This window comes from Bombyx mandarina, chromosome 04, assembly GCF_030267445.1.
Source record: "Bombyx mandarina strain Sakado chromosome 04, ASM3026744v2".
Classification (NCBI taxonomy): Eukaryota; Metazoa; Arthropoda; class Insecta; order Lepidoptera; family Bombycidae; genus Bombyx; species Bombyx mandarina.
The window spans coordinates 8,845,180-8,989,358 of NC_143211.1; the positions used below are offsets into that span (position 1 = coordinate 8,845,180).

General features: G+C 37.3%; 11 protein-coding genes across 14 annotated transcripts; 6 read left to right on the forward strand and 5 right to left on the reverse strand.

Annotated features, from left to right (window-relative positions):
- Positions 1-1,285: 1,285 nt before the first annotated feature.
- na (sodium leak channel non-selective protein na) lies at positions 1,286-28,184 on the reverse strand. Of its 2 annotated transcripts, none has more exons than XM_089740300.1 (35): positions 27,811-28,184; positions 26,550-26,735; positions 26,033-26,256; positions 25,820-25,948; positions 25,163-25,308; positions 24,492-24,600; positions 23,655-23,854; positions 22,594-22,754; positions 22,336-22,503; positions 21,801-21,992; positions 21,575-21,712; positions 20,969-21,175; positions 18,925-19,157; positions 18,600-18,722; positions 18,307-18,522; positions 17,803-17,982; positions 17,310-17,430; positions 16,254-16,385; positions 15,488-15,655; positions 14,215-14,282; positions 13,734-13,874; positions 13,149-13,269; positions 12,604-12,737; positions 11,417-11,582; positions 10,734-10,928; positions 9,680-9,897; positions 7,439-7,662; positions 6,269-6,405; positions 5,757-5,893; positions 4,667-4,826; positions 4,193-4,294; positions 3,488-3,551; positions 3,317-3,413; positions 3,147-3,220; positions 1,286-2,087 (listed from the first exon to the last, which is right to left on the reverse strand). In XM_089740300.1, the coding sequence occupies exons 1-35, from the start codon at positions 27,910-27,912 to the stop codon at positions 1,954-1,956; spliced, it is 5,307 nt and encodes a 1,768-aa protein (XP_089596426.1). In that variant the 5' UTR covers positions 27,913-28,184; the 3' UTR covers positions 1,286-1,953. The 2 variants fall into 2 exon arrangements, with proteins under 2 accessions (XP_089596426.1, XP_089596427.1); XM_089740301.1 differs by having other exon boundaries at positions 18,307-18,495; positions 27,811-28,183.
- A 1,641-nt stretch (positions 28,185-29,825) lies between these two features.
- Positions 29,826-54,470, forward strand: Oseg4 (intraflagellar transport protein Oseg4). Of its 3 annotated transcripts, none has more exons than XM_089740303.1 (22): positions 29,826-30,160; positions 30,244-30,355; positions 31,685-31,824; positions 33,217-33,319; positions 33,415-33,575; positions 34,534-34,681; positions 36,589-36,719; positions 37,173-37,376; positions 37,729-37,843; positions 37,927-38,040; positions 38,745-38,967; positions 39,046-39,271; positions 39,681-39,850; positions 40,475-40,690; positions 41,005-41,148; positions 43,355-43,478; positions 44,344-44,472; positions 44,643-44,736; positions 48,843-48,997; positions 49,661-49,747; positions 50,164-50,273; positions 53,999-54,470. In XM_089740303.1, exons 1-22 carry the CDS (start codon positions 30,137-30,139, stop codon positions 54,168-54,170), a joined length of 3,102 nt encoding a protein of 1,033 aa, XP_089596429.1. In that variant the 5' UTR covers positions 29,826-30,136; the 3' UTR covers positions 54,171-54,470. The 3 variants fall into 3 exon arrangements, with proteins under 3 accessions (XP_089596429.1, XP_089596430.1, XP_089596431.1); XM_089740304.1 differs by having other exon boundaries at positions 30,248-30,355; XM_089740305.1 differs by lacking the exon at positions 41,005-41,148.
- Positions 54,471-56,256: 1,786 nt separating this feature from the next.
- Positions 56,257-58,798, reverse strand: SelT (selenoprotein T). Its single transcript, XM_028187475.2, has 3 exons — positions 58,385-58,798; positions 58,185-58,314; positions 56,257-57,286 (listed from the first exon to the last, which is right to left on the reverse strand). Exons 1-3 carry the CDS (start codon positions 58,528-58,530, stop codon positions 56,963-56,965), a joined length of 600 nt encoding a protein of 199 aa, XP_028043276.1. The 5' UTR covers positions 58,531-58,798; the 3' UTR covers positions 56,257-56,962.
- A 1,012-nt stretch (positions 58,799-59,810) lies between these two features.
- LOC114252818 (PITH domain-containing protein CG6153) lies at positions 59,811-64,194 on the forward strand. Its single transcript, XM_028187473.2, has 4 exons — positions 59,811-60,119; positions 60,191-60,312; positions 60,521-60,625; positions 63,967-64,194. Exons 1-4 carry the CDS (start codon positions 59,943-59,945, stop codon positions 64,175-64,177), a joined length of 615 nt encoding a protein of 204 aa, XP_028043274.1. The 5' UTR covers positions 59,811-59,942; the 3' UTR covers positions 64,178-64,194.
- Positions 64,195-76,416: 12,222 nt separating this feature from the next.
- On the reverse strand, positions 76,417-103,556 carry vkg (Collagen alpha-1(IV) chain viking). Its single transcript, XM_028187601.2, has 15 exons — positions 103,400-103,556; positions 87,004-87,189; positions 86,886-86,930; positions 86,058-86,342; positions 85,725-85,973; positions 84,851-85,634; positions 83,693-83,953; positions 83,149-83,371; positions 82,162-82,277; positions 81,290-81,690; positions 78,453-80,523; positions 77,924-78,101; positions 77,707-77,821; positions 77,334-77,554; positions 76,417-77,071 (listed from the first exon to the last, which is right to left on the reverse strand). Exons 1-15 carry the CDS (start codon positions 103,490-103,492, stop codon positions 76,879-76,881), a joined length of 5,421 nt encoding a protein of 1,806 aa, XP_028043402.2. The 5' UTR covers positions 103,493-103,556; the 3' UTR covers positions 76,417-76,878.
- A 15-nt stretch (positions 103,557-103,571) lies between these two features.
- On the forward strand, positions 103,572-119,210 carry Col4a1 (Collagen type IV alpha 1). The gene is made up of 12 exons (XM_028187600.2): positions 103,572-103,687; positions 103,887-103,929; positions 107,426-107,713; positions 107,805-108,047; positions 108,335-108,556; positions 109,421-109,726; positions 109,861-110,328; positions 111,050-111,433; positions 111,550-112,006; positions 114,188-115,705; positions 116,390-117,621; positions 118,255-119,210. The coding sequence occupies exons 1-12, from the start codon at positions 103,668-103,670 to the stop codon at positions 118,513-118,515; spliced, it is 5,442 nt and encodes a 1,813-aa protein (XP_028043401.2). The 5' UTR covers positions 103,572-103,667; the 3' UTR covers positions 118,516-119,210.
- Positions 119,211-119,719: 509 nt separating this feature from the next.
- Positions 119,720-121,488, reverse strand: LOC149503117 (uncharacterized). The gene has a single exon (XM_089740312.1). It carries the CDS (start codon positions 121,359-121,361, stop codon positions 120,036-120,038), a length of 1,326 nt encoding a protein of 441 aa, XP_089596438.1. The 5' UTR covers positions 121,362-121,488; the 3' UTR covers positions 119,720-120,035.
- Positions 121,489-124,504: 3,016 nt separating this feature from the next.
- Positions 124,505-125,772, reverse strand: LOC149503118 (uncharacterized). The gene has a single exon (XM_089740399.1). The coding sequence runs from the start codon at positions 125,627-125,629 to the stop codon at positions 124,505-124,507; it is 1,125 nt and encodes a 374-aa protein (XP_089596525.1). The 5' UTR covers positions 125,630-125,772.
- A 1,702-nt stretch (positions 125,773-127,474) lies between these two features.
- On the forward strand, positions 127,475-128,754 carry LOC149503119 (uncharacterized). The gene has a single exon (XM_089740400.1). It carries the CDS (start codon positions 127,630-127,632, stop codon positions 128,752-128,754), a length of 1,125 nt encoding a protein of 374 aa, XP_089596526.1. The 5' UTR covers positions 127,475-127,629.
- An 877-nt stretch (positions 128,755-129,631) lies between these two features.
- On the forward strand, positions 129,632-132,888 carry LOC149503120 (uncharacterized). Its single transcript, XM_089740306.1, has one exon. It carries the CDS (start codon positions 129,676-129,678, stop codon positions 132,565-132,567), a length of 2,892 nt encoding a protein of 963 aa, XP_089596432.1. The 5' UTR covers positions 129,632-129,675; the 3' UTR covers positions 132,568-132,888.
- Positions 132,889-133,630: 742 nt separating this feature from the next.
- LOC114252867 (transmembrane protein 164) lies at positions 133,631-136,069 on the forward strand. The gene is made up of 6 exons (XM_028187542.2): positions 133,631-133,942; positions 134,078-134,260; positions 134,343-134,459; positions 134,567-134,645; positions 134,728-134,828; positions 134,908-136,069. Exons 1-6 carry the CDS (start codon positions 133,808-133,810, stop codon positions 135,154-135,156), a joined length of 864 nt encoding a protein of 287 aa, XP_028043343.2. The 5' UTR covers positions 133,631-133,807; the 3' UTR covers positions 135,157-136,069.
- The last annotated feature ends 8,110 nt before the right edge of the window (positions 136,070-144,179 follow it).

The following is a 144,179-nucleotide window of genomic DNA, read 5'->3' on the forward strand; positions in this document are numbered from 1 at the left end:
TTCAATTTTTTGTTTTAAACAATCTTTGTAAACATCCGCAACACTTATTTCATTATACGTAACTAGCTCCACAAACGTGCGGATTAGAATTAGAACATCCATAAAATAGGATCGATTTAGTGGAAATCAAGTGTAAAAAATAATTAATACTCTTTTGCTTTAGGATAAATGACTGTTTTTATAGGTATTTTAATCAATGTAAATAGAGTATGGCCATCGAATCGTGACACAACTACTTACAATGGCGGCAATTCAAAATATCTACAACTGACAACATTAAATATAGCATGAAAAGGTAGTTTTGCATTTTTATATTAATGTGACTATGCCATAGAAAAACACAAATGTATCAAATCGTGTTAAGTTATCTTTAATGTTGCCAACTGAAGATATTTTGGATTTTGCCGTAAAGCAGTAATGCGTTTCAGTTTGAAGGGCGGGGCAGCCGTTGTAACTATACTGAGACCTTAGAACTTATATCTCAAGGTGGGTGGCGCATTTACGTCGTAGATGTCTATGAGCTCCACTAACCACTTAACATCAGGTGGGCTGTGAGCTCGTCGATGGGTATCTAAGCAATAAAAAATAAAAATAAAAAAGGCATGAACTAAAATGAAATGAAATGTGATGAGATAATATGGGAGCACGTAATGATTTATATTTTATATAAAAAAGCTATAATGAAATAATATATGAAATAATATATATGAAAAACTATATTTATATAAATATAGTTTTTTTTTTATTATTTATTTAAAAAAGTTTTCATTAAAATTAAAATAAGACTGACCTAAAGGTCTTAGTTACCAGGTCATAAAATCCCTTAAAAAAATCATTTCGTGCGCAGCGCGTTTCGCATTACGTTGTTTTTAATTTTTGGCTTTCGTTCGTTTTCGTAAACAACCTAACGTGCGATTTCTCGTAACAGGTTCCATTTTTATTTTAAAGCAACCTGTTGCTGCAACAGGTTTCGTAAAAAATTACTCATCTTTAGTAGGAAATAGCCTCAAAAATATCGTTTTTATTAAAATATCTCGAACAATAAACATAACCTAAAATGTAAACATTGTCTGATTTTACCAATTTGGCCATTGCTGGGAGACCTGAAAATTGGGCTCATGAAACCTTCTTAGGTATTGTAACTTATGCCCAAATTCTAGCACTGTAACGCCAGGCCCAAGTTTGTATGGATTTCGGGTTTGTCCTTTATAAAAAGGCGCTAAAAGTTATTAGAATAAGATAGAGAAATAAAAAAGGACGGAAGAACTATAAGCACTACCAAATCACAAAAAGTATTTTATTTAAAGCTAATAAGAAAATGCAATCGATGTCTGCACGTTTTACCTCAGCAACAATTTTAGGTTATATTGACGAAATTAGTTTGGACTACGTAAACATGTGAGGTCTTGTATATTATACTGTCACTAACTACTCTAATTAAATATGTATATTAAATTTTCTAATTCAGCATACTTCAATCATTTACCAACTGCTCAATTAATATCATACCCTGTGCCTATGCTAGCGCCATTCTAGAGGATTTTTGAACTGTTATTCAGTGCTGAATTTTTCAAACTTCTCCTATATAAATAATAAATAAATATTTACTAACAATCACGCCACGTTAACTAGACCCGTTATAAGTTCGTAAAGAACTTGTGTTACAGGTACCGGATAACGGATATAAATGTAAGATTTTTATTATACACATACATATATTTAATATACATCCATAACCCTGGAAAAGACATTTATATTTATCATACAAATATCTTCCCTTGGCGGGATTCGAACCCGCGACCCCCTTATGTAGTGACCATGTCACTTACCACTACACCAGACAGCCGTTCAAATGAGACGGTTCTCCTTACATCTACCCTCCATATGAGGAATAAACATATTTTTCATCTCTATTTTGGCACAAAACTTAATTGCGTAAGTGTGAGTAAGTATTCATTCGGTGTCGACGAGCGGATGTCTGCCGAGCTGCGCCGTCCACCATGAGCGCACGTCGTGGAGCGCGGGCTGCTCGCGGGCGGCGCTGGCGTGCGTGTTGTGCGTCGTGCGACTGTTGCTTTTCATAACCGCTGTCGAAAACATTCAATACATAACAACCTTATATCGAGGGATGAATGGCTTTTTTTTATTGCTTAGATGGGTGGACGAGCTCACAGCCGACCTGGTGTTAAGTGGTTACTGGAGCCCATAGACATCTAGAACGTAAATGCGTCACCCACCTTGAGTTATAAGTTCTAAGGTCTCAGTATAGTTACAACGGCTGCTCCGCCCTTCAAACCGATACGGATTACTGCTTCACGGCAGAAATAGGCAGGGCGGTGGTACCTACTCGCGCGGACTCAAAAGACGTCCTGCCACCAGTAAAGCTATTTAAAGTAAGGCTATTTGGTTTAAGCGACATTTCGCTTAATATGCGACATTTAGTCTTTGTAATTAAAGGTGCGTTCTATTTGGTATTAGCATCAACAGTTCGATGTTTTTAATTGAACTTTAATTAAGTTTACTCTGTTCAAATAGCTGAAGAAGGTTTTTTGTTATGATAATTTTTTTTCAAATTTTAAGCTTTAAAGGCTCTTCTGTGAAGTTGCAAAAATGTCGCTTAGATCAAACAGCCTTTCACCCTCGATATGTATTAGAACTAACTAACGAAACACACGGGTAGGTAGCATTTCTACCGTGAAGCAGTAGTGCGTTTCGGTTTGAAGGGGCAGTCGTACTGTACTGAGACCTTAGAACTAATATCTGTGGTAAGGTAAGGTAAGGTGGGTGGCGGCATTTACCTTGTAGTTGTCTATGGGCTACGGTAATCATTTAAGACCAGAAGCGTCGTTAGCTCCACGCATCTAAGCAATAAATAAATAAAAATTACTAAAAAATAAAACGTTAAGATTAAACACACACAACAAACGGAAAATAACATTCAGTTGTTAAGCTTAATATTATGTATACGTTATAATGAAAATTATTTTGCCATTGAATTTAAATTTAAATTTTTCTTACTTTGGAAAGCGAGGGCAGCTTGCTATAACATGTAACAGCTATTTATAACGAATTCTATTAATAAGTCTATGACGACGGCCGAAATTCATATTTGAAAAAATAATTCTGAATCACTCTTTTAAACTCACGTGGAGATTTCTTAAGTGCAGGATGCGGGTCGCTGAGGGTTGGTTGAAGATATTTTTTAATGGGACTTTCTGGTCTGTAACATGTATACACCAGGTCAAAAAACTTATCAATTTTACAATATTATTATTATGTTATAAATTTAACACTTTGTCTAAGATGTATTTCGTACCTTGGCACCGTGACGGATGGTAAGCACGGTCGTTTAAATTGAGCTTTTGCGGAAGATCGCTTCGATGGTTGTGAGTCAAACGACGAAGATGTAATATCTAAAATGTATAAATTATAAATAAATACCTCATTGTTCTAGAATGATCAGTTTTTTTAAATATAATTTTCTTACTTGACATAGCAGGCTGAGAAGCTGATTCGGTCATTTCAACGCGGCCGGTTGCGGTGACAGTTTGCTAAAATAACGATACATTGAAATATTCAGATCAGAGAATACAATAAAATATAAACAAATGATGTTTGGGAGTCGCTACTAAAGTAAAAAAGGTAAGATTCTAATTAATTACAGCATGAAACAGTTTTATATATAAAAACATAGTAAGATATACTAATATAAATTACACCTGTGCTAGAAGAAACTAGGTTAACCATATATATACACATATCTATACTGCAAATGGCATAATTTTCCTATAGAGTATACAAAAATGATTAATAACACTACTGTTTTTGTGTTGGAAACATAGTAGGTATCGTTTTAGTGGTACGATATTTCGTGATGGTGTTTAAAGAACGTCAGCATTATAAATGTTAATGTCAACAGAAGCAAACTTATTTTCCATATTATATATTGTTTTGGTGTTTTTCAAATGTGTACATGTAAATGAAGAACACTTTATAAGTGCGTTTTTTGTTTTTTTGGACCTTTTCAGCGTTTTGGACTCAAGAAATATCACATACTAGCATATTAGTTTCACTTTTGGTTAACATATTGAGGTAACATAACTTTTCTGCTTTAAAAGGGGTTCCTTTGTACGGTTTTGTTATTTATTAATAAACGAAATTTTCTACAGCAATAAATGAAATGTAAAGTTACTTGAGCTTCAGTATCCGATTTCTCTTTGTCTTTTTCGCCGCTCATATCGACCGCTTGTTCGTTTGTCTTACGCAGTCCAGCAATAAGACTGGTTTGTTGTTTCTGAAACCAAAATAATAATTAACATTACAAAAGCATATTTCTTTAAATATATTACCACTATGAAACCAACAAAGTGTTTGTATGTTGTAAAACGAAATAAACTAGTAGAAATGTCCGACTTCAAATTACTGTTTCATCATAAATTTGTTCAATTAATATGCAAAACTGACTGACTGATTAGAGAGTTCACGATACTTTTTGTATTTGAAATATTCGAATTATCTCGCTCTGAGATATTTAATATTGAAACTACTTTTTCTACAATATCTTCAATAATAAGTATCCTATAAACATCTAAAACTAAAATTGAATACTGACGATACCCGAGCACATGTATGTAGAATGGCATTAGATATATAGGACAGGACTTACGCTGCTGTTTGCTCTTATTTTCTTAAGGCAGCCTTCCAACCAAGTCCGGATAGTCTGCTTCGCTACTTCCTCTTCAATGAGAAATTCAAACTCTTCCCTCGCTAACAACTCCTCCATTTGTAATGACTTTCGAATGTCCACAGTTCGGTAAGACAGCATACTGAAAGCAAAAATAGTCATATTATAATCTATTTAACATTTTTTTTTTTTTTTTTTAAATGTATACCGTGAAATCACAAACGTCTCGCTGTTGCTATTATGTGCTTAAAAATTTTATATACGTATTTTATTAGTTGACTTAACATATAAACTGTGTGAGCGATTTTCAAACATATGCCAATGATAAATAAACTGGGTTAACAATAATTCAGAAGTTAAAAGACGCGAGAACGCAATGAATAGTGGAGGCACATTGTAAAAAAGCACTGGTGCCGTCGTTATGCAATAGACTGAGAGAGACTTGAGACTGAATGAGACTTCGACCTCATGTCTCAAGGCGGGTGGCGGCACTGTGGGCTCCGATAGACATAGGTGTGTCGTGCGCCCGCTCAGCCGCCCACCCTCGCTCGTTTAGTTATTCTTTAGGGATCCGTGCGCTGTTGCCGTATAATATAATACTGTTACGCCGGTAAGAGTAACGCCATCTATCGTCGAATGGTCGAACGAATATCGAAGCACCTAGTAGAACCTAGAACGCTCGAGAAGTACAACGCCATCTATTGTCGGATAGCGGAAACTACTACTAGAGATGTGTGGAATATTCTCGATAATTCTAGGGATGAGGTATCGGCTATAAAGCGTTATAAGAGATGGCACGCAGTCAGTCAGTAACCGGAACTACTCGAAGCGAAACAGCGAACGGATCAACTGAAGCGAAGCGGAAGAAGCGAATTGAGAATTTTAAAGTGTTTGTGAAGTGTTCTAAGTGTTGAATACAGTTTCTAGTTGTACTTTGGTGAAATTTTATTTATCGCGAACCCCAGCGTGTAACAATACGAAGCTCTATTGATGACGTTGCCTCGCAGTAAAATTATCACTGCGGCTCTACTTCCGTTTCATTCTAATGTTTCTGATATGTGGTTACACTTACTTGATGACGTCATGGAATGTAACGTCCTCGCCGTTGTGGAGCCGCTCCAGCTCGTAGCACATGTATTTGAACAGGAGACGCTCTTTGTGAGTGTCGCATTCCAAGCGACCTTTTAATAAACGTAATATGAACTTCACCTGCATAACGAGTAATATTAATTAATTAAACTTTACGGCGTGTAGTGGTTCGTAAACGTAAACAGTCTGGCAGACAGAAGAAGACCGTTAAAAATGGATTTTGATATCAGAACGCTTACAGAAAAGGTGTCGAACACATGAAATAATTTGTTTTATACAAGGCACCATGGCATCAGGAAATTCATTGTTGTCGAAAAATATTGAATGATTGAATCTTGATACTGACTTTTATCGGTCTTAACGCAAAATCATCTTTTTTTTTCTAAATTAAGTATTTTTAATTTTAAGCCCTTCAGGAATTTCAGGCTTAGTCGATTTGGTTTTAAGGTAAAAAAAACAATGTGAATTTGCAGATTAAATTTTTTTTTTCCTTACCTTCCTAACCGGTATAACACCTTTTTGGTGTACATCCACAATGTTCCAAGTGTTCTGAAAATTTCTTATATCGGCGTACGATAGTAGGGCATCTTCTTCGTTAGAATAAAATAATGAAAAGTTCTCCATTATGATGGCTATAACAAAACATCACCGTATAAATGATACGAACAAGCAATTATATGAAAAAAAAAAAAAAATACTAATTTTAAAATCATGCGTTTTTTTATTGTAGCTATTTAAAGCGACTGGTTTTATAGTGACACCACACGTGGTGAACCCTTCTCACCTCCTACGACATAAGTCTGTTACGCCGGTAAGAGTAACGCCATCTATCGTCGAATAGCAGAAACGAAAGAACCAATAAAATCGAGAACGCTCGAGAAGTACAACGCTATCTATTATCAAATAGCGGAAACACACATCGAAACTATTTGACCTGTCAAGAATGTTCAAGATAATTCTAGGGATGTCGCATCGACTATAAAAGCATTGCAGAGATGACACGAAGGTAGTGAATAATCGGATCTACTCGAAGCGAAACAGCGAACGGATCATCTGAAGTGAAGCAGAAGTGGAATTTTAAAGTCTTCCTTAAGTGTTTTAAGTTAAATGGAGTTGTATCCTGGTAGAGTATCCTGTAGTGGTAGAATTTTTACATTCCCGATCCTGCGGACAGAATGGAAAGCAGTCGACGTCGCCCAAAACACGTCATCTCGGATCCCCCCGATCCACTAACGGTGCTTTTAGGTACCTCAAGCACCGGTCACCGTTCTCGTCGAACCCGTCGCTTGCGACGAAGGGCTCGACGGGTAAATTAACCCATAGATACAGCCCGCTGAGTTTCTCGCCGGATCTTCTCAGTGGGTCGCGTTTCCGGCGGTCAATTCTGCGAAGCACGGCTCTTGCTAGGGTTCGTGTTAGCAACATCGTCAGGTTTGAGCTCCGTGAGCTCACCTACTAAAGTTAGGGTTACGCTGACATAGCCTCTCTAGGCTATCAGCTTAGGTAGGAAAAAAAAAAAAAAAAAAAAAAAGAATTTTGATTTATCCCGAACCCCAGCGCGTAACATGTCACTTGCAAATGAAGTTCAAGTTCGTAGTTATAATGCATCGGAAAATTACTAAATGTCGCGTATGTGTTTGTGTGGTCGTGAATGGGCGCACTCACCCACAAGCAAGTTGAGCACGATGTACGTGATGATGACGTAGAAAGTGCAGAAGTAAGCGAGCGACGCGGTGAAGTTCCCGCAGTCCGTCTCCCAGTAGTTGTCGGCGGGGGTGCAGTAGGGCGGCGCCACCATGCAGTCGTGCATTATCTTGTTCCAGTCCTCGCCGGTCACGATGCGGAACAGCATCGCCACGCTGTGGATCGGCGAGTTGAAGTTCGCGCGTCTGTATCGATACAAAACATTTCGGATTACATTCACAGTTTTATAGCGTGTTTCTATACTAGGTGTAACGGTATCGATAACTGAACAGAAAAATATCGATAAGTCTAAGCCGCGTTAACGATAATCTCCAGAAATGATACGTAATTAAACTGTTTCTATCAATAGCCCTCGGTCAGTGGAAAGTTTTCCCTTTTTGTGTTATCAACCACGTTTCGTACAATAAACATAAAATAATTGACGTTTTTTTGAAGTTAAATTCGCGAACATGGTCATACAACATGCGTCGCATCATCACTTCGTGAACTTATCTACGGCTCACGAAAACCTAATTATTATAGTACAAGGCAAAAAGAAATTGGTGCAATATAACTTATCTCTATCAAGGTGAACGGCGGTATTCATGTTGTGATGTCTATGAACCACGTTATCCACTTAGAACAGTTGCGCCATGAGTACATTCGACCATTTATGCAATAAAAACATAATTATCACTGATGGTTCTATAATCCTTTTCATTATTATTTTTTCGAATTTTTGTTGATTTAAATTAACTTTCATTAAACACTTTGTACTTAAAAACTTTGCCCACTCAGTTTCTCGCCGGATCTTCTCAGTGGGTCGCGTTTCCGATCCGGTGGTAGATTCTACGAAGCACTGCTCTTGCTAGGGTCAGTGTTAGCAACAATCCCGGTTAGAGCCCCGTGAGCTCACCTACACGTCAAGGAGAAGCTGAAATAGGCTCTGAAGGCTATCAAGATACGAGGGCTGCACTAAAAGTATCGGGAATGGAATATTTCCACTGTTCCTGTCATATTAAAATCTTTTTAATTGAAAACTCTTTGGTTTTAAAAATCGGATACCATTTATTTATTTAAAAAAAGATTCTCGGTCTTGTCACGAGGTTTTGTCAAACTTGTTTAGTCGTTGAGAAAATGGAATTGACTCGAGAAAATTCAAGAGCGATGATTTATTAAGACTTTCGAAGTGGTTTAACACAAAAACAGTGTGTTGACCGGATGATTTCTGCATTTGGTGATGAAGCCCCATCCAAAACCACAATTTATCGCTGGTTTGCTGAGTTTCAACGTGGACGTGTCAAGCTCAGTGATGATCCCCGTCAAGGTCGTCCAAAAACTGCAGTCACCCAAGAAAACGTTGATGCTGTGTGTAAGCTGATTGAGGAAGATCGACATGTGACATACCGCGAAATTCAGGCAACTTTAGACATTGGCATGAGTCAAATACAAATAATCTTGCATGAACAATTAGGTGTAAAAAAGTTGTTTTCCCGATGGATACCGCATTCGCTCTGTGAAGAGCAAGAAGCGGCTTCGTTACTTGGTGCGTCAGAACTCTCGAAAGATTCCACGCAGGATCCTCAAATGCTGTATACAACATTGTATCAGGTGACGAATCCTGGATATACGCGTACGAACCCGAAACAAAAAAACCAGTCACGAGTTTGGGTGTTCGAAAATGAGTTAAAGCCAACAAAAATTGTTGGTTCACGGAGTGTTGCAAAAAAAATGGTGGCCACCTTTGTCTCCAAAACCGGCCATGTTACGACTATTCCTCTTGAGGGACAAAGAACGGTTATGATTTCTATACTTTCCCTAAAATAAATAATAAATTGGTTGGACAGAGATTTTTATCACCTGAAGAAGCTACAAACGCCTACAAAACGGCCATTTTGGAGACCCCAACTTCCGAATGGAATGGTTGCTTCAATGATTGGTTCCATCGTATGGAAAAATGTGTCAAATTTCGCGGAGAATACTTCGAAAAGCAATAAATACATTTTTAAATAGTAATGTTGTGTCACTTCGTTAATTCCCGAAATTTTCAGTGCCGCCTATGTAGGTAGAAAAAACTGCTGTATTATTTTAACTTATTTGAATCTAAGCAGTCTACCTAATTTAGTTGTACACAGCTGCGATGTACATACAAACAGTCTTTCCTTCTTCTTTCAAACACTTCGAATATTTTAATAGCGTTTCAATTGTTCGAACGATATTTACCTTCCAATTCCTTCACCGTATTTGACATTTCCGAACACGATAGTGCCGGCTAATGCATAGAAGAACACCAACAAGAACATGCCGAATATGATGAAGAAGCTCTTGCAGACGCTGACGCCGACGGTCAGCATCAACATCTTGAGTGTGGTGTGTTTGCCCGTTATCGTAAAGAACCGGAGTATCACTACCATGAACCCGACGAAATATGATAGATCGTTCTGAAAACGATCATAACATTATAGACTAGATATTACATATGGACCAGAATTACACTTATTGTTTAATTAAAAATCATTTATTTAAACTACTAACATAATATATGTATACTAATAATTAAGTGCATTATCTATGACTAATACAGTATTTTTTATACCTACCCACATTATTACCTACTATACGAATGTATAACACGATGAAGGTAATAAAAATCATATTATTATATCGGGTAATAAAAAAGATCCTAAAAATATATTCAAGAGTCAAGGCGATAAAATAAAAAAAGTGGGTGGCGGTTTGTTTGGTAAGAAAAAAAAAAGAGTGCGTGTACTTATGTACGCGCGTAAGAAGTTATACTTTATTTTTATTAAATTTCTTTCTTTTTTTATAATATTAAATAATTAATAATAAATATTTAACGTTAATAATTTAATAATAGTTAGTATGAATTATATTAAATAATAATTTTGTCATTTATATTACTAAAAAATGAATGCTAATAACACTTTTTTTTACGAGTGTACATGCGCGAAAGTTCACTTGCGGCTATATTCAGACTCGCCAAGTTACGTCGGTCGTATTGTAATGAGCGATTTAGTGGGCAACTTCATTCTGTTAATTTTGTGTCACGGTGCGCGTGCATCGTAAAATTTCACTCTCATAAATTTTTTAAAACCCGCCTAAAGAAGTATAGCTTCAAAAATAATGTTTAAAGGAGTATGTATTCGTGAATATGCTGCCTGTTTGGTTCGAATGATAAATACAGGGAATGATTTTATTAATATATCTATACAACCGTATAGTTCATATCACTTGATCATGTGTTTTCACGACTCACCTTTAATGTAAAATGCATAAATATCCATATACATCCAGCGACGGTTACAAGTAGATCGTATCTGTTGCGCCGACTCTGCCAGTACCCGCGGGGCGTGAACGCTATGGTCTTCAGCAGAACTTCGACCACGAACACCAATGTTAGAAGAGCCGAAGTTAGGGCCAAGTGCTCCGTGTATCGGGAATATTTTGACCACTACAAAATATATACTGACGTTATTGGACATTTCAGTGATTTCAATATTGACTCTAAATATATGACTATTTATGAATAAATTCGAATTTATTTATGTTATTTCGTAAAATATTTTATTTTATATCAAGAATAAGAGAATTCGCGAAAACAAAGAGGTGACATTTAAAAAAAAACGGACTAGTACATTATAAAACATGTTATTAAAGGGCATTTATCGAGCACACGCAATGAACTCGTTGAGAGACGCGCGGAGCACGTCACACGCAGCGCCGGAAATAACGCTTTACAATGCGGGTCCACGGAATAGTATATACATACGTGATGACATAAACTACTTTTACGTACCATTTAAACATAACATTTTTTTCTCCATTTTTAAGTAAAATAAAAATTTACAACTTAAAATGAAGAATATTCAAGTAATAAAATATGATGAATATAATATTTTAATTTAACTTAGGTGAAATTAAGTATTAAGATGTACACACCGTGACTGCAAGTAGTGCACTGTTTATAAGAACAACGAAGGCGATGACTCTCTTGAAAGCCAGATTTTGAGTGACGTCATAGGCAAAAGCTCTTATTTTCCTTTTATTTGGTCGCGGAGGGAGATGTAGTGGTTGTGCGATTTTCAATCTCTTCTTCAAATCACACCTGCAATTGTTTTGAAAGAATAAAATAAATAGACTTATACAGTACTAGCCGTACTCGGCCGCTTCGCTGGGCATTTAAAATTAACATTATTATTTATTGTCATTATTATTAGGGAGTCCAACTCTCATATAAATATTAGCCTATTCATTTAATACTCATGTATTTTCTACCATTCTTCTGGATACCAAGTTTCAATTCAATCGGATGCATGGTTCAATAGTTATAACGGAACATCCATAAAAACCACTGTAGATTTATAAATTAGTATAGATGAGTCGTCTATTATCAAAGGTGGCAATCTGTGCATTTGGACAAAAAAAAATTATTGATATGTCAATACAGATTGATTTTAATATAATCGTCTCCTTCAAAGAATACGGTTCAAAACCTGCATTAAATAAAGGTTAATAGTTAACCTGTTATTTATCTAAGATGTCGTTCCGAAGAGTTTTGTGACTGCCAATGGAATACAAAGTCAATAATTCGTTTTTCTGATTTACCAATCATTGTCCAAAAGTCAGATTGCCGGCTTTGATAATAGTCGACTCAGATATAGATTATAATTATTTATTGACTTAGTAAGCTGCTTAATAAGTAAGCAGCTCATGGACGTCAGTCAGCAATGCCAGAGCATAGCCAAGTTGCTGCCTAAATTATATTATTAATTGTGCCGCTCGACGCTTCTTATTGTGACTATTAAATGCAAACAAAAACCTTCCTCCAATGTATCAATGTGCAACTGAACCAAAATATACGTTATTATTTACGATTCGTAAAACTAACGCGCATAAATGGTTGCAAGAGTTGGTAAATACAAACGTAATTTTAATTCGAAATGGTGGTAGATGATGCTATAGTATAAATACATTAAAAAAAGGTCACGCTGTTTAGTATCACACGATTTTACTGCCCGTATATTTTTGTGGGCTTTACATGAATTTGATTCGTATGGAGTAAGCTCAAATTAATTAACTAAACAAACACTTAAATTTCGGAAAAAAACGAAGCGAAAAATAATTACCATCTCCTTTGATCGACAGTGAGCAGCGCCGTGCCCTTGTTCTCGGAGTAATTCGCGATGACAACACCGACAAACAACGTCAAACCAATCATGCATCCCAGAAATATGTACACATGTATGTAAATTGCGTGAACCTAGAAATTAAAACTATACAGTTTTATTACGTTCTTGGGCGGAAGTTAGGGAATAGTTATTTGTGCAACAAGAGACCAAAGTTGTTTTTTGTTTCGAGTGCTGATTTTGAGTCCCGAGCAAGCTAAGGATTCAAAGTTAGAATCTTGAGCGTAATGAGGGAGGGACTCAACAGCACGAGATGCAAGAAACTTTACAAAGAACACATATTACTTAGGAGACATAGAAATAAACAGGAATACATTGAAATAACTAAATTTTTTTTATTGCTTAGATGGGTGGACGAGCCCACAGCCCACCTGGTGTTAAGTGGTTACTGGAGGTTACTGGGTCTACAACGTAAATGCCGCCACCCACCTTGAGATATGAGTTCTAAGGTCTCAGTATAGTTAATAAATATGATGATTACATACAGGACCCAAAGCCTTTATCAGTACATCTCGAACATCCAGCCATCCCTTGAACGAGAGCACTTCGAACAGTGTCAGGAGAGCATCGCCGATGTTATCGAAGCTAAAACGTTTGGGGTTTGCCCTGAAACAGTGCGATAATATTTAATCGCATTTTTGTAACGACTCGATGTAAATGTGATACTTAAGCAAATGAGAAAAATAAGAAGTCGTCATATTAGTTTCCTTTTAAGCAACCGAATTTGGATGAAACGCTGTTTGGAATTCATTGAATGCTAGAATCAAATATTCAAAGACATATTTTATAAAGATTTCATAGGAAAAACAGTATTTATTGTCAACAAGAAAATATATCGTTTATGTGGATATCATTTGTTTCTTCGGCTAATACATTTTATTTTTGATCTTGGCGTAGTACAATACGACATTTTTAAGTTGCGTTAGGAATTGTAACATTTGATTACATTGGTACAGAGATTCTATTTCACAATGAAGATTTGGATTTGGTTGTAGTAGTGATAATTACTAAGAAACAGTTTTTAAGTATGCTGAAATGTAAGCCTTATCATAAACATACTGCGAACTCACCACACTCTGGGCACGAGCATCGAAGGGAACGTTTGATTTTGTCCGGGTTTCAGTTTCATCTTGGTGACAAACACGCGTCTCATGAAAACTCCAACGCAGTCTTCGCGACGGAGTATAGTCGGATCATTGCATCGAGCCAATCTGAAACGTTCCATAAATTTCTTTTTGTTGCTTAGATGGGTGGACGATCTCACAGCCAAACCTGGTGTTAAGTGGTTACTGGAGCCCATAGACATCTACAACGTAAATGCGCCACCCACCTTGAAATATAAAGTTCTAAGGTCTCAGTATAGTTACGACGGCTGCCCTACCCTTCAAACCGAAACGCATTACTGCTTCACGGCAGAAATAGGTAGAGTGGTGGTACCTACCGGTGCGGACTCACAAGAGGTCCTACCACCAGTAGTAGCATAATTATTAAGATTTTTGTACTGAAAAGTATTGATTAATTTTAAATTACTCTAAGGCGCTAATTACTCACCTGCCGCCGTAGATTTGAACTCCGTACAGTGCAAAAACAAACATCAACAAAATCAATAACGTCGATACCTAGAACCAAAGAAATAAGATAAACATTAATCATACATAAGTCAGAACCAATGTCTCCATCCTCGAAGAGCTGAAGGTCTCCAAGCGCCTGCTGACTACGTGCCGGGAAAGGATCCGGAGTTTCTTTGGGCACATAATGCGATCCCCATTGCACAACCTGGAGAAACTCATCATTCTCGGACAAATGGAGGAGAGGCGCGCTAGAGGAAGAGCGCCAGCTACATAGGTGGATCAACTCAAGGAGGTGACTGGAGGCCAGATACTGGGAACGGTACATATGGCCCAGAACTGGACCGAGTGGAGAAGATTGACATACAGTCACGATCCTCAGCATTGAGGGAACGACCAAAAAGAAAGCCAGTTAACGACACTTTTATCATATATAAGTCAGACAAAGACACGTCTATTATACAGCCTGTTAAAATAATTTTATCGAGGGGTGACAGGCTATTTGGTTTAAGCGACATTTTTGCAACTTTATATGAGAGCCATTTAAAGTTTAAATTTTGGAAAAAAAAAACATTACAGAAAAAGTTCTTCAGCTATTTAAATGAAGTAAACTCAATTCAATTGAAAATATTGAACTGTTGATGCGTATTAAACAAAATGTCGCCTTTCACTCATCGTTATGATTATCCAAATAAATGTTAATTTAATTTTTTAGGAATTGTTCTAAAAATTACGCATAATGTTGGAGTTCACAGCTCACAAGGGTTATTGGAACCCATAAATAAGTTTTGTTTTGGTCACGTGCGTTGTGACTGAAGCTAATTTTATAAAATATAGATTTATTGGAATTTCTCACGCGCCACCTAACGTGTGTAAACAGTACTATTTAATGACAAAAACCTTCTCCGGATGGCCAACAACAAGCGTACTTAGTTCCGTTACAATGGGATCTATAGTTAGGAACGCACAGAGGACAAACATAGATATCTATTTGACATTGACTGTTAATAATAAAGATATCTACATAGACAAAAAAATTAATTAAATAATCGGTCCTTAGTATTATTATTTTTAAATAATTGATTAAATAAGTTTTAATATGTTGTATAATTATCTAATCTATAAGTGTAATGATCGACGTAATTATATGGATTTAGTGTAGTAAATTCAACTGTCGCTTATAGGCATTTTCGTTTATTATAACCTGGCTTGGCGGCTTCGTCTGCTCTCCATAGTAGAAGAACGCGTTAATTTACCAGTAGAATTTCCATGAAGCCTCTACACAGCTCGTAGACGACTTTACGCATGTGCGGCACGAGGGTGAAGATCCGGAGCGGGCGCACGCAGCGGAGGATCATCAGCATCTGCGCCGGCGAGCCGGGCGGCACGCGCCGCGGCATCCAGCACAGGAACGTCAGCGACACCTGCGACACGCGCCACACGACTGGCTCTTCAGGGGGCATATAATCCGGGGCGTATCAGTGCCGTCACGACTGACACCGTATTACGAAGCGTGGAATATACTGAGATCTTAGAACTTATATCTCAAGGTGGGTGGCGCATTTACGTTGTAGATGTCTATTGGCTCCAGTAGCCACTTAACATCAGGTAGGCCACGGTGAGCTCGTCCACCCAACTAAACAATAAAAAAAGATAGTCGGTTTTTTAATTATTATTATATATTAAACGCATTACTGCTTCACAACAGAAACAGGCAGTCCTACTACCAGTAATTACGCAAATTATAATTTTGCGGGGTTTGATTTTTATTAACTGATGTTATTCCTTTACCAGGGAAGTCAATTGTGAACATTTGTTAGGTACGTATTTCATTAGAAAAATTGGTACCCGCCTGCGGGATTCGAACACAGCGCATGCAGCGTTTGAAACGAATGCACCGGACCTCTTTCTTATCCTTTAGGCCACGACGACTTACAAACGACGACTTTCGTAGCGGTATGCTGTGCCATTTTATATAAACGAATAAAATATACGCAGAAGACTTATCGAATTGTTTCTTACAATGTATATAAAGACATCTAACACGGCAGCGGCATCTTTGAGGTAAGCCTTGGGTGTGAAAAACAATCCATCGGCCAAAATCTTCAAAGCCAATTCGAGGCTCATGAAAATCACGAATCCGTATTCTGCAATCTGCAAAGATTTAATGTTCAATAAATTAATTATTATTAGTCGAATTATTTACCTAACGAATGAAAGTATTTTATTTTTATGAGATTATTTTCTCGGGACTATAGTAGTACATTGTGCACCAAGGGAGAAAAGTTCGACAGTTCCTCCCGCGTTTAAAATTGCCAAACACGCGAGATGAGATGTCCTACTTTATTCCCGCGGTGCATATACTATTTTTTCTCCTAAAGTTGGACATTGTAAAAAACGTAGCACCCGTGGAGTACCCAGCCGGGGTCAAGGGCCGAAGCCCTGGTGGTGTCCTGGGGCGTAGGCCTGGCGGGTTGTTGGGGGGGGGGGGATTGCGGAGCCCCCCATACTCATAAAAAAAACAATTTAACTGTTTTTAAATAAACTAGTACTAATTGAATAAGAACTGTAAGAACTCATCTTTGTTTAATACAATACTTCACTATTAAATTTTACTGCCTTTTGTTTATTTCACTTTTACACTAAACACAATATTGCAAATTACCCGAGCACAACAATGGCGGAGAATTTACGCGCATGCGCACTTCTCAGTACCCAGGGAGTAAAAGTTAGACTTTCTTCAGTTTCTTCCCTGTACAGCGGGACGAAAACCGAACTTTCGGCGTCGGTAGGAGAACAAACTTATTGTTTATTCGTGTTTCTTTCTAGATAATTGTTACAGCAAATTTACCAGAACAGTAATAGCACTATATCGAGGGATGAAAAGCTAATTTGTTTAAGCGACAGTTTTGCAATTTTACAGGAAAGCCTTAAAGCATAACAAAAAACTTCAGTTATTTGTAAACTCTCAATCGAAGTTTAATTAAAAACAAATTGCTGATGCTAATACCAAATTATTCAATCGATGGCTAAGAAAGTTCACTTAAATAATCGTACCAGTTACACAATGATACTCACTTGTAAAACGAAGTTTTCCATGACTCTGTACGTGGGTGTTTCGAACATCATAGATAAACACGACAACGTCGTCACCATGATCATTACCCAATCCATATAAGTTACTAAGCCGAGGAAGTTGCTGAAATTATAACAAGTTATTATAGATAGGAAATGTTTGTATTGCCTTTTTTCACACGTCAGCGGAGTTAAAATCGACATGGTCTTATTCGATACGACACGGTCGTATTTAGTTATTATTTTTTGACAATTTGATTACTTCATTCATTTCATACTCTAGTTTTGCCTGAAATCAATTATTTATATTTCACTAATTTAAATTCAGAAAATATAATACAGAAATTAAATTTAAATCTTGAGATCTCAATGATTAGGGTCGAATTTCGACAACTATGTCTACTCTAGTTATTATGACAAACAGACTTTCTACTGTGGAAATATTTTTTATAATATCGTCTCTCAAATTAATTGACCAGTCATTATCGACACTTACTGAAAACTTTTGTAGTGCACTTTCCTTTCATTGCCAGTAATTGGATCTCGAAGTCTCGCATCATACCGCGCGTCGACAATGGCTCGACAAATCTTTCGAAATCGTGACTCTCTAGGCACTATTAGCAGCGGCGTATCAAACAATGGGTGATTTTCGCGGAGGTCTTCTTCACGTTGATTTCTGGAATATATTGTTTAATTTAAAAAATGAAGATACTTGTCTGTTTCCTGAGCAGTCATAGATAATTTGACTGGTGGTAGGACCTCTTCCGAGTTCGCATGGGTAGCTACCACCACCCCGCCTATTTCTGCCGTGAAGCAGTAATGCGTTTCGGTTTGAAGGGTGGGGCAGCCGTTGTAACTATACTGAGACCTTAGAACTTATATCTCAAGGTGGGTGGCGCATTTACGTTGTAGATGTCTATGGGCTCCAGTAACCACTTAACACCAGGTGGGCTGTGAGCTCGTCTATCCAACTAAGCAATAAATAAAAAAGAGCAGGTACCGTCGCATTTCGGCCTGTTGTCTCTTGGCTTGCAGCAAGCGGATGTCGAGGTATGGCGGGCGCGCTCGCGACGAGGGCACGACGCGCGACGCGGCGCCGATGTCGCCGTTCTCTAACAAATGCTCATAGGTCTGCTTCAACTTGATGGATCCGCTTCGGACCGACCGTCTTATCGAACGCGAGCCGAACCTACGCAGTAAGTTTTCCAATTTTACTCTACAAATACACAATAAAACAAATTTGTAAAATCATAAAACGCAAACATATTTATTAATGTGACCTTCGAGGCTTACTTTTTTTGATCGACGCGAAGTTGTTTCGCACTGGATATAGTGCCTTGAGGTTTCAGACCTGACTTCCCTCCGGTCGCTAACATTGCAGAGTCTCCTAGTAGCGGTCGGTGATTATTGGAGTCCCTAAAATTAAAGTCGGATTTGGAGCATTGTTTTCAAATAAATATACAGCAAAAATTAAAAAACAAAAAAGCTAAAAACCTCTTTTAAAATAATACTCGGAACGAAAACCAAATCTGCAAAAAAAAAAGAAAATCAAAATATAATAAACCGATGACGACGACTAAAAATCGAAAATAAGTTAACATCAAAGAAATCGACGAACTCTATAATGGAGGTGACGACGTGTCTCCGCAGCGCCGAGCTGGGTCGCTGCGAGGGCGGCGCCACCACCAGCGTCTTGACGAGGCAGCGCTTGCGGTACGGGAAGGCGATCTTGGCGACGCTGATGTACTCGAAGGTGCGGCGGGACAGGTCCGCGCCCCCCGGCCCCGCGCCCCCCGCCTCCTCCTCGCCCTCCACCTCGCACACGAACTGCCGCATGAACGACTCGCGCACCTGGAAACGACGCGACGACTCTGCTCTTTATATTTCTGTATCAAAGAACAAACCACGATTCACTTGGTATTGAGTAGTACATAAAGCCCACATACTATTGATACAACAATTAATACGAATACCTGATTCAATATATTACAGGATGCTATTTTCTTGGCAATCGTTTGTGAACACGTACTAGTTACTATTACACCGGGCGTTTTACTGATTAAGTGACGGACTCGTCTACTGAACTATTACTACCAATCTGATTTAGCGCCCATTAGAGTTGTACGCTCCCCTTAATTACCTTCGTGGCTGTCCACATAATTCCTTTTCAATAACCATACTAAAAATTGTTGAAAACATTTCGACTTCCCCTAATACCTATTATATATTTACATTTTGAAGGGCTATCAGGGTTAACAGTAGACAGCTGGTCAAAAACAAACCCAAAACAAATATGCCGTGGGAATAGGGTGAGAAAATTTTATAATGTCCGATAATACCTAGTCAGGTCATAAGTATTGTCACACAGTAAAAACTTTTCTTTTAGAATGCTGGCCACAAAAAAGTTTATTGAATTCGAATTTCGAATTGTTCATGAAAATAAAAATGTATACTTTTAGAATTTTACTCATTTCCTAAATATGGAGTGGACGCTTAAAGAAGACCGTGTTGCAGTTATTGCGTTGCATCGTTGCGGTAACGCGCCAATTCAAATTTTTAACATACTGAAAATTTTGAATGTAACCAAAAGATTCGTTTATCGTACCATCAAACGATACAATGAAGACTCTAGTGTAGATGACAGGTCAAGAAGTGGTCGCCCTCGGTCTGTTAGGACTCCAGCAGTGATAAAAGCTGTGAAGGCGCGAATTCAAAGAAATCCCAAACGTAAGCAGAAGCTGTTGGCCCTTCAGATGGGGTTAAGCAGAACCACGGTGAAAAGGGTGTTAAATGAAGACTTAGGGCTTCGGGCATATCGAAGAAAAACAGGACATCGTTTGAATGCTCGTCTAATGGACCTGAGACTGAAGAGATGCCGCGCTTTGTTGAAGCGGTACGCGGGAAAAAAATATCGGGAAATTCTTTTTTCGGATGAAAAATTTTTTACCGTAGAAGAGAGCTACAACAAACAAAATGATAAGGTGTACGCACACAGTAGTGAAGAAGCGAGCAACCGTATTCCGCCTGTCCAACGAGGTTATTTTCCATCCTCGCTCATGGTATGGTTGGGAGTTTCTTATTGGGGCTTAACAGAGGTACATTTTTGTGAGAAAAGTGTAAAAACGAATGCAGTTGTGTATCAAAATACAGTCCTGACGAACCTTGTGGAACCTGTTTCTCATACCATGTTCAATAACAGGCACTGGGTATTCCAACAAGATTCGGCGCCAGCTCATAGAGCGAAGAGCACACAAGACTGGCTGGCGGCGCGTGAAATCGACTTCATCCGGCACGAAGACTGGCCCTCCTCCAGTCCAGATTTGAATCCGTTAGATTACAAAATATGGCAACACTTGGAGGAAAAGGCGTGCTCAAAGCCTCATGCCAATTTGGAGTCACTCAAGACATCCTTGATTAAGGCAGCCGCCGATATTGACATGGACCTCGTTCGTGCTGCGATAGACGACTGGCCGCGCAGATTGAAGGCCTGTATTCAAAATCACGGAGGTCATTTTGAATAAACTTTAGTGTCATAAGAATCTATGTTTTGTTAAGTTCATTTTGGTATATGAATGGTTACATAATGAATAAACTTGTTTCAATTATTTTACATTAAACATGTGACAGAATTTATGACCTGACTAGGTATATAAACTGTTTACCTTTGGTAAATTAAAATCCCCAGGGACTTTATGTAGCTTCGTCATCTGCGGACTGTCGGGAAACTTTTCGAATATTCTCAATCTAAACGGCAGGCTCTCTTTGATTTCGGCGCTCTGCTGTCGGTACTTTAATTGTTTTAACTTCTTTATGTCCTCGTCCAGCTCGAGATTGTCTAAAATGACGGCAACGAAGAGCGAAAGTACGATCTGCAATTTAATCACGATTTTTTGGAAACGCGTTTTATTAAAATACCTTTTATTTTGTAGGACATATTGTGAGGTTGGAGGTGCCGCCGCTCTATTTTTGTCTTTAAGCACTAATGTTTTCCAGTTTGAAGACTTTAAGCAATATATTTAATAAGTCAATCTCATATCTCAAACTGAGTGGCAGTAATCATCTTGCAATGTTAATGCGCTCCGGCAGCTACTAACAGCGGGTCTGGCGTGAGTTCGGTGAGCAACATATGCAATATTATAGAAACGAATCCTACCCTTAAATATATATTTCGACTTAAGAACGACTATCCGTCTTGATCCAAATCGACAAAGATAATGTGCCCAACTAGCACGGGTATAAAGGTACATATAAAATACATAATAACTCACCAGAGTGACGAATAGATGATATAATATGAAGTAAATGGCCACTAATGGGGTAAGAGTTTGACTGGTTCGAACCATGGTCTCGTCCATTACTTCAACCCAAGCTTCTTGTGTGAGTATTTGAAACATGGACATAAATGCCTGGAATAGTTTTTTTTTTTAATAATAATTATTGCCTAAATGTCATGTATTAGAAGATTTTATTTGGCGTTCAACTTAAATAACTTACCTCATCAAATGTTTCAAATTTCGTAAATTCACACAGAAAGCAAAATAGCTGCATCGAAATCGATGAGCTTATGATGAGCAAGCACATGGTGAATATAATGAGGCTTCCTAATTTTTTCCCGGGTCCAAAGATCTTGTACACAAATCCTTCCAATATTGGCGATGCTTTTATTAGTCGTACCACTCGAAGAACCTAAAACGAATTTGATATCTTAAAAAACATGTTGTGTTTAGATTTTGAAACTAGCTGACCCGGCTGACTTCGTAGTGCTCAATCGATAAATAAAAGACACAAACAAAAGGAATCCCTCCGACGGGGGGACATCAAAGGAAAAACAAAATTGTTATTCTTATTTAAATCCGAGCATTTTCATCTTTTAAACCTTCTCTGGACTTCCACAAATAATTCAAGACCAAAATTAGCCAAATCGGTTCAGCCGTTCTCGAGTTTTAGCGAGACTAACGAACAGCAATTCATTTTTATATATAGAGATAATAAGTCAATGTAATTAAATCTGTTATACATTTTACTTTACCTGAAAATAAGTGAAGGCCGACATGTACAGCTGAGGTATAATGTGCAACGTGGTCCCAATAGCCAAGAGCAATTCAAACTTGTGGACAGAATGCTTGAAATATCCTTTCAAACCCAAACACCAGATCTTGAGTAAAGCTTCCAAATCCAAGAAAATCGTAAATGCAATCTGGCGAATCATCAGACGAACGTTAACACACGAAGAAATAATATTTAAAATAATAAAAATGCATATCACAAATTCATTGCCGTTACTCACTTCTATATAGTAATACTTCTGGTAGAAATATTCTCTGGGGTTTCCGTCGTGATGAAACTGCATAGAGGCTGTTATAATTCCATTTGCTAACACCGCGCTCATCACCAAAAGCCGAAAGTAAGCGGATCGCAACAATCGATGAAATATATCTGGTGCAGTACCTGTTGACCAAAAACATCATATCATTAATATGTCATTTATGTGATTCGTGTCGCATTTATATCACCACTAGCGACCCGCCCTCGCTTCGCTTCGGAAACATTAAAACACAAATGAAACCAAAAAAATAAAATATTTTTTTTTTTTTAAAAAGTAGCCTATGTTCATCAGGGACAATGTTGGCTTCTAATGGAAAAATAATTTTTCAAATCGGTCCAGTAGTTTCGGAGCCTATTCGAAACAAACAAACAAACAAATCTTTCCTCTTTATAATATTAGTATAGATCAGCATAACCTTATACACGCACGTTTCTTTGTTCGTAATCTGCGCACGCGAGCCTTTAATCCGATTAATTTAAAGCTTTGTATAGGTATTCGGTAGCTTTTCATTAAAGTACCATCTATGTACGACAGGTGGCGCGCGAGTGGGTTCATGAAATCTGTTTTTCTCATAATTAGTGACAGACGTAACGGAGCTTGATCGAGATCACTATAATGTTCCCGGAAGCGCTAGTCACCGCCTGAGGTATGTGGCGGGGTAAGACGGAGGAGGACGTGATTGACAAGACGCACACGACATTATATCCAAGTGCAGATAAATCTCAGAATAATATGTTAGAATTAATGTAATGGGTACCTAATTGTAATATTGTATTTCTCTAGGTAACTAGCGCTTCCGCGCGCTCTGTAGTATCGAATAAGTTGGTACTCATTTGAATAATGTAATTTGAAAAAAACATTAACATAATTTGTTTCATAATCTGATCCCATGTTTAAAATGACTGAAAAACATGGGCTCACGGCCAGTAATGCACGACTAGATGTATGACTTCAGTATTCATGCAGTTCAGTACTCCTTCAGACCTACTCATATTTTAAAAAACTATAATAATGTACAATACCTGAATGTTTATTTTCATCAATAGTGACCAGTTTCCAGCCGTTGTCGTCGCCAGTAAAGAACTGTGTCGTGCTACCTTTAGTTATTGGATTCCGAACGCCCCACATTTGCTGGAACTGAACTCTAATTTCATTGAAGGTCTCCGTGATGACAGCTATGAACACGTTTTTTACCAGCCAGGCCAAGAAAAATATCATCGTGCTGAAATTAGAATTCAGTTGTAAAAATTTAATGTTTAATTTAATTTTATTTTTTACCTAAGCATTTTACCTACTAGCGTAACCGAGCGAGTAGGTAACCTCATGGAGCTCAAACCTGACGATGTTGCTAACACTAACCCTAGCAAGAGCCGTGCTTCACAGAATTGACCGCCGGAAACGCGACCCACTGAGAAGATCCGGCGAGAAACTCAGCGGACTGTATCTATGGGTTAATTTACCCGTCGAGCCCTTCGTCGCAAGCGACGGGTTCGACGAGAACGATAACCGGTGCTTGAAGTACCTAAAAGCACCGTTAGTGGATCGGGAGGATCCGATATGACGTGTTTTGGGCGACGTCGACTGTTTACCATTCGGTCCGTAGGAACGGGAACGGTTAATTTGTGTACACAGTAATAATGATTGTGTTTATTAAAGATTAAAATTATTACGGTAATATTAATTACTATTCACCAAATTAGTTATCGCTGCCCACCAATCGCTGTCAATTATTATATTTTCATAAATATTTATAGCTTACCTTACTATGATTACGATAGAGTACTTCGGCCTTGAAGCCTTCATTTCATAAAAATATATTTAATTAATATGAAAATCAACTACTTAATAACAAATATTACCTAAAGTATAAGGCAGATCTCCAAGTTGGCAACGAATCTATAGCTCGATACATTATAAACACCCATCCTTCTTGTGAAGACGCCTGGTATACGGTAAACAAACTTGTTGCTGGAAAAAATGGTCGTTAATTTCAAACTGTGCAAGATATCGTAATTGACGTAGGCAGCACGTACAATTAGCGAATAAAGTATGCATTCACTTTTATAGATATATATCTGTCGCTAATTGTATGACAGATGTTGATTTATGGAAACTACTCATACGCCACCTAGCATACCTGCACGGTACTATAATAGAAGCCTTCAGTGCCAAGAAAAACTGTACAAGTTTTATAAAAAATGGGGGAATAGTTTAGGAACGCATATAGAACAAACAAACATAAATAAATAAACATGAATATTACAGATAATACTTTTTCAGGCTTCTATAAACAGGCATATTAAATTTAGACAACTCGTTATGAATGAGAACGTTAGCAGACGCGCATAATATGATCCACTTGGTGTTAGATGGTCAACATCCCTCATGGACATCGACAACGGACACAGTTAAGCCGATGCTCACTGCTGAGGTCTAATTGTGGCACTGCACGTATTATTTATATGATATCAACAAGCATGTTACTCCTCTAATGAAAACCTGTAGAAATTACAATTCGTAAAAAACTTACTAAATTCTTCGAACCCATTGAAGCCCATAATATACTTCGATAAATTTAGTTTCATACATTTCATACCAGAAGGGCACTGATATCCAGAGTCAGGGTCAGGAGAGCAAAACGTGTCTGGGATTGCTAATGAGTTTATCGTTATGTCACTGAAAAATACATAAAGGTTTAGTTTATTTTTTACTTATTGTAATATCAATACTTCAGTGATATAAAAAGAGTCAATAATTTTAATAAAAAAGGCAAACTAATACATTGACTTTGTCAGCTCTGCTTATAATTGAGACTGTATGGAACTAGTTTATTTTGATGTTTGTTTTTAAACTTACGTGCAAAATAAAATAAACAATTATAAAATTGCAATGCAAGATTCTTGAGCCACTACTACCTAGCTTACCTAAGATTTTTGAATAGACTTATGTTCAAATGGCTGCAACTAATATGTATATTAAATTTTTTTAATCTTCAATAAAACAGCTATTCCAAACCTGTCCCATACTGAACTTTTGCTAACCAGTAGGTGTATCACAACAGTACTCTACTATACCCTATTATATAGAAGTAAGCTGGCTTAGTGACTATGTCAACCACATAGTCACTAAGCCACCTTACCCATTTGACATTTTATAATCATGGTAAATATAGAAAATCAAACTTTACCTTGGGTGGGTGTTGTTCCTAACACAGTGATGTGTAAGCTCTCCAAAAAATTGAACACCAAGTAAACTATACAGTGACATAAAAAACAAGAAGAATAGTGTAACATTGTAGATTTGTTGACTTGATCTCCTGTAATTTATAAACGTAATACACTCAGCATGATTTAATATCAACAAAAAAAACAATATTTAGTGGTAGGAGCAACAAACTTACTTGAATATCTGGTTTATTCTAGATTTTGGCATTGAAAACTTCAAAAATACTCTTAAAAACCGTATCATAATTAATGGCCTAGGTGCTCTTAGTATGCTTAAATAGCTGTATCTAGGTACAATTCCTGTTAACTCAAACATTTGTAGCAATACGGATACCCAAAGAAAAAATACCATAGAAGCATCAAATTGGCACCAATGATCTTTTAGATATGCGACATCCCCCTGAAAAAAAAAATGCTTTTTTATTTGAACTTTCGAACAATTATCTATGAACATAGCAGCAAATGTAAAATAAACTAAATTTTTTTTAATAGCAGAATCAAATAAATTATGATTAGAAATGCAGTAAAATGTAAACATGCATTGGTAGTTATCAGTGTTATAACTATCCTATTTAAGCTATAATAATGTGATTTATATGGGATCCAATTACAAATTTTACCAAAGGTGGTATAAGTCAATTGAAGTGTATTAAATAAGCTAAAATTGTGAAAATATTGACTGTAAGTCCTTACCTTAAGAATTCCTCTTATGTGCATTTTAGCAATCATTTCAGCAGTAAAAAGTAGAGTTACGCAGCAATCAACTACAAAAGTTATAGTTTGAAGATAAGGATACTTCTCAAATGATTTCGGTGTGTTTAAAGATACAGACATCAAACTCAAAAGGGCACATAGTCTCAAAATTCTTCTAACCCATAGCTGTAAAATAATGTTTGTTGCTGTTAAATTTTAATTTAAAATGGCAAACAAAATTCATGAGAGTAGTAAAATTGTAAAAAATAATTAGACAATTTGATTAAAATAGTCAAAGAAAATTTGAAATCAGTTAAAGTACATTTTATATCATAAAGTTGTTTTCTTCTTCTCTTCAAAACTTTTTTTTAAAATGAAGTGAAATCTATGTAACCTAGTTATGACAACTCTTAAGAATTATATCGAGAGATTGCTATTTGGTTTAAGTGACATTTTGCTTAATGCACTACATTTATCTTGATAATTAAAGGTCCATTTTATTTGGTATTAGCATTAACTGTTCAATGTTTTTAATTGAACTTCAATAAAGTTTACTCCATTCAATTAGCTGAAAAAAAAATTGTTATGATATTTTGTCAAAATTTTTAACTTTAGCTTTAGCTCTAATATGATGTTGCAAAAATGTCACTTACACCAAATACCTTTCACTCCTTTATATGAAAAAGAATGATTTCTTAATATTAATTCAACGTAACCTGTAGTATTTGTAGTAACATGTTTAAAGTACTATAAAAAAAGCTTGATTAATGGAAAATGTACCAACTTTCATCACAATCAGATAAATCTTTTATAAATATAAATATAAGACAAGCATTCATCTAAACATAATTTTTTTATATAGATGATAGATCAAGAATTTTATGATGCTCAAAATGCCATGAACCTATTAATAGCCTGAAAGTTTATTTTTTGTTTGGAATTTAATTGATATAACTATAAAGGGGTCCTGGTCTAGAGAGCAATATTAAACAAAAGGCCAAAATGTGATTTGTAGTGAATGAGTCTACAAATGAGGACATAGGTAATGAAATACTGCTCCACTGTGTAGACCTGAACACCCAACAAGTGCCAACAATATATAATGAAATTTGCCTTGAACTTTCATTTATGATTTAGTGAGTAGATTGGCTGTGTCCTTGGAATTGCCTTGGCAAATTTACGTCGATGATCGCTTAGTATGTCATGAGCGCAGACTAGTGACATACTAGCATTTTAAAGCAAACAAGCAACAAAAAACTACCTTATTAACCCATTCGATATCAGCACTTTCATTTAGCGATTCCTCTGGTCCGTAATCAGCCAGCACAGGCTCTCCTTTCAAGCTCTGCTTCCTTCCCAACATTTTTATGCGTTTGAAGAGAATTTTTGAAAATTATTCTTAAGCGGTGCGGATGGAATTTGTAATTTCTGTATTTATTTGGAACCATTTCCACTTTGAATATTTCATTTTCATAAAATAAAAGCAGCTTGAAAAATCTGTTTTAAACACAAAAAACTATTATGAATAATATTTAACACTATTAACGTCTAGGGACAATACAGTATTTAACATGAAATTCAACAATTATTAAAACTTCATTGATTTTCGTTCAAAACACTGTTCAAAATGATTTGAATCTTATGAAGTTTTACATTGCTGGTCAATAATTAATGTTCTTTCAATTTTAACTAGCAAAGGGAACATAGCTCATACGTTTGTTTTAATATTAAATTTATCGAAAACGAAATGAAATAAAAAAGAATATCCCGTTAATCGTAAATAGTTCACTGAGAATTTAGTTTTTCTTTGCAAAGAAAAACCGCAAAGTCATGTTTTGCGATTTTTATCTTTTCTTCTACGCTTGTGAATTTAGGCAATTCCTAAACTATTCCCTGTTGCTTGTTGAATGGCGAACTTGAATGTTGTTAAATTAATTAATTTATTTTGTAAGCTTGGTTTTTTTTATTGTCCTAGCAAGCAAATGACATTACGATCCACCTGACGATGAGTGGTTACCGTCGCTCATAGACCTGAGCAAAACCAGAGGCAGAGCCAAGCCGCTGCCTATCGTATTTCTTTAGACTTAAACAACCTTGCTCTTAATAAAGCACAACGACTGCGAATGGGGACTTATTGATTCTTGGCGATGTTGATTTTTTTTATTGCCTAAATGGGTGGACGAGTTCATAGCCCGTCTGGTGTTAGGTGGCTACCGGAGCCTATCGACATCTACAATCTAGATGTTGCCACCCACCTTGAGATATGAGTTCTAAGGTCTGAGTATAGATACAAAGTCCCACCCTTCAAACCGAAAGGCACTGCTGTTTTAGGATTAAAATAGGCAGGGTGATGGTACCTACCCGCGTGGACTCACAAGCCTACCAACAGTAATTATTACCCAAATTATAATTTTGCAGGTTTGATTTTTATTACGCGATGCTATTCCTTCACCGCGAAAGTCAATCGTGAATATTTGTCAAGTACGTATTTCATTAGAAAAATTGGTATTCGCTTGCGGGATTGGAACATCGTTACATCGCTAGATAAGAATGCACCGGATGTCTTATCCTTTAGACCACGACGACTTTGGAATTAATTCTTTTCATTGATTCATTTCAATATTTAGATGAATCACATGGCTTCGGCCCCTATAAAAATAATATATAATATGAAAGATTTTATTGTCCGTTTAAAGTTATATCTGATTATGCGAACAAGTTAAATAAATAAATCATTTGACTGGGACTTTAATATTTTACCTTTTAAGATTATTGTCCAACTGGTGGTTGTTTTAAAGGCATTTCTTTCAATGACAAAACTACCTTATTCTGTTGAATGATCTAAATTTGTTTTTTGGGAGTTACATAATATTCACACTTTAATATTTTTTTGTGGGAACGCGAGACATAAAGTTTTGTTTAATTTTAACTATACTTCACAGTTATTATCTATTTTTACCTATTTTACATATTTTTACCTTTCACAGCATAATAGTGCAGAATAATAATCGCTTAGTATGCAAAAGTGCACAAATGTGAGGAATTCGAAAAAATCACTAGGTACTGATTCTTGGGTTCATATATAAAAAAGCCATTCATACCACTCTCTTGCTGTGTTATTATGAGAATATTTATTAAATTGTTTAATCAAGTTATTCATACACACACATGCCTTCAGATCTTTATTATAAAGTTTAGTTGTATGAGCTAAGTTTCCTTTGCTGAACGTAACGAAGAAATAACAAAGAATGTCTATGATAAATTTTATTTTCTTATTCCAAAATAAGACTTCAAATTTAAAAACCGGTAAACAGCTGTAAAGTTAATACACTTATTAAGTGCTGGAGTAACTTTTAATTGCTTCTAATTAGAGCTACTTCCAGGGTTCAAAATATAAAATAAAAGCAAAACAAATAACATAGATGTCTTAATACATACCTGCTACGTTTACCGAGGATTTAGAAGTTCCAGGATGCATATAATCGGAAGCTCAATACAGCATAAATCCTACACTAAAAGTTAATTGTATTCGTTTAAATTTATTGCATTGTAATGTTATATTGTCTAATAATTAGGAAAAGTACATAATGTTTATTTACATGAGTAAAAAGGTGATTTTAATTTATTGTTTTGATTCTTGTTTCCATGGCAACGTGTAAATGTTTCGTGTAATCTTCCTAATACCTAATTTTAGATAGCCATCCCAAAGCAGTCAAAAGTTTCTTGCATATCATGGAATCATTCATCGGGATATATTGCAGTTGGTGGAGAAGAAGGGATGTTAAAAGTTTTAAAATTGGAATCGGGTAAATATGACTTAAAATGTTTCCAATGCTCGTAATTCATTCATATACACAAAGCTAACAAAAACCGAATTTGAGATTTTATCTTATATCCTGACACTTAGGTTGCATTAAATAGCATCCTGAAGAATGTTATTAAACTGAGGTAGGAAAAATAAACTATCTACTAATAAACTAATTCTAAAGGTAAATAAATAATTGCAAAGGGACCATTTCTCTTTTCTCCATTGCACTATTTGAGACTATTGATCCTATTTTAGCAGTTTTTACGACTGCAATAGTAACTGAACATTAGAAAGATGTAATTCATAAAACATAAGCAATAAAAAATATATAAAAAAAACATTATTTTAAAATTGTTTTCATGTCTGTACTACTTACCATCTTTCTTCAATTAAGGATGTCTTCAACATAAAGATAATTAGTAAAAAACTTGATTACTCTCAACTCTAATCTATCTTTCTATTAGCCCTTATATCTTATTATTTTGTGTAAAAATTTGCAAAAATAAAAGTTAGTTACCGGTAACTTTTTTATTTTTTTTATTGCCCATGTAGTCTAACTAGCATACGGCCCACCTGATGGTGGGCGGTTACCGTCACACATGGACTTCAGCAATGCCAGGAGTAGAGCCAAGCTGCTGCCTATAGCTGGTAACTGGTAAAGTCAAACTTGGGTTGTCTTATTCTTCTTCTTTCCTCTGCTGCGGCTTAGGACTCGAAACGAATTCTTTCATTTGCATCAGTCTGAGGCAGTCTGTTCTACTTCCTTCCACATAATGCCCAAGATGCCCCATTCATTTTTACTGGTGGTAGGACCTCTTGTGAGTCCGCACGGGTAGGTACCACCGCCCCGCCTATTTCTGCCGTGAAGCAGTAATGCGTTTCAGTTTGAAGGGCGGTGCAGCCGTTGTAACTATACTGAGACCTTAGAACTTATATCTCAAGGTGTGTGGCGCATTTACATTGTAGATGTCTATGGGTTCCAGTAACCACTTAACACCAGGTGGGCTGTGAGCTCGTCCACACACCTAGGCAATAAAAAAAAAAAAAAAAACCTGCTCTACTGAGCAATGCCAAGTTGTTCTCTTCCTTTTGCCAAACACTTTCCAGGTCAGGGCTCTTGGATAGGTGGGTATTGGGCTTTCTTAATGTGTGACCAATCCAATGCCACTTCTACTTAATCTAAACCTCTCTCCCTAGAGTTGTGGTGTAATGCTATTAAATTATAATGTGTGGTAAACACTAAATAAATATCTTATAGCTGAAATTGTTCAAATTGTATCAAACAAAAGTTATATAGAACAATTTTGCCTTTCCAACATTTTTCCAGGTGGTGGAGGAAATTTGTCAATGAATTTGAGTCTCGAGGGTCACACTGGCCAAATATGTGTGGCAATATGGAATGAAGTTTTCCAGAAACTAACAACTAGTGATGAACATGGTGTCATTATTGTATGGATGCTATACAAGGTACAAGACTATATACCAGAAAATAGCATCACAAAATTTTACATTATTCTTCAATGTCTTTAAAATGCTTAATATTCATAACGACGCTTGAAAGGCAAACGTGACTAAGCGACAATGCGTGAACTTTACAGTAGACTAATTTAAAGTTGAAATACCTGAAAACAAAATTTATTTTAATGAATCCAGCTGTAATAGAATCTAGCTAGTAGCTGTAGGATTGAAATGATTTTAATAGACCTAGAAATATATATTTTTTTTGCGCATCGAATAAGGTTATTGCCTATCATTTATGTACAAATCAGTTATTGTCGCTTAGTCACTTTTGCCTTTCAAGCGTCGATAAAATATGTAGCAGAACTGATTGTCTAAAGTGAAAATTATGACAATATTTTCTGCACAACCTCAATAGAAACAGAAAACCATATTCATTTGCATAATTAGCTTTTGATATTCATGGCTTGATAGGTATGCCATTAATTGATGTAATTATTATGAATAATGTACTGTATCATACTTTGAATTCTCAAACATGTATCTTGAATCTTAAGTATGAGCCTGGTTCTGTAAATATACAGTCTACAAATTTTGGAAAATTTCGCATTCTGCACCATCCAACCGCCTCTAGGATGTCAATCAGCCTCTTGATGTTGCTGACAACCTCATAAAGTTATTAAGAACTCTATAAGAAGTGAGCATATGTCTCATCTGTCACTATGTAAGATTGCATAGAGATCTGTCTGCAACTCCAAAAATATACAGATATTTTTATTTATTTTTATTGCTTAGATGGGTGGACGAACTCATAGCCCACCTGGTGTTAAGTGGTTACTGGAGCCCATAGACATCTAGAACGTAAATGCGCCACCCACCTTGAGATATAAGTTCTAAGGTCTCAGTATAGTTACAACGGCTGCCCCACCCTTCTAATCGAAACGCATTACTGCTTCACGGCAGAAATAGGCAGGCTGGTGGTACCTACCCGCGCGGACTCACAAGAGGTCCTACCACCAGTAATTACGCAAATTATAAGTTTGCGGGTTTGATTTTTATTACACGATGTTATTCCTTCACCGTGGAAGTCAATCGTGAACGTTTGTTGAGTACGTATTTCATTAGTAAAATTGGTACCCGCCTGCGGGATTTGTTAAAGGACTGTGATTGGTTAGGACACATTCCCTCATGCATAGCTGGACCATTATTTAATGCTATCCATGGTTGGGAGTATCTGGTTAGCCCATGATTGGTGATTGGTAAAATTCTTGAATATACATTAGCTTACTAATGTGTTACTTTTTGGTATTCAATTCGATGTCGTTATTTTCCGAAGCCTTTTCCTTACTCCCAGTGTATCATTCTTATCATTCTAATTATTTTTATGTTAACAACTTTCAGGGATCTTGGTATGAAGAAATGATAAATAATAGAAATAAATCAACTGTTTCCAGTATGTGTTGGGGTTCAGATGGACAAAAAATTTGCATTGCCTATGAAGATGGTTTGTTACAAAATTTAAATGAATATAAAAAAAAAACTTAAACTACTAAAAAATATCACACAATAATGCTTGAGTCCCATTTGTTTAAATTTTAGGAGCTGTAATCGTTGGTTCTGTAGATGGATCTCGAGTGTGGGGTAAAGATATAAAAGGACCAGGCTTGGCTGCTGTTCAATGGTCTCCGGATAATTCAAGTCTACTTTTTGCATTAAGTAATGGGGAACTGCATTTATATGACGACCAAGGAAACTTTATGGTAATGTTCGAATTGTTTTCTTCATAATACATAAAATTCACAAATAAATTAATTATTCGAACTAACTAAAAATATAATAATGTAATGATATGGATCATAAGATGTCCAAAAATTTGCTTGGAATGCATTAGACATTTTTTATCTTATATGCCAGCCTTTCCGAAAGTGGACGATAACGCCTCTTGTGGGCACTGAAAGCCTAAAGGGAGTGTTTTTTTTCCCTACGTATGCTGATAGCCTTAAGAGGCTATTTCAGCTTCATCCTAACGTTTGTAGGTGAGCTCACGGGGCTCAAACCGGAGAATTGCTAACACTGGCCCTAGCAAGAGCAGTGCTTCGCAGAATCTAACACCAGATCGGAAACGCGACACACTGAGAAGATCCGGCGAGAAACTCAGTGGGCTATGGGAGTGGTAAGAGACCCAGAAAAAAAATGGGGGCGTTGTGTCGAGGCTTGGGAGGCGATTTGTAATTTCATCTAGGAGGACTTAGACGCCGACTGAGCTCTCGCTATAGTGGTTTTTAAGTAGGTGAAAAAACGGGAGCGCTAAAAAATAATTTATTCTCGAAGTGGGCAGTAGACAAAAGTTTGGGAACCCCTGTTATAAACGAACAGGCCGCTAGGCCATAGTTCTACATAATATAATATAATATTTACTGGTGGTAGGACCTGTTGTGAGTCCGCGCGGGTAGGTACCACCGCCCTGCCTATTTCTGCCGTGAAGCAGTAATGCGTTTCGGTTTGAAGGGTGGGGCAGCCGTTGTAACTATACTGAGACCTTACAACTTATATCTCAAGGTGGGTGGCGCATTTACGTTGTAGATGTCTATGGGCTCCAGTAACCACTTAACATCAGGTGGGCTGTGAGCTCGTCCACCCATCTAAGCAATAAAAAAAAAAAATTGAAAATTTTCGTTAAAGTATTTATATTATTATATTGTATACCTGTTAAAAAAGATGCCAGTAGCTGTGAATGGCATTACTGGACCTATGGAAGTAACTACAATGGATTGGTTTCCTGGCACGGCTCCACGCAATAGACCTGTTTTAGCAGTTTGTTACCGTGGAGGTATGCTGTTACTCATGAAGAATTGCATTGAAGAAGGTTGGTATATGAATCTGGTCTTGTACTTTTCCAATTAGCTATAACGCCCGCAACTGTTCACTATCCACTCGATGTTAGGCGGATAATATAGTCAGCACATCTTAAAGCCGCTACTCACATTAAGATACATAATCTATACTATTCTGTAATTAATATTATAAAGCTAAAGAGATTGTTTGTTTGGTTGAACGCGCTAATCTCAGGAACCACTGGTCCAATTTGAAAAATTATTTCAGTGTTAGATAGTCTATTTTTGGAGATAGGCTATAGGCTATATAGCATCACGCTAAAAACAATAAGAGCGGAGCATTAATAAAGAATGCTTCAAAATCGGGTTTTTTTCTTCTTTCGAGAGCTTCCGCTGCGTGCGCTATGAAAACGATTAAAGGTACGCCAAAATAATGTATGACAGAACTGATTCTCTTTAAAAATTTAAAAAAAAGTCCGCGAAAGCATATATCTATTATATTTTAAGGTTGGCTCACTATAACCTTTTTTATGCTAACCAAATTTGTTTTAAAATAAAGCGTTATTTGTGAAGGTGTGTTTCTAAAGACGATATTAACTCTTATCCAAATAAATACGTTATTCATTCAAGTATTAAATTTAAGAGAAATTTGCCCTTTACGTCATTTCATTTTAATGAGTATCTTAGAAAAGATATCGCAGTTTTAAAATAATAATCGCAGCAAAATAATGATTAAGCGCGTAATAGCGATGTACAAGGCTCCGGATGGCCGCGCCGGTACGCGGCGGCACAGAATAAACACAAAAAACACCCATATCACTTCAAGATAGGCTTTGAAATGATGGACGATTACAGGATCATTCTGGAAGTCTACCCTTTCGAACAAAAAAAAAAAGAAAAAAGAATTATCAGAATCGGTTCAAGTATTCTCAAGAAGTCGGTGAACATACCTACATAGATAAAAAAATTGTGTACTAATTGATAACCTCCTCTTTTCAAGTCGGTTAAAAGCGTGATTTTGGAACATTAAATAGCTCCTTAATATTCTATTATTCAAAATATTTTCACCTTCTACATAAATGAAGTCGCGTATAAAATTTTGCCTTATCCCAAAGTAACTATTCCACGCGGACGAAGTCGCGGTGAAAAACTAGTTGAAGATATAATTGAATTCAATAACATAATGGTATAGCAATCGTGGCCTAACCTTTAAAATAGAACAACTGTTTGACGGCAGATATAGGTAGGAGGACATCGGTACACAGCCGCGTTGCTTTGTAACTATTGTTAGAACAGCGCCAAACGTAGGCAAATGTTCCAACTCCATAGAAATTTGAGTTAAACTTTACTTATTGAGAACGTTACAAAACTAAGCACACAGAGCGTTTTTCCCCTACTTATTCGCTGGTAGCCTAAGAGGCTATCCCAGCTACGCCCGTACGGGTGAATTTGTTAACGCTAGCCCTAGTAAGACCAGTGATTCGCAGAACCTACCACCGAATTGGAATCGCGACCCTCTGAGAAGATCCGGCGAGAAACTCAGTGGGCGCCCGAGTGCCTATAAAAAGGTCTAGAAACATTAGTTTACGGCTAGTCTGATACGTAAACATAAATAATGGTACTTCTCACCAAGACTTAAGCCCCATCGTAGTTACTTGATACGTGTAGGCTTAATGTATCAGTGTGCTTAGAGCGAGTTTCTTAACGTTCTCGATAGCGTAGAAGTTAAGCCAATTTTGTATGCAGTTGGAACAGCGCCCCTAGCGGCAAACGTATGCAAACGATCCCATTCCATACAAATATGTGCTAACTTTTACGCTATCGGGAACGTTAAAAAACTCGCACTAAGCACACTAACCACAAACGTCACTGAACTTTGTACCTATTAAACTGAAGTGACATTTAATAAAATTTTGATTAAAATTAATAAATTTTACAGATAGTATTCTAATAGATACGAATATGACGACAATTGATTGTCATTGGAACCACATTGGTACAGTACTAGCTGTAGCAGGTCACACTAGCGATAATACAAATGTAGTGCAATTTTTTACTGCGTATGGGGAGGTGAGTTTTCCAAATTTTAAAGAACTTTTTCGTAAATAATATTGTAAGTAGATTATCTAGTAGCTTCATATAATACTTAGTATAATATGTAAGTATGTATGTAATATAGTATGTAGTATAGTATTATTTACGATTGCGCCTTTTCTTATGTGTTGCGTAATTTTTATATTATTTTTAACATTTATATATTATGTATAAATGAAACGAAATTATTCTTATTAATCTTTTAGAAATATTGAACTGAACTAATACTGAACTGAAGGCCATCGACTTTTCATGTCCATTAAGTTATGAATTACAGTTTCATTTTTCGAAAGGAAACCAGTGATTGGCCAATTTAATACAGGAAACACTATGATAATTACTTAAAATAATTTCTTAATATCAGCAGCTTAAGTATTGCGTTGTCCAAAAAGGACTTAAAAAAAGTGGTAATTTTATTTGATTTTTCAGCATATAAGAACTTTAAGGGTACCAGGTGGTACAATGAGAGCACTGTCGTGGGAGAAGCGCTCGCTGCGACTCGCTATAGCGGTAGATTCGTTCATATATTTTGCAAATGTGAGACCGGATCACAAATACGCCTTCTACAGAAATACGTTAGCTTTCATATCTGGCGCTGAAACTGTTACTTTTTGGGACACTGCAACTAACCAGGTATTAGTTAACTTTTCTTTTATACCATCAGCATATTATCATTATTATTTTTGTACACCACATCACCATTAATTTTGTCCATCATCATCATCAGCCCACAGTCGTCCACTGCTGGATATAGGCCTCTCCCAATCCACACCAGTGAGCCCGGTCTTTGGCTCTCCTCATCCACGTCTTGTCAGCCTTGTCACTTTGCCACGTGTTCATTAATACAAACTTACACTAATATAATTATAACAATTTAATAAACCAATATGGATAATCGACTAAGCGCTCTAAAATATAAGTGAGTTTTTTACTAAAAATACACTAAACCTGTGCTCCGCTTATTATCACTATTATTTTATTTCAGTCTTGGGTGAATCATATACCTGACGTTATCGATATGTATGGAGCAGAAGAGTATTGTATAATTGCAACAGTAAATACGCTTTTAATATCGAATCAACAGGGAATCCAGTGTGACGGTCAGCGTTCAAAGTTAATGAAACTTAAACGGAAACGTTAATCTAAAGTTCTTAATATGAAATAACTCTTTTAAAATTTTCAGCTAAAACAGTAAACGTATCCATGGCTTATGTTACAATCAATAGCAAAGCTATTGCAGTAGCTGCATCGAAAGAGTCCTTCATGGTATGGAAATTTTCAACTCCGTCACGATCATGTGCGTATACCTATGCGGATTTTGCGAATTTTATTATTTAAACGTAATATGTACTTGTAGATATATGTATCAGCTTTTTCTTATATACATTTTTTACTTTAAGTCTAATAATCGCTTTTGGTTATAAGATTACACACATTTTTTTTTTATTTGAAATCGTCTTTGTCTAAAGCATAAGACGGCCAGTGCCGTGTCGAGCGATGCGACCGTGCCGGTGTTTGAAACCCGCAGGCTGGTACTCATTTTATAAACCAAATGTGTTCAGGAATTGAACTAAATGATAAAATTATATTTTTATCCTTTTATTACTGCTGTTTATAATTTTATTTTATTCGATTATGTTGGTGTTGCGCACGCGTCTGTCATCACGTTTTGTTCCCCCCCCCCCTCCCGTACTCCGCTTCCACGCGACCTCCTCGTCTGGGTACCGTCGCCGATAAAATGCACACTTTACTTATGTTTACGGCTGTTTTTCCTTGCAAAAGCAACATTTCTTCGCGATTGAAGTAGACAAATTGATGTTTCGCACCCATGCAGGCATATTGGTATATCTTACCACCATGATACCTTACGATACAATTATGATATAATCGTAAGGTTAACAACAGTCAAAACAATAATCATTATTAGTACGCCTATAAGAAATGTAACGTTATGTTTAAAAAATAGATAATTGTACTTCAACGCTGTTAAATATTTTTCAGTGACTTCAGAACAGCTGTTCCATCCCGACGGTACTTTATTAACAGCTAACGGTACCGCGTTTCAAGACGACACGATATGTTGTCTCGCGTGCTCCGACAGTCATCTACTGATCGGTCGAGATTCCGGTACGATACTGCTGTTCTCTTTACTAAGCTTCAAAAGAATCACGTCGATCAACATTAATTCAAGACCGTATAAAATGAGCTTGAATTCTAATTCAAGGTAAAGTCACACGTACCGCGATTCTTGAAATTTTGCGAATAAAAAAAAAGACGTTAGTAATACACAGGTTTGTTTTAGTAAGTTTCTAGTTATCGATCAGCCGGGATGTCTACATATTTTGGACACCGATATGTCAAATAATATAAGTGTCGGTCAAGCGTTGCGCAAGGACGTGTGGAGCGCGATGTGGGCCACGGACAACCCTCACATGCTGGCTGCGGCTGAGAAGGCGCGACTCTACGTCATGCGGGATAACGAGCCCGAGGAGCCGCTCGTCATGCAGGGTTATCTATGTAAATTTAAGGTAAACATTATCGTGGCTCTTAACACGTTGACTGCCGTGTAGGTCACCGGTGCCCTACGCGGCGTACTGAAGTAATTATGTCGGTTTCTGTTATGAAGCGGCTGGATTGCCTAAATCTATCTTCTTTTGTTTTTTTTTTATTGCTTATATCGTTGGACGAGCCTAACCTGGTGTTAAGTGGTTACTGGAGCCCATAGACATCTACGACGTAAATGCGCTACCCACCTTGAGATATCAGTTCTAAGGTCCCAGTATAGTTAAAACGGCTGCCCCGCCCTTCAAACCGAAACGCATTACTGCTTCACGGGGGTGGTGGTACCTACCCGTGCGGACTCACAAGAGGTCCTGCCACCACTAAAAAGTAAACTAAACTAAGTAAGTAAACTCTCAACAATGTTCTGATTTTAAGGAACTGGAAATAACTACAGCATTATTGGATAACTTGTCTGACAAATGCTCATCGCAACACATAGTACGTGTCGAAGTGAAATCGCTCAGAGACACGAGGCAGCTCATTGAAAAAGTCGGATTGAAAGAAGCGGAAAACTTTATAAAAGATAATCCCCATCCGCAATTATGGTCAGTAGTAACTTTAACGTTTTTAGTTACATTCCCAACTAGAACTCGACTCATCAATTTGCAAATGATTTATATGTAGTTCAACACTTGTTCGGTGAATCTAGTATGAACCCTCGAGGTCCCTAGAATAGGTAGAAAAAAAAGTTCAACGTTGTGAGCGCTGTTATTCATTCGGATTTTGTTTGTGTTTGAATTTTGATGATGCAGCTTATAAATGAGGCCGTCAGTGCAAAAGTGGTCTAACCCATTTTTCTCCTACCTACGCCGAAAGTTTGGTTTTCCTCCCGCTGTACAGGGAAGAAAGTCTAACTTTTCCTCCCGCTGTACAGAGAAGAAAGTGTATTTTTTCCTCCCTGGGTACTGACAAGTGCGCATGCGCGTTAGTGTCTACGTCTGCTCTCACGCACCTAAAATGCGGGAATTTTACACGCGGGAAGAAATGTCCTACTTTTCTCCCTTGGTGCACAATGTACTATTGTCCGTATTGCTTTTGCCTACGAAACAGTGTAAAAGAAAATTCGAACCTCATTATCTCCATACTATGATAAGATTAGGGCACTTTTGCGCTGACAGCCTCAAATGTGAATGAGCTGTACATCTGTACTGTGTCTTTCTATGGCACAGGTTACTGCTCGCTGAAGCGGCCTTGAGGAAATTTGAATCTGAGAACGCAGTCGAAACGGTCGAAGCTGCGTTTGTTAGGCGAAATGATTACGCAGGAATTAAATTTGTATCGCGACTGAATGCACTACATTCCAGTGCCCTTAAGAAAGCCGAAATAATGGCATATTTCAAAGACTTCGATGCCGCTGAAAAGATTTATTTAAATGAAGACAGACGGTGAGTGTACGGGTAAAAATCACTGTGAAAATAATAGTGATATGTAATTTTTAAAGAGTAAATGTTCCAAATCTTATTCTCAGATTTATTAATCTTGGATTTTGTTTAATTACCATACTATTAACAACCTTTATCAAGTGTCAATCCAATTTCTGAAATGTTAATTATATGCTATATACCTACATGTTATATTATTTTCAATTTACTTTATCCAGTGTCCAAAAAAATTTAAACTACACATTGTTCGTAACATTTGTATTTGTAATACAAGGTGTTGAAATAATAAAATAAAAACATATCGCTCTCTGTTTCAGAGATTTAGCTATAGCTTTACGTAAGCGTTTAGGACATTGGTTTCGTGTGGTTGAACTTTTGAAAATGTCGGCGAACACCACCGATGCACACATTAAACAAGCCTACGTCAATATTGGGGACTTCTACATTGATAGACAAAATTGGTGAATAGTAACTTTGTTTCGTCTCACTACCTACTAACCAAACTACAGCACTCGCAGGCGATCTTGGCTGGCGATCGAAATGCATTTGCATTATGTTTATGATCCAAATTTAACATAGAATAATTTATATCTATCTATATATATATAAATGAATTGCTGTTCGTTAGTCTCGCTAAAACTCGAGAACGACCGGACCGATTTGGCTAATTTTGGTCTTGAATGATTTGTGGAAGTCCAGAGAAGGTTTAAAATGTGGATAAATATGAAAATGTTCGGAATTAATTAAAAATAACAATTTTGTTTTCCCTTTGATGTGTCCCCCGTCGGACGGATTTCTTTTGTTTGTTTCAAGTTTATTTCATACAAATGCTTAGATCTTTTATTTATCGATTGAGGCATCACGAAGTCTGCCGGGTCAACTAGTATAGAATAATTTATAAACTAATGGTGGGAACGTAATGATACTTTATATAAAATATTGTGGAGGTGAAGTGGAGGTGATAAGATATAAGTTTTTGAGTCGTTTTTGAAATCATGTATTTGTGTAAAACGAAATCTCCTTAATAATCCTTTAACGTTCTGCTTTTAGTAGAGACAGTGCGGCAAATTTACTTGAACGTATTAGAAATTAGTTTGAAATAATGAAAAGTACCCGACGTTAAAAGCGTGAAGAAGTAACAAATTTTTGACAAAACTGTTATGCGCTAGGAATAAATAAAAACTCTCAAACTACTAATTAAAACTCAGTTTAATTATTAAGACACTTAAGGTCGACTTCGATATCAAAATTCACCTTTCGCTTCGCTTCGCTTCAGGTGAAGGTGACCTGTTCGTTGTGTCGCTTCGTGTAGAACAGATTACTAACTTCCTACATGTTGTTTAAGCAACCCTATTATAGTCGACACGACGTATATACAATTTTCAAAAATATTTACGACAGTACTAGTCTTTCTGATATCCGGTTTTACTATTTGACAACAGATAGCGTTACTAGTACCGACATAACCCTACTTTATGCGTTCGCGGAAAGAAGTACGCAGTCACTCAATTAGACTTCGCGTCCTATTTGCATGTGCTTTAAATACTTGTATGTTTTTAAAAATATTTTTTTACTGCCTTGTATGGGTTGACGCACTCACGGCCGACCTGGTGTTGTGATTTTTTTTATTGCCTTTTTAGGCAGACGAGCATACGGCCCACCTGATGGTAAGTGGTCACCGTCGCTCATGGACGTCAGCAATACCAGGGGCAGAGCCAAGCCGCTGCCTACTGTATTACTGCCATTAAGTACTCTCCGCAAGCCTCGTTTGAAGAAGGACATGTCATAGCGCTCGGAAAACACCGTGGAGGGGAGTTCATTCCAAAGCCGGATTGTAGGTGGCAAAAAAGATCTCTGGAAACGCACTGTCGATGAACGCAGCGGTTCCAGATAATATGGATGAACTCTGCTCCAATGGCGGGAGGTGCGATGATAAAAATAAAATAAAAACAAATAAAAATTGCGTGAACACTACCATACATAGTCGTCGTGGCCTAAAGGATAAGACGTCCGGTGCATTCGTATCGAGCGATGCACCGGTGTTCGAATCTCGCTGGCGGGTACCAATTTTTCTAATGAAATACGTACTCAACAAATGTTCACGATTGACTTCCACGGTGAAGGAATAACATCGTGCAGTAAAAATCAAACCCGCAAAATTATAATTTGCGTAATTACTGGTGGTAGGACCTCTTGTGAGTCCGCACGGGTAGGTACCACCGCCCCGCCTATTTCTGCCGTGAAGCAGTAATGCGTTTCGGTTTGAAGGGTGGGGCAGCCGTTGTGACTATACTGAGACCTTAGAACTATATCTCAAGGTGTGTGGCGCTTTTACGTTGTAGATGTCTATGGGCTCCAGTAACCACTTAACACCAGGTGGGCTGTGAGCTCGTCCACACATCTAAGCAATAAAAAATAAAAAAAATACACCTTGTGAGATATGGTCAAAGTCTAAATTTTTCTCACCCTACAAGCCGGAAAGCGTTGCTACTTCGCACCATGGACAAACAGTATGTCCTAATCTGATACAACGAAAGATAAAAAAAAGTGTTTGAAAAATCTTTTTCTGTAACTATGGCCGGTAGGTACTGTCTTCACAGCAATTCCGTTTCAACCTTCCACCTTTTTTGTGCTCATTTTACGTGTTGGACGCGCAAACTTTTACAGGAGCGCTGCTTTGGAATACTATAAAATGTCCAATAACACAGAAGGATTGAAGAAATGTTACATGGCATTAGAGGATAACGAATCACTTTCCAAATTATTCATAAGTTCTCCGAGAACCACAAAGGTACGTTCTAAAATACTCAGAGAACCACACAAGCCTACAGCGAAGCTGAGACTGCGTGCCGGATAGGTGTAGTGATCGGACACACACGATGTTGGCAACACAAGTTGTGTCCTACGATTAGGAACCAATAGATACCTAGGTAGTAACCTAACTAGCTAGTAACAGTATTAAAGGTTTGATTAGCCAATCGTGCAGCACAGAATTAGCAAAAATGCGACGATCACGTTATTTAAATTGACATGTGTAGTCACAGCGCGTTATAATTGATTATCACGTGGCATTACTGCTAAGATTGTGGAAATATACTGCATAAAATATAAGAAACGGAAAAACTAGAAAGACAACTATCCAAAAAAATATACGGAATAAATTAATGGGTCTGCTTGTTGTTGAATTCGTTGTTTTGTGTTCAGTGTTGCTTGCCAATTAATGATATGATATTTTAATCTCATTGTAGATTTTATATAATTGTATCGTGTAGTAATTCTTGAATATCATCAGAAAATCTTTGGTTTCTTTGGTTACACACAATAAATAGTAGGTATGCAGCGGTGATCACTACGATAAAATTAAGTCTGGTAATAATTTTTTGCCTTTCGAAGTAGGTACATTCTGGTTCTTAATAGGAGTTTATTGTCAAGTTCTCTTGATTTTTTATTCCGACAGCGTCATAATACCTCGGGAGGAAAGCAATTTTCCCCTTGTCTAAATCATACTTATTTTCAGTTCTATAAACTTAAATATTGTCAAGTTCTCTTGATTTTTTATTCCGACAGCGTCATAATACCTCGGGAGGAAAGCAATTTTCCCCTTGTCTAAATCATACTTATTTTCAGTTCTATAAACTTAAAATAAATATTTTCAGGATACAAAATTAAAACAAAATGACGCTGAACTCTTGGACAGTAAAATAAATGAGCAGCCATCCATACAGTATATAATACAACTTAAAGAGAGTGGTCGAACTATTCAGGCTGCTAATATGGCGTTTCAGGTAAGTTTAAATAATTCCAAAGATTTGACACAATCAGATTACACAAGATGTCGTTTTAAACACATAGAAACCACCAAAATCCCTATTTCCATTCATAGATTAATATTTTTGCGAATTTCTTTAATTATATTTATCAGTGCCAAGTTCTCTATTCCCGGCTTATGTTTCAGTTGGCTAATGTCGAAGCTTCAAAAAATGCATCACCTCTGCGAATAAAGAAGCTATACATACTGGCGGGTCACTTGTACAATCAAAACCCAGGAGGTAAGAGTTATGTGTAATAAAATGTAATAATGGTAATTGCAGCTCACTGAGTTTCTCGCCGGATCTTCTCAGTAGGTCGCGTGTCCGATCCGGTAGTAGACTCTGCGAAGCGCTGCTCTTGCTAGGGCTAGTGTTAGCAACGTCCTCAGGTTAGAGCCCCGTGAGCTCACCTACTTGCCCGGAGATTCTATTATAACACCTCGAGGTTACTACAAGGGCGGGATGATAAGTAACTAGCCTAATAATAAAACACTTAACTTTCCGTGATAAAATTAATTTTATTTTTCGACATAGTCTCTGTGAACCTCTACGCACTTATTCCATCTTCGTTCTAAAGCAGTAATGCCTTCCATAAAATGATATCTTTCGAGGTTGGCAAAATACTCCTCTACAGCGGCTATGACTTCATCATTTGTGGCAAATTTCCGTCCGCCTAAAAAAGTTTTGAGCTTAGGGAATAAGTGAAAGTCTGATGGTGCTAGATCAGGCGAATAAGGTGGGTGGGGCAGCAAATCATACTTCAATTCGTTGATTTTTGCTATAGCTTTAACATATGTGTGAACCCTAGCGGTATCTTGGCGGAAGATGATTTTTTTTTCGCCAAACCTGGTCGTTTTTGCTGAATACACTGATGAAAATTATCTAAAAGCTTAGCATAGTATTCTCCATTTGACCTTTTGGAAGGTAATCTATCATCAAGATCCCATCTGCATCCCAAAAGACGGAAGCCATCACTTTTCCAGCCGACTTTACAGCCATGGCTTTTTTTGAAGCCGGGCATCCCGATTGCGTCCACTGTTTTCACTGAATTTTTGATTCTGGCGTGTAATAATGAACCCATGTTACATCTGTTGTTACAAATCGACGTAAAAAATTGGCCTTATTACTCTGAAACGGTCCAGACATTCTTTTGAGTTTTGTACCCGAATCCTTTTGTGATCCTGCGTAAGCAATCGCGGCACCCAACGGGCCGATGACTTTTTCATATTTAATTCCTCACTTAGGATATGATGTATCCGTTCTTTTGAGACCTTCCAAGAGTATTGGGATACTTGGGGTCGACATTTCGAGCGATGTCCAGTTTCGGAGTCATTTGGAAGGCAAAGCCAAGTTGGCGTCCAAAATGCTGGGAGTCCTCAACAGAGCGAAGCGGTACTTCACGCCTGGACAAAGGCTTTTGCTTTATAAAGCACAAGTTCGGCCTCGCGTGGAGTTCTGCTCCCATCTCTGGGCCGGGGCTTCCAAATACCAGCTTCTTCCATTTGACTCCATAGAGAGAAGGGCCGTTCGGATTGTCGATAATCCCATTCTCACGGATCGTTCGGAACCTCTGGGTCTGCGGAGGGACTTCGGTTCCCTCTGTATTCTGTACCGTATGTTCCATGGCGAGTGCTCTGAGGAATTGTTCGAGATGATACCGACATCTCGTTTTTACCATCGCACCGCCGGCCACCGGAGTAGAGTTCATCCATACTACCTGGAGCCACTGCGGTCATCCACAGTGCGTTTCCAGAGATATTTTTTGCCACGTACCACCCGGCTATGGAATGAGCTCCCCTCCACGGTGTTTCCCGAGCGCTATGACATGTCCTTCTTCAAACGAGGCTTGTGGAGAGTATTAAGCGGTAGGCAGCGGCTTGGCTCTGCCCCTGGCATTGCTGAAGTCCATGGGCAACGGTAACCACTCACCATCAGGTGGGCCGTATGCTCGTCTGCCAACAAGGGCAATAAAAAAATAATAATTTAAAAGTTAAAATTAAAAATATATAATAATGTCATTTTTAAATTCGAATCTCTGGCCACCTGTGTTCTAAATTTGAATTTCGTGGCGTGAAAATTTTATTATTTTTTTGTCATTTGTAATATATTTCGTCTGAACTTGGTTCAATTCACCCCATTTGGAGACTCGCCCCAGAGAGTTCTCCACTTCAGATACAAGTTTTGATCGTCTCTCTTGCACCACGCTCCGAGAGAGACTTTGATGGCCGATATATCGCGCATCCTCCGTGCTGTCATCCGCATAGCAATGCATGCCATCAATAGACAGCATGTTATTGATATACAGGATGAAAAGCGTGGGGGATAGCACCGAACCTTGTGGAACGCCAGCGTTAATGGTCATGGTATCAGAACAGTCACCGTCTACAACAACCGTGATGCTCCGCCCATCCAAAGAGCTAGCGATCCACTTGCAGAGACCCTCGGGGATTCCGTAAGATGGTAGCTTCGACAGAAGTGCCCTATGCCAGACCCTGTCGAAGGCCTGCTGAGCGACCGTGACGGAAACCGTACTGTCGGTCACTGATCAGCTGGCGATCTTCAAGATACTTCAGGAGTTGTATATTTATAATTCGCTCCATCACCTTGGAAAGCAAGGAAGTTATCGCGATAGGCCTATAGCTCGATGGGTCCGACCGGTCACCCTTCTTGGGGATAGGGTGGACGTGGGCGTTCTTCCATGAAGACGGAACCCTGTTAGTGCAATAAGAGAGGCGATACAAACGCGTTAGCGCAGGCGTCAGCTCAGGGGCGCACCTTTTCAGAACCACAGCAGGGATGCCGTCCGGCCCACTCGACTTATGACGTTCAGGAGTCGGAGTTCCCGCCTGACTGCACACTGTGTAAAGCAGATCTCCGGCAGGGAACTATCACACCGGGGGATGTTCGGTGGTGTGGCACCCCCGTCGTCCACAGTCGAGTTCGAGGCGAAGAGTTTGACCAGAAGGTCAGCCTTCTCTTTCGCACTATGGGCCAGACTGTCATCGGACTTGCGTAATGGTGGGAGACTAGACCTGCAGAAGTTACCTTCTGCAGCCTTAGGGAGCGACCAGAAAGCACGGTTCGGGAGCCGATAGCTCTTCGGTCGCTCGCCAATTCTGGCAACGTGCTCCGACTTCGCCCTGGCAATAGCCCTCTTATAGGACCTAGAAGCGGCGTTAAATTTCCGCCTTAGCAGAGGCTAGTTACTTATCATCCCGCCCTCGTAGAATAGGTAGGATAAAAAAGTAATTGAGTATGTGTTGGCAGCGTTTAATCTTAAACAAATACTTTTTGAAATGTTAATATTATAATATTTATTAAAGAGTTTTTGTGTTGATTTCTTTTTTAATAATAAATTAGTTTAATTATATGATAGCTGTAGATTAGCGAATGAGCTCATGCATGGCCTACCTACTGTTTTGTATTATTGGAGCTCATGGACGTAGGAGTGTCCTCCCCGACCTTGTATCATGAATGAGAACGAAATCACAGTCAATAATAATAACAAAAGTTTAACTATGCTACTACGAGTATTAGCTTGTAACGTAGTTTGACGTAGACTGCGACTATAGACACTTTTGATTGCCCATTTATAACTAAAACGACTTGTATATTTTATTCTTAGAATATTAAATACATATTTCGACGTGAGATGATAATATCTTGAAGCTAGTATCAATAATTTTCACTGGTGGTAGGACCTCTTGGGAGTCCGCACGGGTAGGTACCACCACCCCGCCTATTTCCGCCGTGAAGCAGTAATGCGTTTCGGTTCGATGGGTGGGGTAGCCGTTGTAACTATACTGAGACCTTAGAAATTATATCTCAAGGTGGGTGGCACATTTACGTTGTAGATGTCTATGGGCTCCAGTAACCACTTAACATCAGGTGGGCTGTGAGTTCGTCCTTCCATCTAAGTAATAAAAAAAAAAGATCACATAGATCTGAAAATACTTTATTTTGCTTTGTATGATTTCACATGGTACTGCGTCCACTATCCGCGCCGCCCGCACCGAACGCACCGGCATTTATGAGCAAAAAATATATCTGTAGGCAGCGGCTTGGCTCTGCCCCTGGCATTGCTGAAGTCCATGGGCGACGGTAACTACTCACCATCAGGTGGGCCGTATGCTCGTCTGCCTAAAAGGGCAATAAAAAATAAATAAATAAATCCGTGAATAATGCCCTTTTAAATCGTGATAAAAGTTTCCCTGCTTTTGTCAGTGGCATATGCGCAAACCGCGCGATGCCAAAAAAAAAGTAAAAAAATTTTTTTTTGCGTCCGGCGCGGGCCTTTGGACGCGTACCTTAACTGTTATCTAATGAGCGGCTACCGGCGTGTGCAGCGGCAGGGTGCACGGGAGCGGAGTGGTGGCGGCGTGGGGCGGCGCAGCACTGGCTGGCGACAGCCGCCTCCCCGATGCGCCCCGACGCCGCCCTGCGCGCCGCCGCCCGCCTGCACGCGCTACTACCGGCGCTGCACCCCGCACAACATCGCGCTGTAAGAACGACTCGTCACGACCCACCCACCACCACACACAAACTATTTTTATTTGTTACTAGCCGACCCGGCAGACTTCGTAGTGCCTCAGTCGATAAATAAAATAAACTTTTGTATAAAATAAACTTGAAACAAACAAAAGAAATCCGCCCGACGGGGGACACATCAAAGGGAAAACAAAATTGTTATTTTTATTTAATTCCGAACATTTTCATATTTATCCACCGTTTAAACCTTCTCTGGACTTCCACAAATAATTCAAGACCAAAATTAACCAAATCGGTCTAGTCCCAATCGTTCTCGAGTTTTAGCGAGACTAACGAACATTTCAACACGATTCTGATTCTACGAGACTGATTCTAACGAACAGCAATTCATTTATATATATATAGAAGATAGATATATATATAAGATAGGCAAACTAGTTCACAGCCAAAGTGGTGACCGGATCCCTTAAACGACACAAAGTAAATACCGCTGCTAATATTGAGACATGAGGTGAAAGCCTTATTCTTACTGTAATACGGCTATTTTAATCTTCAAATCAGAACTCACAGTTGTGGCTGATACTCCCGCGTAACTACGCGGAACAGCCAGATTGGTAGTAGGTACCTATTCGAATGGCTTATGTTACGCGTTACTTAATTCTATTTATTTTTGTAGGCCTGGTGCACAATAGCCTCAATAGCTATTCAAAATCGAGCATTCGACCTGGCTTCTAAGGCGTTCATTAAACTCGAAGCGATGGACGTGAGTATATTTTTGTTTTTTTTTATCTATGATTTATATAGTTGAACGAACTCACGGCCTGCCTGCTAGTATCTTGTTACTGAAGCAAAAGACTAGCGTGAATGACGTTGTCATCGCCTTAAGTTTGAAGTCTCAAATTAATTGTTAAAGCGCCATTGTTAGATATCGCATTAGAACGTATTATTGTTTGCGGCAGAAATAAGTAAGATGATGCTACCCACCAGTGCGGGCTCAAAACATGTCCCAACACCGGTATCTAATTGATAGATGAATAGACTTTATAATAAGTCAACTAATAGGTAAACCTTGCACAGAAAATTATATGTTTTTCATTTTGTATTTATATACGTTTTCATGAGTTGTAGACATGACAGATAGTTTTAATAAAACTAGCTTTTCTGCTCTAAACGTTACAGCCTGCTGTGTTCGAGAATCTGGCAGTGGAAATATTTACGAGGTGCAGACCTAAAGATGCAAAAGGAAACAGAATCGAGTGTCCGAATTGTGAAGGTTCAATGCCAGAGTGGTAAATAAGTTTTTTTTTTCTTTATGCGAGAGGGCTCACGAGCTAACGGCCAGCTGGAAAGTGTTCAGCGGAGCTAATACATTTCACGATCTAAATGCCGTCACTTACCTTTTTTTTTGGTGGTGGTGGCTGTGGTACCTATCCGTGCGGACTCGCAAGAGGTCCTACCACCAGTAATTACGAAAATTATAGTTTTGCGGGTTTGATTTTTATTACACGATGTTCTTCCTTCCCGTGGAAGTCCATCGTGAACATTTATTAGGTACTTATTTCATTAGAAAAATTAGTACCCGCCTGCGGGATTCGAACACCGGTGCATCGCTAGATACGAATGCACCGGACGTCTTATCCTTCGGGCCACGACGACTTCAGCTTACCTTCAGTAGTGCGGTTGAAATCCTGATTGTATCCCGGGCGTCCCACCCTTCAAACGTAACGTGTAATTGCGGTTTCAGAAGTATTGTTACAACAATAATTAACTTATACCAGAATAGTTCACGTTTCATGAACCAGCGGTCCATATATTATCATAAAACAGTCACTGTTTTTTTTTTAAAAAGTCACGTTTTCACAGTTCCTCTATCAAACATATAAATTGACAGGACGATGATTGTCTGTCTGTCAACTAGTTGTGTGTTCGCCCAATGATTGAAATTCATTTCCTTTTTAATCATTATGTTCATTTTATATGAATGCGTATTCCTTTGTCATATATTTTGTTGCTACTGAGATTTTGAAAAAAACCTACATATTTTCTACCTAACCTAGAAATTTCTAATGGTAACATATAACTCGTCAACTACTGAATAAAACAAAAAGGAATCTATACTAATATATAAATCTACAGTGGTTTTTACGGATCTTCCGTTATAACAACAGAACCATGGATCCGATTGACTTGAAACTTGGTATCCATGTAGAAAATACATGTACTTAATAGATAGGCTAATATTTCTATGAGTGTTGGACTCCCTACACCAGTTGCGGGGGCGTTAATGATGAGAATCTTTGTGGGGGTGAGAAATAATAATGTTAATTTGAAATGCCGAGCGAAGCGGACGGGTCGGACAGCTAGTCGCTTAATAAACTGATAGAGAAGAGAAAGAAGAAAATGGTAAATGCTAAAATAGATTATTAGCGAAGAATTGATATTTGTCTTTTTAAACTATTTTCCAATTTTTTTTATTGAAAACACTAAAACTTGCCTGAAACTACTAAAGATAAAAGAAATCTATTTAAAAACAGTGAAGTAAAATGGTAGGTACTTAACTGAATAACATTAGCAGTGTTTTTTTCTATGTACCTACGTAGATTACAACTGTGTTTGATTAGTTTTACGAGCTACCTACCTTCTACAATTTGAATATAACCAAAAGATTCGTTTATCGTACCATCAAACGGTACAATGAAGACTCTAGTGTAGATGACAGGTCAAGAAGTGGTCGCCCTCGGTCTGTTAGGACTCCAGCAGTGATAAAAGCTGTGAAGGCGCGAATTCAAAGAAATCCCAAACGTAAGCAGAAACTGTTGGCCCTTCAGATGGGGTTAAGCAGAACCACGGTGAAAAGGGTGTTAAATGAAGACTTAGAGCTTCGGGCATATCGAAGAAAAACAGGACATCGTTTGAATGCTCGTCTAATGGACCTGAGATTGAAGAGTTGCCGCGCTTTGTTAAAGCGGTACGCGAGAAAAAAATATCGGGAAATTCTTTTTTCGGATGAAAAAATGTTTACCGTAGAAGAGAGCTACAACAAACAAAATGATAAGGTGTACGCACACAATAGTGAAGAAGCGAGCAACCGTATTCCGCCTGTCCAACGAGGTCATTTTCCATCCTCGCTCATGGTATGGTTGGGAGTTTCTTATTGGGGCTTAACAGAGGTACTTTTTTGTGAGAAAGGTGTAAAAACGAATGCAGTTGTGTATCAAAATACAGTTCTGACGAACCTTGTGGAACCTGTTTCTCATACCATGTTCAATAACAGGCACTGGGTATTCCAACAAGATTCGGCGCCAGCTCATAGAGCGAAGAGCACACAAGACTGGCTGGCGGCGCGTGAAATCGACTTCATCCGGCGCGAAGACTGGCCCTCCTCCAGTCCACATTTGAATCCGTTAGATTACAAGATATGGCAACACTTGGAGGAAAAGGAGTGCTCAAAGCCTCATCCCAATTAGGAGTCACTCAAGACATCCTTGAGTAAGGCAGCCGCCGATATTTACATGGACCTCGTTCGTGCTGCGATAAACGACTGGCCGCGCAGATTGAAGGCCTGTATTCAAAATCACGGAGGTCAATTTGAATAAACTTTAGTGTCATAAGAATCTATGTTTTGTTAAGTTCATTTTGGTGTATGAATGGTTACATAATGAATAAACTTGTTTCAATTATTTTACATTAAACATGTGACAGAATTTATGACCTGACTAGGTACTACCTATTACTTTCTTAAGCGAGAAATGGAGAAATTGTTGTAGCGGTTGCGTGTCTACTAATTCACAAATCGAATAAACTAATTAATATGTATTTTAAGATTATTTGATCTGTTTAGATGTATTACTGCAAAGGATTACGTAATTTACCTAGTATGTATCGACGCTTGAAAGGCAAACGTGACTAAGCGACAATGCGTGAACTTTACACCGGTCACTCACATGCGCACGAATACGCAAACCCGCAAGTGTAGGACATTTTCGCTTCATTCGTGGTTTTCCAAGCTGTGTCGGTTTTTTAATAGACATCAAAGCGCGCGAACCACGAACCTTCGCGTAGTCTCCCACGCATTCGTTTGCCCAGTTGCGCCGACGATTGCGAAGGTAACGGACGTATCGCCATTTTCATAGTTCGTGACGTCTACTGTGTAGCGTATCTTCATCAAAAGAAATCCCATAAAAACAGCATGGCTGTTAATGATGTCTGGGAAAGAATTCAAAACTCTTTTTCTCTTCAATGTTCTATTGACGAATTAAAAAGGAGGAGAAATTCGTGAGACATTCGTAAACAAGTGTAGGAGGAAGCGCAAACGGGTTCGCAAATTGAGTATGCGAACCCATTTGCACAGCCGCTAGGTTTGCGAATGAATGTTTGACGGCCCTTCACATGCGCGCAAACATTCGTACAATGTACGAATATTTGCACGCATGTCAGTGACCGGCATAATAAACGATAAATCGTTGAACATATTGTTGTCCTATTTATTGTTTAATTTCAAAATAAAAACGAATACGGTGAAGTGTCTTACATAATGTCAAAGATCGTTGGTAGTGTTTTACCACTGTATGTAAGTATGTTTATCGGTGTCTGTTACCCATAACACAGGGGATCCTAAATTGGGGCCAGATGACCGTGCACAATTTGTTACCAGTTATTATTTTTATATTATTTAACACATAATTAAGCATGTAACATAAATTAACTAGTAACTTTATTAACACGTTAACAGTCCCTATACAAGCGTTCCGAAATAATGTACGAATATTTGCCCGCATGTAATGGCCGGCATTACGGTAGACTAATTTAAAGTTGAAATACCTGAAAAAAAATCTATTTTAACGAATCTAGCTGTAGGATTGAAATGATTTTAATAGACCTAGAAATTTATTTTTTTGCGCATCGAATATGGTTATTGCCTATCATTTATGTACAAAGCAGTAATTGTCGCTTAGTCACGTTTGCCTTTCAAGCGTCGGTATGATATTTGTTGTAACATAATGTTTTGTACTAGGGTATCGTCGTGTCCGCGGTGTTCGTGGCAGCTGGAGACGTGCGCAGTGTCAGGTCGGAGTCTGCACAGCTCGCACACGCTGTGGTGTTGCCGCGTGTGTGACGCGCGCGCTCCCAGACACGAGCTCGTCTTGAGGCACTCTTGTCCCTTGTGTCACGCAGAGCTCGTCTGAACAGAACACAGGCTTGCAACAGTACTCAACGGTAGGCAGCGACCAGACAGTGGCAGCGGCGGCCATTTTAAAAAAAAATAACAATCTGATATCTATGCGACTCCCGAAATGAGTATTTTTCTAATCTCGGTTATGTAAAGACCAGTAATGGTCTATTTAAAAATATTTTATGATTTCTTCTTATTGATAAGTTATATAAGTAATTTGTTAATGTTAAAACACATCTGAATGGTCTCTCAACTACATTTCTCTATGTCCTCTCGAATAAGATTAGTAACATGTGTGTGTGTGAACTTTGAATCAGTTCTTTTATTTTTCTTCCTTTCTCTCCCTTATGATATTCTTATTTGTGAGTATATTTAGAGCTTGACTAAATATATAAAAAAAATACAAATTTGTTTCTAATTTTAATTGCAAAACGTGACCTCAGAAACTTGACTTTATTTGGAATTGAAGTAGGTAATGAGTTTTTCAGTCTGTATCTTTAATTTAAATTCATATCAAAGTAAAATCTAATTAATCAAGAAAGAAATTTAGTATCTATCTATACTGATATATAAATCTACAGTGGTTTTTACGTTTTTTTTTCTTACCTATGCTGATAGCCTTGAGAGGCTATTTCAGCTTCGCCCTAACGTTTGTAGGTGAGCTCACGGGGCTCAAACTGGAGTGTTGCTAACACTGACCCTAGCAAGAGCAGTACTTCGCAGAATCTACCACCGGATCGGAAACGCGACCCACTGAGAAGATCCGGCGAGAAACTCAGTGGGCTAAGGTTTTTACGGATGTTCCGTTATAACTACTGAACCATGCATCCGATTGACTTGAAACTTGGTATCCATGTAGAAAATGTACTTAATGGATACGCTAATATTTATATGGGTGTTGGACTCCCTACGCCAGTTGCGGGGGCGTTAATGATGAGAATCTTTGTGGGGGTAAGAAATAATAATGTTAATTTTTAATGCCCAGCGAAGCGGACGGGTACAGCTAGTAGTAGTCTAAAGTAGCGTCAGAACGCTATTAGACAATAGATAAAGCGGCGAATCATGATAATCGAAGCCGTCGCTAATTACATATCTGACCCAGGCGACAGGGTAACTCAAACTCGCCGTCGGCCGAAACATGTCAAGCCCCGGATCTAATCTCGGTGCTTTTAGGATCTTCAAGCACCGATCACCTTCCATATTGAATTACGTGATTAATGATGATGAATTACGATGAAAAGTTCGACGAGCGAAGTAACCCGTATACATACTTACCTACTGAGTTTCTCGCCGGATCTTCTCAGTGGGTTTCCGTGATTCCGATCGGGTGGTAGATTCAGCGAAGCACTATTCTTACTAGGGCTTGTGTTTAGCAATTCTCTCAGAAGCTCACCTACCCGAGTACCTATAGCAGCAATAGTCTCTTAAGCTATTAGGCTATCAGGGAAAAATATCGAAATTTATGAGTTAATTCCATAATCAATTTTGTCAAGGTTTCTCAAAGGCCTTTAAAATACTTCAAATTACTATAATCACGATTCCTCTCATGAATGGTAACTATTTTCATAGCCTTAATTGTTGGTCAATTCAAGTAAACATTTTACTGAGTTTCCCGTAGATTTATAAGATTTATAATATTATAAATATTTAGATACGTTGTATATGAAAATTAACGTTATTGTCGGTTATGAATATACATATTATTATGCCAAATATTTTTAGTACAAAATGATTTCGGGCAGTAAATCGAACCCGGACTTCGAGTAAAATAGTCAGGGCGATTTAACAATAGATCACGATAACACGGTAATGATTTAATCTTCAAGTGGATGTAGGACAGCATGTCTTCAACGTCGCCGTGTCGAGTGAAAAAGATAAGATTATGATTGTCGTGCGTAGTTGTGTAGCCGTTTGGTGTGAGAAAATATAGACAGTACTTATTTTAATTTTCTTATTTAGATTTCTGTGGTATCAGGTTCATGGAATAATTTCGTAGATATTGAAGGCCAAAGATTGAAACTGGGCATATAATAAAACTTGTAAAAGACAAAGACTCCAGGGAATAAATACATCCGTGTTTTGTCAATAATACAAAATACTTCAGTTAGGTTTACTTCTATATTGAATATGTATACATGACTAATATAACTGAACCGTTGACTAGATGTGTCGTAGAACAAATAAATATACCTACCATGAATTCATTTTATAAATACTGCTTTAAATAAATCTTGAAATTACAACTAGTAAAGGTTTGCTTCCTTTAAAATGTATATATTTATTAAATATAGCGAAAATTAAAGTGAGAAAACATTTTAAAATCTGGTTGTGGGTGTAAGAAAAAAGGATGTAAAAGTGGTTCATGGCATTACAAAGTTAATGTAGCTGGGAGAAATCAAAATGCCCCCACCAAGCACTATTGCTACGACATTTTTCAACTCATTGTGGTTCTGTTTTTATACTAGATTTGTTTTTAATAGCAATTGTTGTTGCATATACAAAATACAATCTCAATTACTCAATATAGTTAGATTTTAGAGTACAGAGCAGACAAATTATAACATCAACAGTCATATGTAGTAAACAATATGTAGGCTCAGATTTTAATCCCTAAACTTTCTATTAGATACAGCTGTAAATATATATTTAATTTACTTCTTCTAGAAATTTTTCTAAATCTAACCATGCACCCCAATTTCAAAATTATAGGAAATTTTTACAAACAATAATAATTCCATGTGTACATTATATTTATAATTATATTAAAACTTAATCATCTTAAATACATATCCTGTAATTATATTTTTAGGATTGTACAAAAAGGTTTTTTGGGAGGTCCATTTTAGAAAATTGCAGGGTATTATCTATTATTTGAAACAATTCAGATGGTTGCGGGATTCTTCCAGTCTCTATTTTGGACCAAAGCGGAATGTTGTTAAGAGATATCTCAAAAGCTCCAGAGGATATTAGCTGTCCTTCAATCATGTTTGCTAAAAAGAACATCATCATGCATGCATACAGCTTGTTTTCAAGGCACCAACTCCACCAAGCAGGTTGTGGTTTGTTCAACCAAGCAAAAATATTCACACCGCTGAGTATACACATGATGACCAACATTTTGCCAAAACCCTGAAAAATAATTATTTATAGCTGTCAACATTTAATCTTGTTTCATGAAATCTGAAATACAGCTTATAATATTTTTGTAATCAGTTTTCTTGCCTAAACAACCAAATTACAAATTTAAGGCTAAATTTTATAGTGGGCAGTAGTGGCCTATAATACCATCTAGCTTTTTGGGCCAAGAAGCAGTCATGTCAGCATGGTTTCAGATTTGAGGGGTGAGACACCCAATACAATACAATAGAGTCTTTGACCGCATGTATGAAGGTGGGTTGTAGCTTACATATTGTGATTTAGACATTACAGCTACTTATCCGACTGCGACAGGGCAACATAAAGCCACCGTTGCCCAAGACATGTCTTGTTAGATCCCTCGGATTCACTCTCGGTGCTTTTAGGCCTCTCGAACACCAGAGAACTAACCCATAGACACAGCTCATTGAGTTTCTTGCCGGATCTTCACAGTGGGTCACAATTCCAGTCCAGTGGTAGATTTTGTGAACCATTACTCTTGCTAGGGCTAGTGTTAGCAAATTCTATTGAGCCCGTGAGCTCACCTAACCAGGTGTAGCTGTAATAGTCTCTTAGGCTACCAACAAATAGGTAGGGGAAAAAAAAACCCATCACAGTTTAGTAGACTTAACACAGTTGGGTGGAGTTCACTCACTAATATAATAATATACAATAATAAAATTAAAATAGATGGGTTTTGAGATTGTTTTTCAGAAATAAGTTATTTGATAAAAAAATCGAAATAACTCTAAGAGTAGATGAGCTGAAGGAGCAAGCTGTATAATTGACAATCGCTGATGGACAGATCAAGATGCCAGTCGCAATGACTGCAGTGTTCACAGTGTAGTGAAAAAAAAGTAGAAAATAAGGTAAAAAATCCATTAATACTTACAATAATTCGTGAAAGATACATGTTAAAACCAGGTGGGTCATAGTTAGCTCCAATGACAGAAATCTCTGGGTATTTTTGTTGTATAATTCCTGCATAGTCTTCAAATACCTTTTTGTAGCCACAAGAATAACTGAAAATTTTAGTAATTATTTGGTATGCCTTCCTATCTTGAATGGTATGTTAACATACCGTTAACTTACCAGTAATAGATATTCATTGTATGCCCGACACTTGAACCAATTTTACTAATGCTGCCTTCATCACTATCAGCATTGATATGAGTTAGTGTAAATAATAAAGTACAAACGAGTAACATCGCGTTTAGGTAAAACATATTGTTTGACATACTGATATCTTTTCTAACCGAATTTAGTAGATAAATGGGTGAAGATCGTGCTTTCGCAATGGTTATTCCTCTTTACTACGGAATATTTATTTTTAGGCGACCGAATGTTTTCAATTTCGTAATGAACAGAAACAAAATGTAATACAAATCTATACTTAATGGCTTATGAACTTTTAGAAACCACTGTTTGAGTGCCTCTTTAATTTTATTTTTTAAATGACATTTTTTGATTATCAAAGAGAATGTAATCAGCAGCATAGATTATACACTTAATATATATCAGCAGTGTCACCCCATTTGGCGTTTTGTAACTTGTTTTGTGATACTGTCATTTACGGTTCTTTTTTAACTTTTTTGTTTAATACAACATAAAAATACTCTAATCTGAAACCCATGCAATTGGTAGAGCGAGTAGACCACTTGAAAATATTATTATGGACAACAATGAAAATATATGTCCTTTTAATGGACGACCGGTTGTCTGGACGACCGGTTAGTCTGGAATTTTCTAAATGAGAAGTTCTGAATTACATACACCTGCTCTTATTTCAAAATAAACGAATCGGTAATTTCATAAATTTTATCCTAATATCTTTAGAGTAAAATGTAAATAAATATTGAAAATTTACATGAGAAGTTTGTCACATTTCAAAGAAGGCTCATAAAAATTCAATAGGAAAACCTTCTTAAAAACTATGTAAGCAATATATATTTTTTATAAATAAAAAAATTAACCATATTATTACACACATATCAAGTAAGTACTGGTTACTAGACAGTAGACGTAATATTAAATATCTTTGTATTTCGAAAGAATTTAATAAGACTTTTTGGCGGGAACGCGAGGAGTGAAGTTGTGTGATTTGTTTTATTTTGTCTATTTAGTGTTTCTTCAGGTTTAAATGTGTAATAACGGTGGTTTGTTAAATGTTTAATATCTGTGAAAGTGCACAAATGTGAGAAAATGAAACAAAGCCGCTGGACGTAACTTCTCAGGATCTTCCAAAAAGTCCACTGAAAAAATCTCAGTAAATGAACACCATTTTCCTGAGTTTATATTTCACCCCATCTAATCTTATTTCATTTCATTTAATTTCATCGCAGTTGATTAGCGTCTCAAATTAATCATCTTCATTTCATATCACTCCATATTATATTTTTTTATAAAAATAAGCATATAAATTAAAATAACACTTCACCTAAAAGTCTTAATTACCGGGTCATAAAATCCCTTAAAAAAAGAATTTAATAAATATGTGTACGATAGTACCTACCTATTGTTTCAAAAAAAAAAAATCGCCAAATTGTGGTGTAATTTAAATAAGGCCAAAACAAGTAAAACATAAAACACACAGCTGTCATAAATCATAAAATTTAACATCCTAAAGTTTATTTAGGAAATTCTTACTAAAATGTCTCATCATCATTGTAACCATGACCACGATCATGGTAGTGTTGAAGATATTGGTATACAATACAATCTTCATGAAAAGATTGATTTGGACCACTTGGAATGTTTGAACGAATCCCTTGAGGGTTCGGGTAAAAGTGTTTTTAAACCTTGGGACAAAAGATTGGATAGAAGCAAAGCAAGTAAAAATGCTCATATTGTTTTTTTTTTAATAACATGACTTTATTGATTGATAGTGATATTTTCCAGTTTGTTGAAAGTGATGCTGATGAAGAACTGTTGTTTAATATACCATTCACTGGAAATATAAAACTTAAAGGAATAAAGGTTGCATCAGAGGATACAGATTCACATCCATCAAAATTAAGATTGTAAGTGCAAAGAAATATAATTAAATCAGGAGTTTTTTTTATTACCCTTGTAGGCAGAACGAGCATATGTTATGTCTCTCAAAATATTAAATCTAAAGGAATATACAATAGCATTATTATTAATTACCATTGATGCCAAAATTAATTTGTATGTATTTAAAAATACATAAGTTGATATTTCTAATATATTGCATAATTGGATTTTTAGGTTTAAAAACAGGCCAAATATGACTTTTGATGATGTTATGATTGAACCTGATCAAGTATTTGAGCTACAAAAGGATACAGATGGAATACTTGAATACTGTCCAAAGTAAGTGTGAAACATAAAACTTAAAACAATTAGGACCTAGCCAATAGTTTGTTGTAAAAATATTATCTGTTTATGAAGTGATGTGGATATAGTTTCGCATTATTTACTCAAGCATTATTCTTGATGTTATTTATAATTAAGTACATAAATACAGAATACATAATTTGAAGTTGTCGTGGCCTAACGGATAAGACGTCCGGTGCATTCGTGTTGAGCGATGCACCAGTGTTCGAATCTCAGGCGGATACCAATTTTTCTAATGAAATACGTACTCAAGAAATGTTCACAATTGGCTTCCACGGTGAAGGAATAACATCGTGTAATAAAAATGAAACCCGCAAAATTATAATTTGCTTAATTACTGGTGGTAGGACCTCTTGTGAGTCCGCGCGGGTAGGTAGCACCACCCTGTCTATTTCTGCCGTGAAGCAGTAATGCGTTTCGGTTTGAAGGATGGGGCAGCCGTTGTAACTATACTTGAGACCTTAGAACTTATATCTCAAGGTGGGTGGCGCATTTACGTTGTGGACGTCTATGGGCTCCAGTAACCACTTAACACCAGGTGGGCTGTGAGCTCGTCGACCCATTTAAGCAATAAAAATAATAATATATATATATATATACATACATATATATATATATGTAAAATTTCAGAAAAATAAAATATGTATAAGGCCAAAACTTAGTTAGCTTTCTATTTCCTTCAAGAAGTCTATCAACCCTCTGTTGTTGATGGTAATAAGGGCATAAAATATACAAAATGGAATATCATGCTTGAAAAAATCTATTAGGGGCATTAAAGGAGAAACCCGAAATCCATACAAACTTGGGCCTGGCGTTACAGTGCTAGAATTTGCGCATAAACTACAATACCTAAGAAGGTTTCATGAGCCCAATTTTCAGCTCTCCCAGCAATGGCCAAATTGATAAAATCAGACAATGTTTACATTTTAGGTTATGTTTATTGTTCGAGATATTTGAATAAAAAACGATATTTTTGAGGCTGTCTCCTACTAAAGATGAGTATTTTTTTATGAAACCTGTTGCAGCAACAGGTTGCTTTGAAAATAAAAATGGAACCTGTTACCAGAAATCGCGCATTAGGTTGTTTCCGAAAACGAACGAAAGCCAAAAATTAAAAACAACTTGATGCGAAACGCGCTGCGCACGAAATGATTTTTCTAAGGGATTTTATGACCTGGTAACTAAGACCTTTAGGTCAGTGTTATTTTAATTTTAACGAAAAAAATTTTATATGAAAAACGATACTTATATGATAACTTTTTTATATAAAATATAAATCATTACGTGCTCCCATATTATCTCAACTCATTTCATTTCATTTTATTTCACGACTTTTTTTAATTTTATTGCTTAGATGGGTGGACGAGCTCACAGCCCACCTGGTGCTAAGTGGTTACTGGAGCCCATCTAGACATCTACGACGTAAATGCGCCACCCACCTTGAGATGTAAGTTCTAAGGTCTCAGTATAGTTACAACGGCTGCCCCGCCCTTCAAACCGAAACGCATTACTGCTTCACGGCAGAAATAGGCGGGCGGGCGGTGCGGACTCACAAGAGGTCTTACCACCAGTAAAACTATTAATGTAACTACACCATAGAAAAACTCAAAAGTACCAAATCGGGCTTTTCATGTTATATTTAAGATTGCCAGTTGAAAATATTTTGAATTGCCGCAGTTGCCGACATGATTTCATGTCATAACTAAATGGCACAGTTATTTATTTCTTTTAATGATTTTTGTTAGTATATTTTGGTGCTTTACGTTACGTTATTAAATGAGATTAAGTTAATATATTGGCCAGCGAATCATGGCACAACTAAATAGCGGCAATCCAAAATATCTTCAGTTGGCAACATTAAAGATAACTTAACATGATTTGATACATTTGTGTTTTTCTATGGCATAGTCACATTAATATAAAAATGCAAAACTACCCTTTCATGCCATATTTAATGTTGTCAGTTGTAGATATTTTGAATTGCCGCCATTGTAAGTAGTTGTGTCACTATTCGATGGCCATACTCTATTTACATTGATTAAAATACCTATAAAAACAGTCATTTATTCTAAAACAAAGAAGTATTAATTATTTTTAACACTCGATTTCCACTAAACTGATCCTATTTTAGGGATGCTCTAATTCTAATTCGCACGTTTGTGGAGCTAGTTACGTATATTGAAATAAGTGTTGCAGATGTTTACAAAGATTGTTTAAAACAAAAAATAGATTTCAACTTATTTTCTACACTTGGCCATTGTCAATGAAGCTAAGATTTCAATAGGTTAATCAAGCAAAATAGACGATTTTTTGGTACATATCCCATTCGTGTAACGCTTAGGCCCAGAATGGGGTTTCTCCTTTGTTTTGTATTATAGTTATAATACACATCAATGCTATCCAAGGATATTTTGTATATTCTTGTTCTTAGTTTGAAAAGATTCTGCACTAAAAATTTAGTTGCTGAGCTGAGCTGAATTGGATGATTAGAAAAATAAATTAAAAACAAATGATTCGTGCTACGTACCTTAGTTTTTGAAATTTTGTAGCATCAATTTAAAGTTTTAAAACAAGAGCAGTTAATTAATACATCTGTATATATCATACAGTGAAGTAATTTAATGAGAGAATAAATTTTAACCCTATCGCTGCAGCACTGCACTCCATTAGAGTGACATCGCTGAATGGTGCTGAATGGACCACCATACCATTGGAGCTAGTGAGCTACAACCTCAGGAAGTTCATTCATACGACAGCGGGTTAATTAATTAATTTTGATCAACACTATGACAGTTTGAAAGTACTGTAACCATCTGGTTATGTTACTATTGACACTAGCACCTAGTACTAGTAATTTACCACTATCGACTAAAAATGGACCAATAATTCACGCTCATGCACTCTGAACTAAATCTTATAGACATGCTCCAAAGAAGTCCTTTGAAGATTTTTTCTGCAATCATTGTCACTGAACAGCAATTTTTGGGCTTCATAGCAGGACATACGACATTAACCTGTGGTAATCAAAGCATGAAAAACCGTGGCAGTGCTACGTAAACGTTGTAGCCATTTCTGAATAAATATTTTTTATTTTTATTGCAAAATTTACATCATCATCACCTTTAACGTTGCAGCCTATGGTATATCTCCAGACTCCTCTATTCATGACTTTCTCCTTCCAGTTCTTAACAATTTAATTAATTCTTAATTTCTTGCACTACATCATCTAACCATCTATGTTTCGGACCATCACAACTTCTGCGGTCATCCAGTTTGCCATATAGTTTATTTAGTCTGCTATTTCAATTTGATTTCAGGATTGTTACATTTTCTTCAGTATCACATCTAACAATGCACTTTCCAAAGAACTTTGGGGCAGAAACAACAAAAATTTATTACATTGGATTAAAAGGAGAATGGACACCTAGTCATAGGCATGGTGTTACCTTATGCTCATATGAGGTTATGCCCAATCTAGATGATCATAAGTTGAAGCACTTAGATTCTGTAGCCAGGACAATAGAATAAATAACTTTTAATTTAAATATTGAGCATTTCTTATTAATTTCCTTAACCTTTAGTTTTATTATCTGATCTAAAAAGAAAACGGGAATGTTAGTCGATCAAGGCATCTGGGTGAACATTCATTCCACAACTGAACGTGAACAACTTAATTTTTCAACTTTGAAGTGTTGTTTGTGGCCAAGAGTGTAAGATTGATTATTATATCACTATAAAAAATCATTCTTAGAGAACTCGATATTCTTTTTAAAATCACTTAACACGTTAACAGTCCGGTGTTACGTTATGTGGTACACGGTGAGCGGTTCCGCCGAGTTCTTGTACCCTATGAGGTACACGAGCCGATGTGTTTCTCTACGGGGCCTAGAACCACGGACTTGTCAAATTAGTTAGTGTTTTCTTTATGGACTTGTGGCCAAGGATCTAATAAATGGAAAAAGTCGAAAACATGTCATATTTTTTTTAAATTCTTGGTATAGAAACACGTCATAAAAAACTTAGAAAAAAAGATACAAATTTTTATTGGTGAACTAAAAGCTTAGAAAAACAAACAACACAAGATGCTTTTTTGCAAATTTTACATTGCGTTGATACCCTTTTGGCTTTGGCCTCTGCATATGGATCAAGTCGATTTTCATCAAGGAGGTTTTGGCAGCATCCCACGCATCGTCTTCGGATGAATCGAGATTCTTTCTTCCCCAAAACTCTAAAAAATTTGTGTTTCTCAGCGGCGTACTTGAACTAGAAGAAAGCGGTCTTCCTGATGGTCCTGATAATTATAATAGTCTTGATGACCTTGCATGTGATTGCGGTGTTCTTCCCGTGCTGAAAAAGCGTATTTCACTGGGTTGGTGTGCAAGTTCGTGCTGTAAGAGTTTTTTACAATGGTTTCATGTGCTGCTAGAATGCTCAGCTTTTCTCTCCTTCTCTCTTTCGGTAAACCTCTTCTCTTTTTATTGACTGTGCCACAGAGGTCTGTATTGCGAGAAAACATAAATTCTGTGAAAGGGTCGCTCGTGTAGTAGTTGTCAGTTATCATGCAGCGACCTTCATCAAGTAAACCTTCTGCCAATGTTACTACTATACTTCCGGTATCCAAACCAAATACTTGCACACTTTGACCATTGTAAATTTGGTATCGCCAAGTGTAACCTTCGGCAGACCATAGCTTATAGATCTTCATGCTATATTTATCTGTTCGAGGGTATGTATTGGCGGAAAAGTAGTCTGCCGCGGAAGTGAACCATCGATATGGTAATAAACTAACCGTACATACGTCTACTGGAACACTCATGAGTCTGTGTACCCGTTAAGGGTACACGGTAATTTATTTCATAAGTCCGTGTACCGCCCGCCGTACATGGGTATATCCGGGTCAACGACCATATTTTTTTACTTTTAATGCATCAGTCGATAAGTGTACATCGAGTAATGGCCAAAAAATATATAATCACACTTGGACATATGGCGTATTTCGGAACGCTTGTATAGGGACTGTTAACGTGTTAATAAAGTTACTAGTTAATTTATGTTACATGCTTAATTATGTGTTAAATAATATAAAAATAATAACTGGTAACAAATTGTGCACGGTCATCTGGCCCCAATTTAGGATCCCCTGTGTTATGGGTAACAGACACCGATAAACATACTTACATACAGTGGTAAAACACTACCAACGATCTTTGACATTATGTAAGACACTTCACCGTATTCGTTTTTATTTTGAAATTAAACAATAAATAGGACAACAATATGTTCAACGATTTATCGTTTATTATGCCGGTCACTGACATGCGTGCAAATATTCGTACATTGTACGAATGTTTGCGCGCATGTGAAGGGCCGTCAAACATTCATTCGCAAACCTAGCGGCTGTGCAAATGGGTTCGCATACTCAATTTGCGAACCCGTTTGCGCTTCCTCCTACACTTGTTTACGAATGTCTCACGAATTTCTCCTCCTTTTTAATTCATCAATAGAACATTGAAGAGAAAGAGTTTTTAATTCTTTCCCAGACATCATTAACAGCCATGCTGTTTTTATGGGATTTCTTTTGATGAAGATACGCTACACAGTAGACGTCACGAACTATGAAAATGGCGTATAGTATACGTCCGTTACCTTCGCAATCACAGAACACTATTACTTCTAGCGAAGTTCGCAATCGTCGGCGCAACTGGGCAAGCGAATGTGTGGGAGACTACGCGAAGGTTCGAGGTTCGCGCGCTTTGATGTTTGTTAAAAAACCGACACAGCTTGGAAAACCACGAATGCAGCGAAAACTTTGCATAATCATTCGCAAATGTCGTCCTACACTTGTGGGTTTGCGTATTCGTGCGCATGTGAGTGACCGGTGTTAGAAAAACAATATAAATCCCACTACACAAGTGCAGTTTCAATATTTCATTACCGACAAACATTTAAATGAGTTTTAAGGTATGAACAATAATGGTCAACCAACAAATTTTTTTTTTTTTTTTATTGCCCTTGTAGGCAGACGAGCATACGGCCCACCTGATGGTTACCGTCGCCCATGGACTTCAGCAATGCCAGGGGCAGAGCCAAGCCGCTGCCTACCGCAAACAACAACATAAAAGTAGATCTACATCTAATTGATAGTATTTGTTTATATATGTATATATTTATGATATGTATATGTATATATTTATGTATATGTATATATTTAAGTACAAGTATTTGTATCTATAAATATTATGTAGGTATGTTATATATACACATATGTTTAGGTAATATCACCTTCACACTACACCTACCAAGGTTCATCTCTGCACTCCCCTAAGGTAGACTGTTAGAGAATGCCTATGGCATTAAGTCCGCCTTTATACTTTCTAGTATAAGAAGCTATAAATAAATAAATAAATCAATCAATAAATAAAAGTATAAAAAACAATATTTTGTTAAGGATTAGTAATTAGTATTGTTATTTACGAAATTGGTTCTATCCACAGTCTACCAATAGTTATAATTATTATTTAGTGGCGTATTCCTTATTTTCAACTAGCGACCCGCCCGCGCGCCCTCGCTTCGCTTCGGAAACATTAAATTTTATTATTGATAGGCGAAGCCCGCCATGTTGCGCGTGGTACGACAATAACTGGGGGTAACGCCGCGGGGCGAAGATATTCAAAAAAAAAGTAGCCTAAGTTACTCCTTATATCATCATCATCAGCCTGTATCTCTCCACTGCTGGATGTAGGCCTCTCCCATAGTCCGCCACAATGAACGATCCTCCGCCTTCCGCATCCAATCTCTCCCAGCATATCGCCGCAAGTCATCGGTCCAACGGGCAGGGGGACGCCCAACGCTGCGTTTACCGGTACGCGGTCTCCAGTCCAGAACACGTCTGCTCCATCGGCCATCGGTTCTGCGACACGTATGTCCGGCCCATTGCCACTTCAGCTTGCTAACTTTTAGGACTATGTCAGTTACTTTAGTTCTTTGACGAATTTCATCATTTCTGACTCGATCCATCAAAGAAACTCCGAGCATACATCTTTCCATAGCACGCTGAGCGACTTTGAGCTTATGGACCAAACCTACGGTTAATGTCCACGTTTCAGCGCCATATGTCATGACCGGCAGCACACAAGCGTTAAAAACTTTTGTCTTTAAGCATTGCGGGATTGCTGAGTTCAAGATGTGACGGAGTTTTCCATACGCAGCCCAGCCCAACTGTATGCGCCTATCAGCTTCCTTCTCAAAGTTGGCCCTGCCCAGCTGAATAATTTGGCCTAGATAGGTGTATTCAGACACAACTTCGAGTACCGCAGATTCGACTATTACCGGTCCAGGAATGATATGGTCGTTGAACATGACCTTAGTTTTGTCCAGATTCATTCCCAGGCCAACACGTCGTGACGCGGCATTGAGCTCACCTAGCATACAGCTGAGATCCTCCAGCGACTCTGCCATTATAACGATATCGTCCGCAAATCGGAGGTGTGAAAGATACTCGCCATTGACATTGATGCCCAGCTTACTCCAGTCCAGAGTCTTGAAGACATCCTCGAGAGCAGCAGTGAACAGCTTCGGCGATATAACGTCACCCTGTCGCACTCCTCTGTGAAGCTCAATCGGGTTTGTCTGCTGGTTTTGGATCTGGACTGTCATTTTGGCGGCTTTATATAAACTCTTCAACACCTCAACGTACCGATAATCGACTAGGCATCGCTGTAAGGATTCCAGAACAGCCCAAGTTTCGACGGATATCATCCTTATATCATCCTTATATCCTCCTTATATTCCTTATATCATCAGCTATCTATTAGTGAAAGTATCATCAAAATCGGTCCAACCGTTCTAGAGATTAGCCTGAACAAACAGACAGACAGACAAAAATTGTAAAAAAAATATTTTGGTATATGTGCCGTATATATATTATTATTCATATTATGCATGTAGTAAAAAGCGGTTATTTCAATACTACAAACAGATACTCTAATTTTATTTATATGTATAGATAACAGCACTGCAACGACGTGGCATTGATCCAATCAATTTCATACATTTTTCTAGGGGAATTGAATTACATGCTTCAACAAATCCTTCATAAATGCACTTATTAGTCTGTTTTGACTGGTGTTACGTAAGCTTGACGCACTGGAAATGTGGTGTTTGAAACGTCTCCTTAGAATTCCGACCACTTCGAGCATCCCACTTTCGAATAGGCGTGCAAACACCTCCGCTATTCGCCCATTATCATGTACGACTAACCCATACCGTGGGCCCCGAAGGTCAAATACTTAGGCGTCACCTTCGACAAAGGGAGGCCATTCCGCCCCCACATAAAGACTGTACGCGACCGAGCCGCGTTCATACTAGGACGCCTCTATCCAATGATTTGCAAGCGAAGTAAATTGTCCCTTAGAAATAAGGGTAGTTTTCCAATTACAGCACAAGAGCGCATTATGCGGCATAATGCTCAACGTTGAATGTTCCAACTACAGCAACGCTTCGCACAATCGACCACTTTCAAAAGTACTGCTCTCGCGTGGTACTCGCAATCGATACCGACTCAGTGACACAAAATTGACAAGTGTTTTTTCTTTAAGTTGGCATTGATCGAAATTTTGTTTATATTATCGTTAGTAATATTATTTAATGTTGAAAAAAATTGTAAGGCTTTCGTTTAGTCGTAGTTTCTTAGAAATAATCAATGTTAATTAAAACTGTGCTGACTTAGCGCACTCTGCTGATGAATTTGAAAACTAATTCACGTTCCAATTAAGCTTCAGTATAATTCGGCATTGTGCGTCACTGAGTCGCATTATGCTCTGTAATTGGAAAATTACCTATGTGACGAAGGGCTCGGCGAGTAAATTAACCCACAGACACAGCCCACTGAGTTTCTCGCCGGATCTTCTCAGTGGGTTGCGTTTCCGAACCGGTGGTAGATTCTGCGAAGCACGGCTCTTATTGTGTTCACGGGTTTGTGTTAACAACATCGTCAGGTTTGAGCCCCATGAGTTCTCCTACTAGCCCGGTGAATCTGACATGGTGTCTCTAGACTCTAGACCAGTGATTATCAAACTTATTTCTTTTACCGCCCCCTTTGAAAATCAATTATTTTTCAGCGCCCCCCATTTTTTATAAACCCCTAAAACTTTAAAACCACAATTATTTAATTTAATTAATAAATGTTCTATTAATTTTAGTAAATGTAGTAACCACGTAGTACATAATTATGTATTTGTAGATGCTATTATTGTTTCTTCATATTATTATATGTCCATACATCGCTACAGAGCGTGTATTTATAAATTTTCAAAGTAAAAATGAATTCTTCTCATCAATATGTTTGTTTAAATTCAGAATTACCAAAATAAATTGCTAGTTCACTGTACTATTACTATGCTAATTTATTAGAACGAAACTATTTTTGTTGAATATCTTTCTCATTAATATAAGATTCTCATCATAAGATAATTAAAAATTTATTAGCTAGAAATGGATCCTCCGAAAAGGACCTCAGAAGGCGAATCAGTATGGCTAAGAGAGCTATGTCCCAAATGGACCGTGTTTGGGCGGACTGAAACATCTCGAGGAATACCAAAAAGCAGCTCGTCACCTCCCTCGTCTTTTCCATTTTTCGCATCGACGCGTTTGAGATGTGGTGCTGGAGGAAAATGCTCGGGATTCGTTGGACAGAACACAGAACCAACGAATCCATTCTTACCGAGCTCAAGATTTCAATGCGCCTCAGCACTACATGCGCGCGGAGAAGTTTCGAGATCTTTGGAGATATTGCCAGAAAGAGAGGTGACAATCTGGAAAAGCTGCTGGTAACAGGTAAGGTATGCGGGAGAGGGCACAGAGGTAGAAATCCAATGCGCTGGTCGGACCAAATACGCTCCACTCTCAATATCTCAGTATCTCAGTCCACGTTGCTGAGTTTGGCCTCGACGTGACACTCACTAAATCCGAGGCCATGTGATTCCACAGGCCCCGGAGAGTGCCACCTGTCGATGCCCATATCGTGCTTGGAGACGTCCGTATCGGGTCGGGGTGCAGTTGAAGTACCTCGGCCTCATTCTGGACAGTCGTTGGGCCTTTCGTGTTCACTTTCAGAACCTGGTCCCTCGTTTGTTGGGGGTGGCCGGCGCGTTAAGCCGGCTTCTTCCCAACATCGGGTGGCCTGACCAGGTGACGCGCCGTCTCTATACGGGAGTGGTGCGGTCAATGGCCTTATACGAGGCGCCCGCGTGGGGCCAGTCACTGGCCGTGGGGGTAGCAAAGTTGCTGCAACGGCCGCAACGCACCATCGCGGTCAGGATCATCCGTGTTTATCGCACCATCTCTTTCGAGGCGGCGTGTGTACTGGCTGGGACGCCGCCTTGGGTCCTGGAGGCGGAGGCGCTCGCCGCTGATTATCAGTAGCGGGCTAACCTTCGTGCCCGGAACGTGGCACGTCCCAGCCCCAGTGTGGTCAAAGCGCGGAGGGCCCAATCTCGGCGGTCCGTGCTGGAGTCATGGTCCAGGCAGCTGGCCGATCCTTCGGCTGGTCGTAGGACCGTCGAGGTGATTCGCCCGGTTCTTGTGAATTGGGTGAATCGCGACAGAGGACGCCTCACTTTCCGGCTCACGCAGGTACTCACTGGGCATGGTTGCTTCGGTGAGTTCCTACACCGGATCGGAGCCGAGCCGACGGCAGAGTGCCACCATTGTGGTTGCGACTTGGACACGGCAGAGCATACGCTCGTCGCCTGCCCCGCATGGGAGGGGTGGCGGCGTGTCCTCGTCGCAAAAATAGGAAACGACTTGTCGTTGCCGAGTGTTCTGGTATCGATGCTCGGTGACGACGAATCGTGGAAGGCGATGCTCGACTTCTGCGAGTGCACCATCTCGCAAAAGGAGGCGGCGGGGCGCGTGAGAGATGCACAGGCCCGCCCCCGTCCAGGGAGGCGGATCTCGCCCAAGCCCTGGCCCTCTAAGTGTTTCGGGTCTCCCTCACATGTCGGCCTGGGGACCGGCGAAGGGGGCCTAAGAAGACGACGTGTAAGCTGCTCTGCATGCGTTTTACGTATGAGCATCCGGGTGATGGAAGGCCGGCTATCCCCAAGCCACCCTGGTTCTGACCCAGCGGGGTATTCCGTAGGATAGACCATTCTAACCGGCGCCATCTAGGCGGGCTTCGGACAGCCTGCCGACCGAGAGGGCTGGTGGTCGTGACGCCGACGACCGGCAGTCCGGCATCCCGAGGGGGAGGGTGATGGGAGAGATGTGCTCCGCGCTAAACACTTCACTTTCCCCCCTTTGCCTTTTCATGAGCTCTGTCTCATGCGAGGTTTGGATGCTGGTTGTTGAGCGACAGTAGATTTTAGTCGGTACGATTCCGACATGCCCCGCCCTCCATCCCCAGTGAAGGGCGGAAGCCCGGCGATTTCCGGCGAAAAAAAACGTGTGGCTCTCGGGAACTGCGGCGGTAAAGCTATTGCATAGCATTTTTTATGAACTTATGACATTATAATTAGACAATGATAATTTAATATTAAAACAATAATAAAACAAGACCACGCTATATTCAACCTTAATAAAGGCAAAACCTTAACTGTCCCCTTCACACTCATAAGTTAACCGCGCGAGAGAGAGATGGGCAGACTTTTCATGATTCGCATGCAGTGTGACATCACGCCACGCGCTTATTCACAAACACTACACAAGCGCAACGTGTGAATGTGTTGAACGCGAGCTACATGGTAGGCGGGGTGAGGGGTATTAGGTTTTTTTCGTTATGGAATTTCATGATTCGGGCGCCGCGCTCAAGGCCCGCGATAAAAGCTATGCAATAGCTTAAAAATATATGAACTTATGTTTATGGACCTAGTGCTGTGTCTGTGAGAGTAGTTCAAATTTGGTTTAAACGTTTTCAATCCGGAAATTTTGATGTCAAAAATGCACGTCGCTCTGGTCGCCTTATTACGGATAAAATCGATGCCATTTTTGAAAAAGTGGGGCAAGATCGGCATATCAGTAGTTACAACGTAACTGAAGAACTGGGAATTGACCACAAAATAGTTATGGCGCATTTGAAAAAAACTGGGTACACAAAAAAGGTCACTGAAAGAAACCTAATGAACCGTGTACTCATTTGTGATTCTTTATTACGACGTAATGAAACCGAACCATTTTTGAAGAAGCTGATAACTAGTGATGAAAAGTGGATCACGTACGACAAGAACGTACGAGAAAGGTTGTGGTCAAAGGCCGGTCAGGCTTCACAGACTCTGGCGAAACCCGGGTTAACTCGCAACAAGGTGATGCGTGTGTGTGTGGTGGGATTGGAAGGGCATTATACATTATGAGCTATTACCACCAGGCAGAACCATCGACTCTGAACTCTACTGCGAACAACTGATGAGATTAAAGCAAGAAGTTGAGAGAAAGCGGCCGGAATTAATCAACAGAAGGGGTGTGGTTTTTCATCACGATAACGCTAGACCTCACACATCTTTAGCCACTCAGCAAAAATTAAGAGAGCTTGGCTGGGAGGTGTTAATGCATCCGCCGTATAGTTCTGACCTTGCACCTTCAGATTTCTACCTGTTTCGGTCTCTTCAGAATTATTTAGGCAGTGTCAGGTTAACATCACGAGAGGACTGCCAAAACCAATTGTCGCGGTATTTTGATCAGAAGCCCCAAAATTTCTATAGCAATGGGATAATGTCCCTACCTAAAAGATGGCAAAAAGCTATCGAACAAAATGATACCGACATACTTTAGTTAAATGTGAATAAACTATATTAAAAAATGTGAATTTTCTTAAAAAATGCGAAGAAACTTTTTCCCCAACCTATTATTATATAGAAATAAAATAGTACAATGTTTACAATAAGTGAGCTGCTTAGGCTTACTATACTATACTATTTGACATTGGACGGTAATGGGTAAATTGTAAAAAATAATAATCTAAGACAAGTTTTTGAACCATAATTATATACGTATTTCCATTTTATATAAAAATTATGATTCTCACATCAGTAATTTCTTATAAAATGCTAGGAAAATGCTGTAAAATGCCCTTATGTTAGAAACAAGAAAGAAAGTAAAGAAAACCTCAATTTGTGTTAGTTTACGTATGTGTAATATTTTAAAACTCTGCATGGTAGTTTTTTTCTAATCTTTAAAATAATTTCTGGTGCAACGTAATTAAGGTAAAATTGCTCTTAATTTTTTTACTATCATCGATCATGTTCCGCAGAAACTTGTTACAACTTGATTGCGTACGGTGTGTGGGCTATCCTACGAAATCTATGTTAATTATTTTAAGTTTTTATAACATCATACAGGGTAGAAATATAAACTAATTATTCGTTATTGTGTAGTAGGTGAGTTTTAATTTTAGTAAAATTTAAAATACTATAAAGTAAATGAAATTACAAATTTTACAGCGCCCCCCTAACCCACATCAACGCCCCCCATTTTTTCGTGGGCCCCTTAACGCCCCCCTCTAGCAGGGGGCGTTATCGCCCACTTTGAGAAAGACTGCTCTAGACCATCAGCTAAGGTAGGAAAAAAAAGTCAGAATTCCGTGGACCGCGTACCGTACCAAAGATTCGATCCTGAAAGACCTCAACATCAAGGAGAGACTATCGTCAGCAATCCAAATACGTATTCTCAAGTTCTTCGGGCACATCACTCGTAATGAGGATTCCATTGAGCGGTTGGTGGTACAAGGGAAAGTCGAGGGCAAAATATTTCCGGACGATCTCCAACACGATGGACAAACCTCATAAATTCTGTGGCTAGTCTAAAATGGATATACGCTGTTCGCTAAGGAAACATTTTACTGGCCGTGTGTTTAGGGTCGTTGTTATGTTAAATTATTAGCCTAGTTAACGCGTCACAACTTTTATTGTTGTCCATATTTGAACAAAATAAAATTCAGATTAAATTTTGAATGGCCGCCAAAATAATAGATAAAGTCAAGAAAGAAAAAAAGCCAATCCACTTTCAAAAAAAGAACGAGCTAGGGATGCTTCTTTAAAACGTTTCTAATTAGGTGTCCGAGCGGCCAGTAACAGAAAATAAACTTCTATCACAGAAATATTATCAAGATTGATTTATTTCTGTGACTCTTACATACTTGTGGAAGACTCATTTTGTAATTAAAAGTAAGATATGTTTTATATTTTATACATTTAATAAGTTTTTTATTTGAGTGGCTATATTGAATGTGTATATTTTTACGAACGTTACGTTACGTTGAAGCTGTACTTTCTTTAATCATAGGAAGTGTTTTTAATTAAATTACCACCACTGTATGTTGAAAAATATACATATATAGATAATAAACACCCAGACAAAGAACATACAAACGTGTTCATCACTCGAATGTTTGCCCACTGTGGGAATCGGATCCACGACCTTCGGCGCAACAGTCCTGCAGACCCTCGGTGCAACTATACGACCGAGTCAGTCAAATAATCCCATAGACACAACCCACTGAGTTTCTCGCCGGATCTTCTCAGCGCTGCTCTTGTTAGGGGTAGTGTTAGCATTTTTCTCAGGTGAGCCCGTGAGCTCACCTACCAGTCCGTGCGTAGTTCGAATAACCGCTTAGGCTACCAACAATTAGGCAGGAGAAACAAAAATTATATAATTCAAATGATTTCGCCTTCTTTTTTTATACGTGTGTAAGAATTCGGCAGAACTAAGCGATAAAATACACTTTTTGTTGGCTCTGTTACAGTTTCACTGATTTTTTTAACGGAATAGTTGAGATATTGATTAAATATTTTACCTTTACCTTTAGGTATATTATTATCATTATGAATCATTTAGGTAACATAATTTGGTGAAATAATATAAAATGTGATTATTATTACTAAATCGACTGGTTTGATGTGTGACCAGCGATATTCATAAAAATATGTATCAATAACGCAGTTTTACTTTTATTAACATTAATCCCGGACTTCGTGCCGCTTATAGTACTAAGCATCTTGGGTAGAGATTTCTACGGCGACCTCTAACTGAAATTCTAACCCATAAATACAGACAACAGATGTAAAGTAATAACCATTAGTTAATAGAAATAGCAGTTTATTAAAATTTGCTATCCGGTCTGGTCTGGTAACGGTACTGTATGTGTCGCACCATGGGCGGTCGCCCAACCGCGCCCTACTCTAAGGCCAGTACTGCTCGGACTTTGCATTTTTTGCAAATTTTTGGAGTTTCGAATTTATTTCATGGTTAACCATATCATATAGATACTTAAAAGTGGATGTAGTTGTATGGACTTGAAGACCGTTTGCTCCCTGGAGTTAGTACGTCGTACATTTGTCATCAGTGCTTGAGGTAATTTTCATTATAACATCAACGTAAGCAGCGAGCCGTTTATAGGAAAGAGGTATTTCAAACATTTAGCGATGGCGAAGCGAAACGTGACAGGGATTGACCAATTTTATAAAAATATGAATTACTAGTGACCCGCCCTCGCTTCGCTTCGGAAACATTAAAACGCACATGAAACGAAAAAAAAAAAATAAAAAAAAATAAAAAAAAGTAGCCTATGTTCATCAGGGACAATGTCGGCTTCTAATGGAAAAAGAATTTTTCAAATCGGTCCAGTAGTTTCGGAGCCTATTCGAAACAAACAAACAAACAAATCTTTCCTCTTTATAATATTAGTATAGACAAATAAGTGTAGATAAAAATTAGGCATGTGTTAAAATAAAACTACTAATGGTGCAATAGTTCTTTTTAGGAAAAGAAAGTAAACATTCTGTATAACTCGATTTATTGAAGTTCATACAAGTAGCTAAATACTATTATTTACAATAATGTGTCCTTAAAAGAATAATAGCTAGTAGCCTTGCATTGGCTATTTATTCCATACGGCAGCTCATAATTAAACTACATTTATTGGCTATTTCGTTCTTTGTAATTTTAAACAAACACCGTTTCAAAATATTTTCTAACAGTATTATATTCGAATAACTATAATTAGTTATTTAGTAAAAGTACATAATTAAATTATAATTAATGGGGTGCAGATACTTATTAGGTCAAAACAACGAGTACTTAGTAAAAAATAACATTATAAAATTTTACATGTTCAACTTAAAAGGCAGTGATTTCAATCGGTATCATTAACACACTTGTATTGTGTCATAGATAAATTAGAACATTGTTTTACATGAAATATGAAAAAAATAATTAAATTTACTCTATCTCAAAGATAGTTAATGTTTGTTAAACGAAGGTACTTTCCGCGAGGCGACACGATAACCTCTGCGGTGCCACCGTGGTACTCTGCCTGTAGGGCTTGGCCCACGGAAAGGTCGTCGTTGGGCGTTGGGTACAAAGCTAACATCACCGGTTCTCGTTGCGGTGCTATACGTCTGAGATGCCCATTGTCTCATGCACACCGTACATCTGCAAACAAATTGTAAAAAATTAAACGTCAAGCCCAGTAAGTAGTGTTTCTTGAATAAATGTATATTGCCAATGTATACACCTGATAGTGAATGGTCACTGTCGCTGATAGACATTAGTTAGTAGCTCTAAGTCACTGCTTACCGCGCGTATACCAATACCAAAGCAGTGATGCCACTATTACGAATGAATGAGCGTTATATTTCAAGGTCGTTTTAAAATTCCTTATGCTTTATATTTCTATATATTATAAATACTGTACCTGCTGACTCTTGAGTCTTTATCAGTTTTTAATGTTTCCTGTATGGGTTTTTGGAACATCCAGTTGTCGTTTATTGTAGACAGCCAGTATGAGACAGCAGTAGCGAAATAGTTACAACGTCCGAGACCATTACATTCAATGAACGGTCGTGTCCTGAACTCTCGTAAGCATGAACCAGGTGAGATGAGGCTCTGTCCTGATGCGTCTGCGCCCGCGGTATGCTAAACACAAAAAAAACATGTACAAAAAGGTTTTAATACATGTTTATTAAATATGTACCTCATTACCTATCGTAATATGTACGTACAGTACGATTTAATAGGAAAATGTGTAAGTACATTGCTGTTGCTACGAGAAAAGCATCTTAACTTACCATTAAAAAGCTGTAGCCCACCCACAACTCCTTCCATTTATCTGGACATGTCGGCACCTCACTGCTCTGACTGTGTATAGCGATTGTCCTAGTTGGAGCTTCGCATACTTGACATCTGAGTTAAAAATATATGTACATAATATTATATTTCAATAGCCGTTATATTCGTAGCTAAAAGTCTATAGAATCGCTAAAAAGCGTAAAATTTTATATTTACCGAGAAATATATGTGCCGACGTCTCTGGCTTGAATGGGCGTCATTGCCATGGGCATTGGTTCTGGAGTAGATAGCCAAAAGCTGTAGTCTTCTCGTTGGGCAAAGTCGCAAACATTATTTAGATTGCAAAACAAATACGGCATTGTGGAGAATTTACGGAGACAACTACCTGGAGCGCCTGTATTAAAAACACAACACCATATGGTAAGTTCCTTTTTTGAACGCCCTTGGGAAATTTTGTTTTTTAACAAAATTAGTTAGATGGTGAAGAGTTTTGCTGGTGATTATCACTATAACAACAAATTTAAAATGTATGTGCAGTATGGAGGATAACATATACATGATGACTTAACGAATGGGTCTGACTTCGGTTTGATACTTCACTGAAATATATTAAGTGTATAATCTATGGGTCTGACTAAATAAGTATGACTTAAACTATGACATAAAATTGATGTTTTTTTTATATAAAAAAAAAAGTTTAAAATAAATTTCAGCTTTAGTGAAATAAAAGGCATCAATTACTTACCGAGATCTTGACCGTGAGCTTTTCCATTAGCGATTATATGAATTAACGAAAAGCCTTCCCAAAGCGGTGATGTTCCAGATGGACATTTCGGTATCAATCTTGTTTGTGAATGAACCGTGAAATAAAATCCTCTAGATTTGGGTATTGGAGGTGGAGGTGCTGGTGGACCGGGACGACCGACGCTGCCATGCAATCCAACGAAACCTTTAAGCCCTCGTTTACCTTTGATACCTTGTAGCCCTTGAGGGCCTGGTTCTCCAGGAGGACCTTGTAATCCTATTTCTCCCCTTTGCCCTTTGACACCCAGGTAACCATTTCGACCAAAAGACCCTGGGATTCCTGCTACACCATCCCGTCCATCAAATCCTGGCAATCCAACATCACCAGGTTGTCCAGGTAAAATATCTGATGGAAGCAGAGTATCTCCTTTGTCTCCTTCTATTCCTTGTAGACCGGGGGGTCCGATGAATCCAGCTTCACCTTCGTCGCCTGTCTCTCCTTTGACCCCGACTAAGCCTTGTTCTCCGTAAATTCCAATTCTTCCAGTTTCTCCGATTGTACCTTTTTCACCTTTTAATCCATTGTAACCAGCCAAACCCGGATATCCAGGTTGGCCCTTGGGACTAATGGCAAAACCTATTTCACCTGCATTTCCTTTTTCACCTTTTAATCCAGGATGTCCCTCCATCCCCCGCGGTCCTGGTATCCCTAGGTATCCTCGGCGTCCCGTAAAACCAGGCATACCACGATCACCTTTCGCTCCTTCATATGTTAATCCCGGTTGACCTGGTGTGCCTTCAGGACCATCTACTCCATATTCTCCTGGAGCTCCTTTTTGACCCATGGGACCAGGCCATCCTGGTAATCCGTCAATTCCTGCTTTACCTTGTTCGCCTCTTTCAGGAAATTCACCGTTTCGACCAGGTAAACCACGAGGTCCTTGGTCACCTCTTTCTCCAATGAAACCTGGAAGACCCTCGTTGCCGACCATTCCTTTGATTCCAACATCACCCTGCTCTCCTTTTCTACCAATATGTCCAGTATATCCAGGGTCTCCATATTCTCCTGGATTACCAGGAAGGCCGGGGAACCCAATATCACCAATGTCTCCTTTAGTAGCTGGTAGATAAATGGTTCTACCAATATCACCGCGATCACCCTTGATTCCTGTGGGGCCTATACGTCCTTGTGGTCCTTGAAAACCTTTATTACCAGGTAATCCCGGAATGCCGATTCGTCCAGGCTCACCATCCATTCCTCTGTCGCCACGGTCACCCTTTCTACCTGATGCTCCATATAGACCCTGCTGTCCTTTCGTACCAATTAATCCATTTTTACCTGCGAATCCATCAGTACCCGGCAAACCTTTTTCACCTGGTTCTCCTGTTTGCCCAGGGAAACCTTTGTCACCTATAGCACCTCTTGGTCCTTGGAAACCAGGTGTCCCTGAGAAACCTGTATCTCCTTTATCACCTTTAGTACCAGGCGGACCTCGTATGCTTAAACCAGGCATTCCTTGAGGACCCTTAACTCCTTTTTGTCCGGGTATTCCATCTCTCCCTGTATAACCATTTATGCCATGTTCACCGGGTTCTCCTTTTGATCCAGAAACCGCGTTATCTCCTCGGTCTCCTTTTGGTCCTTGATAACCATAAATTCCACGTTCTCCCTTTCCTCCTGGTAAGCCTGGAATACCTGGTTTTCCTGTTAAGCCTGGGTTACCTATATAGCCTTTAGGTCCTAGAGGCCCTACTAAACCATCTTGACCAGGCTCTCCATTAAAACCAGGAGCACCTTTATCACCTCGCTCTCCTGGCTTTCCACTGGCTCCAGGTAATCCCATTAATCCAGAAAATCCAGTGAACCCTATCGACCCTGGTACACCAGGCTCACCGCGACGCCCATATCTTCCTGAGTTTCCTTTCATTCCTTTAGGTCCTGTAAAACCTTGTAGGCCGTTACTTCCTTGTAAGCCTTGTGCACCAATAGGTCCCATCGGACCAGGTGATCCTGGACGTCCAGGTAGTCCAGGTGCACCTTGTATTATTATCCCGGGGAAACCTTTTCGTCCCTGTTAATGATATATTTTTTTAGTTTCAATATATAATAAGATTACAGAGTTTTCTTAATAATAAAATAACATTAGTTAGGTCGCCAAATTCATTAATTACCTAGTCACGTTGTAGGACAAGGATTTCCGTCCACCTAAGATGAAGGTTACTTATACCTACATGACAGGGTTTGGCGCTTCATTGTGTAGTATCACTAGTCACTAGTCTGATAATGTGCAGGTTTAATTTAACGGGTTTGTCGTTCACCTTGAGATATGTGCTTGAAAACGATGAAGAGATTTTCGTTTACACTATTACTTTATACCGTATTCGATGAGGAGTTCTCTGGAGAATTTTTCGAGATAAAGTCATTATTTCCTTTATACCAAAGTACCACCGGCCACCGGAGTTGAATCTTTCTACTTGAAACTTCTATTGGAGTCACTACTGGATCATCCACAGTGCGTTTAAAGAATCATATAAATTTTGTAACTATCCTGCTATTGAAGCATCCTCCACGATGTTTCTGTACGTTGACATAACCCTATTGAAATGGAGCGGTGACTATCCACCACTATGAGATGCAACATATGCTCGACTTTATATAAGACATGAAACCTGCTCCGTTGTCGGATGGCGAGGTAGTAAAAAAGAGTGACGCTATCATCTCAAACAATGATGACAAATCATGATAATTGGGGCTTGTATATTTAGGTCAAACTACTTAGTAATAAATTGATTCACTTAAGATAACGCCTCAAAACAGTTATTTAAAAATTAACTAACCCGAGGTCCAGGTGGTCCATCAGGTCCTATATCTCCAGGCGCTCCAGTTACGCCTTTCTGACCTATAACTCCAGATCTTCCGGGAGTCCCAGGATAACCAGGCTCTCCATTATCGCCTCGTTCTCCGTTTATTCCGTTTGATCCTCTTTCTCCTGGCAAAGTTGCGTAGCCACCGTCACCACGCATACCTTTTTGTCCTTTTTGACCATCGCTGCCAAAGGGTCCCCGGTAACCAGGACTACCTGGATCACCGTATGGCCCAATGCTACCTTTTTCTCCACTAAATCCTTTGAAGCCCTTTGGTCCTTGTTGTGATGTACCCTGTATTCCAATATCACCTCCCATACCTGGGTACCCATCTGAACCCTGATCCCCTCGAATACCTTTTCTCCCGGGTACACCTTAAAGAATAAATATTTTTGTGATTTTTTTATAAATCCAATACAAATTATTCCTTTATTTAATGTGTAGCTACCCGGGCTTATAATGGTCTACCCAGTGTACACTCCTTTTTGAAGTGAAACTTCTTTAGGCGCATGAGGGTAAAATTTTTACAGATGTAACGTCACGCAGGTATGCAACGGAAGTGTCGAAAATTTTTAATACAGCCCCATCTATGAGATTTTTTAATACTAACGTGCGTATGAAACCTCTTGTAGTGAATTTCAATTTAGGATTATATGTGACGTTAAAATATCGATTCACAGAGGGCACTACCACATACTATAAAAGATGATTTACAATTATTTACTAATGACAAAATTTTACATATACTTAGACATTTAGGATAATTGTATTTTAATTTTTGAAGGTTTCACTTCTAACACATGTTTCTTTTTTTATAATTAACATTCTGTCCTATTTAATATTACCATTGAAGCCAGGGTATCCTGGATATCCTTTTTCTCCTTTAGCATAAATGCCATCAATCAGTGATTCTCCAGTTTCTCCAGGTGGGCCAATTTCTCCCTTATCTCCTTCTTCGCCACTGAAAATACATTACGTTAAGTTTAATATTTATGTATATCCAAAGAGTGTATTTGGATTCGTGTATAACATTCGGATTGGCTTTACATGCTTAACAGTATATTGAAAATTTTAATAAAATATAATACAGTATATCAAATATCTGTCAAAATAAATTAATGAGCTAGAAAGCCAACAATTTCTTTTTTATTTGTTAATGTTTGAAGTTCAAACCTACAAGGTTTTCCGATGAGAAAAAAAAAAGGTATTTACATTTCAATTGGTTTCAAATTTTATGATACACTCCCACATACCCCACCCGCGCGGCAGTGGGGTATGTGGGAGTTGAACCTCATTAAAAACTCCTGCCGCTCACAACTGGCGCCCTACCCCGGACCGGGCCGGAGCCCAGTCGGGGCTATTGAGACGGCGGGACAGGGTTGACGCAGAGCACATTACATCCATCCTGCCGTCCCACAGACGCCGGAACGGCGGCCGCCAGCGTCACGACTACCGATTCCCTCGGTCAGCGAGCCGAATAATAGATATCTTGAATATTATTAGTACCCGGCAGAACACCTACAGGGTTAAAATATACTATTTTTCAGAACTTTCTTGTTTGAAAACGGTAGTCTGGTTGTCAAGTACCTAACTTTTGATGCTACGGTATTTTCAAAGTTTTCTGTGTTTTTCCTTTTACATTGTAATAATTTCAGTTATAATATAAGTGAAGTACTTATTATCATTGTTACAATTTATTATTTATTTTCTCTATGGCTCCGATCTGATTATTCAAGGTGACCGACGGTACTCACTTTATATGTATGAAGCGGTGGAAAAGTGCAAAAAAAACAGTAACGATTTCAGGTAAATTTGTCGATAAGGAAACCTACGTTAAACCCATATCTCCTTTTTCACCGAAAAGAAAAGCCATCGGAATATCCGGAGTAGCTCCGGGCCATCCAGGTACTCCATCCCTTCCACGGGATCCGTTTCTTCCAGGAGTTCCGGGTTGGCCGAAGTCACCGCGCACACCTTTGAATCCAGTGATTCCTGAATCTCCGTGAGGTCCTTGTCGACCAGTGTCCCCACGAAAACCCGGTGGTCCGATAAAACCTAAGTTTTTATAATAATAAATAATTTGTTAAAATTTTAATTATCAATCTCTTTAATATATTCAATAATAAATTATCTTCTTGTTTACATAATATCGTGATCGGTAAAATGGATAATAAATAATAAGAAAAGTTTTAGTTTGAAAAAAGTTCGTGTTCTACAATTTGTTGCAAATTGTTAGAATTTTTGGAATAACGTCACTATTAATGAACACTTTTCCCCAATACGAGTAAAATTTTCTACTGAATAATTTTGAATAATTTTAGCCACATTGTTTTTGATAACATTGAAATTATAATAATATAATAAGTCAACACCAACCTGGTTCACCGCGAGGACCGCGGTCTGCTACGGTCATGGAAAGTGCAGGTGTTTTCAAACGTCCTTCAGGTCCTTTTGGTCCTTGAGGTCCTGCCATACCAGCAAGCCCTTTATTACCCTTTGGCCCCTTTGGACCATTTATTCCAGGTATCCCTGGAGCTCCACGTTGACCACGAGGTCCTGGTAGGCCAACCAGACCTGGGAATCCTTGACGACCAGTAAAACCATCGTCTCCTTTCTGCCCTTTACTGCCAGGCAGACCTGTAAAGGAACCGAGGTACTATCATCATCAAAACACGCGTAAACTACTTTTTTACTACTAAAATGACGAAGAAAAATTAACAAAAGTTTGTTGCTAACGCAGTTTGTTTTTCTGGTAGTTTTTTGCAAAGTGCTAACTATGATGTCCCGCCTCCACTCTTTTTGACAGACATAGAGCACACTTCCAACTCTAGATACTCTGGCAGGTTGTCAGGACTATTAACGCTGGCTCTTTAAGGATCTATACTTTTGATCGTGCATGCCAATATCATATTGCCAATTCATCCGCATAATAATATAGATACATGCCAGAGTGCATGCATAATTTACCAACCAATTTATGCATGATTTAGGAAGGGCAACCAAAATTTGTTTCTGAAGTAGATCTGGGGCGGGTTATGAATCAGTATTGAAAACAAAAGCGTGCGCGTTCATTGCGCAGAAAGATTCTTTATTATAGCGTCATAATTTCAAGAATTATGCCTGTAACCTTCTAAAGTTAATTGGGTTTTCGGGATTGAGATTTCGTGGGATATTTATTTACGTAGTCACCTAAAAGGCATTTGATGTTGGATTCTAAAACTATCATAGCATTAAAAAAAGCGAGAAAATGTTTTTTACTACCGCAACATCGGCTACCGAAGGACAGTTCATCTTTACAGTTAGTAAAGAGTATAGTAACAACTACAACATGCTCGTTTTCAGAGATATTTTTGCCACGTATCACCATGTTATTCTTCAATCGTGGTTTGAGAGATGAGGCTAATAATTATAATTTTAGTGTCTTTAACCAAAATGAGTTGATGGTTATGAATTCTTAAAATTGTATAATAATATAATCTACCGATATAATTGGAAAATATAATTTCATATTATTTTCACAAAATATATATTTACCCGAAGGACAAAATGGACAGTCATCTCCATGTTCTCCTTTTAGACCAGACAATCCAGGACGACCCGGATTACCAGGGCTTCCAGCTATTCCAGGTCTTCCGGGTGGGCCTCGATCACCCGGCGGTCCAGCACCGTAAACGCCCCTGCCAGGATATCCTGCTGGTCCGATTGCACCTGGTTCACCCCTGTCACCCCTTAAACCTGGAATGCCATCTATGCCTGGGGTGCCCTCTTCACCAGGTTCCCCAATTACTGTGTTTCCTTTAAAACCTTTAGGACCAACAGGTCCTTGTATTCCTGGATATCCGTTAGGGCCACGTGGGCCAGGCAGACCTTTAAAACCATCATCTCCGGGTTCTCCCTTGGGCGATACACCTGGAGCACCTTGTGGACCAGGTAGGCCTTTAGCTCCTGGTAGCCCTGGTGGTCCCATTAAGCCATGCTGGCCAACTGCACCGTCTAATCCAGGTGCTCCCATAGGCCCGACAAAGCCAACTGGACCTTGTGGACCCATCGAACCTGGTAGTAAAGGTTCGTTTAGTGTCTCATCGAATATTCCAGGTTCTCCGGAAAAGCCTTGCGGGCCAGGATTTCCCGGTCTTGCATCTTCTCCACTGGGTCCTGTTAAACCATCCGCACCATCCGGTCCCGCATATCCAGGAGCACCTTTAATGCCTTTTTGTCCAGGCGGCCCTTGTGGTCCTCGGTGTCCAGGCTTGCCCCGAGGTCCGTCGTCACCCTGATCTCCTTTGTAGCCTTGTAGTCCATTAGGTCCATAAGTTCCCTATTAAAGAATTGCTTTTGTTGTACTAAATCAAAACAATTTTTTAAATAAGATCTCAAAATTATGAATGTGGAACACTTCAATGCTTACCCTTAGACCCACAGAACCTGTTTCTCCTTTAATTCCTTTTACACCTTGCTGTCCACGTAATCCTTTTTCACCTTTTGACCCCCTTGTTATTGAAATGTTGTACTCTCGTACTTCATCGACAATTACTAGAGAGGCAGGTCTTCCTCTATCACCAACATTGCCTTGATCTCCCTTTTCTCCAGCTGGTCCTATGACATCTTCACCCAAGTCGCCACTATATCCAGGTTCTCCTTTTAAGCCCATTGGGCCCTTGAATGCAAAATTTCATTGTGATATAAAACAAGGCATTAATATAGAGCTTAAGAAATTAAATAATTAAAATCACTAACTTACTTGATCACCCTCGTCTCCGGGTAGACCACTGTCTCCTCTCCAACCTTGGGGTCCAGGAAGTCCATAACTACCTGGTCTACCACCATCTCCTTGATCTCCTTTTGCACCTCTTGAGTTAACTCCACCTTCTCCTGCCAAGCCTTGAAGACCTTTTTCTCCGTAAGGTCCTGGAATACCTCTATCACCAGGTGGACCTTGTATACCGGGAACCCCTTGAACTCCATCAATACCACTACAGCCGTCCAAGCCTGGGAATCCAAATACTCCTTCTAACCCAGGCAGACCCTTTAAAATTAAATAAATTTAGATAATATCGTATTCAAACTCATTTCCAATTTAACAAGGCATTTGAACATGCAAATGACTCAGAAGAAATTGTAATATTCATTGAATCAAGTTAGGGTAGTTCTCTGTATCCAAGAATATTGCATGTCAAGACGATTTTTTCCATGGGTTATATATTATTTTCATAATCAATAAAAAAAGCTCAGCTTCTCACTTGATAACGAGCAGTTTTTTTTTAATATTCATGATATGATAATTATGATGAAAGCACATTTGTTTAATATCACCGACTTTTAAATTGTTGTCAAGAAAACGTGTTTTAAAAAAAAGCTTCAAAAGCTTTCTCCGTATTTTAGGCGTACCTACTCCCGTTAAATGGAGAATGCTGACTACCTCTAAAAAGTAATCTACTGAATAAATGTGTCTTGTTTTCAAATCAGATTACAAAAAAAATAGTTTTAAATAAAAAAACACCAACTGAATTAAACTGTCTCCTTCTTTTTAATAAGAAGTTATTACTTCGTACAAAGTGTGAATATATACCTGTGGTCCTTCGTCTCCTCGTCGGCCATAAGATCCTTCGGTTCCCTAAAAGTAAAGCTTATTGTTAGTTTATGTCAGAGTTTTGTAACAGAAGTTTTAAGGAAGTGAGAAATCTTACTCGTTCTCCTTTGTCCCCGAAATCGCCGCGTTCTCCCCAGTCTCCCGGCACACCGGGTAAACCAATTCTTCCTTCAAGTCCATCTGCTCCGTAGTCCCCTTGAAGCCCTGGGATGCCCGGAGGGCCTATGCTTCCTTGATCTCCTTTTATTCCACGACAATCACACAGAGTCTGATTACAGACCACCTATTAAAATATACAAATTAGTGCATGGTTTTAAATAGTATTATGAGAAGCAATAATTAATAATGAAACATCTACATAGCATCGTCCTTCAGCTACAGGACACGTGTTTGTTTCGCAGCTGACACGGGTACGACGGTGGTGCCACCTTTTTCGGGTTTATAAAATCTCGTCGGAAATTACAATATAGGTATGTATAAATACAAAGATTTAGTCGTAAGTGTTTTTCTGTAAAAAAACACTTGTACATAATAGTATCGATAATTTCCAACATTCGGATTCGGAAGCAATCAATAGAACAACAACAGTACTTTAAAAATACATATTAACATTAATTTTTTTCAACTACAGTCAAACCTGGATAAGCGAGAACTGGATAAGTGAGAAAACTCTATAAGTGAGAGTAATAGCCAGGACCCGTCATTTTAAGCTCCCAAAACCTCTATTAGCGAGAAACAGAAACCTGTGTAAGAGAGAGTCGTTTTTCCCTCATGGACCTCCGTAAGTGAGAGTGCTACTTATCTATACCTCTATAAGCGACAGTCGAGCTTTATTTATTTATATTATTTAGGAGGAACAAATGACAAAACAAATTACAAATTTAACATCTGCTATTTTATGACTCATTCTTAACTTTCGTGGAACTTCCTACCATTGTTTTAGTATTTTTTTCTCGTCAATATTGAACCTATTCGATTTCGTGGAACTAAATAAAATTGTTATTTTATCGCATTCTTTTCGACTGGACACGTGTGCCTGTGTACCGTCCTGTTTGTCGGCCTTACTCAGTTTATCGTTAATAAATTGCGAAGGAAAGTTCTGTTCTGCATCATGTCAAAATGGAAAATTAAAGTACTGTCATTAAGTGATAAACTTAAAATAGTGAATGCGTTTGAATCCGGAAAGTCGCGAAATGAAATTCAGAGGGAGCATTAGCGAGAAACTCGGGTTAGTGAGAAACCTCTATAAGCGAGAATGAGATTGTGCTCCCTTGAACTCTCGCTTATCCAGGTTTGACTGTAGTTCATTCTGATATTATTTTTATCACCGGAATAGTTTGGAGAATATATATGTACATAACAGCTCTAAACATGATGTCAGCAAAATATTGCATCATCGTTTCATATGTTCCAATTTATTACAATTCAGAAACACTCTTAAGTTTGTTAGATGGGATATTGTGTCAATATGATGAACTAATACGGTTTAATGTATTATTTTAAAATTAATAATAATTGATTGCACCCCTCCTATTTCTGCCGTGAAGCAGTAATGCGTTTCGGTTTGAAGGGTGGGGCAGCCGTTGTAACTTGAGACCTTAGAACTTATATCTCAAGGTGGGTGGCGCATTTACGTTGTAGATGTCTGTGGACTCCAGTAACCACTTAACACCAGGTAGGCTGTGAGCTCGTCCATCCATCTAAGCAATAAAAAAAAATCGCCTAATTAAACCGACTAAAGAATTTATCCCGAACAATTAAAATCTTTTAAAGCAACTATTTAAATTTCAGAGTTATAAAAATTATGCGACAGCACCATCTTCGAGCTACTTTAACAATCTTCCTTTCAAAATACCAGCATTGTCACCTCATTTTATCTGAACATTTAGACGTGTCAAGGGAGTTTTTTTTTAATTTTTTTTTATTTCTTAGATGTGTGGACGAGCTCTCAGTCCACCTGATGTTAAGTGGTTACTGGAGCCCATAGACATCTACAACGTAAAATGCGCGACACACCTTGAGATATAGTTCTAAGGTCTCAGTATAGTCACAACGGCTGCCCCACCCTTCAAACCGAAACGCATTACTGCTTCACGGCAGAAATAGGCAGGGCGGTGGTACCTACCCGTGCGGACTCACAAGAGGTCCTACCACCAGATTAACGTAAGGTATACAAAAATGGGATTAAAATAGTAAAATTTTAAGTCAACAATTACAAAATGCTCTGGCTTAGGGTCAGGCATAAAACAATCGCGATAAAATTGATGAAAATAATACACGACGGTGTGTACCATTTGAAATGCATTAAACCGCATAACTTTACAAATGTGGATGCTCGTTCTCAGAAATAAGAAATAGGACTCCATCACCATTTATTAAAGCGCCAGTAACTAGTAACATATCAATTTTCCGTTGACAACATCGCTAAATTTGCTCGACGACGCAATGTAATAATATCACTTGTCGCACACGTCACCGATGACTATTGAAAAAATTGAAGATTTATTATTCTGAGATTGAAGTATTAATAATATGTAGCTAGCGCATTTTTTAATCAATGTTTTATAACTTCATGCTTAATTACATTAACACAGACCTAAATTAAAGCATTTTAGAATGTATTTTGCAATTTTTGAGCGTGTTCGCAGATGAGACGAGTGGGTGGCGCGTCGTCTACTTCTTCCTACTGAGCACTATGCCATTGTACGGCCTGTTGATTCATTTAGTTTTTTGTAAAGTATTTGAACAAACATACTAATTTTGTTGTAATGATTAATGTTGACAAAAAAAGACAAAAACTTGTTAGACAACGCTGAATTCTCAGATATTTTTAAAAAGTTCCCCTCTTGAATGTTCTAGATATTTACAATAACTGTCTCATAATAAAAATATTGGGTTTGATTTTAAATATTGATCGAGGTACCTTCCTATTTAAATTTAGTAAATACGAAGGAGCAGTTTCGTTAGATGCATGACTATTTTTAAAGCTGATTAACTTTTATTCGAAACAAATTTGAAAAGCATATTTGGTCATTACACCTATTAAATAACATTAAGTTTTTAGTTTTCAGGCCAATATTCAATGCCATGAAACCACATAATACATTCATTATCAGGCCACACACATTTTAAGCAATGAGCTGTCGGATATAATACATGATGACATTATATGGGAACATGCGATTATAGAACAGTTGAGTCATTAATTGCAATTCAAGGAACATATTGGATAAACAATCAGTAGTGTCCAGAGCGATAATGGCCATTCGCACATCCCGCGCCTCCCCTCGTACCTTACATACGCTGCCGCAGGGTATACATTTATACATATCGACGCTTGAAAGGCAAACGTGACTAAGCGACAATAACTGCTTTGTACATAACTGATAGGCAATAACCATATTCGATGCGCAAAAAAAATATATTTCTAAGTCTATTAAAATCATTTCAATCCTACAGCTACTAGCTAGATTCTGCTACAGCTAGATTCGTTAAAATAAATTTTGTTTTCAGGTATTTCAACTTTAAATTAGTCTACTGTAAAGTTCACGCATTGTCGTTTAGTCACGTTTGCCTTTCAAGCGTCGATATGTGCATTAATGATACTTACAACATTGTATTATGTGCAATCAACACACTACTGATTATTACGCAGTTGCATAAAAAATTTTTTGAAGCGAAATTTTTCATTTGTTACTTAATTGTACTTATGAGATACAGATATATTATAAATAGTTTGTCATACAAATATAACTTCGAAAACAGTAATCCGGCCTTTTCTTTTGTTCTTATGCCTCGAGCCATTGAAAACCTATCGTCATGAGATAGTAGTATCTTTTTTTAATTTTTTATTGCGGGTGAATGAGCTCACAGCCTATTAAATACTGCTTCGCGGCAGAACCAGTCACGGTGGTGGTACTTACTCTTTCGGGTTTATAATACACCGTACCACCAGTAATTTCGTTAATTACAATTTTCTAAAATCTGTTTATTAGTGGGAGTTAGCTCAAATACTTGTAATTCCATTTTTATACGTAGTTGATAGCAGTGTAGCGTACGTTCCGCATGTTGGTGTGTAGTCATCATGTACAACAGCAATAATATCAGGGGCATTGCAAAATATAGCGCCGAGGATTCTTTTCAAACCTTGGTTGAAGAAGAATATCATAGCCTGGAGGCACACCGTGGACAGAAGTTCATTCAGAGCCAGACGGTGCGTGGCAAATATGACCTTTTGGATTACACTATAGACTAACGTTGTGATTCCAGTTAATATTAATGATCTATGCCCCGGTGGAGGGTGGCGAAATGGTAATAGAAAGTAGACGCGGAGACCATCCTGTGAATATGATATATCTATAGCTCTCCATAAATACAACGTGAATGTTTCCTAAAAATATTTAAATACTTTGTAATTACTATTTAATATTATTTGATACGCAGCATCGAAAAATTGTATCGTATTAACGGTAAATCTTTTCGTACACCTTTTATTCAGATTCAGACAGTCTTGGTAGTTAGATATAATACTACTAGGATTTTACGTAGGTAATATTAACAAAACGCTGTTTTCAATTAGTATTCATTCTTATTGAAATTCTATGAAAAGCTGTTATCGTTGTAAGTAAATGTGTCAAAAGAAAAAAAATAGAGCGGACCGCCGAAATTTACGAGCATTCGCCGGGATCTGGTGTCCTCTCTTCGTTTGGTAGCTTTTAAAATTAGTTTTGCTTATGAAATGCAATTTCGTTTTTACATTACTGCGTTTTGTCGACAGCATGATAATTTAAGACGAATAATATTCACAATAACATAATAATCTAAGGACATTAAAATAAATTACAGAATTTTTTTTTAAAAACCATTGTGTCATGTGCGCTGGATTTTTATACTTCCATTCATGCTTTTCAGTTCAGTTCTTTACAACTGCATGTATTTATTCCCGCATATATACTATTTATCCAACGGTATACGGTTTATCCAATATATTTGATGCAACTTTAAAACCGATTGCATTGTAGGCTGTCTTCCCGCTATAATTTGTGGAATTGGGTCTTTTCTTGGTTGTCGAAAGTCAGCCATATCACAAGACCTCCGACAGCCAGACCTCAATATTGATATGACGCTTTAACTGTTTAATGCATCGACGAAACTCAATAACAAAATACCTAAATACTATAATATGTACTATTAGTTTTATTTGACTGAATTTCGTACTCAAATATTTAGAAAGTTAAAGACAATTGCGAAACTAGCATTTTTGGATTTCAATGGATGTATGTAATAGCCAAACTTTAGCCACAAATCGATTCAACTTTACCACAGTATTTAGAATACAATCTAGCACGCTCACCGTCTCTGTGAACTGCAAGCAACTGCATTTAAATTTAGAGCAAGGGATATGGCCGTCCGTTTAACTAGCTTTTGTTACCGTACTGAAACTATTGACCTATTTCTCATTGCTGGAAGTAAGTAATAACTTTCAGTATTGGGCTCGCGGCTATTAAATAACTCGCGAGTTACTGACCGCGCATTGCAACGCGGCGTGCGTGGTTCGAATAATTTCATTAAACCTATATTATTTCAAGGAAAAAATAATAGAAAGACACAATTTTGTATATGTTAGTGATTTATACGAATTTGAAAAGCATTGGTAGATTGGCTATACGCGTCTTCAGACCAGAACACATTTAATTCGTGGCATAAATACATCGGACGATAGTTAACCTACGCGTGAACTTGTAATAAAATCTACCAGAACTGAAGTTAGGAACCCAAAATTAGAGTTGGAAAGTATGAGAAGGAAAATATGTGAATACTGATATGGAATAATAATAAAAATTATGCTCAATTGTTAGTTCTTTAAAGATTTTGATACGATAACCGTATTGAGTTATTTTTTCTTTAATAACTTCTATAAATTGATTTTCAGAAATCACGTTTACTTATGAAAAAGAATCGGAATATAGTGTACATTATTATGTGACCACTAAAACCAGGGGGCCCTAAGTTCGATTACTCTTCTATGCAATAATAAAAAAATAATACGTAAATCAAACATCGCAATCATTCTTAATGCAGCACAATTCTAAAATACGTGTAGTTAATGGTACGGTGCGCTTAAACACCGATAAGCACCACAAGAGCAAATATAGACCATAACATATTGAGGAACATGAAGCCTACTAAATATGAGATTTAGGTAAGAAAACTGTACGGAAGAGAAAGGAAGTATTCTTTTAAAATTTAAGGATTTTGTTTGGGACAAATTATGCATTAGACAGCTCTGTATAGCTCTACATAGCGATGTTTTAAGTCGTTTAAACGGTTCATCTAGTCTTAACTGGTTACCGAATCTTATAAATATCGATATTAATCATACAATATTTTTATTAATCAAACAATAACACACAATACATCAATGAGGTCGAAATCTCTTTTGTGGTTCCTGGAGCCCATAGAAATCTACAACGTAAATGCGCCACCCACCTTGAGATATAAGTTCTAAGTTTGAGAAAAAACAAAAAAAAAAACCCGCTGAGTTTGTTTCGCCGGTTCTTCTCAGGACTGTGGCTTTTTTTGGAACCGGTGGTAGAGTTAACATTTTCATTTATATTTCGACATTCAACAAGTGTGTTATGCTGACATCCAAATTGAAATAAATTATCAGTATAGTTACAACGGCTGCCCCACCCTTCAAACCGAAACGCATTACTGCTTCACGGCAGAAAATAGGCAGGGTGGTGGTGCCCGCGCGGACTCACAAGATGTTCTACCACCAGTAGTTACGTAAATTATAATTTTGTGGGTTTGATTTTTTTGTCCTACCTACGCCGAAAGTTCGGTTTTCCTCCCGCTGTACAGGGAAGAAAGTGTAACTTTTCCTCCCTGGGTACTGACAAGTGCGAATGTGCGTTAGTGTCTACGTCTGCTCTCACGCACCTAAAATTCTCCGTCATGGTTGTGCTCGGGTAATTTGCAATATTGTGTTTAGTGTAAAAGTGAAATAAACAAAATGCAATAAAATTTAATAGTGAAGTATTAAACAAAGATGAGTTCATCAGACAGTTCTTATTCAATTAGTAGTAGTTTATTTAAAAATTAAAAAACAGTTCAATTGTTTTTTTATGAGTACCCCCGGCCAGGGCTTCGCCCCTGGACCCCACCGAGGCTTCGCCCCTGGACCCCGGCTCGGCACTCCACGAACTTTCGGCCTGGTAGGAGAAAAAATAGTACGTGCACCGCGGGAAAAAAGCAGGAGATCTCATCCCTCGTGTTTGACACCCTCGCCTTCGCCTCGGGTGGCAATTTTACACGCGGGAGGAAATGTCCTACTTTTCTCCCTTAGTGCACAATGTACTATTATTACACGATGTTATTCCTTCACCGTGGAAGTCGATCGTGAACATTTACCAAGTAAGTATTTTATTAGCAAAATTGGTACCGCCCGCCTGGGATTCGAACTCCAGTGCATCGCTCAACACGAATGCACCGAACGTTTTATCCTTTAGGCAATGACGACTTACTATATATACCCATATATACTTAGTATACTCTATGCTGTTTGCCAAAGGATCTGGCACCCGCTGTAACTGTATCAGTCGATATGAGTACATCGGGCACCTTACCGTATTAAGTCAGACACGGTATTAGAAAAAATAAATGGACAATAATATTAAACTATAGGTAAGTTGGTAATAAAATCCTTAGGCATTTTTTGGTATATCGCATTTCATGGAAGATATCATAAATATTCTGAATGTAATTAAATCAATTGGTTAGACATCGACGTATAACTGCATAAACAACTTCAGATAAACTGGTGATAGAATTTACTATGAACGTCCGAATAAACGAGTAGCTCCATTCTGTCTATTTATGCCACGATGCTAACAGTTCGGGCTTAAAGAGTATATGTATTCGTTGTTTTTCAAAATACTCAGAACATGTCCCAAGATCAGCTTCTAGTAATTACATTGTGGTTCTATTCACCAGTGAACAGGCTCCTGTGATTGTTTAATGCCAGATGGGCCAGTATAAAAACGCAAATGATTCAGAATGTACCGTATCTGGAACAGTCTGTAATGCGATATCAACAAACAGTATAAAATTGAGGAACACAAACATACTTCCTTTAGGGTTCAACGTTCCGTGCTGCTGTACGTCACGATGATAAAGAGCTAGTATGAATGAGACCGTGCATTGACAGGGCGACTCACCCCGGAATAAAGTAACCAAACATTGACCGACGATCTCTACTCTGCTTCACAACAAAATGTTTATTTATAATTTATTATTATAGTCGTAGTGACTCGGGCTACGCATCGTTCGTAATAATTAAAGTTCGGTAAACACGCGAGACATTAAACCTAGACGAAAATGACGCAACTTTTTCTAAAATAGCAAAAACAATGATGACCAGTAGTTCATATATTATGCCAAGCAAGACTTCGAAATAATTTCGTTTTCAATTTTTAATAATATTGTGATTACATTCTAAATCATTTTAACTTTGTAAATATTTTTCTAAAGAGTTCTTTAATAAATAAATTGCAGCAGAATTAAAATTTTGATTTATTGCCATGACATGCCATGCGAACGAATAATAAAAGGTAATATACATCAAAGGTACAATTAAATTGATCTGTAAATGTTTTACAGTACATACCTACCTAAAATTTGCGCGTGATTTAATTCTCTCGCCCACATCGAAACAAATATTACAATGACATCATCATCTACTTTTATGAATTGATTGGCAGTTTTAATAATTTATATCTTATTTATTATTTCGATGAAGTTGTTAACAATGAATACCAAGATAAACTAGTTATCTCAGTAACAATTAAAAAATAAAATAAACATTATCATTATATTTACGCAGTGATACGAAATCGTGGGAGTTATAATTATTTCGGCAATGATTGCAAAAATTGTGTTATATACCTAACGACAAACGATAGCAGTTTCCTGTCGTGATGATAAGAGATGATGTTGTTTGTGTCACGACCTCTTTTCGTAGAGCTTTGTCAATGGAAGCTGATTTTGACCTAATTCATATTATATATACTACTAAATGCCTCTTTGAATAATGTTAACACACACGCGATGATGATTAATTTTTCTCGATTCGCAGAACTGTTAGCTGCGAACAGGATACGGAAATATGTAGGTACTGTATGTACTGATACTGACTTCGTTATCATTACTAATTTTACAATAAAGATGTGCTTTATATCTGTATTCATTTATAACCTCAAAACATTGTACCTATATTCACGGTATATTATTGCCTTTGAAAGCGAGCTTACTTGATCTACATAGTTGTTAGTTGACATATTAAAATAGGGTTATTTTAGACAAGTTTGTTGAAAAACGTTGGCAGCTTCGAATTTCAGGGTTTTCATTCAATTTAATTAAATTTTAATTGTATTAAAACAGAATGAAAAAAATTGATTGCTAAATGAAGAGCATCGTTAAGATTGTACTTATTTTAATAAAAAATAAAATCTTAACGTCCATTACAAAGTATAAGCTTGAAAGTTTTAGAAGAGTAAACTTTTTTACGGTAGATCATTTGAGATTTTGATTTGAGAAATGAAAAGTGAAATGCCATAACAGCTTGAAATATGTACAATTAGCAGAGTTTATTTGGTTTAGTGTTTTATGGCCAAAATGAAATTTGAAAGAGTTTAGAAACATTCCCCAAGGATTTGATTCAATTTCAGCTATGGCTCATGTAGCCGCGGAAGCTAAAACCAATTTGAAGCGGTTTTCTTTAATATTCGGGATAATTAAAAATGATGTACAGAAACACTTACTAAATTACAGTTAGAATTTTTATAAGTACCTACCTATCGGTAACTAAACTATGTAGGTCAGATGTTTTCAAAAGTGTATATTATAATAATATCTTATAATAAGTCGTCATTCACCCGGTTTATCGAAAGGTTAAAACATAAAAAAAATATAATTAGTTTAGTTATTTTAGCGATAAGAAGTAGCCTAAAAGTTTTTTTATAAGATAGTGATAAATCATAACCCACATTAATGAAAACCGTTAAATTAAAATTGTATTAAATAGGAATGCACTAATCTGTCTGTTGAAATTGGGATTAATAGGTTTCTGAACCGTCTGTATCTCTTAATTAACAGGAAAATCTATTATTAGGTCATTAGACTATAAAATGATAACTTATGGCGGGTGTTGATTTTATGTACCAAATAAAACTTAAGATAAAAGTGTAAAGGTTAGCGTAACATGAGATGATTAAAGAAACAAGAATCGTTTGGTAAATTTTTATTTATTTTATAGACTTCTTTTTTATTTAAGCAATTCACGATTGTTATTATTAGTGTAACTTTTTTAAATCATTGTCTCAGCTAAAGCTTTCATGTTATGAAAAAAAAAGTTAGAAACGACTGTTACAGGATTTTTCTCTCAATTCGTACTGAGCCAAGATAAATTAGCAAGTAATGGTTAGATTCGTATATCTGCCGTAATACTATGATTTAAAAGAGTTAGAGATGTAGAACGTTTGGAACCTCTAGGTTTGCGGAGGGACTTCGGTTCGCTCTGTATTTTGTACCGTATGTTCCACGGGGAGTGCTTTGAGGAATTGTTTGAGACGATACCATCATCTCATTCTTATCGTCGCACTGCCCGCTACCGGAATAGAGTTCATCCATACTACCTGGAGCCACTGCGCTCATTTACAGTGTGTTTCCAGAGATTTTTTTTGCCACGTACCCTCCGGATTTGGACTGAGCTCCCCTCCACGGTGTTTCCCAAGCACTTTGACATATCCTTCTTCAAACGAGGCATGCGGAGAGTACTTAACGGTAGGTAGCGGCTTGGCTCAGTCCCTGGCATTGCTGAAGTCCATGGGCGACGGTAACAACTCACCATCAAATGGGCCATATGCTCGTCTACCTACAAGGGCAATAAAAAAAAAAAAGAACCCACGGAGATATTTATCATAGGCATGATTAAATTTTGGTTAGATAATCTTGGTGGTCCTTCGCTACAATATTACTTTACTTTTCTGGGACAGCATTTTTTTTCCAACATTGTGGAAATGGTCGTTTGTGTATGATATTGTAGGAACTACATGTAAGTAGGTATAAAGTTTATTTACATCTTACAGGCAGGAATCGTGTCATCATTTTGAAATACTAACATAAATAGTTTCGGAATACGCGCTCCTTCTTTTGCCCCGAGTGTTCTGAGGCATTCCGTTGTAAGTGTCATCATCTTTCTCCTGCCTTTCTCCCAGTTACCTGAGGTCGGCGCAACATGTTTTCCGTATTTTAAGTAGTCGTCAGCGAATGCCTGGTTACAAATGTTTACCTTACTAAATTTTAATCACAGAATAAAATATGGTTCCGTCAAAGAACTTTGGTAAATAGATTTGTCCTGACGTTTTTCATATCTATTACGCACAATTGCAAAAAGCTGGGCCTAGAAGTTGGTTAGTAAAAATTTTGGACGACCTTTAATCATACTTGACAACTTCGAATTTAACCTTTTTTCGTCCTATTCATAAGTATGACTATATTATTCTCAAAATAATTATCATGGCTCATGATTTAGATTGATAGTTAACGTATTGTTCTGTTTTAATTTCTAATCTATATATATATATAAATGAATTGCTGTTCGTTAGTCTCGCTAAAACTCGAGAACGGCTGGACCGATTTGGCTAATTTTGGTCTTGAATAATTTGTGGAAGTCTAGAGAAGGTTTAAAAGGTAAATAAATATGAAAACGCTCGGAATTAAATAAAAATGTCAATTTTATTTTTCCTTTGATGAGTCCCCCGTCGGACGAATCCCTTTTGTTTGTTTTAAGTTTAATTTATACAAAAGTTCAGGTCTTTTATTTGTCGATCGAGGCACTACGAAGTCTGACGGGTCAGCTAGTATGTAATAAAATAAAATAAATAAATCAATAACCACTTCATTGCCAATAATAAGCCATAGTTGGCAAATAATCAATATCAAAATACAAAGATATTGTAAATATTTCCTCAGGCCATATTAAAAGTTTAAAATAGTTTATCATAAGAAATACTCGCCACGTTTAATACTGTTGATAGCCTTAATATCCAAATGTTTATCTTAAAAACAGAAAGACAAGTAACCGCTATATTAAAAAAAGAAGCTAATCAGGCAACGATGTCAAAAGGTTATTTTGTACTTGTTTCAAATACGTATCATTATAATAATTGGTATCCGCGATTTTTTATAAGAGTTGTAGAGCAAAGTGTGTTTTATAACGTGCCTTTACTGGGTCGACTTGTATCTATGCAATGGAAACTGACGAACTGGAATTTACCCATTTTACGTGTCGATAACGATTGTCAGAAACAATTTTAACTCTAATTTTAATTAAAACTCTGTAGATTTGTGTAAAATATGAATTTACAAAAAACATTTTCGGTACTCGAACATACATACATAATACCTACTTATGTTTTTTCTCTGTAGATTGGTATACGATCTCACAGCTAATCTGGTGTTTGGAAGCATTAATAATTATACATAATTAATAAAGGAGAATGATGAATAGGTTATTAATGTAATCCACATTATCCAAATAATCCAGACTGATGTTGATCTCAATTTTTTTTTAGCGGTAGGCAGCGGCTTGGCTCTGTCCCTGGCATTGCTGAAGTCCATGGGCAACGGTAACCACTCACCATCAGGTGGGCCGTATGCTCGTCTGCCTACAAGGGCAATAAAAAAAAAGTCTCGAAGACATTATTTATCCGTCTACGTACGCTCAAACATAAATTACTTTACTGTATAGCAGTGGTACTCAACCTTTTTTTCAAGGAGGCCACAAACAAATCGCAGTTTAGTTTAGTTTGAAGTGGTTTAACAAATTTTTTTAAGAAAATGAGCTTTATGCTTTGGTCAACATATGACCTAAGAACCTTAATTACTCGTAAAATCGGAAAACAAAAAAATTAGGATTTCGTTCGATTCGATTATATTTTTAGCGTTTAAGTACCAACAAATAATAATTTAGGGTTAAACCACTTCAATTCTAAACGTGCGAAATTTTCGTGATCGTGTCGCGGGCCGAAAAAAATAATATAATTAAGAGTATACTGGGAGGATACTAGGAACATAGTATATGTTTCACTGGTGGTAGGACCTCTTGTGAGTCCGCACGGGTAGGTACCACCACCCTGCCTATTTCTGCCGTGAAGCAGTAATGCGTTTCGGTTTGAAGGATGGGACAGCCGTTGTAGCTATACTGAGACCTTAGAACTGATATCTCAAGGCGGGTGGCGGCATTTACGTTGTAGATGTCTATGGGCCCCGGTAACCGTTTAACACCAGGGGGGCCGTGAGCTCGTCCACCCATCCAAGCAAAAAATAAATTAAAAAAACCAGCAACAGGTACACCATGTTTAGCTTTACATATTTTTCCATATTCTGTCGAAAGCAGATATACTTACGGACCAACTGAGGGTAAGTAAGTGCTTATTGACCCTTATGGACATCAGCAATGCCAGGAAGATAACACGGCAGTTTTCTGTAGCTAAGGGCACTTCGAAGGTCTTCAAGATCAATTAAAAAAATCTATAAATTTAATTTTTTTTTGTCTAATTTTATTATTGTTAAGCATATACTTAGTCTTAATGTTTTACTTTTTGCTATTATATTGTACACTTTCCCAATTACCATAAGCTCTGTCTCTGATTTAACTATAGATAGCAGCTGGCAGAAAACTTACGTCTAAGCTTTTACCTCATACAATATAAAGTGTGCTTTCTGTTTAAGGTAAGGTTTCTGTGTAAGGTTTTTGTGCTCATCAAAGAATAATTCAAAACATACGATTTGTTTTTTTTTATTGTTGTTTTTACTAACATAAATCTTGGTTTTACAGGTTTTAATGAGTGTTCGCCTTATTGGCTAGTTGTCTTTAAAGCTAGTACTACCCAGTGAGAGAGTCTTGGTTTAGAAACAATAACTCTAGCTTAATAAATTCTAGCTTAGGACCTGTTTCTAATGATAGACAACTAAAGAACGTTCATATATTTATTATGTACTATACTATAGTGACTGTACTGTTATCTATATATATGAAAATGAATTGCTGTTCGTTAGTCTCGCCAAAACTCGAGAACGGCTGGACCGATTTGGCTAATTTTGGTCTTGAATTATTCGAGGAAGTCCAGAGAAGGCTTAAAAGGTGAATAAATATGAAAATGCTCGTAATCATATAAAAACAAACAATTTTGTTTTTCCTTTGATGTGTCTCCTGTCGGACGGATTCCTTTGGTTTTTTTTTAAGTTTGTTTTATACAAAAGCTTAGGTCTTTTATTTATCGATTGAGGCAGTACGAAGGCTGCCAGGTCAGCTAGTATTCTATAGTTTATTGATGAAAAAATAAATTTTCAATGGAATAATTTAAAACAACAACTCTCGTACTTTTTATTGCATTTGTGTATTTTTTATTGTATTTACTGCCCCATAAAGCAAAAGAAGTATACAGCCCACGTTATAATTAGTGGTTACTAATACTTATGGACATCAACATTGCATACATAATTAACGACAGGCAGCGGCTTGGCTCTGCCCCTAGAATTGCTGAAGTCCATGGATGACGGTAACCACTCACCATCAGGTGGGCCGTATACTCGTCTGCTTACAAGGGCAATAAAAAAAAAGCATAACAATGACTATTTTAACTTGAGGAAGTTTAATGTGAAACGGTAATTTATTTTATAATTTTACTAACTTTGCGCCCACAGCTTAGACTGTGTAGTGTAAGCTTGACATCTCGTGGTCGGAGACCCGTATTCAATAGTCAGGTGAAAGACAGACCTACATTATTTTTCTATTTCCATATCAATTTTTGCCAAATCGATTCGCTGTTTTCTGCATAAAAACGTAACATACAAAGAGTACCTTCAGTAATAATAATTTTTGCTATGTATACCTTCTTACAGCTAACAATATAAAAGTAAATTAATTTTTTTTTATTTTTTATTGACGGTATAGGTTTTATGTGCCTTCAGATTTTAATTGTACAAGCCCTTGTAACTATACTTGAGATCTAAGAACTTATATCTCAAGGCGGGTGGCGCATTTACGTCGTAGATGTCTATGGGATCCAATAACCACTTAACACCAGGTGGGCTGTGAGCTCGTCCACCCATCTAAAAAAAAACATAATCTGCTCCAAATTCTGTATATCTCTGAAAGCAATATGAAAATCTGTTTTCAGCAGTTGCAGAGCTGTGCACGACAAACAACCGGACTGAGAGAAAATAATTTAAAAAACCCCATTTCTATTTTTATTATTTTAATCAATGTACAGATAAACCGGATTCTACTCTTTTATTATATCTTACTATTTTGTATTACTATGCTTTACTATTCTAATTTGTAGTGTTTCAATAAATTTTTTTTTGTTAACTCTATTGCTTTCTGGTTTAACTAAAAAAATATTGAGTTAGTTCAAGCTTTAATGCACAGAATTTGTTGTTTTCTTAAACACACGGTTATAATTTAATGTAAGGTTGTAAATATCATTCAGAATTTTCCGTCAAATAGTAAAAGGTAAAGGCAGGACTTGATTAATACATTACTTATGTTAAAAAAATTTTATGTCATAAAATGCTAATCGTCACCAGATGAGCTCAATGTTCGTCTAGATACTAAAGGTCGAGCTAAAAAAGGGCTTAGGGTTCCGTAATCGATTGCGTCCACCCATCTGAAAATTAGTCGTCTGCCCGTAGTTCAATCTTAATATTAATAGGCTATTAACTTTTTCGTCACTACATTCTTGGCAGAGCGGTCGTAACCGCCATGTATTCTTTACTATTAACACTAAATAGTAAATATTTGCAAGTCTGTATATGGCATTGCCGATGTTCATCAATGACGGTAGCCCCTTACGATTCAACGTATTACAGGTTCATATGCCTTTGAAGGAACTAAAAAATACACTAAATTTACGAGAAACCATAATCTATAAGTGCATTTTACATAGTCTTAAATGTTAAGAAAACATTCTGTAGTCGAGGATTATTAGAAAATTTAATAAATATGTAGATAACAGAAACAGTGTATAAAACAAAACTAGCTTTATCTTTAAAGCTGTATTCTGTTATTTCTACCTTATAATAAAACAAGCAACTAGATTTATATAGGAATATCGTAAGCCAATAATCCAAAGAACCAAGCCAAAGATTTATAACAAAGAAAGTCTTTTAAGTTTTAATAATTTTCAAGTTCAAATCTTCAAAAGAACCCTGAACAACAAATATTACATTATTAGTACACTTTCCAAAAAATTTCTGAGCAAAATATGAGTATAACTTAACCACACATTACGGTTTCAATATAACAGACTTCCAATTACAGAGCTTTCAGGAAAGCATTGTGTCTTACGCGTTGATGTCTTACCCATGCAGGAAATTAATACTCTATCTTATTTTTTAAATATAAGTTTAAATATTTTTTTACTTACTGTAGAAACAGGAGTTGGACTCCAGAAGAATATCAGAAGAGCAGCGGGCACAAGATGTAGCGCGTGAAGGCGCGCACGCGCCGGGCCCGACATGGCTGCGCCACACTACTGGATGCCCGCCCTCTCGGTAGCTCGGGGACGAAGGCGATACGGCCACTTTTTGCGGGGCGGGGGTGACCAGACTACTGCCCGAGCTCTCCTCTTTCTTTTAGTATCCCGGCACAAACGGCGCGCGCGCACGGGACTCAGGCGCAGCGCGCTTAGTGCCATGGTGGTCTACGTACTGTGGTAAGACATTTTACGACTTTGTGCTAAATTACTTAACTCTATTATTAGTTTAAAATAAACAACTACTCATTTAAATGTATTTAGTTAAAATTAAATATAGTGCAATACCGTATTTGAAGCTTATAATAAACAACTAATATTTAAGGTTTTTATTTTATTTAAATCATAAGTTTAATTTTTATTTATTTTTGTTTTGAAGGTTAGTAGCTGCTCTGGCACCTAAAATAATCGGAGTAAGCTCGGTGAGTTAATTTAAATATTTTTTTATAATTTCACCTTCACTTAAAGATTATAAAATGTCTAAAACTTAGGTTTTGGAATGTTAAGGTTACGGAGGGGTGAGGCAACGGGCGCGGTTCTCTCTGCTCGTCCGTTCGCTTACAATCCTTTTTTTTGCATTTATATACCTAAAGCTTAGGTTGGTGAATTCTGACGAGCGAAATTTCCTTGTATGAAAATTTCACAAATTTAAAAGTTTTAGTCTATTTTATGTAAAAAGTTACTAGTTTAGTTTAATAAAATTATTAGGACTGTTTTATGATCCATTTACAATCAAGCTCATTGTTAATATAGAAACATTTTATGCTGCGATGACCGACAAAATTTATCACGGCTCGGATGTGTGTGTCGGTATTGCGCAAACTGTTTTCTATAGATTTGAAAATCGATATATTAGATTTATTTGCATATACATTATCTGTAATTTTAAAGACTAAAGGAAAAAAGTTGGTTTAAATAGGTTCGGTATTTCAATTTTTCTGTCTAATTTTATACTTTTTCAATTTTCAACCTACTCTTCTACTACTATTGTATTGAAATAAAATATTAGCTTAGTAAGTGAAATAGTAAATGTATTTATGTAAAAAGTAAGTACATAAATAAATGAAACTAGCAGTCGATAATCACATAAAAGGCACATGATAAATTTTTAATATCGAAAGATGTGGATGGCTTGTTTTATGCAGGATTTATTAAAGATTTGAAGTTAAAAAATGTTTATTTGTGAAATTTAAATACATCGAAAATACTTAAATCTTAAATATAATTGGATAAAATATAGCGGATAAGTAAAAAAATTCCACTTATTGCGTAAATAAAACTATATGGTTACATAAGAGGTCACACGATAACTTTTAAATATCGGCAGATTTAAGTAATTCCTTTAGAGTTTTGTTTTGTGCAACATTTATTGAAAATTTAAAAAGTTTAATTATGTTTTTGGTGTAATGACATTTTAATATTTTTAATACATTTAGAAATACTTAAAACTTAATTGCAATCGTAAAAAGTGTACCAGAAAAATTATGTAATTCCATTTACATCTACAAAGTCTACTACGTCTACAACACTGCCTGTTTGAGCATCTGTCTCATCATCTCTATTACCTTAGACTAATATTTATCCTATATCCTCAATAGCGGAGTACACCATTAAATTAATATGGAAGTGTAATTATAACCATAATGTTTTCTATTGAGTCGTTTACTGTAGGATATCCTGGGTGAAGCAAGGAATTGCTCCAATGACCATGTTGGTTATGATCCAATGACCGGATCATTCCGTGAGCGAATCTATTTACATAAATATCGGATGCCTATTAAGTCTGGTGACACAGGAGGCTCTGGGCTAAAGTTTAGGCGCAGTCGAATTGAAAATTGAGATGAAAAAAGGGTATAGTAGGGGTTCGATTACTTACCGCATTTAGGGTTATGATCTGCTGATTATCTCGCAACTTATGAAGAGGCATATTTTGTGATCATATAAGAGCCTGTTTACGTTTCAGTCAGTGGCCAAATAAGATAGCCGCATTTGGTTTGACTTGATTCATTTATCGTACATTATTGTTCTAATAGGTCCGTCGATCATAAACCGTCAAGATATTGACTTAAAATTCATACGATCACGGACAGTTCTGTTCTACGAAAATAGGTGAAAAGCAAAAAGTCATCTACTCCTACTTAATGCACTTAAAAATTTAAATTATAATGGGTTTGATTGATAATGGATAAAAAGAAAAACTTTATTATTATTTTTAATTTTGTTGCTGAAAAATTTTTTTTAGGCTTTATTATGTTTGAACCGTAACCGCAACGACGGAACCCTTCATCATTCATAGACGACACACACATGACCTTTTTAATCTTAACTTTAATTTTAAAAATACTTAGTTTTAAAAAAAACTTTAGTTAGTACAAATATTATGGTGTAGATAGAATTAAATCGTTTTAATTTTTATAGAATTAATTTTTATTTATGATGATAAATAATTTATATTTTCTTGGAATACAACGTACAATGTAACATTAGAACCAATCTTTTGCGTCATTTTTTTACTGCTTAAACATTTGGCACCTTCTAGAATTTTATTCCAAGGAAAAGTGCAATGCTTTTGGTATTACTGTCGATTTTTAGGTAACTATTTTCCATGATGTTGGTTGCTTGTACGTATAACACGGATCAAAGATAAATTCTTGATCAATTTCCAATTAAAATTTAATGGAAATTTATTTATTTAATCACAAAATATTTTTCGGTTCTGAGGTTACAGAACTCATAAATGCCACATGACACGAGTATGAAGTTAAACAATTAAAAGTGTTTTTTTATAACATGGCCACGACTCGTGATAACCTAAAAAAATAATCTACTATACATTTTATGATGTCTTATTTCATTTAGTTCGATTTAAAGATAGGATGTTCGACACATGTATTTGCTCCGCATGATTGACATAAATGATTGCTTTCTGGTATGAAATACAAGATATTGTTGTTTATCGGACTTCTGACGTTTCGGTATAAAACAAGCGACTAATAAAACCTTAATGCTTTTGTTCATAACCCAATTTATAAGACAAGTAAATAAACTCTAGAATAGAAAGTACATAAAATTCTGAAGTTTGAGGCGTTTTAAGTATCGTATCAACTATATAATAGCTTAACCATCTAACCGGGCTTCGGACAGCCTGCCGACCGAAAGGGCTGGTGGTCGTGGCGCCGACGACCGCCGGCCCGGCGTCCCGAGCGGGAGGGTGATGGGAAGATGTGCTCCGCACTAAGCGCTTCACTCTCCCCGCTTTGCCTTTTCATGAGTTCTGTCTCATGCGAGGCTCGGACGTGGATTTTAGTTTAGGTTTTAGTCGGTTCGACTCCGACATACCCCGCCCGCCATCCCCAGTGGAGGGTGGGAGTTCGGCGATTTCCTCCTGACCAAAAAAAATAAAAACCATGTTCATCGTTGTTCAATTATGAATATAATAATACAATATATTGAACAAAATATGTTTTTGTTATGAAACGTGCAGGTTATTTCGTATGTTGCGCCTTAATTGAATATTTCTACGATTAACAAGTTTCATTTTACATTAGCCTTTAAATGGAATGCAGTTCAGCAAAACGAATGGTCTCAAGTTTATGTTGTTCTAATGCGAGCTTAGAATTCCTATGTGTTGCATATTATGGCATTCTTTTTTTTTTCTAAGAAATTTAATTTTATATTTTGCAAAATAACGAATCTGATATCGATCAAATATTTTTTTTAGGATACCGGTTTCAATTTACCGTTTTATTTTAAAAAACATAAATATTTAGCACTGTCCTATTTTGCAAGAATATTAATTGTGTTAAGTATCTATTCAGGACATCTGTTTCTCTATTTTGAAACAAGTATTTTTTGTCTAAGTAATAAGTAGTGCTTTTGGTTGGTTTACCTCCAAATTTTTTATGTCTTTTATTACAGCAAGATGATAGATATGCGGATTGGAATAACATATATTCCAGGGATTTGCCGCCGACTAACTGGCCTCGTGAAGTGGCGCCAGATACGGAGCGACCATACGCTGTAAATCAATATGGGTTGTATAATAGAAACGATATACCACCCCAATCAAGACCGGAACCAGAATTAGGGCAAAACTTCGCTGTGTATGATCCGGACACACGTCAAAGGACATCCACAGCTATTAATCGTAATTGTACAGCTCCAGGATGCTGTGTTCCTAAATGTTTCGCTGAGAAGGGTAACAGAGTAAGTTTTATGAAATTATTTTAATATTAATTAACGAGAGATATTGCAAAATGTGTGACTAAACTTGAAATATATAACCTTCTGTTCCTAGGGATTTCCCGGCTCACCTGGACCACAAGGCCCACGTGGTCTTCCTGGCCATGAAGGTGCTGAAGGTGCGCAAGGACCTAAGGGGCAAAAAGGTCAAATAGGTCCACAGGGTCCACGTGGTCCTAAAGGTGACAAAGGCAAAACTGGAGCAAAAGGATTTGCTGGTAGAATGGGTATTCAAGGATCCCCTGGTGACCAAGGTAGACCGGGTATACCAGGAAGAGATGGTTGTAATGGAACTGATGTAAGTACTCATTATAGGCTCTAAAAAGCCATATTTAGCACTATATACAAGCAACAATAGCGTTTTCCCATTTCGAAGGGTGGATAGTATATTTACAAATATATTTAATTGATAGCAGCGTTCACGTTGTGATCCCTACGGACATCAGTAACCATTTGACACCAGCTGGACTGTGAACTTATTCTTCCATCTACACAAAAAAGAAATATATGTTTAGCTAGGCTTTAATGGTCTAATTAATATGTAATAATTTAGATTAACATTAAAAGGAAAAAATATCTATGCAGGGTGAACCTGGAATAGCTGGACCAAAAGGTTCTCAAGGACCGCGTGGTTACGCTGGATCCAAAGGAGATAAGGGAGATAAAGGTGAACCAGCTCACATTGGACGATATCCGAAAGGACAAAAAGGAGAACCTGGTGCAGATGGCATGCAAGGACAACCAGGTCTGGTTGGACCTCAAGGACCAGTTGGTTTGAAAGGACCAAAAGGCAGAGTTGGTCCTGCTGTGAGTTTATCATATTTTATTTTAATTATTTTCACACGCACATACATCATATGAAAGAAATAGAAATTGTCAAAAACTTTAAGTTCCACAGAAACTAAATGTCAATAACAAAACAAAAGAGAAAATGTGATACCTAACATGAATATAAATCTACTCTACTTATTTAAATGATTTATTCAAACCCACAAACAGAAATTTCTTGATATGCATTTAAAACATCAAGCTATGTAACATAAAAGCGAATATAGTTTTTACAAATCAACTTTGTGTTAGCGCTGTGATACGGTTATGATTAATACTTTCATTAAGAAATTAGTAGAATTTTAAACAGAAAATTTATAATTTTATTGAATTTCCATATCCAACCCGGCGATGGGGCAACGCAAAGCCGCCTTCACCCGAAGCATGTCTTGTCGGATCCTCCGTATCCACTCTCGATGCTTTTGGGCTCTTTAAGGCTGATCACCTTCACGATCATCGAACTCGTAGATTACAACGAGGAGTTCGACGAGCGAACTAAACCCATAGACACAGCCCAGTGTGACTCTGCATCTTTTCAATGGGTCGCGGTTCCAAACTGGTGGTGGATTCTGCAAATTAGTGTTCTTGCTAGGGCTAGTGTTTGTTTGTTTGTTTGTTATGCTTTCACATCTTAAGTACTGAGCCAATTGTCATGAACTTTTGCACATACCATGTCAGGGGTACAGAAAAGGACAAAGGGCACCATTAATCCAAAAAAGTACTATTTACGAAGAATATTTTATTTTAAATTAACTCGAGCAAAGCGCTGTTTTCAATAATAATATTGAGAAGTATCTGAAGTAGAATGAACTCCATATTAATTTGGAACGTTTCTGAATAAAGGGCTTAACAGGACCTAAAGGAGATAAAGGTGCTAGAGGTGCAAAGGGCCACTCGATTCAAGGTGACAAAGGAGACAGAGGCGACAAAGGTGACCGAGGTCAAAGTTGTTCGCCAACTTCTTCCGTTGATTTCAATAATAAGGGAATTCACAAAAATATACAAGGAGATATGGGTGAAAAGGGTGACAAAGGAGAACCAGGTCGTATGGGACAAAAGGGTGATATTGGACCAATGGGGGAGCCTGGACTGTCAGGCCAGATGGGGATCAAAGGAGAAAAAGGCTTACGAGGAAATCCGGGTGAAAGGGTAACTTCTACAATATTATTTCTAGATTTTTTGATCGTATTTTTCGTTTGAAATCTAAATTGACAATTACTTTAATTTTCACTTCATTTTTTGTACCGACTATAAAGATGTACTTTAAAACTGAGTATTTACAGGGACGTGAAGGAATGTATGGCGCACCGGGGCCAATGGGTAATAAAGGAGAAAGAGGAAACGATGGATTATCTGGTTTAGCAGGAATACCTGGCAGAAAGGGTGAACCAGGTAGAGATGGAATTCCTGGACCTAGAGGCTTAAAAGGTGTTCCTGGTCCACCAGGGGGTCTTTCAGGTTCTCGGGGACCTCCTGGTCCCCCTGGTCCCAGAGGTTATGAGGGCCCACAAGGACCTAAAGGCACTGATGGAAGGCCGGGAGACAGAGGTCAAACAGGACCAATGGGCTCCCCAGGAAGTCAAGGTGAACCCGGAACACCAGGAATTGAGGGTCCTGCGGGACATAAAGGTGAAAAGGGAGAAGCTGGTTTTGATGGTCAAAAAGGAGAGTCTGGGCCTCGTGGATACGATGGAAATGTCGGACCCGTAGGACCTAGAGGAGAAAAAGGAGAAGATGGTCTATCCATAATTGTAAGAATATATAATTTATAATTTCGCTAGATATTTCAATATATGTTTAAAAAAACGAATGAGTAAGAACCGGATTTTCTTGAACTTTATTACATATTTATTCGCTTTGTTGTTGTAGTTATTGGCGGCATGATTACTGTATAACAGAAGTTCTACTTCTATTTTTTGTTACATACTGCTATAAAAATTCTTTAAATATATATATATTTGGAAATTTTATTGCAAAAAGAAATGCTCTTTTGTCTTGTAGCTTGATATTAAATGGTTATCAGAGTAAATATAAATCACAACGTCAGTATCGCCACTCTCTTTAAGATAGGTCTTAATAGGCAATAGTGTTGCACATCGGCTGTTATAGCTTCAAACGGGGACACCTGATTGTTTCACTGCAGAAATAACATAGATTTTATTACACGTGCAAACTCCAATACCCCTACCGGTGGTATTCTTTGATCTTTTATTATTTGATGTGTTCAGTATCGTGCGCAGATACTATGAACACATTTCAGTAATTAATAAATATGTAAAATAAGTTCATGTACTTTTCGATAAACTATAATAGTACTAGTAAATACCAAAACTGAAGTGAGAATATGATTAAGAAGGTTAGGGTTTCTTCATCATAGTAAAATGTTTCGTCTACAAAATGTTGAATTAATACTATTGATTACCTACGATTTGAGAAATCCTTAAATGCTTAGTACTTTTTTAAATTTATCAGGGTCCAAAAGGAAATAGTGGCTTACCTGGTTTTTCCGGAGATAAGGGTCAAAAAGGAGAAAGAGGTTATACCGGTCTTAGAGGCGTACCAGGAAATTCCACCTTTGGTACACCTGGTATTCCAGGAGAAATAGGTCTTCCCGGAGAAAAGGGAGATAAAGGAATGCCTGGTTACGACGGTTTGCCTGGAAATACTGGACCCAAGGGTAACATAGGAGGTCGCTGCAATGAGTGCTCCCCCGGATCTTCCGGTCCAAAGGGAGACCGTGGCAACGATGGAGCAGTTGGTCCACGAGGCGAGAGGGGGCCAATAGGTCCAATTGGTTTTACTGGCGAACGAGGTGCTGATGGCATGCATGGCTTGCCTGGTGCACCTGGAGCACCTGTACGTATAGTGTTTTAAAATGTGTATTTGTTAAATCATTAGCTCGAATATAAATATGTTACAATTCAGTAAATATGTAATCATTTAGTATATTTAATATAAAAACACAATTACAGGGCGAACGGGGAGAAGATGGACCAACTGGTCCACCTGGAGATAGAGGAGCTGATGCCAACGTTCCGGTAAATTTAATGAAAGGTCCTCAGGGTGATAAAGGAAGTACAGGGCCCCGAGGTCCTCAGGGTCCTAAGGGTGAAATTGGTAGTGATGGTCCTAAAGGAGACCGAGGACAAGTTGGTATGCCAGGCCCAAAAGGAGACCGAGGCTATGAAGGACAGCCTGGTTTTGATGGTATACCTGGTGCAGATGGAATTCCTGGTATACCTGGAATAAAAGGAATATCTATAAAAGGAGACAAGGGCTTACCAGGTGATAGAGGGTTCAAAGGTGACAAAGGTAGTCCGGGTGATAGAGGTATAAAAGGCCAAGCAGGCCAATGTCCTGCTGATGTAAAAGAACTTACAAGAGGCGACAGAGGCGACAGAGGTGATACTGGCCCTCCAGGGCCTGCAGGTATGTTTTTAAATATTCTATCATAAATTACATATAAACTATGAATATTTCAAAATAAAAATCAGTAGAGCTAGAGTAACGCTGAAAATTTTTAACCTTTTCGGGTACGAATATCTTCCATTGAAATCTGGCAAATTTTGTGTAGTAGGCGAACTATTTGCGGTTTCGGAGCTGCTACTAATCCAAGTCGGGTCTACTAGTTTTGTTAAAAACTCTTTATTTTATAAATGTTATTGTGATGCTTGCATATCGATGGGTAAAAGGCTATTTGATTTAAGCGACATTTAGCTTAATACGCGCCATTTATCTTTGTAATTAAAGATTGTTCGTTTTATTTGGTTTGGTAACTGTTGAGATAATATCAACAGTTCGATGTTTTTAATTGAACTTCAATTAAGTTTACTTCAAATAGCTGAAGAAGTTTTTAAGTCACGTTTATTTTTGCAATTCTAAGCTTAAATGGCTCTCCTGTAAAGTTTACTTGTAAAGTTTTACTGTCTTGTAAAGGTTAGCTTTTCACCCCTCGAATATGATCTGTAGTATGCTTATAGTCCTTTATGTCTGTTTTGTTACACACAACTGACCCATGCTATAGATCAATAATACTAATAGAATTTAATGAATGCATTCACTTTCTTGATTGAGAGATATTTAAGTACCGATGTAATTTTAAAATGAGTTAAAATTAAAATCAATCCACTCTACTATATATAGGCACTGTATTTTTATACGTTCATTAAATCAGGCAAATTATTTAATTTTGATAAATATGTAACGAAACACATTACATGCAAAAACAAAAATCAAATCAAGTTAAAATTAGTTACTCGAAATCGCGAATGTTGATATACGATCATTGCAAATTAATAATTTATCTTTAACAGAATGAAGTGCTTGTCTATCCTATGCTACTTAGTGAAAATACCTTTCTAGTAGTACAGTTAAATACTACCTTTTTAGATTACATTTTGTACCGCTTTGAAATACTTGGAGTAGTTTATTTTTACAATTATGGTTTATACGTGTTTAAAAATGGTGGTTTGTTTCCTTTTAAACGGTTTTATAAAATAAGGTTAGGTAAATCTTTGATGCTATGACACGCCCATAGCCTGTTAGTTAATATGCCCCTTATTATTTATCATTTGACTATTATGTAGATTGCTCCAGGGGTAGTTTTCACGGGAAATATTTTTAATAATCTAATAACCAATGTACTTACTAATTGGAATTTAACCGAAAATTGACCTTGTTTGAAGTTATATTTCGGTCAACATGAAGAGAGGTGGCCTGTTAGTTATTTTCGAGTCGTTTATTTTTTAATCATAGTGTTATTCTGACTTTTTTTTTTTTTTTGGTCAGGAGGAAATCGCCGGACTCCCACCCTCCACTGGGGATGGAGGGTGGGGCATGTCGGAGTCGAACCGACTAAAACCTCCTGTCGCTCAAAAACCAACGTCCAAACCTCGCATGAGACAGAACTCATGAAGAGGCAAAGGGAGGAAAGTGAAGCGTTTAGTGCGGAGCACATCTCTCTCATCACCCTCCCCCTCGGGACGCCAGGCCAGCGATCGTCGGCGCCATGACCACCAGCCCTCTCGGTTGGCAGGCTGTCCGAAGCCCGCCTAGATGGCGCCGGTTTGAATGGGTTATCCTACGAAATACCCCGCTGGGTCAGAACCAGCGTGGGTCGAGGATAGCCGGCCTTCCATCACCCGGATGCTCTTGCGTAAAACGCGTGCAGAGCAGCTTGCACGTCGTCTTCTTAGGCCCCCTTCGCCGGGCCCCAGACCGACATATGAGGGGGACCCGAAACACTTAGAGGGCCAGGGCTTGGGCGAGATCCGCCTCCCTGGCCCCCGCTCGACGGCGGCGGGCTTGTGCGTCTCTCACGCGCCCCGCCGCCTCCTTCTGCGAGTGCACCATCTCGCGAGCATCGCCTTCCACGACTCGTCGTCGCCGAGCATCGATGCCACAACACTCGGCAACGACAAGTCGTTTCCTATTTTTGCGACGAGGACACGGCGCCACCCCTCCCATGCGGGGCAGGCAACGAGCGTGTGCTCCGCCGTGTCCAAGTCGCAACCACAATGGTAACACCCTGCCGTCGGCTCGGCTCCGATCCGGTGCAGGAACTTAAGTGATTTGTAAAATGTCATAAACGAATATTTGCTTAATTTACAGGTGAACCAGGAGAAAAGGGAGATAAAGGTTACATTGGATTGCAAGGTCAAAAAGGGGATATTGGTCCACCTGGTAAGCAGGGTCCTGTGGGAGCACGTGGGTTCCCAGGAATTCGAGGTGAAAAAGGAGAACTCGGTTCAAAAGGTTTTCCAGGAACTCCTGGTGAGAATGGGCCGCGAGGCTACCCCGGAAAACCAGGTTTTAAAGGAGATAAAGGAGAAGTCGGACCTTCCATCGTTGGTCCACCAGGCTTACCTGGTTTACCAGGTCAAAAAGGTGACTCTGGTCTTCGAGGATTACCAGGTATACCCGGTGATGATGGTCCGCCAGGTCCTCAAGGCTTACATGGAGAAAAGGGAGATCAAGGATTGGTGGGTAGACCTGGATTACCTGGTCAACCAGGTCAAAAAGGTGATGCAGGACCCGTGGGGCCCGCTGGAGTCCCAGGTATTCCTGGATTACCCGGTAAGGTTGGAGCAAAAGGACAACAAGGTTTCCCTGGAGAACCTGGTAGGCCAGGTGTTATTGGTTTGCCTGGTCAGAAAGGTGATATGGGAATCCAAGGGCCAGATGGCCAAAAAGGTTTTCCGGGTTCTCGAGGACGTCCTGGACCTCCAGGTCATCCGGGCGCACTAGGCTCACAGGGAGAAAAGGGTGATAAAGGAGAATTAGGGTATCCAGGTTTACCCGGTTCTCCAGGCCAGTCTGGACGTCCAGGTCCTTTCGGTCCTCAAGGACCTAAAGGAGATCAAGGATTTGAAGGCCCTCCAGGACTACCGGGATTACCTGGTCTATTGGGTCAAACTGGTGACAGAGGTTATACGGGCCCAAAAGGTGACAAAGGGGATGCTGGCTTAGCAGCTGAAAAGGGATCAAAAGGAGAACCTGGTCCACCTGGTCTACTTGGTATAGATGGTCTACCTGGTAGAGATGGAGAGAAAGGCGACACTGGTGAACCAGGAATACCTGGTCAAGGAATACCTGGGTATCCTGGCCAAAAAGGAGAAATGGGGATGCGTGGGTTTGATGGACTCTCGGGACCCATTGGAGAAAAAGGAAATCGTGGTCCTCAAGGAGTACCTGGTCTAAAGGGTAACTTGGGCATCCCAGGCGAGCCAGGTCGACCTGGAGTACCTGGTATCGATGGAGCACCTGGCCAGCCTGGTGATGTAGGCTTACCTGGTATTACTGGAGAAAAAGGAGATAAAGGTGAATTAGGTTTCCCTGGACGAGATGGATTAGGCGGGTTGAAAGGCGATCGTGGTCAACCTGGGGCAGAAGGTCCAATAGGACCAATAGGGTATCGAGGTCCTAAAGGAGACACGGGACTGCCAGGCGTATCCATAGATATTAAAGGTGACAAAGGAGAAGTGGGTCCAAGCGGTATTCCTGGTGAACCAGGTCAAAAGGGAGATCGAGGTCTCCCAGGATTACAAGGATTACAAGGTGAAAAAGGTGATCGTGGCTCACTAGGAGAAAAAGGAGACCAAGGTTTTACTGGGCGAATGGGAGAAAAAGGTTAATATGATTTTATTTTTCTTTACACTCTAGGCTCATGATTAGGGTTCCTAACGACCCACCACCTAACGACCACAACTTTAATCTTTATTTGTACATAATAATATCTTATTTTTCTAATTGCTATTACAGTAACAAAAATGAATTTTACGAGTTCAATTTAATAGCAAGGATTTGTAATTAAATTTAGATAAGATTGTAGAAAATTATATTGCAAAAGACACATTGCAAAACAAACTAAAAAGCTCGTGCTTGTTATTTTAATTTGGTAATTGTCGTGAAGCAGTAATGCGTTTCGGTTCGAAGGGTGGGGTAGCCGTTGTAACTATACTGAGACCTTAGAACTTATATCTCGAGGTGGGTGGCGCATTTACGTTGTAGATGTCTATGGGCTCCAGTAACCACTTAACACTAGGTGGGCTGTGAGCTCGTCCATCCATCTAAACAATAAAAAAAAAATAAAAAAAAAATAACATCACAAGACACGGTTACGATTCACAAGACTTTAAAATTACAGAAGTCTTAAGTCCAAGTCGCGATAGGACATTTTGTAAGCCCATGGGTACCTCCGTCTTGCTTAAATATACCGCAAAAAAGTCAGTAGTTGCAGTATTATGGGCGGGACAGACACTACATGTTTTTGAACCGGATGATAGTAATTTCAAATGATTGCTCTATTTCTAGGTGACACTGGTCCTATCGGTCCTACCGGCCTACCAGGCTTAACTATAAAAGGAGAAAAAGGCTTACCAGGAACTCATGGAAAACATGGGAGGCCAGGATTACCTGGTGCTCCAGGACAAAAAGGCGATCAAGGTCTACCAGGACTTCCGGGACAATTGGGTCGGCCTGGTATACCTGGGCTCCCAGGTGAAAAAGGACAAAAGGGTGATCAGGGTAATGAAGGTTTGGCAGGGCCACCAGGTCTTGTAGGTCCAACTGGACTACCTGGAACTCCTGGTATTACTGGGGAAAAAGGAGATCGAGGAGAGAAGGGGGCCACTGGGTTTGGTGCACCAGGGCAAAAAGGTGATCAAGGTCCCTCAGGTATACCAGGATTACCTGGTGAGAAAGGTGATAAAGGAGATCGTGGATTAGATGGATTACCTGGTCGAACCGGACCGATTGGTCCGCCAGGTCAGAAAGGTGATCGTGGCTATCCAGGAAGACCAGGCTTACAAGGTGAACAAGGGATGAAAGGTAATAAAGGCCAAGCGGCAGAACTCGTGTACGGCGCAAAAGGAGAACCAGGACCGCGTGGTTTGCCAGGAAATGATGGTCTACCAGGCGTAAACGGCGTTCCTGGTCGTCCAGGTAATAATGGACCCCCTGGTGAAAAGGGGGATAGAGGTTTTACTGGTGCTAGAGGTTTCCCGGGACCAAGAGGTCTCCCAGGTATACAGGGAATGGAAGGTGAAAGAGGAGAAATTGGTATGACAGGTCAAAGTGGACTTCCAGGAGCGCCTGGAGCACCATGCGTTAGTCAAGACTTCTTAACCGGAATTTTATTGGTACGACACAGTCAAAGAGAAGTCGTCCCACAATGTGAACCCAGTCACGTCAAATTATGGGATGGATATTCTTTATTGTACATAGATGGCAACGAAAAAGCCCATAATCAAGATTTAGGATATGCTGGTTCTTGTGTGAGAAAGTTCAGTACAATGCCATTCCTATTTTGTGACTTAAATGATGTCTGTAATTACGCAAGTCGTAACGACCGTAGTTATTGGTTATCCACTGGTCAACCAATACCAATGATGCCTGTTGAGGGACAAAATATTGCCAAATATATTTCAAGATGTGTGGTCTGTGAAGTACCGGCTAATGTGATTGCAGTACACAGTCAAACATTAGATATTCCGAGTTGCCCAGTTGGTTGGAATGAATTATGGATTGGTTACAGTTTTGTTATGGTGAGTTTTAAAATGTTATTCTTTATTTATATATTTCAATGCTTTTTTTTTTTTTTTTTATTGCTTAGATGGGTGGACGAGCTCACAGCCCACCTGTTGTTAAGTGGTTACTGGAGCCCATAGACATCTACAACGTAAATGCGCCACCCACCTTGAGATATAAGTTGTAAGGTCTCAGTATAGTTACAACGGCTGCCCCACGCTTCAAACCGAAACGCATTACTGCTTCACGGCAGAAATAGGCAGGGCGGTGGTACCTACCCGTGCGGACTCACAAGAGGTCCTACCACCAGTAATTACGCAAATTATAATTTTGCGGGTTTCAATTTTACTACACGATGTTATTCCTTCACCGTGGAAGTCAATCGTGAACATTTGCCGAGTACATATTTCATTAGAAAAATTGGTACCCGCCTGAGATTCGAACACCGGCGCATCGCTCAACACGAATGCACCGGACGTCTTATCCCTTAGGCCACGATGACTTCAATTTATTCTATGCAATCGTATTACAGATGTGCTTTATCTGTGTTAAATAATTTCATTTTTTAATAGGTAAGGAAGTTATTGATTAGGTATTTTAAAAATTAATTTAAATTGATAAACTTACTAAAAAACTGTTTCAAATTACAGCACACTGGTGCAGGAGGTCAAGGTGGAGGACAGGCTTTAGCAAGTCCTGGATCGTGCTTAGAAGATTTCCGTTCGATTCCATTTATAGAGTGTAATGGAGAAGGTGGAACTTGTCATCATTTTGCAAATAAACTTAGTTTCTGGCTAACTACTGTCGAAGATAGTCAACAGTTTAATGTACCGGAGCGCCAAACTCTAAAATCTGGTCAACTTCTTGAACGAGTCTCTCGATGTGCGGTTTGCATTAAGAATACGACATAGTCTCATAAATTTTTATAATTTGCGGCTACTGTATTTTTCTGTATAGGATATTGCTGTTTCTTCCTGATAAGAGAAAAAATACCATCCTTATTCAAATATTGTTATGGGAAACAATTAAAATACGGTAGTCAATTTTTAATTACAAATTTTGATTTTGTCGAAAATAATATAGTTTCAGAATTATGATTAGTGAGGCCAAAGCATTAAACATAAGAATTAAACTAATTTTAACATTATATAATAGCTTCATAAATTATATGATATTTCAAATTTTAGACAAAGAAATGTGTAATACCTAAATAATTCGTAAAAAATACCTTAGTAATTCTTAAAAATCTGAAACACTAAAGCTTATGACCATAAAGATATCATTTTCAATAGAAAAAGTGGATACATTGAAAAGATTTGGTTGAATTTGTATATATATTTTTATTTGTAATCGTTTGTCTTTGTTTGCATTATCTACTAAATGAAAAATAAATATAATTATGTTGATTATTTACATTTTATCTGTTTACAATTTTATGAACGAAACACGCTTTCCCGTGTAAAAGCAACAGGATACTAATTCTAACCTGTAAAAACGACGTGGTAACAATAAATTTGATCTAATATACCGTTAGTTATTTAAGCACTGCCACTGTAGATAGAGTCATCTTAAGAACGAATATTAATAAAGTTTAATTAATAAGTGATTTTGAATTTAATTTTTCCGGATTTAATTTTTAGGATATCTTTCATTATGGATATGGATAATTTGAGGACTTTTTGGTAGGAAGGCGAGATGTTATGATTTTGAATGGATTTAATTATTATTAAATTTTTTTATTGCTTGGATGGGTGGACGAGCTCACAGCCCACCTGATGTTAAGTGGTTACTGGAGCCCATAGACATCTACAACGTAACGTCAACACTACAACCAGACGGCGCAGCTCACCCTAAGGACGTCCGGCCGACGGAGTCTTCGAGGCGAATCGAAGGCTCTACAACGTCGGGCGCGCTAGAGCTCGAATATATTAAGTGTATAATATATGCGCTAGAGTGCTGGTAGCGCGCCGCGCGGCCTCTACGAGCTTACTTACTCCTGATACAGCATTAATTTTGTAACCGTTCTCGAAAAAAAATCTTTACTCGAATTCACAATAAAATGCACATCGATGAATAATAAAACGCACATATCACTATCCGTCAAATTGACAGCACTGCCAATTTTTTTTTTTTTATTTATTTATTGAAAGCATTGGCAACACGGCCATCAGCTTAAGCTAATTTTACAAAAAAATAGAACATGAACTAGAACTTACAATAAAAACACAAATAAAAGAAACAAACCAAACCAAGAAACAATTACAAATCATTGAAAACAACAAATTAATGACAAAATGAATTGCAAGAACTTACTATAAAAAAATACAAGTTTTCTTTCAACAAACAACAAAAAAGAACATGAGTCGTTATAAAAAAATAATTAAACTTGCACATAAGCAGGAGACCTATGATACATTCATGAATTATACATTCATAGTCGTCCTATAGTGTGAAGTACAAAATTATACACTATTGAGAATAGTTGTGGAAGCTTTAAAATACCTTGAATGGAATTAGGAATAGATTTTAAGCCTGTGTCTTTACATAATGCATTAAACAATAATCTCTTTTGATTGAATTCAGGACAATTAAAAAAAATATGATCTAGATCACACATGCCAGAGTTACAATAAGTACATGCAGCTGATTCACTTAACTTGAATCTAAAAAGATGCGCAGGAAAATGGCCGTGGCCTATACGTAATCTACAAATAATCGATATAAAGGCTCTTCCCGGGAAGAATCTAAAATTATCAAACCAAGATTTAGTACTAGGTACTGGGACTATTTCAGCTAACCATTTACCTTTCGTTTCTCTGGACTTAGACAAGTAATTAGACCAACGTTTCATCATATTTTGTTTAATTGAATAAACTAAATCTGAGTACGGAACTTTAAAATCGGAAATATTTATATCTTTTGTAGATTTCGCTAATTTATCAACAAATTCATTACCCACAATACCAGAGTGACCTGGCACCCAACAAAATTCAACAAATATATTTCTGAAATACAAAAAACTCAAACAACTTCTTAACTTATAAATTAAATAATTTACAGATGCACTAATACATTTATTTTTAAGAGCTTGCAAGGCGCTCATTGAATCAGATAGAATTAAAATTTTGTCCCCTGCAGAGTAATTTACTCGAATGTGCTCTAAAGCATATATAATGCCTAGTACTTCAGCCGAAAAAACAGAGAAAAAATTGCTACATTTATAAACTGATCCTATGTTCATGGACGAATCAAAAAATGCAAAACTAGTTCTATCTTTAGTTTTAGAGCCATCTGTATACACTTTAACAAAATCAGTCTTATCTTCAAGGAACTCCAGAAAATCATTTTTAGATTTAAACTTGATTAGATCAATAGCCACATCTCTCAACATGTCATGAAAGTTATATTCGAAACAAGGCAATAGGGTAGACCAAAATACCACATCCTGAAATTCAAAATTCAAGTACGTTATGGCACTGGATATGGATGAAGAATTAGGAAGCGGAATTAAATTATAATTTGGAATATTTGCATACTTCAAATACCTGTAAGTTACTTGATTATCACGGCTAATAAGCTTAAGGCAATAATTATCTATTATAAAACTTCTTCGTATGTATAGAGGAACAATACCAGCCTCAACTTCCAAGGAATTAATTGGAGACGACATCATAGCACCAGTAATTATTCGTAATGCTCTATTTTGCACAATATCTAATTTCCTAAGAATAGAAAAATTCGCGTCCGAAAAGAACATACTGCCATAATCGAAATGGCTTCGGATTGTTGCAATGTAAATAGTTTTTAAAACTTTGGGATCAGCTCCCCATTTTACTCCAGTTAGCGATTTTAATATATTCAAACCTAATTCAGCTCTTTTACAAATAACATCAATATGAGTTTTCCACGAAAGATCAAAATCTAGAGAAAGACCAACATATTTTACGAAAGATTGAGCAGGAATAATATCATAATTGTATAAAACTTTAGGGTAATGCAATCCATTTTGGGAAAATAAAATTGCAGAACTTTTGGAAATATTGACCTCAAGCTTTAGGGAATTAGTAAGTAAATCGTAAATATTACGCAAACAACTATTCATAACCGATTCACCACTTTTAATATCATTACAGTTTACATAGAGAACAAGATCGTCAGCAAAAAATAAATGTTTAACAGAATTTGGAATTTTCTTTATGAAACGTACTAAACTAAGTATGAATATGAGAGGTGATAAAACGCAACCTTGAGGAGTACCTTTAGTAGAAATTTTAGGACCAAATAAACTAGATTTAATTTTCAAAAACATAGAGCGCTTGTTCAGAAAATTGTACAGCCAGAACAGAACATGTCCTGGAAAGCCTAAAGAATGTAGACTTTCAATAAGGTAGGAATGATCTATATTATCAAAAGCCCCTTTAATATCTAAAAATACCGCTAATGTAAATTGATTATTATGGAAGTTATTTTTAATATCGCCAATCAAACAGCTTAAGTTATCTATCGTACTTTTACCTTTACGAAATCCGTATTGAGTACTTGGTATTAAGTTGTTATTTTCAGTAAACCACTCTAACCTGTTTTTTAACATAGTTTCGAAAATTTTCGAAAAACAAGAAGTTAATGAAATGGGTCTGTGAAAAATTGATACAGTTGGGATCCTTGTAAAGCTTTAAAATCGGTACTACATGTTGAGTTTTCCAATTCGAAGGAATACAGTTGTTTTGCCAAAGATCATTAAATATTTGCCATAAAATTTCCTTAGCATACTGGGGAAGATTTTTGATTACTTTATAAGGGATGAAATCAGGACCAGGGGAGGTTTCCTTTTTATTTTCTAACGCAGTCGCAAATTCGCCCATAGAGAATGGATCTACCATCCATTGAGCCTCCGGTTTTCCGTGGCTGTTAAAAAAATCTTGTAACTTAGATTCAGAAATTTCATTCTCAGAACCAGTTATCGAGTCCAAAAACAAAGATGCATTAGCGGGATTTTGAAAAAAACTTGAAGACGAAGAAATATGATTGAGTTTAGCGTGTTTAAATCTACGAATGTGATCCCAAATAATTTTACTCGAAGTCAATCGATTGAATGATGAGCAAAGATTCATCCAGCTTGAACGTTTTATTTCATATAAAGTTCTTTTCTTCAAAGCGTCCAGCTTTTTGAAAATAATATAGTTTTCCATATTTGGATAATGCTTGTACGATAATAAAGCAACTTTGGCTTGTAAAACTACGCGGTCACAATCAGCATTCCACCAAGGAACAGCTTTGGAACAATTCCGTTTTTTGTGCGAGTAACACTTTTTGTCAAAAGTCATTAATATGTCATGTAAAATACTCAAAAACATATTATAATTTTCAAGAGGGTTATCAGCGAAGCTAAAACTTGAAAACTCACTTTCACATAAGTTATTAAATTTTGACCAGTCAATCTTATTAAAATTTATGTTAGCTAAAGAGGTATTATCTATAGTCGGATTTTTTATTAGACGAAGTAAACTGACGTTTACTGTGTTGTCAGTTTTTGATGAAATAAAAATAGTGTTGTGACAAAGTGAACGATTGAAAAAACTCCTGAATTAATGAAATTGCCTCGATTGTCTAGTGAATAGTTAGTGTGCCGAACTGCCGATATCGGGCACGGGGTTCGAATTTTAGCCATGCTTTGTACATACCAACGAGTTTTCGACGAAACATTATGTTCCTATGGTATCTACCTGTACTGAATACCGAGTGTTTTAAACATTAAGAAAAACATTGCGAGGAAGCTTGTAAGACTGTCCTATTTCCAATGCATCATATAGTTGAAACTATAGATGTATAAAATATAACAATTATAGGTACATAGGTAATGAAAATAAAAAAAACTGATTGTAGTTACATACTACTAGTAACATATTATTATATTGGATCACTTTAATACAATTTTATTGTAAAATATAAATAATATTCTTTTATAGTTTGAAATTAATGAGTAACTCTTCACACTCATTGTTCATTTATGTGATTGAACGAGAACTGAACGCATCACTATTACTTTAAATATAGCAACATTATTTCACAAAGTGACATTAGCTACTGTCAGCTGGCTTCGTCTAATTAAAAATCCGACTATAGTGTATCAACTTGATTTATTGAAGAGGTGGTCGGGCCAAAGGAAGGATGGGAAGGAAGAAAAGCATCGTTAAAGACTTCAATAAGTAGTGGGAAATGATTACTACTGAGCAAATCATCAAGGACAGAAACTGTGCAACTAGAGCTAAGAGCAGGGGAAGCGAATACTAGATCCAATACATTTCCTTGTTGACCAAATGGAGCAAAGGTTGTGATTGTGTCATCATTTAAACAAACTAACTCAGAACTTTCCACATAATCATGAAGGGCTTTACCTCTTCTATCATTGACTCTTGAACTCCAGGAAGCATGATGTGCATTGAAGTCACCAATTATTAAACAATTATTTGAAACAAATTTAGAACATGAATCTTTCAATAAATTAATAGTGAACTTACCATTTGGTGGTGGAGGAATGTAAACACATAGAATGTCAAAAGAAAAATTATTAATGTAAACTGTAATTAAAATATTTTGAAAATGATATTGAGAAATTGTGTCTATTATTTTAAATTTATACTCAGAGCGTAATGCAATAGCAACCCCACCATGTGGGTGGTTGGAATCTCTTCTTATAACATTAAATCCAGGTAATTTGATGATTTTATGTGAAGTTAACCAGGTTTCATTGAATAAAATCATATCAACACACTTGTCAAGTTTACTGAGGAAATCTTTAAGTTGATCTAATTTAGGAAATAAACTTCTAGAGTTCCAATGAATGATATTAAACTGACCAACAGAATTATGCATATAAGATTGAGTAGAACTATCCATAATTTATGATGTAAAATTCGTTACTAGCATTTCTTTAATTAATTGAGTAGATATAGGTCCAGAAGGGGATTTAGAATCCTTTTTCTTTAACAATTCTATTAAAGTTTTTGTAATGGTTCTGATGACAATTTCTGAATTGATAATGTCTGAAATTAAAGCCCTACCTTGAGGGGTCTTCGCAGATATAGGTATGTCAGAAGAGGTCACGGGGTTCCTAATAACAGGAGTCTTTAGTATGGCTGCATATGATGTTTGCTTGCCGATGATCTTATTTTTAACTTCAGCAACCTTGGCTGCCTTTACTGAGCAAGAGTAAGAAACTGCAGAATGTGGTCCACTGCAGTTGGAGCACTTGAAGATGTTGGGAGTGCTGCACTCCTTAAAAAAATGATTGCCTGAACAAATAGAGCAAACTTGAGTGGCTTTACAGGCACCACTTCCATGTCTGAATTTGTAGCATTTGAAGCACTGTAACACAGGTCTAATATAATCCGAAACAGGCATCCAAATATGCTCGTATGTGACGTGATCAGGATGGCTAGACGCCAAAAATGTAACCAGCACAGTTTGCAGTGGCTTGTCACTTCCATTCTCTTGTTTTTTGAAAAATCTTTTTACTCCGAGTATTGTGCATGAAGCTTTTAAATTTACTAAAAGAGATTCTTCATCTAATTCCACAGGAGCTCGAATAATTCCTTGACTCTCAATGCTATCGTAAGGTATTTTTGCTGTCCAATTGTTTAACTCCATAAAGCTTACATCTAATAAAAAAGCGTTGGCATCCCGAGCACAGCCAAAGTAAACTTTAGCAAAAAAGTTTCCAGCAGCTTTGACATACTGTACCCCTTGAACATTTTTTAAAGATTTGTTTATTCTTAACAGATCCATTGGGACTCTGTTATTTGGTTGCGAGAGGCTTGACTGAAGAAGCACTGGGTATTCTTTTTTTGTAAGGTCTTCATAAAGAGCATGGTGGTCTTTAAAAAGACCGCGCTTATTTTTAATGAAAGTCATTTTTATTTTGCGGCTTTCGTCGTATTCAGATGAGGTCAATCTTCGTTTTCCCATTATTTTGGGAGCGGACACAGGGGCGGAGCTGAAGCCCTCACCCCTGTCGTCATCGTCCATTAATACGGAACACACTTATGGAATATAATTTTAAACTCTAACACAGTGAAAAATTAAGAAACAATGTCGTAAAAAAGGGCTAAAACCAAATAAATTAAAATTAACCTGAAAAAAAGCGCCTATTTATTTTGACGTTCCCGCCCTTTTTCACAGCACTGCCAATCTACAAAAAGAATTTAAGGGAATTCCTTAGGCATAACTTTTGAATTTCTCTCAACTGAGCTGTCATGATTAAAGTGGGGTTGCAACCTGTCACGACCTATTTTGAAAATAGGAGAAATTTCCAAAATTTCGTTCGATTGAGATTTCTGGTATGGATTCAAGGGCCCCCTGAGCTTGGGGGCCCCGGGGCACTGCCCCGCCTAGCCCCTAGGTAGCTAAGCCACTGCTTCTCACTCAAACACGGACAGAGCAACATCTTTTATTTTTATTTTATTGCTTAGATGTGTGGACGAGCTCACAGCCCACCTGGTGTTAAGTGGTTACTGGAGCCCATAGACATCTACAACGTAAATGCGCCACACACCTTGAGATATAGTTCTAAGGTCTCAGTATTATAGTCACAACGGCTGCCCCACCCTTCAAAACCGAAACGCATTACTGTTTCACGGCAGAAATAGGCGGGGCGGTGGTACCTTCCCGTGCGGATTCACAAGAGGTCCTACCACCAGTAATTACGCAAATTATAATTTTGGGGGTTTGATTTTTATTACACGATGTTATTCCTTCACCGTGGAACTCAATCGTGAACATTTGTTAAGTACGTATTTTCATTAGAAAAATTGGTACCCGCCTGCGAGATTCGAACACCAGTGCATCGCTCGATATGAATGTACCGGACGTCTTATCCTTTAGGCCACGACGACTTCTAAAGATCTAAAGATTCTAAAGATTCTAAAAATCTTAGAGTTTTATAAAAATATAATATTGTAATGGTGTAATAGTGTACAAAGTGTTTGCAATATAATTATAACATGAAGCAGAGTGTTTATAAATCACCTACAGAACCGAGTCCCCTCAAATTTAACCCTCCAACACACTTCATTTCATTTCACTTCATATTGTTATTTGCAGATAATTACTACATAAATCAAATTATTTTCTTAACCTAATTTATCTATACCGTCCCACGCTGCTAATTTAATTCATACTTACACTGATATTAATAATGGTCAACATGGACAGTTTCCCTGCGTTTTTTATTACTCATAAACTGTAAATAAATAAAACGGCGAAAAAAATATTATTACTTGACACTGGCTAATGCACAAACCATGCGAGCCACAATAAAAAAGAGCGTGTATTCGGTGTACCGTAAAATGGGGCGATTAGGGATTGAGAGGCGAATCGGGAAAAAACCGGGAAAATCTTTCGACACTCAATATTAGTTTTATATTCATTGCAAAATCTTCAATTTTTTTTAGTTTAATAGTAGAATGTTGAAAGTTTACAAAACAACTCTGAATATGCATGATAATAGCTGCTAACTTATAAAAAATCGCGTTTCAAATTAACTTTCTGTGGTGGTCATTATTTTAGTGCTAGAAACTTTGTTCTCTTTTATTTATTTGATAATAAGAGAAGACGACTGTGATTTATAAACGTTATTTAGTGTTTGAACCATCATGTGTATTAAAGGTAAGTCTCAGTTGTTATTGGTTTTATTGTATTTGATAAAATAAACATACATGTAAAAATCTGTTGTTTTTGGGGATATTGGGGACGTCTTAGGTACAAATAACAACGAAAAAGGGGTCAATTGGGATGAGAATACGTGAAATGAAAACGACCTAAGTATAAATAGGTACAGGTTTCTAGGGTTGTCTATGTAGTTATAACAATACTTTTTAGAAAAAAAGGGCGGGAACGTCAAACTAAATAGGCGCTTTTTTCAAGTTAATTTTAATTTATTTGGTTTTAGCCCTTTTTTACGACATTGTTTCCTAATTTTTCACTGTGTTTGAGTTTAAAATTATATTTCATAAGTGTGTTCCGTAATAATGGACGATGACGACGGGGGTGAGGGCTTCAGCTCCGCCCCTGTGTCCGCTCCCATAATAATGGGAAAAAGAAGAATGAAGTCATCTGAATACGACGAAAGCCGCAAAATAAAAATGACTTTCATTAAAAATAAGCGCGGTCTTTTTAAAGACCACCATGCTCTTTACGAAGACCTTACAAAAAAAGAATACCCAGTGCTTCTTCAATCAAGCATCTCACAACCAAATAACAGAGTCCCAATGGACCTGTTAAAAATAAATAAAGCATTAAAAAATATTCAAGGGGTCCAGTATGTCAAAGCTGCTGGGAACTTTTTTGCTAAAATTTACTTTGGCTGTGCTCGGGATGCCAACGCTTTTTTATTAAATGTAAGTTTTATGGAGTTAAACAATTGGACAGCAAAAATACCTTACGATAGCATTGAGAGTCAAGGAATTATTCGAGCTCCTGTGGAATTGAACGAAGAATCTCTTTTAGTAAATTTAAAAGCTTCATGCACAATACTCGGAGTAAAAAGATTTTTCAAAAAACAAGAGAATGGAAGTGACAAGCCACTGCAAACTGTGCTGGTTACATTTTTGGCGTCTAGCCATCCTGATCACGTCACATACGAGCATATTTGGATGCCTGTTTCGGATTATATTAGACCTGTGTTACAGTGCTTCAAATGCTACAAATTCGGACATGGAAGTGGTGCCTGTAAAGCCACTCAAGTTTGCTCTATTTGTTCAGGCAATCATTTTTATAAGGAGTGCAGCACTCCCAACATCTTCAAGTGCTCCAACTGCAGTGGGTCACATTCTGCAGTTTCTTACTCTTGCTCAGTAAAGGCAGCCAAGGTTGCTGAAGTAAAAAATAAGATCATCGGCAAGCAAACATCATATGCAGCCATACTAAAGACTCCTGTTATTAAGAACCCCGTGACCTCTTCTGACATACCTATATCTGCGAAGACCCCTCAAGGTAGGGCTTTAATTTCAGACATTATCAATTCAGAAATTGTCATCAGAACCATTACAAAAACTTTAATAGAATTGTTAAAGAAAAAGGATTCTAAATCCCCTTCTGGACCTATATCTACTCAATTAATTAAAGAAATGCTAGTAACAAATTTTACATCATAAATTATGGATAGTTCTACTCAATCTTATATGCATAATTCTGTTGGTCAGTTTAATATCATTCATTGGAACTCTAGAAGTTTATTTCCTAAATTAGATCAACTTAAAGATTTCCTCAGTAAACTGGACAAGTGTGTTGATATGATTTTATTCAATGAAACCTGGTTAACTTCACATAAAATCATCAAATTACCTGGATTTAATGTTATAAGAAGAGATTCCAACCAACCACATGGTGGGGTTGCTATTGCATTACGCTCTAAGTATAAATTTAAAATAATAGACACAATTTCTCAATATCATTTTCAAAATATTTTAATTACAGTTTACATTAATAATTTTTCTTTTGACATTCTATGTGTTTACATTCCTCCACCACCAAATGGTAAGTTCACTATTAATTTATTGAAAGATTCATGTTCTAAATTTGTTTCAAATAATTATTTAATAATTGGTGACTTCAATGCACATCATGCTTCCTGGAGTTCAAGAGTCAATGATAGAAGAGGTAAAGCCCTTCATGATTATGTGGAAAGTTCTGAGTTGGTTTGTTTAAATGATGACACAATCACGACCTTTGCTCCATTTGGTCAACAAGGTAATGTATTGGATCTAGTATTCGCATCCCCTGCTCTTAGCTCTAGTTGCACAGTTTCTGTCCTTGATGATTTGCTCAGTAGTAATCATTTCCCTCTATTTATTGAAGTCTTTAACGATGCTTTTATTTCTTCCTTTGGCCCGACCACCTTTTCAATAAATCAAGTTGATACACTAGATAATACCTCCTTAGCTAACATAAATTTTAATAAGATTGACTGGTCAAAATTTAATAAGTTATGTGAAAGTGAGTTTTCAAGTTTTAGCTTCGCTGATAACTCTCTTGAAAATTATAATAAGTTTTTGAGTATTTTACATGACATATTAATGACTTTTGACAAAAAGTGTTACTCGCACAAAAAACGGATTTATTCCAAAGCTGTTCCTTGGTGGAATGCTGATTGTGACCGCGTAGTTTTACAAGCCAAAGTTGCTTTATTATCGTACAAGCATTATCCAAATATGGAAAACTATATTATTTTTAAAAAGCTGGACGCTTTGAAGAAAAGAACTTTATATGAAATAAAACGTTCAAGCTGGATGAATCTTTGTTCATCATTCAATCGAATGACTTCGAGTAAAATTATTTGGGATCACATTCGTAGATTTAAGCACGCTAAACTCAATAATATTTCTACGTCTTCAAGTTTTTTTCAAAATTCCGCTAATGCATCTTTGTTTTTGGATTCGATAGCTGGTTCTGAGAATGAAATTTCCGAATCTAAGTTACAAGATTTTTTTAACAGCCACGGAAAACCGGAGGCTCAATGGCTGGTAGACCCATTCTCTATGGGCGAATTTGCGACTGCGTTAGAAAATAAAAAGGAAACCTCCCCTGGTCCTGATTTCATCCCTTATAAAGTAATCAAAAATCTTCCCCAGTATGCCAAGGAAATTTTATGTCAAATATTTAATGATCTTTGGCAAAACAACTGTATTCCTCCGATTTGGAAAACTCAACATGTAGTACCGATTTTAAAGCTTTACAAGGATCCCAACTGTATCAATTCTCACAGACCCATTTCTTTAACTTCTTGTTTTTCGAAAATTTTCGAAACTATGTTAAAAAACAGGTTAGAGTGGTTTACTGAAAATAACAACTTAATACCAAGTACTCAATACGGATTTCGTAAAGGTAAAAGTACAATAGATAACTTAAGCTGTTTGATTGGCGATATTAAAAATAACTTCCATAATAATCAATTTACATTAGCGGTATTTTTGGATATTAAAGGGGCTTTTGATAATATAGATCATTCCTACCTTATTGAAAGTCTACATTCTTTAGGCTTTCCAGGACATGTTCTGTTCTGGCTGTACAATTTCCTGAACAAGCGCTCTATGTTTTTGAAAATTAAATCTAGTTTATTTGGTCCTAAAATTTCTACAAAAGGTACTCCTCAAGGTTGCGTTTTATCACCTCTCATATTCATACTTAGTTTAGTATGTTTCATAAAGAAAATTCCAAATTCTGTTAAACATTTATTCTTTGCTGACGATCTTGTTCTCTATGTAAACTGTAATGATATTAAAAGTGGTGAATCGGTTATGAATAGTTGTTTGCGTAATATTTACGATTTACTTACAAATTCCCTAAAACTTGAGGTCAATATTTCCAAAAGTTCTGCAATTTTATTTTCCCAAAATGGATTGCATTACCCTAAAGTTTTATACAATTATGATATTATTCCTGCTCAATCTTTCGTAAAATATGTTGGTCTTTCTCTAGATTTTGATCTTTCGTGGAAAACTCATATTGATGTTATTTGTAAAAGAGCTGAATTAGGTTTGAATATATTAAAATCGCTAACTGGAATAAAATGGGGAGCTGATCCCAAAGTTTTAAAAACGATTTACATTGCAACAATCCGAAGCCATTTCGATTATGGCTGTATGTTCTTTTCGGACGCAAATTTTTCTATTCTTAAGAAATTAGATATTGTGCAAAATAGAGCATTACGAATAATTACTGGTGCTATGATGTCGTCTCCAATTAATTCCTTGGAAGTTGAGGCTGGTATTGTTCCTTTATTCATACGAAGAAGTTTTATATTAGATAATTATTGCCTTAAGCTTATTAGCCGTGATAATCAAGTAACTTACAGGTATTTGAAGTATGCAAATATTCCAAATTATAATTTAATTCCGCTTCCTAATTCTTCATCCATATCCAGTGCCTTAACGTACTTGAATTTTGAATTTCAGGATGTGGTATTTTGGTCTACTCTATTGCCTTGTTTCGAATATAACTTTCATGACATGTTGAGAGATGTGGCTGTTGATCTAATCAAGTTTAAATCTAAAAATGATTTTCTGGAGTTCCTTGAAGATAGGACTGATTTTGTTAAAGTGTATACAGATGGCTCTAAAACTAAAGATAGAACTAGTTTTGCATTTTTTGATTCGTCCATGAACATAGGATCAGTTTATAAATGTAGCAATTTTTTCTCTGTTTTTTCGGCTGAAGTACTAGGTATTATATATGCTTTAGAGCACATTCGAGTAAATTACTCTGCAGGGGACAAAATTCTAATTCTATCTGATTCAATGAGCGCCTTGCAAGCTCTTAAAAATAAATGTATTAGTGCATCTGTAAATTATTTAATTTATAAGTTAAGAAGTTGTTTGAGTTCTTTGTATTTCAGAAATATATTTATTGAATTTTGCTGGGTGCCAGGTCACTGTGGTATTGTGGGTAATGAATTTGTTGATAAATTAGCCAAATCTACAAAAGATATAAATATTTCCGATTTTAAAGTTCCGTACTCAGATTTAGTTTATTCAATTAAACAAAATATGATGAAACGTTGGTATAATTACTTGTCTAAGTCCAGAGAAACGAAAGGTAAATGGTTAGCTGAAATAGTCCCAGTACCTAGTACTAAATCTTGGTTTGATAGTTTTAGATTCTTCCCGGGAAGAGCCTTTATATCGATTATTTGTAGATTACGTATAGGCCACGGCCATTTTCCTGCGCATCTTTTTAGATTAAAGTTAAGTGAATCAACTGCATGTACTTATTGTAACTCTGGCATGTGTGATCTAGATCATATTTTTTTTAATTGTCCTGAATTCAATCAACAGAGATTATTGTTTAATGCATTATGTAAAGACACAGGCTTAAAATCTATTCCTAATTCCATTCAAGGTATTTTAAAGCTTCCACAACTATTCTCAATAGTGTATAATTTTGTACTTCACACTATAGAACGACTATGAATGTATAATTCATGAATGTATCATAGGTCTCCTGCTTATGTGCAAGTTTAATTATTTTTTATAACGACTCATGTTCTTTTTTTGTTGTTTGTTGAAAGAAAACTTGTAATTTTTTATTTTTTTTATAGTAAGTTCTTGCAATTCATTTTGTCATTAATTTGTTGTTTTCAATGATTTGTAATTGTTTCTTGGTTTGGTTTGTTTCTTTTATTTGTGTTTTTATTGTAAGTTCTAGTTCATGTACTATTTTTTTGTAAAATTAGTTTAAGCTGATGGCCGTGTTGCCAATGCTTTCAATAAATTAAAAAAAAAAAAAAAAAAACAATACTTTTTAAATTTGTTGGTAAAAATCTGGTTTATTCATGATGTTTTTGTCTAGAACTTTTATTCAAAATTATCAATGTGTTATTTTATTGTTTGGTAAATATTTATATTATCAGTTACGTATTGTTTTCTATTTTTAGATATGCCTCGCGTGTACGTATCAAAGAGTGCAAAGCCTTATAAGAGATATTATCCCTTAATATTAAAAACAGCAATTGGGCAATTGCCTAATTGGGAATAAGTCTTTAGTTGAAATAGCTAAGCAATTTAATATAAGTAAGTCGATTTTGCACAGACATGTAATAAGAACAATGAAATCTCAAGGTGGACAAAAATGTCTAAGTAATACATAATAAAATATTTAATATTTGTTCAGTGTTAGTTTTTCAATGTCTTTTATTGATGATCACTTTGTTGGTGCAACTAAATAAATAAATAAATTAAAACCAAGTATGTAGTGCCCACCCTAGCAAATTTCTCATTTCGTCCCAATTAACCGCAATTTCCGGGTAAATAGGGATTACACCTATTTTTGCTTTTTTTGCTTAAACTGGAATGCTAGTTGCATAGTTTTAAATTGGACAACAAAGATGCCCCCAAGACTCAATCATTTTGATCCTGATATAGCATTATATACATCAACAACTACCTTAAAATTGGTCATAAAGTTGGAATTTGTCCCTAATCGCCCCATTTTACCGGTATACTATGTGTATACTGTATTGTCAATATAATAAGTGTATAATCTATGGTCAGTATGTAATAAGTCTCTATTTATCTATGAATATTGTACAAATGAGCCGAGTCAATTTATTTTCTCAAATATATTAAGTGTATAATCTATGAACTAGACTTTAGTTATGAAGTAAAGACGTTTTTGCTCAAATAAAATTGATGAATTGAATATGTTATAAAAATGTTCGAATGGGCGTATAGTGGTGCAAATAAAGCTGTCCCAAGAAATGTGGGCCCTGAATGTGCCTTCTTTTTGACACCCCAGAGAAAAATTATTGAAACTATAATTGTATTTCTATTAAGTGTTTATTTATTAGTATGTATTTATTTTTCTTTAATTAATACCAAGTTTAAATTGGTATAAATACTTAAATTTAACTTGAATACCTAGCGAACATTGAATTCTGGCAAAAGTTTAAATCATTTCAATTAAAAACTATTCGAATTTTAGGTGAAGACTTATCCAATATTAAAAATACCCATTGATACGGATTACACCAAAAGTGACAGAGGCGGCAAACGATTGCTTTTAATCCTTTTAGCACTATTATGGGGAATGGAAATAGGGTTTAAATTTGCTTCACACACTGTGATATATTTGTTGAATCCATGTCATGTAACAACATTAATACAAGTAAGTAATGGAAAAACTTTTAGGATAATGTTTAGGACACTTTTGAACTCTACTTATATAAAATATTTAAATTTATTTTCAGATTTATTTACTAGCTGCTCCACCAAGTAAAATTGTTACAGCATTGTTTAGAATTCATTTATATTTGTTAAATGGACCTCTTCTTGCTTTTTTATTTCCAGAAACAGCTTCCAGGAAGGTATATTTGTGAATTTTTTTCATTTCATAGTAAAAACATTTATGAATTTGCATTGCAAATGCAAATTTGAATTGCTAATTTTATTAATGTGAAGTTGTCATCAACAGATTTTTGTGGAAGCTGCCTTGTACTGGATACAACATGGTATGATGTGTATTATACCTTATTATTTATTGAGACTTGGAGGTAAGAAATTGTTTCTTTAGTAAAATTATTAGGTAATTTAAACAATTAGATTAATTTTGACTATTTTTTTATTTTATTTCAGGCGTATATAATATTGAACCCATAAGAGATTTTAATTGGTCTGTATTTAGCTATTGTCTAAATTTGCTCTATCATTTCATCATATTACAAATTATAGCCATTGTAAGTACAAATAACAATATTATTGATAAATTAATATTATGAAATTAACTATATCATTAAAAATGATTAACATTTTCAGCCAGCCCAAGTGAACTTGAATCATATGCTTTGTCCAGCCATCCTGGATCCATTTGACGGACCGTGGTACCGTGTTGTAGCTGTGCTTCATCAAGCATTACTATGTCCAATACTTGGCAAAGCATATTGCCTTATTGCAGAATTCTGTTTAACAAAATTTCCACCTACCAAAGTTAAACCCCAAATGAAAGACTGCTTGCAAGAAAACAAATTTCCGCACCAGCTTGCCACACATTCTCATAATGATTAAATGTTTTAAATCATTTGAATGGCCTATAATCTCATTTGAGGTGCCTAATAGAATAATAAAGTATTTAAATTGTCTAATATAGAATATATAATATAATCTGTCGCGTCCACTTGGTTATGATAACATTTAAGATAATAATTAAGTCCTGAAAAACATTTTTATTCATAACTAAAGTAAATCAATGTACCCAAACGAAGAATAGCCTTAATAGGCTTAAGTTAGTTGAGCAGCTATCCTCAATAGAATTCATTTACCATAGATACAATTTCATACTCCATAAGTGGAAGCAGATAGAAGAAGCGGTATGAGGATGGTGAACTAATCATGATGAGTAATATATTCACAAGAAGTCGAATAATGTTACCAATATTAGTTACATATCACTAATACTCGCAAGGCCATAGTGTATGTCAGTCACCTCACTTTGTCATACTAAACCCTTTGAACTGCATCAAATAACCCAATGGTAGTTGTTCGTACTTTGACTACTTCTACTACCACACTTGAAGCAAAATTGCTTCCAGAGCCAGTTGGTACAAGAACTATCATTGGCCACACTTCAGAATGTAGCAATTCCAGGTAGAAAGTTTAATTCTAATCTGGTGATGGGTTTTGGTATGGTCAATGACATGATGGGATCATTCCATATTAAGTAGTTCTCAGAGCAGAGGTGTAGGGTAATAAGGGTATTAAATGATGAAATGTTTCCGAAAGTGTTAAGTGCAATAGCATCACTACGAGTATTTTGCACATGGGAGATCGTCTTGTCCGTGGGCGCTTAAAGAAAATTATAAGGAAGGTGTATGAAAATGTTTTAAAGTTAGACAAAAAGAGCCCTGTATGGGATCACGTCTCAATTTTATATAAGCCATACAATTTTTCTTTACTTGAAATAAAATGCCTTTTCTTGCTCCTTTAACTTTTATTTTTTAACGCTAACTACACGTCAAATATCTCAGAACAGTTAAAAACACATAATATTATAAAGCTTTTATAAGTACGACTGTAGGATGATCACATTACCGAGTATTTACGAAGTGTTCAAAAAAAATTAAAGTAAAAATTTAAATAATATTTTATATGATTTTTAACGTAATAAAATACAACTATGCAAAATCAATAGAACAAAAATTTCATTTTAGTATAAATTATAATTATATTATAATTAATTATGTATAATAAAATTAATAATAATATAATTAAATTATAATTAATTTAAACGTATTATAAGAATTTTCTTGTCGTTAGTTATGTCGTCCTCCAGTTAAAAAGTAAAGGCGATGATAAATTAGAAAAAGTTTAAACATCGCCACGTCTTTGAAATGGTTCCAAGAATAATTTACATTGTACACGGTCTTTGGTTTTTTTTTAAATACATTACAGGGTATTAGTTAGAAACATATTTTCAACCACAGAGACCACAATTGAATATTGAAATGTCGTTCATAAAGCGGTCTTTACAATTCGTAAGTTACTACGCATACATTGTATTCACTTTATAATGTTTATAGTTAATTGATAATGCAAAAGACAGATCATGGTGTAGCTATTTCTAGGTTACCCCTGAAAATAACACCAGTATAATAAAACGCCAATGATTTTTTGGTAATACCTTAGTCAAGTTTATGAACATTATGCGGAACTGTATGCAATAAAATTGGGAGCAGCAAAATCGTTTATTTTTTCCTTATGTGTTGTTCCTACATAAAGTACGTAGTTAGTTACGTACGTGCTGGTAGGTCTATACATCAAATAAACTTTGTTACATAGGTATGAACATACATAGATTGCGCGACCTATGCAAAATTTTAATCGTATTGTTTAAAATTGATTACATACATTGTAATAGGGGTATTTATTAACTGCATGTTGTTTATTTTGATCTGAAACTGAGCAAACATTCAATTCAAAAATCAAATCTTGGATCCCAGGGCTATATTAATTTTTCTTGAATCTTCAATTTCACGTCGCCGCCTGCTGTCGCGTCAGAACAAATACGTACCTAAGTACCTACCTAATAAAGTGGATTGAGACTGGCGAGTGACATAAAAACAATCTAATTAACTTATTGGACTAGGCAGGGCATCGGCACACTTTATCGACTTATTTTAATTTTATGCTCGTAAGTATTGTGTATCAGTATTGCATAACTTCTATAATTTGTGTAAAAGTTTCGTTGTAGGGCGTATCCTGAGCTCACGGGTACGTACCACCATCTTGCTCTTTCTAAAATGAGAAGTACCGAATGCCATATGGATCGAAGGCTATATGCAATACGATCGAAACATTGACTTCTCGTTCCAAGGTAGGGGGTTGACTGATGACACTCATTTTGTGGTCCAATCGTTGGGCTCGGATCAACGGAGTGTTAGATTCTGCGAAGCACTGCTCTTGCTAGGGTTAGTGTTAGCAAATTCTCTCAGATTCACCCCGTGAGCTCACTTACCTGTGCGTAGCTAGAATAGCCCCTTAGGCTACCAGCGAATAGTTAGGAAAAATAATAATTAGATGAAAACCCATAACGAATCACGGATTAGTCGTGCCGCACATATACAGTTACAAAGTTTGTTGAATTTGTTGAACACTTCCTTTTGTTTAACTATATTGTTGGTGCTCTCCAATGACCCTAAATTATAAAAGTTTATTTATTTTAGAATAAACTGATACAGGGAAATATAACGACCTCGAGTGTAAAATTTCCCATATTTACTAGAGTACCTAAGCGCTGCATGGGTATTCAACATAATTTTCGTTTTCCCATGTTCATATTCCATCCACTCTGATAGAAGCTCTACTGAGGTCATTGAACGTTTCACCCCTGTACAATTTTTGTACAGTACAAGAATATTTATATTTATGTACTCATCGTGGCCTAAGGGATAAGACGTCCGGTGCATTCGTTTAGAGCGATGCAATGGTGTTCGAATCCCACAGGCGGGTACCAATTTTTGCGTAATATTTTGAGAGTCCGCACGGGTAGGTACCACCGCCCTGCCTATTTTCGCCGTGAAGCAGTAATGCGTTTCGGTTTGAAGGGTGGGGTTGTCGTAACTATATTGGGACCTTAGAAAATATCTCAAGGTGGGTGGCGCATTTACGTTGTAGATTTCTATAGGCTCCAGTATCCACTTAACACCAGGTGGGCTGTGAGCTCGTCCACCCATGTAAGCAATAAAAAACAAAAATTACTAGGTATTTGCTAGGTAGGTCCAATTTCGAAAAAGAAGTCAATCGTCGAATGCAACTCGGACGGGCAGCGTTCGTAAAGTTACGTAAAATCTTCTCATCATAAATACCAGTGTCTCAAGACAAAAGTCTTTGACCAGTGTGTGTTGCCAGTGATGACATATGGCACTGAAACGTTCCCGCTAATAATAGGCTTTATCAGAAAGCTCAAGATCACCCAAAGATCAATGGAGAAGGCTAAGCTCGGAGTTTCCTTCCGAGATCAAATCAAGAATGAGGAGATTCGCAGGAAAACCATGGTAACCGATATAGCCGAAAGGATTGCGAAGTTGAAGTGGCAGTGGGCAGAGCACATTGCTCATAGATAGCCGTTGGGGTTGAAAAGTTCTCGAGTGGCGACCACGTAACGGAAGACTTAGCGTGGGTAGGCCTCCCACACAGTGGACCGACGCCCTATTGAGGTTTGCAGGGATCCGCTGGATGCAGACAACGCCTGACCAGTCATTGTGACGGGGCTTGGAGGAGGCTTTGTTCGGCAGTGAACTGAAAGATAGATAGATAGGAAAAACTGATACAAAATATTAAAATATATTAATTCTCTTTGATCTGTGATTATACAAATTAAGAAAATTATATATGCTGCTGTCAATCTTTACTATGTCCTTTTTTCCTCTATTGTTTGATAGGGTGGACTAGCGGCTATAGCAATTAATTATAACGTAAATTAAATACTTGAAAACATTGTGTTGACTTGTATAAGAGAAAATATAATTCAGAATGACACCGCACATCAAAAGTAAAAGGAACATAATACAAATTCAAATATAGTGCATCATAGACAATTATACGTGGACAGCATCACGACCTTCCAACACCTTCTCCTGATGGTCACTCATGTTGCCGAGACACGTTTCTTCTATACATGCATTAATCTTGCATAGTGTCTTTCAAATTTTACTTTTGACAATGGTTTTGTCATTACGTCAGCTAACTGAATTTCTGTGGGACAGTAGCTAATATTTATTAATCCATGCACGAAGTGTTCATGTATAAAATGGTACCGCACGTCTATGTGCTTAGACCTTTTGTTGAAGGATCCAGACTTCACAAGTTGAATCGAACTTTGGTTATCAACATGTAGATTTATTTTTATGTCCAAACCGGTTGTTTCCTGTAATAGAGATTTGAGATACAATGCCTCTTTGCAACAGTCTGCTGCGGCTATGTACTCGGCTTCAGTCGACGATAGCGCTACTATAGGCTGCCTCTTGGATGCCCATGATATTGGTCCATCGGCTATCATTAGCACGGAACCAGAAGTGCTTCTTCGCGTCAATGGGTCTCCAGCATAATCCGAGTCGCTGTAAGCATCGATGCTCTCTATCGGTTTGTTTCGTTTGAACAAAATGCCTTTATGTTTGGTTCCCACTAAATATTTGAATATTTTCTTGACTTTGGTAACGTCTTCTCTAGTAGGGTTTTCGACCTTCCTGCTAACTAGATTGACCGCTTGTGCGATATCTGGTCTGGTTCTGGTAGACAGGTACAGTAAACTTCCCACTGCTTCCCTATAGGGATATTCCTTCTCCTGGGCAGTTTCCTGTATCGACTTTGAATCGCTACTTGCGGGCGTGTCACAAGGTTTGGCATTTTTCATGTTGTATTTTTCCAGTACGTCATTTATGTAGGATCTCTGAGTAAGAACTATTCCTTCTTTTGAGTTTTTTATTTCCATACCCAGATAAGTACTTGGATTTTCATTCTTTTTCATTTGAAATTTGGTTTCAAGTTTCTTCAAAATAGCTTCGATCTTTTTCTTATATTTTCCTATGACAAGTCCATCATCAACGAATAGTCCGATTATTATTGATTTATCTTCGTTTATGAAAACGCATCGATCTGTTTTGATTGTCTTGAATCCCAAATCAAACATCGCTTGGGTAAAAGTTTTGTTCCATGTAAATGGAGCTTGTTTTAATCCGTACAAAGATTTTTTTAATCGGCAAACTACTTCAGTAGTATTGCAGTTAGTCTCATAGCCAACAGGCAATTTCATATAAACTTCATCTGATAACTCTCCGTATAAGAAAGCTGTCTTGATGTCAAATGTCATGAAGTAGTAAGATTTAGATGCGGCAATTGCTAATAAAGTTTTTAATGCAGATTGACTTACTACTGGGCTATAAATGTCTTCGAAATCCAGGTTTCCTTTCTGCTCGCATCCACGTACGACTAATCTAGCCTTGTACGTACCGTCATCTTTAATCCGAAATACCCATTTGTTCGACAGTATTTTGTGTCCTTTGGCTTCTGACTTGTCTACTAATACCCAGGTGTTATTTTTCTGTAATGATTCCATTTCAGATTGTATCGCCTTCTCCCAATTTCGTCTGTCGGTGCCAGTCACAGCTTCTTTGTATGTTAGTAAAGAGCAGTCATAGTCGTCATTATTTTCTGACGTAAACATGGTCACGCAGCGACTTAACTCATAATCTTTGGTCCATGCTGGTGGTCTCACGTCCCTTTGTGGTCTTCCACTTGAGGGAGATGGTTCATCAACATGATCTTGACTAGAGCTGGAATAAAGGGGGTTAGGTTCCTGAAAAGGTAAGTTCTCATTAATGTTGTTTCTTTTTTCTGGAATTTCAATTTGTTCTGTTTCAGGTTCTGGATTAAGACCTTCGCGTTTCTCAGCAGGAGTACCGCTATAATGCATCTTTTCGACTACTTTTACATCTCTGCTGATAACAACATCATTCCTTTCGGGTATATATATTCTAAAACCTTTTGTATATTCCGCATATCCCAAGAATACTCCTTCTGTCGCTTTGGCTGTGAATTTTCCTCTTCGGTTTTTGTTCATCACAAACGCTCTATTTCCGAATACGTGTAGGTGATTTCCTGATGGTGTTCGTTGTACCCATTTCTCAAATGGGGAATTGCCTTTGAGAGCTCTTGCTGGGCTTCTATTTATTAAATAGTTTGCAGTGTTTACTGCTTCTGCCCAAAGTTTTGCAGGAATATTGGCATCTATCATCAGACATCTAGCTTTATCCATCAGCGACCGATTTTTTCTTTCACTCATGCCGTTTTGCTGGGGGGTATAAGGTGCAGATAGTCTTCGGCTTATACCGTTATCTTTGAGGAATTTATCAAACGCTTTAGACCTGTATTCGCCTCCATTATCAGTTTGTAGATTTTGAATTTTCTTCTTATGAAACAGTTCAACATAGTTTTTATATTCCTTGAATTTATCGATTACTTCACTCTTTTCTTTTAAGAAATATACACAGCAGTATCTTGTATAATCGTCAATAAATGTTACGAAATACTTTGATCCGGCCATTGATTCGTTCTCAAATGGGCCACACACGTCACTGTGAATTATCTGGAGCACTTCGGTAGAGATTATTTGTCCATGGCTTTGGAATGGTAGAGTGGAAAATTTTCCTTTGATACAAGTCTCACAGGTACCCAAAGTTTTTTCTTTAAAGTCGAGTCCTCGCATCATTTTATTTTTAACCATTTCTTTTAGGTCTCTTTCATTGATGTGACCTAATTTCTTGTGCCATTTCATAATTTCGCTTTCATCACTAGGTGCGAAGTTTGTTGTCTCTTTCGGTTTATCAAATTCAAGATAGTATAATCCATTTCTTCTGTTAGCTTTTAATACAGTTTTCCCGCCTTTTATGACACTGGCTTGTTCTTTTTCAAATAGAACCTTATAGCCATGACCCGTAATTTTGCTTGCAGAAATTAGATTATTCGATAAATCAGGTACATATAATGTGTCAGAAAGACTAATTTTATAGCGTCGATCCTTTGTATAAAGTTCGGCTTTTCCTTTCCCTTTAACTTCGGTCGTATGCTTTTCTGAAGCTAGCTTTAGAGTGTCAGTCGCGGGGATTAAATTATGGAGTATACTTTTATCACCCGTCATATGCGACGTACAGCCACTGTCAAGACACCATAAATTGCCTTTACATTTCGATATTCCTGTTGTTAAACAGATGTTAAATGTCTTTTCTTGACCTTTAGTTTTATTGGGGTTATTGGGTTTCTTCTTTGACCAACAAGCTTCTGTGGAATGCCCTTTCTTATTGCAATCCTTACAAAATTGTACCTTTTTCTTTGTCTTTGTGTAGAAAGCTTCTGAAGCCTGAGGCTCACTATCTTCGGTTTGCCTTCTTGCTTCGTATTCTTCTACGATTTTTATTTTTAAACTGTCAGGACTTGATAGAACATCTCTCGACTCAATTGCCGTTCGGAAGCTATCGAAATTTGTAGGTAAACTGTACAACATCATTATACTTAATAACTCTGGATGAATTTTGACATCCATGTCTTCTAATTTACCTACTACATCCATAAAATTACTGAGATGGTCTCTCACATCTTCTTGTGGAGTCATTTTCTTTAATACTAGCTGCTTTAATAACGTAGCCTTTCTTGCCGGCCCTGAACTTTGGTGAATAGACTTTAGTTTGTCTCATACCTCCTTGGATGTATTACACCCTTTAACTTGTTTCAGTTCTGTGTGCTTAGTGCGAGTTTTGTAACGCTCTCGATAGCGAGCCAGTTTGCTCAAATTTGTATGCAATTGGAACAGCGCCCCTAGCGGCAAACGTACCCGGTGTTATTTTGTGAGTGCGAGTTCATATTAACGTTGTGATCTCGTAACCGAGTAATTTTATCGAAATGAGTACCACGAATGACATTTGTGCGAGTGCGTGTTACAAATTAGTGGGTTTTAACGTTTCGATCGAGTATTTCTTTAGTAGTTCTATTTTTCCAACTAGAGAGGCAAAAGTATCATGCCATAGAGCCTAATCTTTTTTTATGAAAAATGATAATATGGAGTGAAATGGATTTGATTAATTTGAAGCATTAATCAATTGGCATGGAATGAAATGAAATGAGATCAGATAATATGGGATAAAATATAATCTCTGCAAAATGCTGATTATATACTGAGATTTTTTTCAGTGGACCTTTTCGAAGACTTCGAGAAGCTACGTCCAGCGGTTTTGTTATTTTTTTTTTAATTTTTGCACTTTCACAGATACTATACAGTTAATAAACCCACGTTACTTTGTTATTGCATAGATGGGTGGACGAGCTCCCGGCCCACCTAATCTTAAGTGGTTACCGGAGCCCATAGACATCTACAACGCAAATGCCGACTCCCACCTTGAGATATTAGTTCTAAGGTCTCAGTATAGTTACAACGGTTGTCCCACCCTTCAAACCGAAACGCATTACTGCTTCACGGCAAAAATAGGCAGGGTGGTGATACCTACCCGTGCGGACTCACAAGACGTCCTACCACCAGTAATTACGCAAATTAATTTTGCGGGTTTGATTTTTATTACATGATGCTATTCCTTTACAGTGAAAGTCAATCGTAAACATTTGATAAGTACGTATTTCATTAGAAAAATTGATACCCGCCGGCGGGATTAGAACACCGGTGCATTGCAAGATACGAATACACCGGACGCCTTAACCTTTAGGCCAGGACGGTCTCAAAATTACACTTATACACGAAGAAATATTAATACGCATAAACTAAGAAACATTAAATAGACAAAATAAAACAATTCACACAATTTAGCTCCTCGCGGTCCCTCCAAAATGTCTTTTCATCTTTTTTTCCTAGTTGTTCAATTGTAAATGAATAAATCAAAATCAAATCGAGTTTACGTTCTATACGGTGAAAAATGAAGAATTGTGAGTGTGAGTTGAGATATGCTACTCGCTTCGCAGGGCGTTTATTCACCGAGAGCAGCAATAATGTTATTTCTCGTATATTGGTAGCACGTGATGTTTTGGCATTA

Coding starts and splice junctions, on each gene's coding strand:
- LOC149503119 (XM_089740400.1), top strand. CDS start 127,630: ATGGACGATGACGACGGGGGTGAGGGCTTCAGCTCCGCCCCTGTGTCC.
- na (XM_089740300.1), bottom strand. CDS start 27,912: ATGTTGGGAAGGAAGCAGAGCTTGAAAGGAGAGCCTGTGCTGGCTGAT. Junction 4,295..4,666: donor AAATAAGAGCAAACAGCAGC/GTAAGTCCTGTC, acceptor TTTTGGTTTCAG/AAACAACAAACCAGTCTTAT. Junction 3,552..4,192: donor AATCGGATACTGAAGCTCAA/GTAACTTTACAT, acceptor TCGTTATTTTAG/CAAACTGTCACCGCAACCGG.
- LOC149503118 (XM_089740399.1), bottom strand. CDS start 125,629: ATGGACGATGACGACAGGGGTGAGGGCTTCAGCTCCGCCCCTGTGTCC.
- LOC114252818 (XM_028187473.2), top strand. CDS start 59,943: ATGTCTCATCATCATTGTAACCATGACCACGATCATGGTAGTGTTGAA. Junction 60,120..60,190: donor AAAGATTGGATAGAAGCAAA/GCAAGTAAAAAT, acceptor GATATTTTCCAG/TTTGTTGAAAGTGATGCTGA. Junction 60,313..60,520: donor CATCCATCAAAATTAAGATT/GTAAGTGCAAAG, acceptor TTGGATTTTTAG/GTTTAAAAACAGGCCAAATA.
- LOC114252867 (XM_028187542.2), top strand. CDS start 133,808: ATGTTCGAATGGGCGTATAGTGGTGCAAATAAAGCTGTCCCAAGAAAT. Junction 134,261..134,342: donor ATGTAACAACATTAATACAA/GTAAGTAATGGA, acceptor ATTTATTTTCAG/ATTTATTTACTAGCTGCTCC. Junction 134,460..134,566: donor CAGAAACAGCTTCCAGGAAG/GTATATTTGTGA, acceptor TGTCATCAACAG/ATTTTTGTGGAAGCTGCCTT.
- LOC149503120 (XM_089740306.1), top strand. CDS start 129,676: ATGACTTTTGACAAAAAGTGTTACTCGCACAAAAAACGGATTTATTCC.
- Col4a1 (XM_028187600.2), top strand. CDS start 103,668: ATGGTGGTCTACGTACTGTG. Junction 103,688..103,886: donor ATGGTGGTCTACGTACTGTG/GTAAGACATTTT, acceptor TTTGTTTTGAAG/GTTAGTAGCTGCTCTGGCAC. Junction 111,434..111,549: donor CTGGTGCACCTGGAGCACCT/GTACGTATAGTG, acceptor ACACAATTACAG/GGCGAACGGGGAGAAGATGG.
- Oseg4 (XM_089740303.1), top strand. CDS start 30,137: ATGTTTATTTACATGAGTAAAAAG. Junction 33,576..34,533: donor ACGACCAAGGAAACTTTATG/GTAATGTTCGAA, acceptor CTGTTAAAAAAG/ATGCCAGTAGCTGTGAATGG. Junction 48,998..49,660: donor ACCCCGCACAACATCGCGCT/GTAAGAACGACT, acceptor TTATTTTTGTAG/GCCTGGTGCACAATAGCCTC.
- vkg (XM_028187601.2), bottom strand. CDS start 103,492: ATGTCGGGCCCGGCGCGTGCGCGCCTTCACGCGCTACATCTTGTGCCC. Junction 85,635..85,724: donor CAGGTTCTGTGGGTCTAAGG/GTAAGCATTGAA, acceptor ATTCTTTAATAG/GGAACTTATGGACCTAATGG. Junction 80,524..81,289: donor ATGGACCACCTGGACCTCGG/GTTAGTTAATTT, acceptor TATCATTAACAG/GGACGAAAAGGTTTCCCCGG.
- SelT (XM_028187475.2), bottom strand. CDS start 58,530: ATGTCAAACAATATGTTTTACCTAAACGCGATGTTACTCGTTTGTACT. Junction 58,315..58,384: donor ACAATGAATATCTATTACTG/GTAAGTTAACGG, acceptor TAAAATTTTCAG/TTATTCTTGTGGCTACAAAA. Junction 57,287..58,184: donor TGTATCTTTCACGAATTATT/GTAAGTATTAAT, acceptor ATTATTTTTCAG/GGTTTTGGCAAAATGTTGGT.
- LOC149503117 (XM_089740312.1), bottom strand. CDS start 121,361: ATGTTCTTTTCGGACGCGAATTTTTCTATTCTTAGGAAATTAGATATT.